The sequence below is a fragment of the Centropristis striata genome, chromosome 4 (genome assembly GCF_030273125.1).
Source record: "Centropristis striata isolate RG_2023a ecotype Rhode Island chromosome 4, C.striata_1.0, whole genome shotgun sequence".
Lineage (NCBI taxonomy): Eukaryota > Metazoa > Chordata > Actinopteri > Perciformes > Serranidae > Centropristis > Centropristis striata.
The window spans coordinates 42,192,357-42,336,535 of record NC_081520.1 but is presented as its reverse complement, the minus strand read 5'-3'; the positions used below and the strand labels follow the sequence as shown (position 1 = coordinate 42,336,535).

At 39.3% G+C, this 144,179-nt stretch overlaps 7 protein-coding genes across 12 annotated transcripts; 2 read left to right on the top strand and 5 right to left on the bottom strand.

The window, feature by feature from the left end:
- Nucleotides 1–4,389: 4,389 nt before the first annotated feature.
- Nucleotides 4,390–22,782, bottom strand: si:dkeyp-97b10.3 (NACHT, LRR and PYD domains-containing protein 1a allele 5). The gene is made up of 14 exons (XM_059332172.1): nt 22,401–22,782; nt 17,955–17,986; nt 13,926–13,958; nt 13,223–13,288; nt 12,848–12,880; nt 12,707–12,742; nt 12,289–12,330; nt 12,145–12,194; nt 10,614–10,666; nt 10,286–10,512; nt 9,742–9,995; nt 5,952–6,080; nt 5,343–5,478; nt 4,390–4,496 (listed from the first exon to the last, which is right to left on the bottom strand). Exons 1-14 carry the CDS (start codon nt 22,448–22,450, stop codon nt 4,390–4,392), a joined length of 1,248 nt encoding a protein of 415 aa, XP_059188155.1. The 5' UTR covers nt 22,451–22,782.
- Nucleotides 22,783–36,105: 13,323 nt separating this feature from the next.
- LOC131970749 (uncharacterized membrane protein C3orf80 homolog) lies at nt 36,106–37,414 on the top strand. Its single transcript, XM_059332171.1, has one exon. It carries the CDS (start codon nt 36,755–36,757, stop codon nt 37,412–37,414), a length of 660 nt encoding a protein of 219 aa, XP_059188154.1. The 5' UTR covers nt 36,106–36,754.
- Nucleotides 37,415–42,291: 4,877 nt separating this feature from the next.
- Nucleotides 42,292–87,819, bottom strand: ift80 (intraflagellar transport 80 homolog (Chlamydomonas)). The gene is made up of 20 exons (XM_059331324.1): nt 87,008–87,819; nt 86,821–86,882; nt 85,629–85,852; nt 83,398–83,508; nt 83,196–83,264; nt 81,063–81,172; nt 78,829–78,918; nt 78,610–78,747; nt 60,371–60,550; nt 55,786–55,904; nt 54,755–54,829; nt 52,368–52,531; nt 52,223–52,287; nt 50,318–50,453; nt 49,453–49,600; nt 47,447–47,618; nt 44,498–44,587; nt 44,212–44,384; nt 43,086–43,209; nt 42,292–42,878 (listed from the first exon to the last, which is right to left on the bottom strand). The coding sequence occupies exons 2-20, from the start codon at nt 86,853–86,855 to the stop codon at nt 42,768–42,770; spliced, it is 2,334 nt and encodes a 777-aa protein (XP_059187307.1). The 5' UTR covers nt 86,856–86,882; nt 87,008–87,819; the 3' UTR covers nt 42,292–42,767.
- A 2,060-nt stretch (nt 87,820–89,879) lies between these two features.
- On the top strand, nt 89,880–109,632 carry smc4 (structural maintenance of chromosomes 4). 3 transcript variants are annotated; one of them, XM_059331322.1, is made up of 24 exons: nt 89,880–90,135; nt 91,911–92,062; nt 93,059–93,249; nt 93,837–94,028; nt 95,061–95,237; nt 97,296–97,460; nt 98,017–98,144; nt 98,397–98,537; nt 98,923–99,073; nt 100,914–101,078; nt 101,189–101,422; nt 101,572–101,757; nt 101,964–102,125; nt 102,406–102,631; nt 102,746–102,822; nt 103,435–103,587; nt 103,729–103,855; nt 104,750–104,939; nt 106,464–106,608; nt 107,020–107,193; nt 107,655–107,837; nt 107,988–108,220; nt 108,333–108,516; nt 109,371–109,632. In XM_059331322.1, the coding sequence occupies exons 2-24, from the start codon at nt 91,921–91,923 to the stop codon at nt 109,533–109,535; spliced, it is 3,891 nt and encodes a 1,296-aa protein (XP_059187305.1). In that variant the 5' UTR covers nt 89,880–90,135; nt 91,911–91,920; the 3' UTR covers nt 109,536–109,632. The 3 variants fall into 3 exon arrangements, with proteins under 3 accessions (XP_059187305.1, XP_059187304.1, XP_059187306.1); XM_059331321.1 differs by having other exon boundaries at nt 89,881–90,075; XM_059331323.1 differs by lacking the exons at nt 89,880–90,135; nt 91,911–92,062 and adding an exon at nt 92,162–92,318.
- Nucleotides 109,633–111,831: 2,199 nt separating this feature from the next.
- Nucleotides 111,832–117,602, bottom strand: trim59 (tripartite motif containing 59). 3 transcript variants are annotated; one of them, XM_059331330.1, is made up of 5 exons: nt 116,692–117,602; nt 114,817–115,174; nt 113,739–113,960; nt 113,444–113,653; nt 111,832–112,685 (listed from the first exon to the last, which is right to left on the bottom strand). In XM_059331330.1, exons 2-5 carry the CDS (start codon nt 115,069–115,071, stop codon nt 112,068–112,070), a joined length of 1,305 nt encoding a protein of 434 aa, XP_059187313.1. In that variant the 5' UTR covers nt 115,072–115,174; nt 116,692–117,602; the 3' UTR covers nt 111,832–112,067. The 3 variants fall into 3 exon arrangements, with proteins under 3 accessions (XP_059187313.1, XP_059187311.1, XP_059187310.1); XM_059331328.1 differs by having other exon boundaries at nt 114,817–115,156; XM_059331327.1 differs by having other exon boundaries at nt 114,817–115,142.
- Nucleotides 117,603–118,215: 613 nt separating this feature from the next.
- Nucleotides 118,216–135,013, bottom strand: kpna4 (karyopherin alpha 4 (importin alpha 3)). Its single transcript, XM_059331325.1, has 17 exons — nt 134,825–135,013; nt 132,342–132,386; nt 132,064–132,153; nt 129,476–129,505; nt 129,309–129,361; nt 128,027–128,122; nt 127,646–127,731; nt 124,432–124,518; nt 124,175–124,344; nt 123,540–123,584; nt 122,967–123,098; nt 122,688–122,816; nt 121,858–121,962; nt 121,670–121,741; nt 120,086–120,248; nt 119,894–119,988; nt 118,216–119,595 (listed from the first exon to the last, which is right to left on the bottom strand). The coding sequence occupies exons 1-17, from the start codon at nt 134,891–134,893 to the stop codon at nt 119,500–119,502; spliced, it is 1,563 nt and encodes a 520-aa protein (XP_059187308.1). The 5' UTR covers nt 134,894–135,013; the 3' UTR covers nt 118,216–119,499.
- Nucleotides 135,014–139,163: 4,150 nt separating this feature from the next.
- Nucleotides 139,164–141,727, bottom strand: LOC131970068 (ADP-ribosylation factor-like protein 14). 2 transcript variants are annotated; one of them, XM_059331332.1, is made up of 2 exons: nt 141,264–141,727; nt 139,164–140,014 (listed from the first exon to the last, which is right to left on the bottom strand). In XM_059331332.1, exons 1-2 carry the CDS (start codon nt 141,610–141,612, stop codon nt 139,731–139,733), a joined length of 633 nt encoding a protein of 210 aa, XP_059187315.1. In that variant the 5' UTR covers nt 141,613–141,727; the 3' UTR covers nt 139,164–139,730. The 2 variants fall into 2 exon arrangements, with proteins under 2 accessions (XP_059187315.1, XP_059187316.1); XM_059331333.1 differs by having other exon boundaries at nt 139,164–140,039; nt 141,298–141,727.
- Nucleotides 141,728–144,179: the final 2,452 nt, after the last annotated feature.

Here is a 144,179-nt window from a genome sequence, read left to right as displayed (position 1 = left end):
CATTTGCTTTGTGGCATACAATCATAGAAAAAATTATTAGACCACCGTTGTTTTCTTGTTCATTTAATGCCTGGTACAACTAAAGGTACATTTGTTTGGACAAATATAATAACAACAAAAATAGCTCATAAGAGTTACATTTAAAAGCTGATATCGAGCCATTTTCCATGGTTTTCTTGAAAATGATTTTGGATATTATCAAGAAAACCATGTTAAATGTCTAGATATCAGCTCTTTATTTAAACTCTTATGAGCTATTTTTGTTGTTATCATTATATTTGTCCAAACAAATGTACCTTTAGTTGTACCAGGCATTAAAATGAACAAGAAATTGAAGAAAAAAATGGTCTAATAATTTTTTCGATGCCTGTATGTTCCACATTTCTTTGGAGGGACAGACCTGATAGACACAAGTGCAAAAAATAAGGATGGAATGGATAAACTGATGTTGGTGTGTTGTTAAAATGTAAACATTACTGCATCATATCGTCCAGATGCCATTTCTGCAGCATTTTCCAAATAGTGTCGCTCTGAATGGAAACAGGGTCACAGTGCAGCGATGTGGAGAACATTGAACTGGAATATTTCCACTGGCAGCTTACAGTATACAGCTTCTGTGCTTTAAGCTCTAAAGGCTCATAAAAATGTATGAATGTTGCCAGGCTGCAGCTGCACTCACAGGTAGAATAGTTCAATTCAGCCCTGAATCCAAATGTTTCAGATTATTACAAAAGTATACACAGCGTAAAAAAAAACAACATTTATAGTTAACAAGATGTGCGTTCTAGTCACAGGTGGGCTCCAATGTATTCATAATTCAAGTTAAACATAATTAAGGACCTTGTGTAACTCCATTTAGCTTTACAGGTTCAGAGTTGTAGAATAAAAAACAGACAGACATAAACACACAAAAACAGACTATAAAAAATAGATCACAGGTTTGAAATAGTTGGTTAAGAAAAGATATGTACAAATAAGACAAATATAAAAATGTATAAAGACACAAAAGAGCTCAGTTCTTCATTTTCACAATGTTTTGGACAGTCACAGACACATGTATGAAATTAAATGCCTAATTGTTTTATAAAAAAAGTCCCACAAACATAACATTCAGACAGAATGAAACAGTTTTTCCCACTTTTTGCAGTTTCAACACTGCAGCACCTATATTTACATGTTACTGGCTACATAATTAGCTACGATATATCTCAATGACCTCTACACCTCTACTGGTCATTTTTTTTTACTTTCTTTCTGTATTTACTACAGAATTTAAAGGACTACATTTGAACAAAAGTAGGAATGCCCATCTAAACTTAAGACAGTGGCTCTTTTCATGAAATGTGGCAATACAAAAACCCATTCATCAGTTTCATGTCCCGAAAATATTCAAAAGAGGAACAAAAACTGTGAGCTGATTTCTGGTTAGTTCAGCTCTGCTTGCTGTATTCCTGAGGTTCTTCCTGATGATGAGCAACAGAAATCCATGAGCACATTTAAAGCAAATCTCTCTCACTTAGCTGCTTGATTCATCATGTCTGAAAAAACAGCAAAAACAAAACACATTCACTTGTCTGTTTGTTAAACCAATGTTGCATCATTTGTCTCATACTTTAGATCTTTTATTTTAATCCAAACAATAACTCAATTAGTTTGGAAAAACACTGTGACTAATGTAAGTGATTAGTTTGAGGACAGGTCACCATCCTCCATGGGGATTTCCCAGCACGAGTCAATACTAGTTATTAAAATTTATATATATGCATTTGGTCAATTTACCAATATGATGTAATTTTTTTAAATTTAAAAATGTGAGTATTCATTTCATTTTGATGTGTGAGTCTCATACTGCCTTTAGTAAGTCTGACCACTAGCAGGACGACATTTGTGATTTTTTTTAACTTTTCAACTTCTGGATGAATTCTAATGAACTTGGTGTAAACGTTCACGTCCACCTCGGGGTGAAATGTAAGAACTGACTCTTTATCTAACACCATCAGCAGGTCACAATGTGTCATTATTTCCAAACGTTTGTATCATCAGCCTCTGCAGTACCTTGTGTTGTTACCAATAAGCAACTGTTAGCATGCTAAGCTAAGATAGTGAGCATGGTAAACATTTTAGCATGGCTGGAGATCTTGTTCGTTTTTTTATTGTAATTTATCAACAATTGAGCCAGAGATGAATCAATGTATAATTTAATCCCTGGTGTTTAAGGATGCCACCCTTTGTCTCAGCTGATCACCATCGGGGAATTCAAATCGGTTTTAAAGGAAAAGAAATGCTTCCCTTGGTCAGTGTGACTGCTCTATATTAGTTAGCTACTGATGTGATGTCTGTATTTGTCTTTTATGTTTGTGATAACTGTGTTTAATGTTGTAACTTGTCTCTTTTTTATGCTGCCTTCTTGGCCAGGTCTCTCTTAAAAAAAAAGAGATATTTAATCTCAATGAGGGTTTTACCTGGTTAAATAAAGGATATACAGTCATGGAAAAAACTATTAGACCACCCTATTCCTTCAATTTCTTGTTCATTTTAATACCTGCTACATTTGTTTGGGCAAATATAATAATAACAAGAAAAATAGCTCATAAGAGTTTAATTTAAGAGCTGATATCTAGACATTTTCCATGGTTTTATTGATAATGATTGTGGTTATTATTATTATAGTACCAGGCGTTAAAATGAACAATGCATTGAAGAAAACAAGGCTGGTCTAATTTTTTTCCATGACCGTATACGGTGTTAACAGTAATCCGTCATTATTATATCCATTAGATCAGGGGTGTCAAACTCTGGCCTGTGGGCCAAATTTGGCCTGCAATATAATTATATTTGGCCCGCGAGGAAATACCAAAATATAATACTACAAATCCCAGAATGCTCTGCTGGTGTTCTGGCTTGAACACAGTAGATCAGTGTGGAGCAAACTGAGCAACAATTAAAGTTGTCTTTATGCACTTTTTCTTGCTAGTCCAAGGCTTGAATGGCTGCACATTCATTGAAGGATATTATTATTCGTCATTTGGTTTATTATTGTTATTTTATTCTCACATTTATTTTTAGCCTGTGGAAAAAGATTACTGTTAAATTTAAATTTAAAGAAGGCCGCATATAAAATAAAGGGACATACGATTTTTATTTAAATTTTATTTAAGAAATGAATGCCATTGATGTGTTTGTTTGTTTTATTTGATATTCGATTTTGCATATTTGCAATATTAAGTTATATCAAGCTTTGCTTTTTCCATTTTGTTTGAACTTGTTTAGGTCAATTTTTTCAATAAATATCAGTGTTGGCCCGCGACTTTGTCCAAGTTTTACATTTTGTCCCACTGTGTATTAGAGTGTGACACCCCTGCCTTAGGTGGTGTTTGTTACCTTGCAGCGTCTGATGGACCTCAGCAGGTAAGTCATCCAGCTCCTCCAGACTCTTCCACAGGTGGAAGGCCGTGGCCTCTCCTGGCGGCCTCCTGCTCTTCCACTCCACCAACATCTTCAGCTTCTGCATGGTCACATCCTTCTCCGCTGCCTGGATGTCGTCCAGCTCCCTGGAGTTCAGGTCCAGATAGATGGCCACCTGCTTCCACTCCTTCCCCAGCCGCTTGGCCACCTGCAGGAGCTGCTTCTCCGACAGGTTCTGGGCCGGAGGCACGGCTGGTTTCACTCCGTCTGGGAAAAGACGCACAGCTACTTTATTTCAGTATAATTTTAGACAGACAGGTGCATGTGGAAGTAGTTCAGGTGTGGACTGGTTTCTGCTGTCTTCTTAAATCAGCAGTTAACCCATTAAGGCCTAAAGCGCCTGGAAAAAAATGCCTGTAAAACCTCTGGGCGATTTTCAAATGACCCCCTAAAACCTGAAGTTTTTCTGGAAATTCAACACCTACTAAATAATAGATTTTTCAGCCTCTGTAGCAGATAAAAATTAAATTCAAAAAGTATTTGAGAGCTTATATCCATGGCTTTCATATGAAGTTGAGTTTATTTGTCCAAACCTTCAATAAAGTTTTTTAAAAAAACAACAAACTCAGCAAATGTTACATTTGACTGAATAAAACATCCTATGCATAATACTAATACATGCCCATTAGCAAGATGCTAACATGATATGACCACTGGAAGAACAAGACATAGTTCTCATTAGCCTACTGTAATAAAAAAATAATAATTATAATAATAATAATAACGGCCTCAATGGTAGAGTGATGCAACAGCGCTCCCGGTTTTAATGGTAGAAATGCGGTAATGCTTTCCCGGCGTCAATGGGTTAATAAAGAGGTGAAACTCACCTGCTTCATCCTGCCATCGAGGTCTCTTACAGGCTGTTTCTTCTTCTGACGGGCTGCTGCTCCTCTGTCGGCCTATCAGAGAGATAAGTGATGGGAGTCATTGTAATTTGGAAAAATCAAATCTGAGAAAAAAAATGAGAAAAACAAGAGGCTTACTGTTTGTCCTTTTCCTTGGCGTCTTTTCTATGTTATCCACACAGTCACCTAGTAGAGGAGCAGAGAGAGAAACACAGTGATCAGCAGGAGAAACCAAACTACATGAAGAAAGAGAGCAGTGGACGCTTGTTTAGCAGATAAAAATCAGTGTTTCCTGTCTGATAAACATGAAAAAACATGACTTTTCAAACTGATTACAACCATTTTTAGCAATGTCCTTATTATTTGTAAGAACTTAAATGTTCTGGTAAATATGTGCTATATTTAACTTAGCTACTCAGAATATTGTATACATTCACAGAACTAACAACTATTCATTTTGTCAGATGAAGTCATTCATTGTTGGTATATATTTGGCAAATATTTTTGTTTATCACTGGAGTTTTGTAATTATATAGTGCAGGATGCACAGTGATGGAGTGATGATGAGCTCTGGAAGCTGTTTCTGGTTGTGTAACAACTTGACACAGATATTGTGGAATTCTTTGATCACTGAAATAAACTAAGATAAAATCAATGGAAGTGATCATTCATTATACACGGTCACCCATGAAGTTGGATTAAAATATTTTTTACCTCTTTCCATGAAATGATTGTGACAATGTGATTTATTATTGAGAGATAAAGTGGATATCTTCTCAAAACTTTATTGATCAATCTCTTCCAAACATTTCACAATGAGAATGAAACCGCAATTAACAGATTGTGACTGAAAAAAACAAAACATTTCCAACTTTACGGGCAACCGTGTATAATATGGAACAGTCGACAATCGTCATACATAATAGCAGATTGGCTCCTTCCACCTCAGTGGCAGTTTAAACATTTCCAATCTTGGAACTGTTCCACCTCCAGATCATCATCAACATGTTGAGAGACTAAGTGCAGTGGTACCTTCTCTGATGGTGGCTGACCACACGGTCTCCTCCGTGTTGATCTCTATGAGAGACAGTTTAAAGGGAGGCGCCTGCTCAAAGAAAGCTTCAAAGTAGCCTTTCATCTTCGTCACCGCAAGGGTGAACTTCAAATCCTGCACAGAGACACATAAACATATATTACATTTTCACAATTAAATTCTAAATCCAATGCATATCCTGTATACAGTACAGGCCAAAAGTTTGGACACACACCTTCTCATTCAATGCGTTTTTCTTTATTTTCATGACTATTTACATTGTAGATTCTCACTGAATGCATCAAAACTATGAATGAACACATATGGAATTATGTACTTAACAAAAAAGTGTGAAATAACTGAAAACATGTCTTGTATTTTAGATTCCTCAAAGTAACCACCCTTTGCTTACTAGAATATAAGACATGTTTTCAGTTATTTCACACTTTTTTGTTAAGTACATAATTCCACATGTGTTCATTCATAGTTTTGATGAATCTACAATGTCAATAGTCATGAAAATAAAGGAAACGCATTGAATGAGAAGGTGTGTCCAAACTTTTGGCCTGTACTGTATGATTGTGTTGTGAACGTGAGCGGAGACACACCTGAGGTTTGATGTCTCCCTCCGGCTCGCTCAGCAGACGGTACGTCCCCTCGTCCAGTTTGCTGGTGGTGGGAGGTTTTTCTATTTGGATGTAGCGCTTCTTGTAGCCCCGCACCTGTTTAGCTATATCCTGTTTAATACAAGGACAGCAGGAAGATCAGTGGCATCCTTACAGTGTGATGAGAAGTCTGAACGGTGATTCAATACATTCAACAAAACACTTTTTCCATAGTCGTAGTGGAAAAAAACTGAAGGCGTCTTCTGCTCAAAAAACACAAATTACTACATTTTAAGGAACTGCTACATATACCAGTTACAAAAAATGAAGTATGATCATTCTCCAGTTGCACATGCTCAGACACCACAAACACACTTCCTGAGTGACTTCAGCAGCAGAAAATGACTGAGCATGTTGCCATGTAGCTGTGAGGATTACGTAATGCAGTTACTGTAACCAATGGAAATAAGACAATTCCCAAATACCACTGACATGATTTACCTGGAAATTACTATAACTACATGAGAGGGCGTTTGATAAGGTCATTAATGCAGACAGAGAGACAGTTTTCTCACTTTCATAATGTCCCTCACCAGTCATTATTAAGAGTTAGTCAACTATAAGTATATAGACCTGCACAATACTTCTAGTGTACTGTAAGTTAGTACCACAAATACAATCAAACTTCACATACAGAATATCACATGCTGCTGAAAACTGATTTCTTTCTGAAATATGAAATCAACACAGTTCCTTAAATGGCCACTTGAGGCTGGATCCAAAAGCAAAACCCCGTAGACTCCTATGTTAAAAATCTATCTATCTATCTATCTATCTATCTATCTATCTATCTATCTATCTATCTATCTATCTATCTATCTATCTATCTATCTATCTGTCTGTCTGTCTGTCTGTCTGTCTATCTATCTATCTATCTATCTGTCTATCTATCTATCTATCTATCTATCTATCTGTCTATCTATCTATCTATCTATCTATCTATCTATCTATCTAAACATGTTTACAGCCTGGTACAAAGACAGTTTTCATCTCTAAAGCTAATTTTCCCGTTCATGACAACTGAATGGGGCTGTTTTTTATACAACTCACATTCAAAAACATATTTAGGCTTAAAGTTATTCATAATGAAAGGTGTTGCCGCCTTCAGTCACTTTCTGGCTCACTTTTCACTTTTCTTTAGAAACCTCTGGCTGATATATCAGTGTGTCATATCAACATTAAGATTAATTATGACACTTCATCAGAACTTACATCTCCAACAGATCTGTTGTTATATTAAGCTTATTAATTCTATTAATAAAGGCCACTGGTTCCCAAGCTGGAGGCCGTCAAAGCTTCACAGGGACTCAAGAGGAATCTGGATTTTAAGGGTGTAAAGCTTCATTTAAACCAAGAAAGTAGTGGGTAATATGGTCAAATTCAGAATTTATTCATTTATCCCCAAGGGAAATTTCAGTAATGAGTCCATCTGGTACTTCTGAAGTTGATAAAAAGGTCATGAAAACATCATATCAGAGCTGAAATCATTAACCCCCGACCTCCCAGCATTCTTGTTAATCCGGAAAAAAAACTTAACAAAATAGTTTTACTTTTTTTTTACCCACTGCAGTTACAACTTGCACACACAATTCCCATTTCATTTCCCATTTCAGCGTACTGTTCTAAATGGAATTCATTCATTTACAAAATGTTGCAATAGCAACAAATGTCAAAAAGGGAGAATTATGTGTAGAAGAATGCTGCCTTCCTGATATTAAAGGTCACTTGGCATGCAGATGAGAGGGCACTTCAACATTTCAAAAAACTCTCTTGCAGTTACTGCTAGTGTTGGATTTATTTTATACACTCTCAGTTCTCAATTCTCTTTCTAAAAACTGATCTTACTGGTGATTTGGGTTGATTCATTGGTAGTTTTCCACCTGTTTTAGGTAAAGGTTATATATATATATATATATATATATATATATACGTAGGTTTTCTTCAGGCACACATGTTTATTTTTTACTCGTCTCTCTTCCACCTCATGTGCTCGCTCGTATTAGGTGATTGTTATGAAGTTCTAGACCAAATTTGTTGACCATGTGATGAAACTTCTGCTTTTCAACAATATAGTATAGTTTTTTTTGTTTTTTTTGCATTGCGATATAGTGTATAACCTCATCAGAATAAGTTTCTTGCTTCAGCGTCTTACACAAAACTGGAAATGCTGTGCAGACTCTGTGCAGTTGCAGCATCAAAGCCAATGAATAAAGAAGTGAAAGTTGTCTTTTGTCTGTGATTCTGTTCTATTTTTTCCACACATCATTTCATAGGTAGGGCTTTTTGCTGTAGTTTTACCCAGTAACCAATTGACAGTATTGTAAGTTGTGATTGAGAATTTCAGGGAGACTCAGGTGATGGTTTATGGGTTTTTTGGTCGGTTTTGTTTTCCTTCGGCTCTCACATGTCAAAGGAAAAATTCCTAGAATAAAACAGTAAATATGCCGAGTCACGAGCGGGTTGTCACTTTGACAACCAATGACTTGGCTCATTCTTAAATTTTAAAGTGGATCTTTAACCTTTTTAAATCCACATGAGTAAGGAATGGTAATACGAGAAGCTGGGCATAAGAAGTGCATTTAAAAGCATGTGACATGGCCTGCGGGTACAGTATCCAGTCATATCAGGAGAGAAACGGTGGAAGCAACAAGAAAAAACAAGGTGCTTTTTCACTCATGATACTGGTACTGGTATGAAAAATAGTTTACTCAGACTTGAGTAAAAATTCTTGAGTGAAAGTGGGATTCCACAACTACAGGAGGTTTTGGAGAAATGTCAACACGATTCCAAAAATCACGTCAGTTCGAAAAATGCAAGTAAAGTCCGACAGCAGGGGCGTCCCGGTGGCTCACACTGGTAGAACGTTACCACTAAGGCTGAGTCCTGCTGCGGCGGAGCCGGGTTCAAATCCGGCCTGAGCTCCCTTTGCCACATGTCTTCCCCTCTATCACCCACTTTCTATCTATCACTTTCAATAATATAAAGCAAAAAATGCCAAAAAATAATCTTTAAAGTCCGACACCAGACGAAGGTAGTGATGCTCCACCTGAACCCACCAGGACCCACCAGGACCCACCAGGTCCTGGGTGGGTTAGAGATAATACTGCAGTTTAGATAAGTAGGTCAAAAAGTGACCAGGGCTGAGGATTCAGAAAAGTTTGACATCGGTTCCTGAACAATACTTCATCAATACCAATCTTATAAAATCTATTTTTACAAAACATAATCACACCATTGCATATTGTGGTACAAATCTTTACTTTGATTTTTCAGCTCCTTTGCACATATGTAACACACACACACACACACACACACTATATATTATTATTATTATTATTATTAGCATTATTAAAGTATTGAATTTTGGTACCCGGCCTAAAAAGTGATAAAGCAGTTTTGAAGCAATATTAACTTCATAAGTTACAGAAACATTGTGTGAAAAAGTCCAGCTTCTCACACACACACACACACACACAGCTCCTTGTCTCAGTCCTGATGATTGTCTAACTGTAGTGATAAAGTTGATGATCTGCAGGTCGGGTCAGGTTTGGCTCGTTATCTGGTGAAAAGTAAACTGTCCAAGTGGAACACCTGGTAGAGAATACACAGACGCCTTGTCCTTGCCAGCGGGTGTCCTGGGTTCGAACACGACTCGGAGCCCTTTCCCGACATGTTTTTTTTTTTTATTAAAGTAGGAAAGATATAGATAAATAGATGTAGATAAGAGCCTTACCTTGATGTCCGACGCGCTGTTGGTGGCCAGGTAGACGTGGAAGCTGTAGTTGTTGTGGTCGCTGCCCTGCTGCTTGTAGACCAGGACCACCCCGTGGTGCTCCACAGACTGGCTGGTCTGGATGATGGGACCCACGGGGGACAGGGACGTCACATTCCACTTCACGTGGCTCCCTGAGTGGTCCGCCGTCGGCTCGATGAGCGGACGGTTGTTCTTCATGTGCAGCACGCTGAATGTCATCTCATTGTCTGGATCTGAGTGATGATAACAGGCAAGTAGAGGGTTTTATGTTTCACCTGGAGCCGATTTAAATCATAGATAAAAGATTATGACTATCACTAAAATTAACGGTTTAGTGTAAAGGCCTTCAGATGGGTCATAATTAATCAGGGATGGCACCTTTACCTTGATGCCAATTCAAGACAACCTCCAGGGGACATCTTTGTTGGAAGTGTTTGATGTTCATAACATTGCCTTATGGGCCACAGGAAGTCAAGATCATAATCATGAATTATATATGGAGCAGTCCTGGTGTTATTCTCACCAGAGAGGCAGACGGAGTGAGGGAACTGGATGGAGCGGAGGACGGAGGCGTCCTTATTGACTGTGTCCACGTTAAAGATGGGTCCCGCAAACTTCCAAGAGTCCCGCAGGAACGCACCGAACTTGGACCAGGACAAGACTGAGTACCGAACCAGAACCCGCTCCGATGCTTCAAACACCAGGCCGGTGACCGAACACTCGTATGAGCCCTCTCCCTCCAGCTGCACCCTGAAACACACACACACACACACACACACACACACACACACACTCAGTGATGCTGCAGGTGCAGAGTAATTTAAATGTGCATTATGAGATCAGGTCCTCACTGTAAGCGTCCCTTAGAGATCCTCCTCGGGGTAACCAGCTCATTGCCGTGGCTCTGTCGAACAAACAATTTGTTTATTTGTTTGGATAATTATAAAATCTAGAGATGAGAACACCATTACCCACATCTGTTCCATAAATTAAATTATCTGAATTTGTACTCGAAACAGGCAGAGTTTAAACCAGAAGAGGATGATGGTCCTAACTGGAAGTTGATAATTAGAGCCTGAAATTGATTATGGGTTATTAAGAAGTTGCTAAAAAAAAATTTGAAACCTATTTACAGAACAGACTCAGAACTGAGATTTAGATCAATGTTTTTGATCACAAGAGTATGAGAACTACTTACAGAACAGAACTTTCTCCATAAGGAGTACAGATTTTGACACATTATATTAGTGCTCATACAAAGTACATAATCTGTAGCACAAACTCATTTTTAATGTGATATTTTAGTAAAGGATCAGTAAAGGAGTCTCTTCTCTCCCCTATCTTCCCTGCTTCGCTCCTCTCATCTCGTCTTCTGTCTTATATTTTGAGAGACTCTCTCTGCACTGCTCTCCAAAACTAAAAATCATGGATTTGATCAACTGGTCTCTCAGCGCAACTGACACTATCTTCTGGAGGAGAAGCCTGGGCTCAGGGGTCCTCCTGTCCTGCCGGGACAGGTGGGCTTTCCATGGAGGACATTGAAGACATCTACCTATTCTGAACCATGATTACAGGTCTTTGGCTGATTGGATTAGGCATTGCCCTGGTTTATCAAGGAGTAGAGAAACGGTGACAACTGTCCAAAGCCCCATGAGGCTGCTGAGATGATTGAAGCGGTGGGCAGAGCTGTGACTGTAAACCTCAATATGGATAACATCATGGAGAAGCTGACGGCTTCATGAAGGCAAATGGATCATTTCGGAGACCAGAATGGACAAGGAGAGCAGTCGTGTAAATTGAATACGACCACTCGCCCTAAACGCAAACAATCCCAGTCTGATCCAGTTTATACCAGCTCTGGCCTCAAGGCTGCTACTGGAATCACCAACTCCTCTGGAGGAACCCTGCAGTGAGACGCTCTCCACCTCCTCCCTGACCTCCCACACACACCTGCTGATGGTTGACTCTGTCTGGAACCTGACCAAGGCTGTCTCCATGGCAACCTGCTGTGTTATTACTATGACATTCCTGCGAACTGAGGCTGACTGGGATGCCAGGCGAGGCGACTCACCAGCTCTTACACACACGAACTTCCACATACATACGCACGGACATATATACAGATATGAAATCTCCATCTGAAGTTTATTGTCTGTATGTTTATGTGTATGTACGGACGGGTTAATCGCTAATTCTTCCATCCCTGTCTTCCTGTTCTGTCCAACCCTATTTCCTGTTCAGCGTCTTTGAGTGTCTAGAAAAGCGCTATATAAATTAAATGTATTATTATTATTATTATTATTATTATTAATAAATAAAAGACAGACAAGACATTTAAAATCACTACATTTTGTCAGATCGACAGCTGCTTTCTGAACTCACCTGCTGGATGGCTTTACATTTTTCACAGCAGAATCTGAAGCTCCTTTCATCTGTCAGGAAGTATAAAAAACAAACAAGCTGTCATTTACAGACACTTTCTCCACAAAATTCATTGTGCTGCAACGTCAGTTACAAGCTGTTTACCTTTCCCATTTACAGCCTCTGCTTCAGGTCCTGTGACTGGATCTACAGGATGAAATAATCAAATATTATCATAGTAAAATCATGCTGATGCTTGAGTTAAGAGGAAGACACCCTTGACAAACTTGTCTAATTGTGGGCCACTTTCTGGTGGTGAGCGAGGGTGGAGCACGCTCAGCTCCAAAAACAGACAGCAGAGTCCGACATTCTGTGGCGTAATTATGTAGTATGGCTGCCATTAAGGTGCGGTTGAAGATATAATCAGCTGAGTTATTACCACTAAAACCATGGTTACTATGACAACAAGCTGACATGGCCATCTGGATGTAAACAACAAACAAGACAAGTTTTAAAAAGCAGATTTAGAGTTTCTTAGTCTGACAAGTATTGATGTTGTGTAGTTTTTTATGAAGTGTCGCACCATTTCTAGACTCGTCTGCTCCGGCCTCTTCATGCTCTGCAGAGAACATGAAGGAGAGAGTTAAACACTCATCTTATATCTGGTTAAATCCTTCAACAGCAAAGATTTTCCAGGATGGATAAGAAGGTTGGTGGTTCTTACCTTCCTCTCCTCCATCCTTCTCAGCAAGGCCTTCTGCCGAGAGAAAGGAGTGTGAGTAACTAAATATTAAAGGAATAGTTTCTCTGCTTGCTGAGATGGATGAGAAAACCAACACAAGTTATGTCTTTACTAAAAATATGAAGCTACCACCAGCAGCCAGATCCTTCAGTTTGGGACATGGATTGGAAACAGCTAGCCTGGGTCTATTTTTATATGCCAAGCTAAGCTAACCATTATCAAACTATAGTTTTGTATCATACAAACATTAAAGCAGTAACAATCTTCTCATCTACTTCTCTGCAAGAGATCGAATAATATCATAAAATGTGCCACTATTCTTTAAATGTATGATCTGTGAAACAGTGTTTCTCTCACCAGAATCCTCATCCTCTTCTTCATCGTCCTCCTCTGAGCTCTCCTCAGTGGATGTTCCTGCGTTCTCTGTGCGATAAATCAATATGTAAGGGATAAGGATGCAGAGTGAAGCGATGCTTTAGTACCAAGTCCATGCTATAGATCTGAAAATCTGATGGATCCTATTTTTTCTACAGTATGTACAATTCTTCCAGACCTGACGGGGCAGCAGGAAGTGTGTTGTACTAGTCTGTCGTTTAATGCCAAATAAATACTGGAGACAAGTCTAACTGCAGTAATAAGGCTGCATTAACAACTAAATTATCTTAAAATCGCAAATGTTTTGGTTTTGCACCGTGGTATGTGTATCCAATGAGTAAGGGATTCATGCCACAAAGTTTAAATGTTTAAAAAAATACTGAGTAATTACATGGCTGCTCATGAAGTTGGAATTAAATCTTTTTTAACCTCTCTTCCTTACTACGCAATGTCTTCCAAACATTTCACAATGAAAATGAAACTACAATTAACAGGATTGTGGCTGAAATAAACTAAAATTTTCCAACTTTATGGGCAACCGTGTATAATATGGAACATCGACAAGCGTCATAAATAATAGCAGATTGGCTCCTACCACCTCAGTGACAGTTCAAACATTTCCAATGTAAATGAAAAAGGGGATTTAAATGTGAAATGATTAAACTGGTGTGATATTTGTTCTTACCTGAACTGCTGCTGTCACTTTCTGTCTGGTTTTCTGAAACAAATTAGTAATTGTTTTGAGGTTAGAAGTCACGCAATGATCTCAAATGTGAAGACAAATTATTATATCATTGTAAATTCCCATCCTATTAGTCATTAGTGGTGCTATCACCATCCCCATTTCTGTGGTTATTATATTGCCCTGCAGTAAATGTATGACCAACTATAGTCTGTAGGTTTATGCTAAAAAATAAATCAATTAAAAGTTCTTCTACCTTGTGCTATTTTAATCTGAACAGGAAACATAACTGCAGTCAAAACAGAAACTAAAAGCCTCCAATAATATATGAAGCTAGTATCTGTCACTAGTAATTTTCTGCCAACTAATCTGTTTCTGTTTCGGGGGGAAATGTGTGTTATAAATATTCTTCTTCTTTACTTTCTCCCACATCAAAGCCCATTCAGTGCAGAGACACAGCCACAGGTACAGTAAAATAAGGAAATAATAACAGATAGCCTTGTATAGTTTGAAAAGTCAGAAAAAGAGTCCAAGTACAGAGTTGTACCTTTTGTCACTGGGACTCTTCCATAAGAGGTGCCGCCCCAGAGAGGGACCTCGACTTTTACTTCTGCGTTTGTGTGTTTTTATCCCTATTACTCATCAGAAAAAGCCCTCAGCATGTCTGACTTACACCACCAGCGTTCTACATATCTCTCATTTCTTAGCAGCTGAACTGTGGCTCCCTGTGAAGAAGCCTGTGGTAAGTGCCATGCATTAACATTCTGGCACATTTGTGCGACGGGTCCAGAGGAGCTGCTGCTCCTCTCTCCTCCCAGCAGCAGTGGAGGTCCGTGGGCCGGGCCATCTGGCTGCATGCCTGGCCGGCTAATGGACGAGCCCATCCTCTCTGGCCCACAGAGTTTTATCTTAGACTAACAAGCAGATGCTGCCATCACTGCTCCATTCGCAGCACCTCCCTCATCAATCTCTCCTTCCTCTCTGCTCGATCTGTCTGCTTCACCTCCCTCTGCTCTCTCCCTCCTCCATCCCTCTCTCCTCGTCCTCATATGCCTCCTATGGCCAATCTCTTTCTCTTTCTCTGCTGCTGCCTCATCTGAGCCAGCAGGCATCCCTCTTCAGTCTGGCATGGCCGCTTCCCTTCATCAGACTGACAAACAAGGTGGAGATAAAACACCCGCACACACACACACATGCATGTGGAAACACAAACACACACATACTTGTTTACAGCTCTAAGGGTTTGATAGTTTCATGGGTCTTGGCTGCCATCTGCTGGTCTAAAGCAGTAGTTCTCAACCTTTTTGAGTCGCGACCCCCAATTTAACATGCATGTTGTCCACGACCCCCACTCACTGAACACAATCTCACACGCACAGTTCAGATCACCCAAAAAAGACACAAAATGACCAAAAAAAGGACACAAAATGACCAAAAATAGAGACAAATTGACCACAAAATGATCAAAAAAGACACAAAATGACCACAAAATGATCAAAACAAGACACAAAATGACCAAAAAGACACAAAATGATCAAAAAAGACACAAAATGATCAAAAAAGACACAAAATGACAAAAAAAGACACAAAATGACAAAAAAGGAAACAAAATGACCAAAAAAGACACAAATTGACCACAAAATGATCAAAAAAAGACACAAAATGACCAAAAAAGACACAAAATGACAAAAAAAAACAACACAAAATGACCAAAAAAAGACATTAAATGACCAAAAAGACTAAAACACATTAACACATGAACACTTTAACACAGTGGAGACAGAGCTGACTTGCAAAATGATTTGGCGACCCCCAGAAATCATCTCGCAACCTCAATAGGGGTCCCGACCCCAAGGTTGAGAATAGCTGGTCTAAAGAAAGAGCTAAAACAATGACTGGACGTGTGGTGAACAGCAGTGGCTCTTAACCTTTGTGTGGATTATGTCTAGGGGGGTGATTCATTTTAATTTGGACTCTGGCTTCCAATGATTATAAAAATAACACGATCCGAGATTAAAAATAAATAAAAAAACACTTATTGTGCCGCATTTCATTTCACAATGAAGCTTTCTTTTTTTTTCTTCTGTTATAGATCCATATTTCTTTTACAGTGGTGCAATTATCACTGAGTGTAGTACATTGAATATAGTTTACCAAAATGTGAATATGTTTAGTTTATGTTTTCAGTAGGTTGTGACAGTGAAATACAACATTTTTTTATCTCATTTATTTTGGTCTACTTTGTTTTTATCTATTATCTTTATATATTGAATATTATGTTCAATAGTTTTCAGTAGGTGTTCAAAGTGCACTAAAGTTACAACACGGTTGATCTTATCTATTTTTACTTATTATCTATTTAAATGTATATTTATATATATTATTCATACATATTAAACTGTATTTGTTTTTCAGAGTTTTTACTGTTAAAAGGACACATTTTAAAAAGTTCAATAAATACACTGTGTTAAATCATCAGGATCTCAATATTGACCAAAAATAATCGTGATTATGATTTTTGCCAAAATCGAGCAGTCCTGGTGCTTTTTTACAACTAAACAAAGACAAAACAGAAATACTCATCTTTGGTGCACAGGCTCACAGACAGAAAATTGCAGCACATCTCAACTCTCTCTCTCTCTCAACAGCAAAACTGAAGCAAGGAATCTGGGTGTAATTATCGACAGCAATCTAAATTTCAGAAGTCATATCAACCACATCACCAGATTATCTTTCTATCATCTCAAAAATATCTCTAAATTGAGAGGCTTTCTGTCAAAATCCGACTCAGAAAAATTAATCCACGCATTTATAACAAGTAGATTAGATTACTGTAATGGTTTATTCACTGGAATCTCCAAATCAAGTATTCATAGGTTACAACTAATTCAAAATGCAGCTGCGCGTATTCTCACTGGCACCAAGAAACATCAACACATCACACCCGTTCTTAAATCTTTGCACTGGTTACCCGTTAGAACAAGAATCGATTTTAAAATACTGCCAAATACATGCCGCATCAGTAGTTATAAACTGTTATAAAAACAGATTAAAACCTATCTTTTTTCAACAGCATTCGGTTGAACTGTGTGTGTGTGTGTGTGTGTGGTTGTGGGAGTGGGTGCACATGTGTGAGGAAGTAAGTGTGTATGTGGTGAATATGGCAGAGCTTGTCTACCTGCACTCTTCAATTAATTTGTAATTGATTTTTTCTAATTGTTTGTTTTTGTTTGTTTTCTGTTGTTTTGTTTTGTTTTTTAACTGTAATTATGTATATCCATTGTGAAGCACATTGAGTCTGCCTTGTGCATGAAATGCGCTCTATAAATAAAGTTGAACTGAATTGAATTGGTCAATGTTATTATAAAAATCAGTGTCTCTACTATCTGTTCTATTTATAACGACGTGGCCAGCCATCAACAGCACCAGAGTCTCCATTTACCTCCATTTAACTTACAGAAAAACACACAGTGTGGTATGAAAGTGTTACTTTACTTATCGTGGATCTGTAATCTGTATTGGTAGTTCTTTGAGTTGGTGTATTGTAATCGTTATTAGGAGGCAGTATTTATTATCTAATTTAAGTACTTTCTGATGCCGGAAAAGGTAAAAAAACAACAACTATGTGGTAACTCAAAGGCCAAAAAGCAAATGTATCTGAAAAAGTAAATGTTTGTGTACTGTGGTGCAGTATTACAAAGACAGAAAAAACACAGATCATATTCTAAGTGCATACATGGTGCTGCCCTTTAAGGAAAATGATATTCAAATCAGGGCGGCACAACAGTGAAATGAGAGAAAGGTGGGAAGGGAAAAAGGAAGGGAGGAAAACAAAAGTAGTAAGGAATAATAGATGGAGGTTGCATGCCTTTTAAATATTAAAACCAGGAGGCAGAGCAGAGAAACAACACAATCACTGTAAGAAAACAACAACACAGACAGCCGGAGCATTCCCGGTGAGCTCTGTGAGAGAATGAAATGAGAAAGAGCAGAGAGAGGAGAGGAGAGGAATGAGAATGTGTTGATGTTTACCTTTGTTTTCTAGAGCAGGGATATCTCCGTCTCTGAGGGCAGAGGAGAAAATATTCAGACAACTTTACATCACACTCAGGTCACGGACGTCTGGGAGGTGTGATGACAAATCAACATGGTCTCACAGAAATCCGTGAAATAGCCACGGATTTCTCTTAACTCAAAATCCGTGGAATAGCCACGGAATCGCTCAAATTTCCGTGAAACTGACACGGATTTCGCTACAATGCAAGTTAATGACAGTCATATCCCGTGGCTATTCCAACATACAAAGTGATTATGTACATTCACTGAGTGAATATTTAGAAAATAAAACATATATTTCTCGCTAGAAATGTGATCAAAATCCATTTTTATGCAGAAACTAAGTCAAAATATTAATTTTTTCACTAAAAATGAGAGAACTGTCCGCCATGTTTTTTGTTCTGACCGCCGGGACCTTGAAAGTCACGTGACTTGGAACAAACCAATAGCCACGGGATATGATTGTCATTACCTTGCATTGTAGCGAAATCCGTGTCAGTTTCACGGAAATTTGAGCGATTCCGTGGCTATTCCACGGATTTCTGTGAGACCAGGTTCTGACAAATACAGGAGGACTCAGAGGTTTATGGGTGGTTGACGTGAACTCAAATTCAAAGTGAAAAAAAGAATAATTCAAAAATATATGTCAAATGACATACAATTATATTCCCTTATATGTGAATAATTCAAAACTGAATGTGTCCATTTCTAATTCTTCATATATTTAGCATATTATTAACTTTTTGGTGTGGTAGTCCTAAAATGTGTCCACCGGTGCAACAAAATAAAGAAAGTCATTATTTAATTCAGAGAATGGAGAATTGGACAGATAAGATAGATAAGCCCAAGGCATATTAGTTATGAATATTTTTATCAATTTACATTATTTTCAATGATCAATCAATGTAAATTGATAAAAATATTCAGATCAATACTTAAACTGTGTTGTACCAAAGGACTACCTTAAGACGACCAGTTCCAACACTGCACGGAAATATTAGTAATATTATGAAAACATTTGAGCCAGAAGTGATCTTGTGTCCAGAGATTCTTCTGTCCTTCCTGATTCTGGGAGGACCCCTCTCAGTAATGGGGTGGTCACATTAATGCCTGTTTTATATCGACATCATGGCGTTTTGCTCCAGGAGGACACCAGTCATAATGTGTCATAATAACTCTACATAGGGACCTTAACACTTATATCCTCTAGATTCATTAATAGTCAGGCAGCTTAGCTAAATAAAGGGGACATAGACAATAAAGCACCACATTTTTTCCACGTGCTCTCTATCACCATAGGTTTCAATTTTTGGTAGGAGCCACTTCATCAAGATGGCCGATCCGAGATGGCACCCATATAAAGTAAAGTAAAGGAATCATTTAAAGCTGTTGAGAATATCACTAGATGATTATTTGATCAAATAGATATGTTCATTTTCACCCAGACTGGTAGGCAACTCGCTTCAAGTGCTGCAGCAGAGAATCCTGAGCTGAAAATGTTTGGAATCTAATAATTATGTAAATACATGGCCAAAATGAACATATCTATTTGATCATCTAGTGATATTCTCAGTAGCTTTAAATTATTCTTTGACCCAGAAAATGTAGATTTTGACACTAAGATTTACCTTCTTAGTGGCTTAGAAGATATACTGGTTCTCATAGATTCTATATGGCTGCCATCTCCAATCTGCCATCTTGATGAAGTGGCTCCTACCAAAAATTGAAACCTATAGTGATAGAGAGAATGTGGAAAAAATGTGGTGCTTTTGTCCGACGTGTCCCCTTTCTTCCCAAATCTGGTCCTAAGCCGCCGGACTATAAGTAAACACTCGTATGACATGCATTCAAGTATTTTAATGTATTTAGATTAATTTTTCATTAAATTACAGTTGTTTTAAGATAAGTAATGCTACCTAGGACAGTTGCACCGGTGGACAAATGTCATGTTGAAAACAGAATATTTGCATAGTTGAAGAACGACACTCATTGTTTGCAGATGGATTAGATGTAGAAGAATTAACTGCATATTAAAACATTAATTTTATTGAAATATTATCAAATTTTAGTCATATTTGTCACTGGGAACACAAAAATTGAGCGTCACGTTAACCACCCGTATACAGTCTATGGTAGAAAGTGAGCATGGAGCAGCTGCAGCCTGTTGTCAGACACCACTTCTGCTTTTGATGAGGAACACATGCTGCCCAATACAAAAACAGGAAGTGTGTGTCTGCATCTAACTTTCTCACACTGCTGACAGCAGCTCATCCTGTCACTGATAGATTCACCTTCACCCACTCCCACTCTGACACACTTTCACTGCAGGTGGTGATGGTGCAGGAAGCCAGCCATGGAAAGATACTGCTGGTCCTTTAGCTAGCAGACTAAACTGGTTTTTATGTCATCATAACACACACACAGGCAGGGCGGATGATTCATAATCAACTTAATCGTTTATTTACATTCTGTGGCATCATAATGTGATCATATCACAACTCATCTAACTCATTGATGCCATGCATATTCGCAATTTATCAATATGATATTGAAATTGTGATATATTGATATCATAATAAGGCAAGTGTTGTCTTTTCCTGGTTTTAGATGTTTCTATTTGTTGCTTTTGCATGAAAAACATTAATATCAACAACATGACATAACAGCCAGCCCTGCACAGCGTACACTAGCACCAGTTCCTCCTGATTTGTGTTCAACTATTCAGGAATGTCGACTATCAAACATGTAATAAACATGTTCAATGGTTCAGATGTTGTGTCTGCAGACGACTGGAGCAACCTGTTGACACATTCTGAGCCTCAACAAGAGGCAACACGTCTGAGATCCGTCAGGAGGGAAAGAAGGAGAGCCAACCCCACTAGAAGAACGAGTTCACCACCAGCATGTGTGGATAAGTAGGTCACATCCCGCCCTGCATCTTTTCCTGCTTCACTCCCTCAGTTCAACCAGGCGATCAAAAGCAAAATGATGTATCAGGAAATGAAGATTATTACGCCTGTGTTCTTTTATTTAGCATCTGTTAATCCTGATAAGGCACGGTGGTTTCCTTTGTTTTCACACATCTGTCCAGGAAACTTCTCCTCTTCTCCTCTTCAAGGTCACCTCGCTCTCTCTGCCAGAAAGCTGCACCATAACAATACCTCGGCCTGGTGGTGGCATTATAATCAACTCTTCCTTAGAGCAAAGTTTGCCTTCCTCACTCAAATGTTTTCAGACAATAAATAACCTCCCTGCATGCGTTCTCACACTTTCTCTGCTCTCACTTGTTCTGTCTTCCTCCCACAAACAGAAGAAGCTGATAACAGAAAGTCTGTGAGGGTGTTGGTCTGAATCTGGCTCAGAGATAAAAGCCACAAACTTTACATGCTTCCTCCATCTTTTCATAAACACAATGAAGAGTGAAGACATGTGTGTGGAGATAAACAACCGTCGGTTACCCCGCATCTCCAACACCAAAATACACAATAAAAACCGTTGATATTTGCAGCTTTCAAACAGTAATATTACACCTCGCTGGTTTCACTATGATGTGGGCCATAAACATAAACACAAAGTGTTGTCTTGCCACTAGTCCTCAAATAAAGTTCCCTTTCAAATAAACTGCGTATGTGGCTCTCATGGGCAATTAATTCTAATTCACTAAATATTTTAAAGGCTGTTGTACACTGTTTATAAAGCCCAGTGTGGTGTAGTTCATTCAGGGTTTTTCCAGCTCTGCAGCAGATAAACGACACCTGGCAACCACAGAGCAGCAACCCCAGAGGACCATGAGTCATCACCTCACCTGTCTGTGGTTTGACAGTACAAAACACAGGAAATATTGTATAACTTCAATATACTGGTATGAATTCTGTTCTGATAAAAAGACAACTATTTTAAATAGCACTGCATGTTAGTAAAACATGTTTGTGACAAATGACACATGGTTTTTGTTATAGCATCATCAACCATAATTAAAAACTGCAAGTTAAATGTGAGTGCTTGCTCCACTCACAGTAACACATGACAGATGGTTATTTTTTACTCCCATAATATTACTATGCATTGTTTTAATAACTTAACCTAACTTAAGTATATAACTTTGACTTATTGCTTTATAATGCATTATTTTTTAATCTCCACAGACAGCATGATGTGACTGTTGTTGTGAGTCATCACAATGTAACAACACAGCAGCAAAGAGGTTCCTACTTCCTCTCACCATCAACTATACGTTTTAATAATGAGGAAGCAATGATAGTAGATGTGTTTCTTGATTAAACACACGAGACAAGAACAAAAGACAACACTTCCTGTGTTGGGGAGACGCGATTTCTAGCGCCGCATCTTCTGCAGACATCATGTTGTCTCTGGACCCGCTGAGACCCGGAAAAAAACAACAAAAACAACAGCAAGTCTTACCCGTCCTCCAGGTGACAAGCGGCTCCGCAGCTCTCCATCTCCGCCACCATCCTCTGTCTGAAGCCGGACCTCCGTTATACTTTCTCTTGTTTCACGGCTGCGCGTTGCGCGTAAAGCACCTGAAGGCCGATGATCTGATCCTCTGCGGCTCGTTAAAGCGCTAGGCACTCATTGGCGCTGTTGCGGTCCTCGGTGCCCTCGTGGTTCCACTAATCCGTCACATCACTTGTCCCTGTGGCTGCAGCATCCCTTCTTTAGTAAACATCTGGATTTGGGCGCGTTTCCTTAAACCCAAAAGAAGAGAAGAAGAGTGGTGTTGCAGCGCAGATGTGGATGTTTTGTTTCCTCTCTCTTCTTGTTTGCAGGAAACAATGTAACAACACAGATCTTCACATCATGCTGCTCGTCACTGCGCAGGTCCCAGCAGCAGGCTCAGCTTCTGGATCAGCGTGCACTGCGCAGTTACAGCGCAGCGCAGGGACGCGCACAAATAAACACGTAGGCGGGGATGCAGCAGCATCCCGCCTTTAACGAGGGTTATAAAGCCATGTTGATCATTTACAGACACTTTCTGTTTCATATATCAGAGTTAAGATTAAACAGGAGGTCGAGCAGATAAGAGATGTTTGCTGTTACACTTAATACAAGAATAAACTCTGTTTGTCTGGAGCTGCTTTTGTTTGTGGAATGGTGAAACAATAAGTCCACCATGCATTATCACTCTGTTACATTGTTTCACACACCAAAAGTGTATCTTTAATTAGAAGCTACTATCAAATAAAGTTCAGAGAAACTAGGAAGAGAGTTGGAGAATAACAAGCAGAAAACGGTTATTTTGTTCTTCCTGCTGTCAAAGATAGAGGAATGCATTCTAGATATATTTGTTAGTTGCACATTTTCTCCCACTCATAAAGAAGGAGCAGCCAGCACTTGCACACAATGCAACTAGGTCACTTTGAGCGGGAAAACATGCAGTCAGACTGTAACAGCTGCATTACCCAGAAGACACCAGCAGATGTCACATCAGACAACAAAACTATTGAACTCAACCTCTCAAAATATCCTGCAACCGGAAGACACATTCAGAGTAGACTCATGTATCTGACACGATGACGGAACAGAGTGTCAACACAGAATAAATCTGAAATGAAAGGAATCAAAATGTCCATCAGACAGAGAAAGAAAAGCAGTGAGAGCTCTCTGAGTGTGTGAGGCGTCCAGTGGGAGGGATGAGTGAAGGATCAAGGGCTTTCCTATTGATTTCTCACTCATTGATCTTTTCCTTTTCTCCTTTCACCATCCGCCCGTCCAACTCCTACAAATGGATGTGTAGAGAGAGAGAGAGAGAGAGAGAGAGAGAGAGAGAGAGAGAGATGCTGCAGACTAACAGGGACATTATCCAGGTCTCAGTCTAAAGGGAGAGATCAGCTCCTCGGTGCAAGAAGAGACCGCACCACATCAGACCTGGTGGAGAGACGATACCCCCAGAACCAGAAATTAGAGGAGATAAACCAGAGAATTGGCGGAGAGGGGAAGAAGAGAAGAGGACAGGGAAGGTCAGGAGGAGAGAAGATGTTGGAGAGAGAGGAGAGATGAGCTCAGAATAGAAGAAGGAGGGAAGGAGTCATTCAAATCACTTTATCACACGTAGGAAATGATCAGAGCTGATGGAGGAAATAAATGAGGAGTTGGGATCTTCGTCCTTGAGACTCGACTGCCTGAAGATTTGGCTGAGGAGTCAGTTTATTAAGACCAATAAATGTTTAACAGAAATATGACTACAGGCATGTTAGCAGCTCACTGAGACTGTATTAAGTGAACTAAATGGAAACACATCTTAGTTAATATCTGCTAACCAGAACTACAGATTGACATCATGGGAATGTTTCGGTTATAAACCAAAGTATTATAAACATTGAAAATTGGACCCGATGATAAACTAACACTAAAGTGATCGCCAAAGTTACAAATCACACTGAACGGCAGAATTTAATTCCATGGCAATACTACCAATAATAGTGGATACATTTTAATTCAAACCACAAATGCGGATGTTGCAACAAGTCCTCCTAAATTAATGTTGCATTTCCTCCAAATTAAACATAACATCCACAGTGTTAAACACATGGTTAACATTGTGAAACGGTCAAAGTCACCAAAAATACTTGATCAGGTTAAGGAAAATATTGTGGTTTGGGTTAAAATAAGTATGTTTGCAAGATCACTTAACTTATGTACATAAGTAGATAAGAACTTTATGTACTTACATTACTTACAAGTTAACTTACGTACATAAGTAAAAACAAATCAGTGTGAATATTTGGTTTCACATAAAACAGGGCAGAGGCCTCCGAGGTTTGTTTGACCCATCCATCCTCCCCGACCATGCAGATTATTATTATTATAATTACTACAGCTACTATTAAATTAATGTAAATGGATCGTAATAAGCTGCTTGTTCAAACCACCTATGGCGTTATTTCAGGAGATCACATTCAGTCATTTTGTTTGATTCATCCTTTGGGAACCACGGATGCTTGTACTAAACTAGATGCCAATCCATCCAGTAGATGTTAAAATATTTCACAAGGTAAGTGACTACTGAGACCTGCTGGTGGCGCTAGAGGAACTATCAGAAGATCACCAGAGTTACCAGGATTCATCCCTCCTAATCAGGAGGGCCTGTTACAATATGAATCCTTCAAAAAGTTGTTCAGACTGGTCGTTTAATGCAGTAGTTCTCAACCTTTTTGAGTCGCGACCCCCAATTTAACATGCATGTTGTCCGCAACCCCCACTCACTGAACACAATCTCACACAAAGACACAAAATGACCAAAAAAGATACAAATGACCAAAAAATACAGAAAATTACCCAAAAAAAGACAGAAAATGACCAAAAAAGGCACAAATTGACCACAAAATGACCCAAAAAAGACACAAAATGACCAAAAAAAGACAGAAAATGACCAAAAAAGGCACAAATTGACCACAAAATGACCCAAAAAAGACCCCAAATGACCAAAAAAAGACACAAATTGACCAAAAAAGACCCCAAATGACCAAAAAAAGACACAAATTGACCAAAAAAGACACAAAATGACCAACAAGACTAAAACACATGAACACTTTAACACAGTGGAGACAGAGCTGACTTCCAAAATGATTTGGCGACCCCCAGAAATCATCTCGTGACCCAAATTGGGGTCGGGACCCCGAGGTTGAGAATAGCTGGTTTAATGCACCCTTTGTATTTCTTAAGATTGTGGCTGTTGTGCTTAATTAGCACTCTGAGCACTGACAGACTGGAAAGACTTGATTTTTGACTTGCAAATCAAGTTTCAAAGACTTGTGACGACTTGGATTTGATCCAAAAGACCAAACAACCACTTTGGAAAACATATATACCCATTGTGTATTAATCATAAAAGGCAGTACTGGTTAGTTATGAAGAAAAGGCCTTTATCAAAAGAAACAACTGACATAATCTTTCCCTCCGCTTTGGCTCAGTTAAAACAGTCATTCATTGTGTGTGTGTGTTATGACAAGGCTTCTTTTTTTCCTCTTTTTTTTTTTTTTTTACAGATTGACCAACCTGTTTGGAAACGATGATGTCACACACCCTGGAGGCTTAATATGAGCCCTCATTGTGCAGACTCATTATCCATCACATAGACACACACACACACACACACACACACACACACACACACACAAACCCTCATATATAAGGACACTCAGTGAGGCGGGAAGAAAGCCCAGAACTCAAACATCCCTTTATAACATACATGTATTCACACATGCAGATGCACAAAAGGTGTCCTCTTACTCTGGAGATGAGGAACTCCATATCCTTTCAATTTAAATGGGCCATTTTGTCATCCAGGCTGAGTTATCACTGGAAAGATCCACGGTAACAAAAGAGCTGCTGCAGCCCTGCATAAAGAAGCTGAGAGAGGTGAAGTGGGACAAAGAGCAACACCTTAGCATAGAGAAAACGGGAGAGAGGCTCTGGAGATCATCCAGCCAGCAGAGATGTCTGAGGCTACCTCATTTAATCCCATACGACGGCACCATGTATAATGCATGGGCCTAAGAGTTAGTTGGCAGTTCTCTAAAATTCTTTCCTGTGCAATCAATAGAATAAACTCCCTATATGGAAGCACAAAAGCAAAAAAAAAAGAAAACAGAGTAGTGTTGTTGCACTCGGAAACAGAGTTCAGAGTCAACAAGGGAAAATGTTCCGTAAAGTGTAAGTTGATTTAATAGCAACAACTCTTGGACTTGGATTCAAACACTAATGACTGAACTTTTCCCCTAAACCCCTTCTCCTTTGATTTCCTTTTCATTATCCGAGCCCTATATTTGTTTGTTCTGTTTTTATTTTTATGCATTTTATTGTTTTTCAGCAGTCACCTCTGTTTGCCGTTACCATCATCTGTTTTTTTTTCCACTCGGGGTGGGATGTTTTATAAGTCCCTTGGGGTTTTTTTCATCTCACCCACAAAGTTTTCGCTTCTTTTGTTCTCTATTTTCAGTGTGTTGTAATTTAGATGAGAAAATAGACCTAAGTGCCCCTTAATGACGCTTTCTGACAGACTTCTCAGCAGCAGCAACAGTTTTCTGCTGTGTGTTAAAAGCCCTTTGGTGATTTCATTTTCACTGTTGATATGAGAAATTACATTTAAAAATATAACAATCCAAAGTCTTTGCAGGACAGTATTATAGATCATATGATAAGGAACAAGTCTTCACTAATAACCCCGTGAGGCCATAACAAAATTACATTTTGCACAATTCTCACATGATGATGTTCAGCAGTATAATGTTTACTATTATCTTAGTTCAGTAACATTTACCAACTGACACTAAGATAACAGAGGCAGATGGAAACGTCTGAACATTTTACAGATATTTGGTATAAATTTGGTCACAATCCCTGTTGACCTGATGATGGTGCTGGATTAAAATCTAAAGGAATGACCAAAGTTATTAAAAAAACGTTCCAAAGGGGGAAAATCAATGACAGAGCCAAATTTCCTGGTAATATATAATATATATATATATATATATATATATATATATATATATAACAGTTGTCTAGACATTTGAATCATGAAGTTCTGTACAATATTTCCTGGCAATCCATCAAATAGTTGAGTAGTTTCAGATAAGGTAAGCGGAGTAAGTTTACTGACAAACCAACTAACTGCTTTTAAGTCATTTTACCAGTTATATATTTAAATCCAAATGTCCATTTATTTTCTAGCTCCATTGTTATATTGATTGGATAACTGACATAATGTCCCTACATTTATATTACAATATTTGATCTTGACTTGATCCCTGGCATTGACTGCAGTTTAAAACAAAGGTTTGTGGGTTTGTGCAACTTCTCTTTGCACAACATCAGTTTGTAATGATCGAGCTACCAGAGGAAATCACAATATCATGTTTAGATCTATTAGAGAGACTGTTGTGTTGTTGAGTTTGTCCCAGAAACATCTGCATCATGTGTAAACGGATGTTAGCACATCTGTCCTTGATGTTGTTAGTGTTTGACACCTACACAGTCTTACTAACGAGGTCTTGGGACTAGTTTTATTGTTCCCACTTTAACCAGAGGGGATTGGTTTAATTGTTGTGCATTTTTACATATTAACAGATTTCCTGTCTCTGGACATTCATAAAACTGGATGGAGGGAACAAACAGAGGGATGGAGGCCATAATTTAGTCAATAAGCAGGAAAACAAGCGTTTAGTGTCTGCAGGGTCTCTGGGGGACGTGGATGTGACTTTCTGGGTTCCCGTTCCTCCCTCACATGAGTTTACACCATCTCTGACACAAACCCTCCACTTACTGCTGGTATTATATTATATTAAGCCTGTCAGTGTTCCTGTGTAATGTATGTTGTGTCAAGGCCTCTGTCTCTTTTTATCTTTCCCGCTTTGCTGCTTTCTTATTACAGAGCCCTGGGGGACTCTTTGCATTCAGGGGCCACAGAAGGACGAGTCCTCGGATGTGATGTGGGCGTTTGGTAGGAGGACCCGACTGGATGCTGGAGTCTAGTCACCTTCTGAGACACGGACCCCCCCCCCCCTCTCAGAGTGACTCAGTGCAGGCGTGCGGAGGCAGGGGGTCAAAAATCCCCGGCCTCCGCCTCCACCCAGACCATGTGGGAATGGGAAAACTTTATCCTATATTTAACCTCCAGGTGTCTGTCTGGGTTGTGTATGTGTATGTATGAGTGTGAGACCAGTCACTGAGTCATCAGCAGCTGGTGTCGGTCCGGGTTATCTTATAGAGGGAGAGAAGGGTCGCCATTGTTCTTGGGGGGGTTTGCAGTCTAGGAAAAACTGAATGTTTGCCCCCTCATGCTCCAGACTCACCTCCCTCTGAGGAGAACTCTCCTCATTAACTCAGTCTGACGGGGAGGGAGTCTGCTTCAGATGTGTGTGAAATGTAAAGAATTGTCACATCATTGTGTCCAACACACTGTAAATCTACATCCTGCCATGTCCTCTACAAAATATTGCAAAGTTGAATGAAACAGAGAAACAGAATACTGAACAGGCCGACAGGCACAGGGGCCCAAAGTGGAAAAACAACCACAAAAAGACCAAGATAAAGTGACCAGAGAGACACAAAATCACAACAAAGAAACACAAAATGACTAGAGAAGAGACACACAGTAACTGCAGAGACTCAAACTAACAATGAACCACAAACCGACACAAAATGACCCCTAAGAAAGATAAGACTTCAAAGAAACAAAAGGCGTCTGCAAAGAGACACAAAATAACAACAAAAAGGGGCAAAATAACCACAAAGGGACAAAAAAGACCAGAAAGAGACACAAAGTGACAACAATGAAACATAAAAAAAATTATACAAGGCAAATACAACTACAAAAAAGGGAAAAGAACTACAAAGAGACACAAAAAGGCCTCAAAGAGACACAAAGTGATGCCACAGAAATATACTTTAATAAGACACAAGGCAAAACAACTACAATATGGGTAAAGCAACCACACAAAATAATCACAAAGACACAGAATTACCACAAAGAGACTCACGAAACCACACAAAAGATGTGTAATGACTACAAAGGTACGCAAAACAACAACAAAAAAGAGTCAAAACCACCAGAAAGCCTGTAAACATGGTCGCCTTCAGCATGTCTGTTCATTGTGTCATAATGTGCCGCTAGCAGCTCTCCTGCTGATGGAGGGGGAAACATCCTCCTTTATTTAATAGTTAACTAATGCATCATTTCTTACACAGAGTAATGTAAGTCTGGTTTATGATGGTGGGTTGTTTATGGCTGTGGCAGTGTGGAATGTCAGTATTCCCAAAAGGTAAAAGGACAGTGGTTGATATATATCTATATATATATATCTATATAAATCTTTCCTGGCAACAACATGTTCCCATTCAAACAGAAAGCAGCGATGCTGAGTCAAATCACTAAGTGCTATTAGCCATCAAAGCTGTCTCAATGATAGCTGCATATTATGCTCTATGAGGCAGCCTTATAGTTATTCACTATAAAGTCAAAAGACTGAGCTCAGCACAAACCTCCCAACTCATCAGATTTATTAAGAGCTGAGAGCAGTTCCCCCGAGACAGAGAGGGATTTTACCCCTCTCTCTCTCTTCTCTTCAGGGTTTTTTGGCCTCTTATAGCAGGTTTTCTCCTCAAAGGAAGTCGGGACTCTGATTCTTCTCCGAGCCAAAAACTACACGCTGGGAGAACAAGCCACATAAAGGTACGACGCAAACCGTTTCTTTCAAACATATTTGCTACAAGCGACCACATCCACACGGTCGAACAGCTGAGTTCTGAGGAAAAGCACAACGTTTACCCTGGCCGTGTTTTAAATGCAGTCTGTCCCGTGACCTGTGTCACATGTCATAACCTCTCGCCTCCATTCGCCACGTCCCTCCCAACCGCACGTCGTCCAGGCTTTAAAAACTTTACAAAGACACCCACACAAACAAACTATAACATAAATATAGTTGCCCCATACTCTCAAGCTCTCAGCACACACACAGGCCCGTACACTTAGAGACCTCTGAGCCAGCACAGCGATAAGATTAGAGGAAGTACGTGGGTGTGAAATAGCTGTGGTGTGGGACTTTCTGGATTCACACAATCTCCAGTGAGTGAGGCCCTGCTTTTTATTAGAGTTCAGGCTGATGGGAATACACAGACGCTGATGACACCCACACACGGATCCTGAGATTCTGGGCGAAGAACCGCACAGATACAGTATTTACACACACATGGAACAAGCCAATACTAATGCATCATCCTCCTAGTCTGCACACTCAGACACTACATCTATTCTCACAGAACACATCATATATATATATATATATATATATATATATGTGGTGTGACATGTAAAGATCAGATTGTTTCCTATGATAGGGTGAGTAAAGCAGCTCCAGAGTCTCGGGGCAGGAACCAGTAACCCTGAGGTTGTGACTTCTGCTCTGGCTCTAACAAAGTAGAACCCAGAACCATCAGTGGGCCATTAACAAAGCCCGAGGCTCGACAAGGCTTTCTTTGTTTCATAATTAATGCAAACGCGATAACCGTGACATTGACAGTTGGGCGGTCCGTACATCAACGTCTCCGACATGAAAATGAACGCTGCCATTCATCATTGCACAGGGCTAATGGAGCCCATTGGACTGAATTATTAAGCACAACACAAGAGACCTTTGTATCAGATTAATGGAAGCAAACAGCACAGCACATTTATTATAGTGATATAGTATCTTCAGTGTGTTATTGCGTTAATTGTAAACCATACAGGAGGCTGCAACTTCAAATTATTTTGTCAGTTAACGCAACAGAAGTAAAGTGGCCTTTTGTGTTGCTGGTGTTAACAGATTTGTTGTGAATATGTTCCATCACAATCTCCTTCAGCTCCACAATACAGAGCTGCTCTGTGTGCAGCGACTCACAGCTCTCAGGACATCTGTTAGAGACAGAAACTCTCACTTTCTGTAAATATACGATGCATTGATGCATTATGAGGGTGGAAGAACACTTGTCCTTTTGGGTTTCCTATGGGATGTACTGGGTCTCCAATTAGCTGTAAAGCTGCTCCAAGATGGACGGAGAACAAGAAAAAGGTGGGGAAAAGTGATAAAAAGAGAATTTATTCAATCAATCCTCCTCACATAAGAAAAGCACTTTGTGGTGGATTCCAGTGAAAGAGGGGAGAAGAGGCAGGATGTGGTGGGATAGACAGACTGAAGGAGGAGAAACAGTCAGAACAAGACAAATTACTGAGGAAAAGGGAGTCTATTCTGAAATAATTCATTCTTATCTGATCTTCATACAGCCTGAACAATATTTTAAACAGATACCAATACTGACTTTAAAGGGGAAACATTTACCAAATATAATTATGGTGGTTGATACAGTGAATTTTTAAAATTAAAATATAATTTTTCTAAGAGGATGGTGCATTGGTTATACACTAATATGACAGGCAAACAAATAACTTTATTGTAAAAATTATATTTCAACATATATGAATTACGTTGTCAACTAATTATAATAAAATTAAAATAAAGAATAAAGAAAAAATAAATAAATAGCTAAACATCAGTTCTGATTGTTCAGTAAAAACCAACTGCTGACTATTTAAATAAAGAATACATTAAAATAAATAGTTAACAGAGTTTACAAATAACCATAATCATTTTCTGCATTATATGTAATGTAAAAAAAAGGTTTTCATACTGGTGTATAGTGGACAATACATAAATAGAAACCAATAGATGCCACGTTTGAATATCAGCCTCTAAAACTGTCCGACCGATAAAGTTATCCTAATTGCTTACATGGATCTGATTCGTCTGTGATTAAAAAGCCAAATGCTCTCAGGTTTCCTTCTATACTGTGAAGCATTTTTCCACTTTCCAGACACTGTCGAGGCTCAAAGCTTTGATCCAAAATAGCAGTTGTTCCGTATACGAGTCAATACGAGCAGCAGCACAGCAGAAATGCTGGGAAAACCCTCAAAACAAAGGAAGTGAAAGGGTTCCTCTCAGCTATTGATTGTGTATTTGTTTATCGGGTTAGCAGGGTGCCTTGAGATCACATTTCCCTAATCGAGGCAGATTACAGAGAGAAATACGATGCAGCATAAATTAGGTTGCATGATGTTACCCATCTACTGAATTTCACGTCATAATGCTCCTGTAATCAGATTTGGTGTTTTGTGCATTAGGCCTTGTTTAGGAGAGAAAGAATACAGACTAAAGGCTGTTAGTGACAGAGAGGAACATGAAGACAGGAGGCTGAAATGCTCCTGTGATTTAAAAGGATTCCCTGCATGATTAACCCTCTATGGTACGCATTATGATGCCAGTTAGGAAAAAAATGTTTGGAGTGTTTTTTGTCTTAAAATAGACTAAATAAACCCATTTTTTTGGGGGGGGGGGGGGGAGTTTTTGGGGTTTGTTGCCTGTAGGCAACATTGAACCATAACGGTAATAACATAATTTATTTAATAAACATGTGAAAAAGATTCAGTAGCTTCAACAGGGTACAATATAGAACATTTTCAATTAAAAAAACATTTTAAAAGGAACTTTTTTAAGCAATTTCTTGTCTGAATGTTGCCTTTAGGCAACATTGTAGGCCTACCATTGAACCAACAATTGAAATTAATGTCTTGAACAGTTGAAAAGTGTATGAAACCATCAAAAATGAAGGTTTACTCACCTATCAGTAGGAATATATTTTTTTCTAGATGGAAAAGGGCCAGGAAATGACGTTTTGAGTGATTTTTTGGTGGCGCAAAATGGCAAAGCTGTTTCCTTTGGAAAAGTCCGCAAATTAGGGTTTCAATATGGCCTCCTGGAGGTCATGTGACAAATTAAAACACTGCTATTGGTTCCCTAGACTCTTCCCTCTTTTTTAAAGTATCGCATCACTCAAAAAGATGCATTGTAGAAATTTGACAGGCCAAAAATGGGTATGTTGCCTGAGGGCAACACTGTACCATAGAGGGTTAACACCACGAGGACCTGACTAAAGACTGGAAGGCCACATTGGACCACTGAGGTTCCCTATATTTGAAATATAAAAAGCTAAACTTCTTTATTCTGGTTGAATATTATCCAATAAGGACATAAGGCTTTGATGTGACCTTGGTCACTCTCTCCATACAGCCACTGCAGGAAATTATTCACACAGCCACACTGCAGGAGCACAGATTCTGCAGTTTAATTAATCAGTTAATATTCCATACTTGTAGAGTATCTTACTGAGCCGTCTGTCATTCTTGGATGTTATCCAACGAGACATCTTTAGTGTAAATTAACACGTTTGGCGAGAAGACTGTCGGTTAAACTGAAGATTTAGTTTTATGGTGATGCTCTTCAGTGCTGCAGACACATGTTCCTCTAGGGTGATGCTGGACTAATGTGGATCCAGACACTTTGTTCTAATGGGGGGCCATTACAAGCCACACTGTGAAAACTATTCATTTTTTATGAGAGGGGTAGATCTGTTGGCGCCTTATACTGGAGCAGTCCCCTTACTGGTTACATCTGGCTCAGTGTTCATGCAGGATTCAGTCAGGGGGAAAGTTTAAAGTGAGGTTCAGCCTTTTGGGGGGCGAGGGATCATGAAGTGGGGGTTCAGGATTAGAGAGATCCTTCAGTAGATTTACTGATTTACTGTACTTAAAGGTGCAATATGTCATTTCAGTCCCATCTCCAGGTCCTCAAATACTGACGCTTTGGGTTGATGGTCAGTATTTGACGACCTGGAAAATTAAACTTAATAATTATCTTTCTCTAGAGTTGCATACTGCACCTTTAACCCTTTATCGGGCAAAGAACCGTATTTGGTAACTTCAGCGGATATCCAAAATGGGGTCCCCGTGTCTCTGTGTTTGGTCGTAGAACCACGTGGATTTCTTCCAGCTAATCAGTAAAGATCAGACACCATGACATCTGACCAATCACTATGATAATAATATAATAATATTAACTTTATCGACCTTGACCTCCAATGTAAAAATGAAAAATTTTGGGAAAAAAATTGCAAGAAACAGTCGTACAAACAGAGTTATTCTTCAATGACTTGTACGAGGAGAACTATGATATGTATATTAGGGCGAAGTATGAATAAAAATAAAAATACAAAGGGGGGGGGTATTTTGAGAAAAAAAGCTGCAAATTTACTAGATTAAAGTGGCAAATCTACAAGAAAAAAGTCGCAGATTTAAGGGATTTAAAGTGGCAAATCTGCGCAAAAAAGTCACAGATTTACAAGAAAAAGTGAAAAAAGCAACCTTTTTTCTCGCAGATTCACCACTTTAAATCTCATAAATCTGCGCATTCTCGTAAAGTTTTATCTCAAAATATGACCCCCTCCCCCGGGTCCATATGTTTTCTATTTAACACATTCTGTCTGTATGTAATATCCTCCAATATTCTCTAGGGTTGAAATTTGGAATTTGCAAGTATTTCAATGAGTGCCCTGTTAAGGGTTAAGAAAAAATGTACATACTTTTACTTAATTTGATAGCTATTTATTCCACTAGATGTATCTGACAGCTTTAGTTAGGCTTCTTTACAGATTATTGGATTACCACTGGATTTTTTATTGGATGACCTTAAATGAAAGCTGCTGTTACAGACCAGGTAACTAAGTACATTTACTCACGTACTGAACAAAAAGTACAAATTTGACATTCTTGCACTTTGTTATATTTCCATTTGATGCTGCTTCATACATCCACATATTGTAAATTTTACTCCTACATATAATTTACACCTTTCTTCTTAAAAAACACAATAAGTTTATGTGATATGCACAGCTAATCTACCCAGTAGTATTCAACACATTTAGAATTGAATCCACATTGATGAACTACAACATCAAATTATTCTTTCAGGTATTTCATAGTGAATATTACAGAATATTATAATATTATGTGATAGCATAACACTTTTAAATGGGTTATTCTGCACAATGAGTCCTTTTTCTTTTGATATTTCAAGTATATTTTTGCTTGTAATGTTTCCGTTCATAAGTAACATTTTGAATTCAGCACTTTTACTACTACAAGTATTTTCAAATGGTATTTCCACTTTTACTTAAGTAATTAATTTGTGTACTTTTTACATCACTGTAAAATAGTTAAACTACAACAACACAATGCAAAATGCACCAGTAATTATTATCTAATACCATTAAAAATATATGTTTTAAATCACACTCACCATGTTCCTGAACTACTTTTACTTTTGGTAACACTTTACAATAACCATCATTTATAAATGTTAAACAGATAGTTTGTTAATGTTTAATCATCATTTATAAACCGTATATAGGCCATTTAGAATGGTAAATACATAATTTATTAATGTTTAACTAACTACATAATTTATAAATGGCAAATAGATGGTTTATTAATGTAAGTTTATAGTTACTTTACCATTAACAAACAATTAAATTATAATGAATAGTTTATTAATAGTTTTAGTTGCACTCATTTTAACATTTTTAACACCATATTAAGTATATTAATGATTTTTGAAATGATTCATATAACTTTAAGAAATTGATTGAAATTTTTTAAGATTAAATATGTATAGCACTTTGTTAATCTTAATAATTGGTTTATAAACCATCTATAAACATTATTTAGTTGGTTATTGTAAAGTGTTACCTTACTTTTTACATTTTAGGTGCATGTGCTAATAATATTTACTTTGACTTATGTTGCATTTTCAGGATGCTTGCTTGTTATTAAGTATGTCTATGTTGCAGCATTGCTGCTTTTACTCCTGTGAAGTCTCCTCCACCACTGCAGCATGGTGACTAGGATTTCTCACTCTCCCATCTGTGGTTGTCATCCTCCTACATGAACAGGATTCTCTGCTGAATCTCACCAAACAACATAAATCATGGAGCTCTGCAGCAGCATTGCATTAATGTGAGAGGAGCTGATGATGAGGAGTAATTGGGGAGCAGGACAGTTCAGGTGAGCTGATGTGACACATACAGGGAGCTACAATGATTAAAATGTCTCCACGTAATAATGATGTAAGAGTATTGATGAGTGTCACCACTGATCCAGATCCAGCAGCAGGTCGTCCTCAGCGGGGGGGCACCTGCTGTCCCGCTCCGCGCTGCAGAGAGACGAGAGTCCATGATTAGTGCACAGCTGGGCAGACCTGGAACAGACCTGTATCAGACCTGGAACAGACCTGGAACAGACCTGGAACAGACCTGGAACACCTGAGCGGACTGGAGCATTACAGCATCGCACGCGCAGGAGACGCAGCACGCGCATCTCTCTCCATCCAGAGATGATGCCCCGTGTGCCGGGCGGCGGCAGGACACCGTGCGGGACCACCGGCACCTTACTGTCGGCGTGTCTGGTCTCGGCTTGTCAAGCCCTCCGGAACTGCGGGGAGGTCCAGTGCGGCGACGGCCACCAGTGCTGCCCGCCCCTCGTCACCGGGAACGGCAGCGCGAGCTCCGCGGTGCGCTGCTGCAAGCTGCCCATCCACATCTTCTTCGACAACGTGGGCTGGTTCACCAGGAAGCTGTCGGGGATCCTGATCCTGCTGCTGCTCTTCGCCATGGGCTACTTCATCCAGAGGATCATCTGCCCGCGGCCCCGCAGGCACCCGCACCAGGACCGCAGCGAGGAGCCCTCCCTCTTCCACGGCCACGCATCCGCGTCCCAGGACTCCCTGCTGGACCGGTACCCGGAGTACAGCCTCGGGGACTTCGCCTCTCCGAACCTGCCAGCTTACGACGAGGTCAAATATTTGCCCACGTACGAGGAGAGCATGCAGGAGATGCACAGGGACCGCTCCGATCATCACTTGCTGGCGGGGAGCGAGAGGGGCGGGACGGGCAGGGGCCGAGCGGCGGACCCGGGGGCTGCAGACCCGAGGCGGGATGTCCTGGAGGGGTCAGGACCGCTACAGAGCCCAAGGACATCTCGGAACTCTGTCTGAGATTAGACAATATACCATTCTTATTTTAATATAATCAGGGTAATTATCTTGCAGAGATATAAACTCAAGTGCAATTATAATCCTGAATGTTAAGAATAAAAGAGAAGGCTGAGAAAATGTTGGTGTTTTGTAAGATTATAGCGGATCACTCGCCTTTTGTATGCAAATGACCGCTTGGGTTAAGTAAAGGAGATTATGAAGAAAGCGAAGGCGGCTGGAATTGACGCTCTTTGTGACGGGGACAGATCATTTGGCTCCGGTACAATCGCATTAAGTTTTACTTCAGCACCTCAATTTTAAGTGGCACCGTGAGACAGTTTTCTTCTGTCAAATTCTCGTCCTTTCTTAGTCTAAATGCTAAATATTCTGCTGGACCCGAAAGACCTGCTTCTCTTTTATTTACTGAATTTGCATCCAAAAGGAAGAATATTTAGATTTTTTTTCTTCTCAGTAACCTGAAATGTGAGCTGGAAGAGGGGATGAATATTAATTTTGATACTTTCTGCAGCATACATGTTTCATCTGCCAGCTTTGGAGCCAGTTAATTTATATCTTATCAGCAGAAAAGCAATATTATGTCAAACTGTCTCACACACATGCACACACACATGACAGAGGAGTGTGTTATCAGTGACCTGAGCCATGTCTGATACTGCAAAAGCTGAAGCCACAGCAGTGAAGTGCAGTTTTTCCTTTTTAAAATGCTGTGATCCGGGAGCCTTGCTGCCCGAGGCGACATGTATCAGTGTCTCACAGCTTCTGAATTCACTAGAAACAATGGCAGAGATTACAGCTGGCATACTGATATGGCACAAGCTGCCAAAATACTAAGTTGTGTTTTGATGATAGCATGTCAGACAAGATCACAACTGCTGCCCCGAGCAGAACCAATACTGTGCAGCTATAGGACCAAGCAAAGAAAAGGACAAAGGGACAGCTAAATAAATAAATAAATAAGTAAATAAATAAAGGGACAGAGGTGAAACAGGAGCAGCTGGTCTGAGAATACCTTCAGATCCACTTATTGATCTCAAGTGTGTAACTGTCCCCTGATAATTTGCATTTGTGACTAATGAGACAAGATGTGTCTTTTTAGCTGCTGGAAAAACCAAGCTGACACACACACACACACACACACACACACACACCCCTTCACACCAGGCTTAATGGCCTGTTTACCTGGATTAAAGCGGAAAGTGTATTTGCATTAACTGTCCATTAAAATGCCTCATTATGTTATAATATTGAAGAGCTCATTTGTCATTGTCACTTTACTGGGACATTAATTGGGTGTGTGGTAAACAGTTACACTTGTCTTATCCTCTCCTCCTGCACAGACGGAAATACATCTTAGAACATCATTAGGCCAAAAGAGAAGAAGACAAGTGAAAATTTCATTGAATAACCTGTCAATTATTATCACAATTGACTGATTTGTTGTAAGATTCTACACTTATATAGGACAGTAGTTCTCAACCTTTTTGAGTCGCGACCCCCAATTTAACATGCATGTTGTCCGTGACCCCCACTCACTGAACACAATCTCACACGGACAGTTCAGATCACCCAAAAAAGAAACAAAATGACCAAAAAAGACACAAATTGACCACAAAATGATCAGAAAAGAAACAAAATGACCAAAAAAAGACACAAATTGACCAAAAAAAGACACAAAATTACCCAAAAAAGAAACAAAATAACCCAAAAAAAAAACACAAAATGACTTAAAAAAAGACACAAAATGACCAAAAAAGATACAAATTGACCACAAAATGATCAAAAAAAGACACAAAATTACCAAAAAAGACACAAAATGATCACAAAATGACCAAAAAAAAGACATTAAGTGACCAAAAAGACTAAAACACATGAACACTTTAACACAGTGGAGACAGAGCTGACTTCCAAAATTATTTGGCGACCCCCAGAAATCATCTCGCGACCCCAATTGGGGTCCCGACCCCAAGGTTGAGAATAGCTGACATAGAATAGTGAAACATTTCCAACATATAGTTAGTTTACCATCATGGAAAGCTCAGAAGATTTGCAAATATTCACATTTCAGGGGCTGGTTATTTCATAAGCAGTTATTTTTCAAAAAAATTGGCTAAAAAAAAATAGATGACAATTAATTTCTCTCACTTTCTTTATGTCAAACAAATTTCTCTGCTCAAAGCAAACAAAAACAGTAATTTCTCCTGTCCTGATTGAGAAGGCATTATTTAGGTATTCTATCTTTAATAGTTCTTCATTTTGTGTGTAAAGCAACCAGTGACCTTCACCTTATTAAATCAATCCAACTAACTGCCATCAGAGAGATCAATGCATATACTGTTATGACTGTGTTATAACAGTCCTATCAGCTCCTCTAATGCTGCAGACACTGAGAGTCTGAGTGTGATTGTGGTGTCTTGTAATCCAACACCACCAGACCATGATGGCAGAGGAGCAGTGAACACTGATGGCTTCTCTTTCCAGCAGCATCCTGGTGGGTGTTGCACTTAAAAGCATTAAATCCATGCTAAAAACCATTGATGGGTGGATGATGAGGAGGATGTGACCCTAAGATGCATGGAAACCATCAGGGGTGTGAGTGTTGTGCTTCACTCTGCAGTTTATTGTGTCCTGGCTCCTTTATCTGCTGTAACAGAGGGTTTAATAACCAGTCGCCTAAAGTTCCCAGCATGAAATTTTAATCAGATAACGTAGAGCTGGGACATCCCGACAGGAGAGAGGACAGGGATGGAGTTGGGGGGACACATATAGCAACCTGGTCTCACAGGAATCCGTGAACTCAAAATCCGTGGAATAGCCACAGAATCACTCAAATTTCCGTGAAACTGACACGGATTTCGCTACAATGCAAGTTAATGCCAGTCATATCCCGTGGCTATTCCAACATACAAAGTGATTATGTACATTCACTGAGTGAATATTTAGAAAATAAAACATATATTTCTCGCTAGAAATGTGATCAAAATCCATTTTTATGCAGAAACTAAGTCAAAATATAGAACAAAATGAGAGAACTGTCCGCCATGTTTTTTGTTCTGACTGCCGGGACCTTGAAAGTCACGTGACTTGGAACAAACCAATAGCCACGGGATATGATTGTCATTAACTTGCATTGTAGAGAAATCCGTGTCAGTTTCACGGAAATTTGAGTGATTCCGTGGCTATTCCACGGATTCCTGTGAGACCAGGTTCAATATAGTGGTGGAATGTAACTAAATACATTTACTGAAGTAACATTTTGAGACAGTTCTACTTTACTTGAGGATTTAAATTTTTGCCACTTTTCTCCACTACATTTTGGAAGTCAATATTGTACTTTTTACCCAAATACATTTACTTCACAGATGCAAATTATGGATAAAAATGTAACTCAACTAATAAAGTATGATGTGTTATTAAGGAACTACTGGCAGTTTATTAAAACCAGCTCCACCTGTACCAGTTACAGTATTCATGATGCTTCTACATTCATTCATTAACACATATTATAGTATATAATATGTGTATTTTTACACTGTGGTATTGTTACTTTTACTGAAGTAAAAAAACTAAATACTTCTTCCACCACTGGCCAAATACACATTACACACACACACACTCACAAGCAGCATTAAAATGTTTGCCAGTGATCCAGTTCTCTGACTCACTGGACCAGAGAACAGATCAACTATAAAGGTTAAATCAATGAGCATTATGCTCCTCATAAATTCTACATTATATCCGGGAATTGTATTTTTAGGGGAGCTGCATTGTTTGGCCATCAATCTAACAACGAGAACTTGCAAGTCATTGAATATGGATATGCAGTCCTGTTGGTTTAATAAAAGTGCAGCATCTATTTATTTCCTTTTGTGCTGTGGAGTTTCAAAAATATGAAATACTTACATATTCTGTATATTGTTCAGTAGACACCACTGAGTCTATGGATTCATTGTTTTATACGTTTCTATTCTTAATGTACAGATAAGGATCAAATGTGGAAAATTTGGTAAGAATAGACAAATTAAGTTTTAATAAATAAATATTTTCCCTACAATATGCAAAAACTCCTGGTGACATTAGTGAGAAGAGGTAGAGCATGGTGCAGTGAAAGAGGAAGTTTGAATACAACGCATAATTCATTTCTATTTTCACTGTGTGTGGCCTCTCAGTGCTAATGCATGTGAAACCTGACTCCTGGCTGATAAGTCTGCTCATAGATTAATGGTGTTTGGTCTGGAGGACTCTGGTTTGTCACACAGTGACTCGGCTTAGAAAGAGAGAGCGGATGGAGGGAGTAAAACAGGAGAAAGATGGTGAGTCAGAGACTAGAAGTGGCTGAAGGAGCACAAAAAAAAAAAAAAAAAAAAAAAGCTCCAGCGAGAGAGAATGAAGCCATTGATAGATTTTCCAACGTCTACCGTTTTCTCTGATGTTTCATCTGTGGCCACTCACAGTTTCGGGGATTATGCCGATCAATTTCTACCGTATGTGTCCACATCATGCTGATGTGGTCTAGCAGTTGTTTTTTGGAGCCCTGAGACAGATCTTCTCCTCAGCCGTCCCTCCTGGGCCACTACAGGAGATGGAGAGGCTATAATGGTCCGCTGATGTACTGGCCTCCTGCCAACCAGGGGGTGGAGCTGCATGGCAAGCAGTTGGTTTCACACCTCAGCAGAAAAGGAAATACAAGAATAACTCAAAGAGAAGCACATACTGTAGATATATTGGACTCTAAAACACACATGCACCCAGAAATACCTCCTGTGTGAAGCTGAAAAAACATGTCAAAGATCCTCTATGATCTTTGTAGAAAACCAGCGAGGCAAAGAGACATTAAAAGAATGCAAAAAATAGAGACAGCAAGGTAAAAGCTAAATATATACAGTATTTATATCATTTTTATTAGCTTACAATCTTTCACGTTTACAGAAGGCAAAGTTCTGAATATCAGTGTAAAAATATCTATCCATATAAAAACACAAATTTAAGCGTCACTGACAAAAAACAAAGCTATATTGTTGTGCATGACTGAGCATATCAAGATAAAAATCAACTCGACACACTGAAACCACTGAAGCCGATAAGACAGAAAGGCCATAATGGTGTTGTTGCCGAGAAATATCTTATCGAGTCAAATCATCCACTGACAGTAACAGAACCATGCAAATGTTTTACATTACAGAGACAAAGTCACATCTCCACATCTCCAAATGTCCCCTCTTATGTTCACTGAAAGGTAATGTACTTAAGTACAGACATTTTTATGACTCTGAGTCCGAGCCAGACAACTTAATATTCACCAAATGTCCAAAACACATGAGAATCAGTTTCTGCAGAGTTGATGCGTTAATGCTCATTAACGCCGTGAGGCCACGCTGCTCCTCACAGAGGCGTTCGCTGCTTTCTCTCTCTCTTTAGACAACTCCATCTCTATCTTCGCCTGGATTTTCTCCCAGTCCACCTCAACCTGGCAGAGAGACAGAAAGACATCAGATAAGGGACTGATAAGATAGAATACTCTGACATTGAGTTTTTTAACTGATAGCACTCAGAGTGAATAAGCAGATCTTATAAAGCGGATTGGGAAACAATTAGAAGAGGAAACCCTCTCCTGCTAAAAAGGCTTCCAGAGTGATGAACAAATCCATTAATGCAGCATAGTGTCCTTACATACCCCCTCAGCGTACTGCAGGAACCTCTTATTGGTCTCCTTCCTGCCAAACTTCTGCAGGAACTCTCCTCTATAGGCCAGCACCGTGTCCACATGGGTCTTGTGTTTGACTGCCAGCTCCAGAGCCCTGGATACAAGATGATGAGATGGAGACACATCACTGATCAGGTACAAACATGCTTCCTCCTCTCTCACTGCAGAGAGAAAAGCATCCTCTAAATCAGCTATTCTCAACACTGGGGTCGGGACCCCAGTTGGGGTCGCGAGATGATTTCTGGGGGTCGCCAAATCATTTTGGAAGTCAGCTCTGTCTCCACTGTGTTAAAGTGTTTTAGTCTTTTTGGTCACTAAATGTCTTTTTTTTTCATTTTGTGTCTTTTTTTGGTCATTTTGTGTCTTTTTTTGATCATTTTGTGGTCAATTTGTGTCTTTTTTGGTCATTTTGTTTCTTTTTTTGGACATTTTGTGTCTTTTTTTGTAATTTTGTGTCTTTTTTTGGTCATTTTGTTTCTTTTTTGGGTCATTTTGTGTCTTTTTAGGTCATTTTGTGTCTTTTTTTGGTCATTTTGTTTCTTTTTTGGGTGATCTGAACTGTGCGTGTGAGATTGTGTTCAGTGAGCGGGGGTCGCGGACAACATGCATGTTAAATTGGGGGTTGCGACTCAAAAAGGTTGAGAACTACTGCTCTAAATGACTTATAAAGTCCCTCTCCAACCAGCTGTACCTTAATACACACATCAACACACATTCATACCTGATTTATACCATTTATTTTGTTTTCTTATTTTATTTATTTTTCTCTGCTATATCTGTAGCCGGATGGTTCTTCCTTTTAAATGTTCTCTCATGAAATGATAAATGATAAGTGTATACAGCTGATATTGACACTATAGACATCTGAATTAATGATTTTTGCAGTATAACATTTGTCGGGTAAATATGAATGTAGAATTTTTTAACAGTATTGCATGTATGTATTAATTGAGTTTGTTATTGCTTTTCTTGTATGTACTGTTTTTGTTTATGTTGTTTGTATGTCATGTTCTACGTCTTTTTAGGGACCCAGGAAGACTAGCAGTCCCCAAGGCCTCAGCTGATGGATCCATCCAATAAATAAATAAACAGATACCTCTCCCAGTTGAACAGGTCGATGTTGACCCGTATGGCCTGGTAGATGAGTCCGGCCTGGAGCAGCGTGGCCTCGGCCTCCTGGACCTGACCGCTGAACATCAGCATGTGGGCCAGAGACGACTCCTTAGACGGCTGCTCCTTTATGAAGTTGATGTACTGAACCCTGGGTAGCTAGAGAACAGAGCCAGAGGACTGAGATTGAGATGCTTGTTATTTGTTCTCTTTGACTTACTTCTGTCAAAATCATTAAAGTTTAGTGGCTAGCCATCAACTAAAGCCCTTACCTCTCCGATGGCAGCGTAGGCCATCTCTGCTGTGGTCAGCTCCCTGCTGGCCATCGCCATGCCAGCCAGACACGCCCACAATGACTGGTCCTATAGACAGCAGGGCAGGGAGCATCTTTAATGACAATATCTCTGAATCAGACAAATGTTGGGTGTTTCCCCATTTTCTGTTTGTACCATTGTGTTATATATATTTATCTGAAATTGCATATATATCCATCGGGATCACATCTGACGGAGCTCATAATCTTCTATTTGAATCATGTTTTACTTGCACAATATCTGCATAAACTGTCATTTTTTCCATTAAGGCATATAACTACAGTGACTGTATATTGGGCTCTGATTATGCCAGAACACAGATAACCTACACTCAGCACTGTGCCTGAATACATCCTGTGTAGACACAGATAGAGGGCTGGAGGTGAGTGAGTGAGTGATGGATGGATTAATGGATGGATGGATGGATGGATGGATGGATGGATGGATAGATGGATAGATAGATAGATAGATAGATAGATAGATAGATAGATAGACAGACAGACAGACAGACAGACAGACAGACAGACAGACAGACAGACTTTATTTATCCCAAGCTGGGAAATTACAATATCATGGAGGGTTTAAACTGCTTCGCTATTTTTACAAGACTCTAAATATTACCTGAACATGTTTAACTTTTATTTAACCTTGTGCTAAATGTATTATGCAGTCAGTTCTTGCTAGCAGTGACTGAGAATGTAACAAAGCATGGCATGGATGGCAGATTCAGAATATTTAAAGAACAAGAAAAGACTAAAAATAAAGCATTATACAGTCCATTTACCATTTACCATGTGCAGCATCTACACACTCCCATACAGTAGGTGGCAGCGGCTAGTCAGCAGTACAGAATATGCTAAACTTTGGCAGCTCTGATTGGACAGATTATTTAAAAGCATTCATTTGAATTCTTAGGCAAACTGCTCAATAAAAGCCAAAATATCTTTTTGTAAGTTTTGATGTACTTTAACTTTTAAAGGAAAATGGAGTCTGTGCTAGTGGTGTGTGTGTGTGTGTGTGATGGTGTCTTTATGGTCCCCATTACATCCTGCTCATATCCTGGCAGCCTCATTACAGCCATTACAAAAACACACATTACACACAGACACAAACACAGACGTTTGCTGTACACAACATCAATGAATGTAAACAAATGTGTCACCACTCTGCTCCGTGCAGCTGCATTTATTAAAACGAATTCTTAACCACGAGTTGAGCAAACTTCACACTGGAGTCACCACTTTGTAATTCCCCCTTTAATCAGTGTCCATCACTGAGACAAACAGCTCTTATTGGAAACCACTCCTAGAAATAACAAATCACAATAAGGCTGAGGTCAGGAACTTGGAAAAAAAAAGTTGAGGACCTATTACAATTTGAGGCAAAATCTTTAGTGTGCCTGCATCTTCCTGATATTATAACTGTCATGTACTGTATATAATGTGTGCCTGTTTGTGTGAATGGCTCTAAACTATTACACATGTGGACTCCTATCAGGTCAGGGTTACTGACAATGACTGTGATTCTGGGAAAAGTCGTGCTGCCACCAAACTCTTACCAGAAGTAGAGGGAAGTAGAGGGGGAAGGGTCAAGGAAAAGCTCTTAAAACCAGCGTCTCTCTCTCCGTCCCTTCTGTCCCACCCTCCTCCTGCTACTAGCCGTCCATTTCTCCAGGGTTGTGGTTATTGCATCATCGCCCGAGCAGTGACACAGTCCAACACTGCATGCAGCGTGTGTATGCATGTGGAGAGTTTACACATGCATATAGTAGTGTGTATTTATGAGTGAGGTCTATGGGGGCTAAATCCGGTAAATGGTGTCACCAGGCTAATTGAAGGCTAATTAAAGCCTGCTGGTCTGCTCCCATAAACCTGTCTACTACCTTCTCATTTCAGACTCCGTCTCCCTGTTTTTCATACATAGATTCGTGCGACACACACACCGCAGGAAGCTGGACGGTGCCAGAGCTCTGGACTGAGGGATACGTCACACTATCTTGAGGTCAATTATATAAATACTAGGGCTGTCAAAATAACCCGTTCATTTAGAATAATTAATGACCGAAAACAAGATGCAATGCATTAAAAAAAAATAAGGCAGATTAATTGCCCTCAGTGACGTCCCTTGACCCTACACATCACTAATATACAGCTGTGGTTGTGTAAACATGATGGAAGCAGAAGGAAACGCTGCTCGGTCAGAGCAAATGAGAACTACATTTAAAAAACACCTGGAGGGAACTGTTGATAGGTGCACTGTTCTCTGCAATTTCTGCAAAAAGTTATTTTAGTGCCATTGGAGTACTTCAAGTCTGAGCTAGCAAAACCCTCTTAATGCTTCTCATCAAGCCACACTGGAATATGCAAAAATCATCAAGCAGAAAATAATGCTAAAAATAATTAAGGAATTTTCAGCAAATGACTTACACTGATCATATGATATGGATATTTATTTAGCTATTTATTTTATTTCAATTTTTCGATTTTTGAATTTGGTTGACAATGTAAAAATAATAATTAAAATGCTAAAATATATTTAATATAATTATTTGTTTGAAAAACAACAATAGCACAGTTATATCGGTCCACAATCCACAAAAAGCTGTTTTTATTCCTGCTCAAATTTAAATATTTTCAAATACTTCTCATGACAATTGTTTAAATATATATATATATATATATATATATATATATATATATGTGCAATTCATTTAGATAGGTTTATCATAAATTACAAATAATTCAGTAAGTTTTTGTATCATTTGGCAGCACTAATGTATAAGAATGCTAAATAGAAGAAGAAAAAAACACTGAAAAATATTGGGTTTGTGTATGTGTGTGTGTGTGTGTGTGTGCAAAACTGAATCTTAAAATCATAATCTTGATTAGAGAGATGCTGTTATCGTACCTTGGCGAAGCGGCAGAGGCGCAGCGCGTCCTCCCAGCGTGCCGCGGTGCTGTACTCGTGCAGCAGGGCCGGGTAGGGGGGCACACAGCTGTACACCAGGGACCCGTCCCCCTGCCGCAACGTCACCTTGGTGCCAACGTAGCTCAGAATGTGGGGTGCACGACTGAACTCACTTTGAAGAGGGCAAACACACACAAACACACACACACACACACACACACACACACACACACACACATACACACATCCTAGTCAGAACAAATACATGTAACCACATCCTCAGAGTTCTGATTTCAGAGAAAAGCCAGCAAGACACATTCTCAGCGTTAGCCTGTGAGAGTATTGACAGTGAGCGTGAGAAAAAGAGTGAATGCTCTCGTGGGAAAAAGAGTGTTCAGTAACATACAGTACATAGGGTAATGCAATATGTCATAACTAAGTTAACATGTTAATAAGGAGAGGATGATGGATTGTGCTAATTAAGAATACAACAATCATCTTATTGACCATGTCGTTCTTTCCAGTTTGCGTATGTGTGTGTGTCAAAATGTCTAATACAAAGAGCAATTTGTGGCAGTCGACCACATATACAGTTTTGCTGAGCAGATGATATAACGTTCTGACAGTGCTGCTTTTGTAGCTCGCACTGTACTTGGTCCAGCCTGCCTTCAATCACATATTATCCTAAAAACCGAGACGTATTCATAAAAATGGAGCCTTTGTATTTATTTATAAGCTCTTGCCACTTGATATCTGCTGCTCCCCATTTGCACATTGCATAAAAAAATGATCTTTTAATGACTTTAAAGATGAAATCTGGCTGCTGGAGCTCCAGAAAAGTTAAAGCAAAACAACAGAAAATTAAAAAATGTGCTAATGTGCGATGTCTGAAAAAGTGTGATTCAGCATTGGAAGTGTAAAGCACAGATAAAAGCTGTCCCGATGTTCAGATTAGTGTAGCAGAGACATGATAAAGCAGCCCTGCATGGCCTGTATGGACAGTGGAGGCGCTCTGCCTCAGCACCTCCTGTACTGGCTGCAGCTGAGGACTTCTGGGCAGGAAGCATAAGCAGGTGAGGCAGCTTTCAGTTATTATGCTCCTCACCTGTGGAACAAACTACCCGCAGATCTGAGGTCTGCCCAAACGCTCAGCTCCTTTAAATCAGGACTAAAAACACTATAGTTTACTGCAGCGTATCTTAACTTTAACACTTATCTGCTCTACTCTACTGCCCTTACTTTTTAACTACACAATGTTTGACTTGTGCTTTTTATTATTTTATCTCTTTTTTTATCCTGCTGTATCTTATTTTATCCTATTTATATTTTTATTTCTATCTCCCTGTTTTAATTGACTGTTTTTACTGTTTTCAATTGTGTCTTGATGTTTTTAATGTGTATGTAAAGCACTTTGAATTACCTTGTGTTGAATTGTGCTATACAAATAAACTTGCCTTGCCAAGCATCGTACAGTCTGACAGCTGCTGGCAACAAAGAGCCTGAAGCGCTATGTGTTGTACCTTGTGGAAAGAGCTGGAAGGTGCAAAAAAGCTGCTTCTATCTCTCTTCTTAGCTCATATTTTACACCTTTTCCTTGCTTGGGAACAGTGTCGGGCATTTATGATAAAATGCCAGCATATTTGAGGGTCGCATGCCACTACTCTGATTTAGGATGTCTGTTGCTATTTCAATTACAGCTTACTATTACCTGACTGATGTGCCTGTGTTTGTTTCTATTTTATTTATTTTTTGTCTTTGTTTGTTTTTGTTTTTTGTGGCTGTTCTGGTTCTGTGGGTTGTTCGGGTATGCAGCAATACTTCCATGATACTTCACTCTTGTTTTTTGTTGTTTGTTTGTTTTTTCAATAAGGAAAAAATTACTAATTTACTCTTTGTATGTTTTAATACGGTTGTACTCATCTGCAAAACCCAATAAAAAAAGTTTGGAGAAAAAAAAATAATAAAATGCCGGCATATAAGGGATGAAACGGACGGCTCATGCCTACCTGCCGTCCTTTATGTAGAGTGTTTTAGGTAGCAGGTCCTTGTCAGTGAAGACAACACTGGGGCAGTACCACACTGTGAACTGGGAGTCCTGGATCCCACACAGGATGTTAGCAGCATCATTCCAAGCCATGCTGTGGACCATGCTACCTACACACACACACACACACACACACACACACACACACAACAAGGTTATTATAGTTAACGAAAACGAACGAAATAACGAAAACTAGAATTGAAAAAACATTTTCGTTAACTGAAATAAAAATAAAAACTAGAGTTTTAAAAAAACCGATAACTAACTGGAACTGTATTGTGTGGTTACAAAACTAACTAAAATTAAAGTGAAAATGTCCTTAGTTTTCATTTTTGTCAACTTTTTTCATTCATAATTCAGTGTTTCTATTTGAACATGCAACACATGGTGAATATGTTTACTGAGACTGGGATGTTTACACTAGAACCAAAATACAAAACAGTTAATAACCTTATTGGGGCTGAAATGATAAACCAAAGGAAATAAAGGCAAAATTTATTATGATCTATTTGAATCTGGCACCCAACACATACCCATTACAAAAAAACTAAAACTAACACTAAAACTAATAAAAACTAAACTAAAACTAAGCATTTTCAAAAAATAAAAACTAAACCAAAACTAGCAAACTCACTCTAAAAACTAACTAAAACTAACTGAATTTGAAAGCAAAAATACACAACGAAATCAAAACTAAAACTAATGAAAAATCCAAAACTATTATAACCTTGACACACACACACACCATGAACCATGTTCACCCAGTATTAGCTACAGATGTGTTTAAAACAGATGAGAGTCCCAGTCAGCTCCCTCTACCGTCTCACCGATTTTGCAGATTTTGGGTTCTCGCCCAAGATGACGCACAGAGGTCAGGTAAAGGTCACGGTTCTTGTCTATCAGGGCGATCTTTCTCTCGGTGGACGGGCCGCTTTGGTCCAGAGCGATCTCCACCACCTCCAGCTACAGATGAATAATGACACACACAAGCACAAAGGTAAGAGGGAACCGCTGAGTGAATGATGGAGAGATGACAAAAGATCAGGAAAAAAGGGAAAAGGGGGAGCGCCGTGACCTCACAGCCTCTCTGCCAAGAGTGTGTGTATTAGAGAGAGAGAGAGAGAGAGAGAGAGAGAGAGAGGGTATATGCTGAACCTCTGTGTGTGTGTGTGTGTGTGTGTGTGTGTGAGCCAGCTGGCTGGCTGTGTGTCTTGGAGCTGTGGCGTCCTGGCAGACAAAGCGCTGCTGACAAACAGTAACTACTGCTACCTCCACTTCTTTTCTTTCCTTTCCTTCTTTTTGTCTCTTTCCGTCTTAGTTTGACTCCGAAGCCCTTCCCCCATTCTCCTCCTCTGTCTTTATTGTCTCCCTGCCTCCTGCGTATGGGTAAGTATGTTTTTTTTGCACTGTGGAAAGCTCTATGAAGGTCTATTTAGATCATTTGTGGCTCGCTGAATCATCAAGGCCTAACAAATAGCCACTGGCTTCATTTAAAGCTTAACGCCAGCATCCTCACAAGTTGATTCATGTAGAATATGTCGAAAATAAGGAGCAGCATTAATCTTATAGTGTGTGCTTCTTCTAGCCAGCATAAGTATTATAGTAGAAAGATTTAAGGGAAAACAGGGGATAGTTAATAAAAGCCCTGATCAGTTCTCACAGTTTGCTATATGTTTCACTAATGTCTACTGGCCTGACACCTTTACATATACAGGATTTAACAAGCTAATGTTTTGTGCAGAACTATGTTCAATAGTGTGACTTATCAAGTTAATAACATTACTTGCATTTAGAGCACGGCCAGTTGATCACCAGCTGATTCTTGCTACAGGTATATCAGTATCTAGCGGAATATGACCGTGAATATGTTTTCTGATACATGCTGATATGTTTTTACAGAACATATAATACAGATAACAATGCTTTTGATGATAAAGGCATTTATTTTAATCTTTATTTATCTTGATAATATAGTTTAGAATCAGCTTGTTACCCAATAAGGAAAAAAACCCTCTAATGAGTGGTTTGATATTTGCTAAATATACACCACTGGTCAAAAGTTTTAGAACACACCAACTTTTCCAGAATTTAATTGAAAATGATGCAGTTTAATGTCTCAGTGTACTCTGAAATTAATGCACATTTGCAACATTTAAAATTATTTATTGAGCATGATAGTGTTTTGAAAGTAAAAAAAAGATTCAAAATCACATTTTATGTTGGACTAAAGGACTAAAAAAAGACACAAAATGACCAAAAAAAGACACAAAATGACTAAAAAAAGACACAAAATGACACAAAATGACTTACAAAGACATGAAAAGAATTCAAAAATGGACAAAATAGCCCAAGACTCCATAGAGTTAAGTTGTTAACCCATTTCTTGTTCCCTGAAAAAGGCCTACTTGTATAATTCTGAAATGTACATTATTTTCCAGTTTTGGTTCAGCTTACCTTTTTTTATTTACCTCTGGCAGTTCACCACTTACCTTTGGACCCTTTCAAGCTGTTCATTTGACTTGAACTGCTTGAATTTCAATAAAAAACTGGAAAAATTGGGGTGTTCTAAAACTTTTGACCGGTAGTGTAAGTGTAAGGTGAGCACGAAAAGCAGATCAACCCACACAATAAAACACATTTTCAATTCTGGTGTAGACAGGACATTAAAATACACAAACAACATCATGTAGCTGTGACAGATGAGGTCAACATAAGGACAAAATATCACAAACCTTGTGAGTCAGTGTCTTTCCATCACCGAGGGGTTTCCCAGTCAGAGCGTCAAACACAAGGATGACTGGTGAGGAGAGAGAAAGAGAACATGGTAGAAACACAGTCCATCCTACTTCTGTTTACATCGGTGGCAGTTCCACTCACCTTTCTCATCACTCTTGTCTCTAATGGCGATGGTGTCGTTACTGAGAGAAACACCTTGGGCGTTCAGGACGTCAGCTCTCAGACCAGGGAACTTGGGGGAAGATATCAATCTCCCCTCGTAGGAGAAAGTGTACAGCCCCGCTCCATCCACAAGGAGAAAATGTCTGTAAAATACAGTGGATGAGAGCTGGGTTAGTGTACTGTGGTAGGAATTGCCACTAACTCTTCTTATTTAGCCCCAACTAAACCATTATTTAACCTCCTGAGACCAAAGCTTTAGTTTGGTAAGTATTGTTAGTTTCTCCTAGATATTTAGGATCAGTAGGACATGATAAGTACAAAAACTAAGCGTTATTAAAAACAAAGCATGATTAAAAACTAAGCGTTATTTTACTGTAGAACACAATTAATTCACCAGTGTGTAAATCTGTTTATTTCCATACATTTACAGCCTCTCTTTGAAAGAACGAGAGCAAAATCTATTCGTTGTCAAATGAGAACTTCCTGATTAGCAGTCGTAGCTTGTTGCTATTGCTAGAAATAGTCAAATTTGTACAGAATCTCAAACTACAAACATTATTAAGCACAAATAAACAAGTTTTAACCATAAAATCTGATCAGGTTTTGTACCTGGTCCACTTTTTTTCTGGGGATAAGCTGTTGATTGACTTTACCAAGATGCTGCCATCTGATTTTTACACTCATTGATGTATTTTCTAGAGTGTGTACTGCTGAGGACAACATGTCATAGTTAAGCAGAATGAAGTATAAAGGTCCAGCAAACCTAAAATGTAATGTCCACATATGAGGACGCAGGTTCTCAGGAGGTTAAACAATTGCAACTACTTACAATTTATGAGGTCAATAAGTATCAAACAGGGGTTCTTATGTATAAAGTCATTTGCCTTCCTGCATCTTTACCTAACTTTTGTCATAGTTACTTTGAGTTTAATTCTCATTATCATGCACATCTTACAAGAAGAAACAATGATTTACATATTCCTTTCTGTAGGACCTCTGTTGCCAAATTCTCATTAGTTTATCAAGGTGCAGTGGAACGACATAAAACATCTAACAGAATCATGTTCCTCTTTAAATACTTTTAAGACCAAGCTCAAAAAATCCCTATAGATGTTCTACACCTTTGTATTTGTTTTGTTTAATTTTTTTTATTTTCATCTAGCTATGTAATTTAAGTAAAGTATAGTTATTTATAGGTTGAAGAGGGAGGGTGGCGTATATAAGCCCTTTGGGCTTTTTGATCTTTCCTGCATTTTCTTTTACTGTTTCTTGTACTGTTATTTCCTAACGATTGTATGTTTTTTTAAGTGCAAACAACAATAATAAAAAAAATAAAATAAAATAAATACTGTATATACATGGTTTTATATGCAAGTGATGGCATGGAGAGGGATAAAGGGACCGTGTAAGGAGTCTATAACTGTTAACTGACACCAGCAGGTAATTCAGACGTATAATGCACATTAACACAGCATTGACTTACTCAGCAAGACTCATCAAACCCAACTGTGATTTCAGAACGGCCAGTAATCTATTTAGCTCCATGCTGAGTGTCATGGACACTGCATCGGAGTATTTCATAAGAGCTACTCCATATTAATCTAATTTCCCCCAGTGGTTTCACTCTCAGCCTTATTGTATGACAGGGCTGGCTAATACAGAGCACAGCCCCCGTGTGTGTGTGTGTGTGTGTGTGTGTGTGTGTGTGTGTGTGTGTTCTTGTACTTCCTACATAGTGAGGACCAGAACACGTTTTTAACCAACAGAGTGAGGACATTTTTGCAAAGTGAGGACATTTCGGCCGGTCCTCACTTCTTTAAAGGCTTTTTTGAGATTCCAGACTTTGTTTTAAGGGTTAAAGGTTACATGATAATGATAATTAACTGAAACTGTATTGTGTGGTTACAAAACTAACTAAAATTATAGTGAAAGTGTTCTTCGTTTTCGTCTTTGTCAACTTTTTCATACATAATGAAGATGGATCAGACAAAGGAAATAAAGGCAAAATTTACTGTGACCTCTTTTAATCTCCCACCCAACAAATACCCCATTACAAAAAACTACAACTAATAAAAACCAAACTAAAACTAGCAAACTCACTCTAAAAACTCATTAAAACTAACTGAATTTGAAAACAAAAATTCAAAAACTAAAACTAATGAAAAATCCAAAACTATTATAAACTTGCAAGGGAATTCACTGTTCCAATGAGGGTCCTCACAAAGATAGAAGTACAAGAATGTGTGTGTGTGTGTGTGCTGGCTGGCTGGCTGCTAGATGAGTGGTCAGTGTGGAGCAATGAAGCATTAGAGGAGCTGATGGAGGATCCAGCAGCTTGTTTCTGCTCCTGGAACAGAGAAACTCACTTCTCAGCCTGCAGGACGAGGCTCACCGTTCCCTCCTTCAGGTCAAAGATGAGGGGAGTGTTCCAGTTCCTGGAGCTGGCACAAACACAAACACATGAAAAAAAAATCAGAAAACACAGACATCTGATAATGATAGACAAAGACTGACACAAATGATCATTACAGAAATACAGTAGAAAAAAGCCCTGGCACTGACTTCAACAGATGTTTTGCTTCGTCCTTCATTTTAACAAGTTTAAAGTCTGTGTGTGTTCTTAATCCTGACATGTTTAAAATTACACCTCATATCAATCTAGCACATTTCAAAATATATCTAGAGGTTATCTGATAATATTATTTTTTTTTTAGTAAGATGTGGTGGTTGTTGTTGTTGTTTTTCCCCACCGGGATCATTTTTCTGTGTTTTATCACTCTTTGACACAGGACTGTTTATGACAAAAATCATAATCACAATTAATCATTATTGAGATCACAATTATTTTAAATAATGGAATACTCATTGACTTTATAAACGTCCAAAAAATTTTTGGGGAATTATGGTTTTAACTGTGAATTTTCCTGAACTTTTAAGAAAAAACACACACAAATTTATTATTTAAAATTATATCAATAATATAAAAATAATTAAAAATAATTAGGTGTATAAGTGAGATCAAGTATGTTGTAACAGCACACTTACTGACTATTAAACATAAATATTCATTATGAAAAATAATAAATAAAAAGTAGACCAAAATGAATGAAATAAACATGTCGTAGTGCCACAACCTACTGAAAAACAACACATTTTCAATCGCCCAGCCCTTCTTTGCCAAAATTTGTGTGTGCACATTTTAAAGGCTACACGACACGGGAGCTGATTATATTTCAGAGGATCTAAAGATTATTGTCAGGATCTGGTCAGTAGAGGAGGAGTCTGTCACAAAACTTGGATGTGTGAGGAAAATTCTAGAATCTTAATAGTCAGTCCAGCATGAACAGGAGACGAGAGACGAGCATTGAGACGAGGAAACGAGCGTTGAGCTCCTCACCTGTAGACGTAGCACTGGAGGGATGTGACCACCACCAGGTGACCAAACGCCAACGAGGTTTTGATGACTCGATCTCTGAACTCCAGTACGTCCACGGCATCGTTCGTTACATTCCTCACCTGAGAAACAGATGAGGGGACAGAAAGATAAGTAATAAAGAGAAATAATGAAATCTCTTGAAGGTAACTGAACAAGCACCACCTGCTGTCCTGTAATCTGCCCACATTAATGACTGTTTTTGACTATTTATTACCATCCATTCATCTACCTGCACTGCTGCTTTACTGTACATTCTTTACTGTATATATTTCTATAACATATTCATTCACTGTATATATCCTACAGCATATTCAATTCATACCTGCACTATATTCATACACTGTGTTCATATGTAAATACCTTGCACTTTACTACTCTGCATGCTAAACTACATTTCGTTGTCCTAGTACTTGTACTCTGTTCAATGACAATAAAGTTGAATCTAATCTAATCTTTTACTTACATTTATACATGCAAACAACAAAAGGGAGACACTGGCTTCAGGAACAGAGGCTGAACAGTCACGTACGCATCGGAGTGTATTTATTCTTAATATACACAGGAAACAGTCTACAGTATGTCCAAGTATATGTAGGGCAACTGTGGTCGGAGAAAGCAGTTTTTACTGTTTTAACTGTGCGTGCGGTGGTTGGTGCTCGTTTTTTTCACCTGCATAGATAAATACTTCCCTGCAGCTCTCTCTGTGAATGAATGAAAAGGCCTTTTCCAGCACCAGGTGAAAGGTGGGGTTATTTTTACAGCTTTACAAATCTTCCTCCTCTGCTCCCTGCAGCAAGCCAAATTTACATGCAACACAACCAGGAATAAAAAACATTTGACCGCAAGGTGGTAAATTTAGCTGGCTGATTCACAAACCACTGGCAGATGTGCACTTTTAAAAAGGCCTGCGAGGAGGAGAGGGGGAGGAGGGAGACAGAAAAGCGCCTGCAAGGCTGAAAATAAATGGCTGATGACCCGACTTTGTTTGGTTTACACAAACTGCACTTGGTATGTCTATTGCAAATAAATGCATGCGTGTGTAGGCAGTAGGCACACACACGTGCGTGACTTTTCTTTCTGTAGGTGTGTGTGTGTCTGAAAGTATACAAGTGTGTATGTGTGTGTGTGCATTTGGGTGTGTTAACCGCATGTAAACGCTACCTTGTGGTAAGAACCAGTTTAAACAGCAGAGAATGGAGCGAGACAGGCTGGTCATTGTCACTGCACACTGGCACACTGGGAGGGTCCTACTGGAATATACACTGGGAGGGTCCTACTCTAATATATACTGGGAGGGTCCTACTGTAATATATACTGGGAGGGTCCTACTGGAATATATACTGGGAGGGTCCTACTGTAATATATACTGGGAGGGTCCTACTCTAATATATACTGGGAGGGTCCTACTGGAATATATACTGGGAGGGTCCTACTGGAATATATACTGGGAGGGTCCTACTGTAATATATACTGGGAGGGTCCTACTGTAATATATACTGGGAGGGTCCTACTGGAATATATACTGGGAGAGTCCTACTGTAATATATACTGGGAGGGTCCTACTGTAATATATACTGGGAGGGTCCTACTGGAATATATACTGGGAGGGTCCTACTGTAATATATACTGGGAGGGCTACTGTAATATATACTGGGAGGGTCCTACTGTAATATATACTGGGAGGGTCCTACTGTAATATATACTGGGAGGGTCCTACTCTATTATATACTGGGAGGGTCCTACTGTAATATATACTGGGAGGGTCCTACTGTAATATATACTGAGAGGGTCCTACTGTAATATATACTGGGAGAGTCCTACTGTAATATATACTGGGAGGGTCCTACTGTAATATATACTGAGAGGGTCCTACTGTAATATATACTGGGAGGGTCCTACTGTAATATATACTGAGAGGGTCCTACTGTAATATATACTGGGAATATATACTGGGTCCTACTGTAATATATGGCCACATCTAGTGGAGGCCTCTACGTAGCATATTCACACACCTCTTTACAGTCGGCCCAGGGCACTGGAGCACTTTTTAATTGTCTTGTTATGCTGACAAAACCCAGTTTGGCTCTGTTATTGTTTATTATTATTATTATAAATTATTATATTATAGATTATTTACAGTAACAGTTTATTCTGGTCGGTCTGAAGATCATCTTTTTGTATTTTTTGTCATATTTTTGTCTGCTGTGTAATTTATTTATTTGTATTGTTCCTGTTTTTAATATCTGTCTCCTATGGACCCTGAGTCTTGAATAAAATTTGATTGATTGATTGATTGATTGTGTGAGAATATTTATCCTTCCTCACCTTGAAGGGAACTTATTATGGAAAACTCACCTTTTCAGTGCTGATACACATGCATTTGGGTGATTGAAGCTATGTCTGTGAAGATTATAAGGACATACTTAATTAAACTAAATATATTTCACTTTTATATGAATTAACAATATAGCCATAATGAGGCACAATTCATTGTTTTGTGTTAAAATAATATTTTCTATATTTTTAAACATATTTTTGATTCACAAATTCATTACCGTAATGCGTCCAGATATAAATGTCATGGTTTCCCTACACTTATATACAATAAATATTAAATAAACTTTATAAAAATAAATATACATTTGTTTAAAAATTTATAATTTAACAGAATATAATCAAACATTATGGTTTTTAACAATGTGTAAAGAACAAAATCTGAATGAAAATTGATGAGAAAAATGGTTAGATGTTACGGTAATGACAGGATTGTTTGAATAAAAATATGTGTCAATTTTAATAAAATACATTTTGGTGATCCCAGCTACCCTTGAGCATATTTAAGTGCTTGCCAAAGAAAAAAAAGAAAGAAAAATCCTTTTGTTTTGTTTTTTATTTCACGTTACGGAAATGAATTTTGCTCACAGTGTCTCTAAAAATATCCGAAAAAACCTTAAAAGTGTTTAAATAGATAACAAATTCATATTAAACAGTGACTTTAGATTGTATATGTTATAAAGGGTCAAAGAAAATATGTATTTATTGCTCTTGGATTTTTTCTATGTTCATGAGAATCACCCAGTTGTGTATGTGGAGAGCCTACCAACCCACAAACTATGACATAAACAACCTTGTTTCTCATAAAACAACCTTGTTTCTCTGAGGGCTTCCTGGACCAACAAACATGGGATTCATCAACCCATTCTGATTAGTCTCGCCTTCTTATGTCACATTCAGGCTCATTAAAATATATCTCCCCCTATCTGAGTGTGTCTCACTGCTTGACAACAACCTCTGCAGAGGTGAACCATATTTTTCATTCCAAGCCAATCAGAGCCGACTGGACATAAACAGACACAGAGCGACTCACAGGGTGAAGACAGGTTTATTCAGACAGACAGTACGGAAATACTAATCTGTTTTAGACATTAAATCATCTAAATATGTTCTTGTCAAAACACAAAATACAAGTATGACGCTGCAAATGAACGTAGTATGTGCCCTTTAAAGACACCTTTAATATGAGGGACCAAGAATCAAGATGGGCTTTCAGTAGGATTATTTTTCTCATGCATAAAATTATGCCATTTCTTAACTTGAGATTTACTAAAAATGTACTTCTCTTCTTTCTGTTTCTGTCATTGCTTTATATAATGTCTGTCCTTTTGTTTAATCAAATAAACAGGCAAGAATAACTTTCTTTAAAGAGACAGTTCACCCCAAAATCAAAATGACATCTCTTACTCTTACCTGTCGTGTTTTCTTCTAAGTCTAGGTTGTTTTGGTGCGGTTGAGTGTTGGAGATATCAGGAGATGTCTGCTTTTAGTCTAGACTTATTTCAGAAAAAAGGCCTTCTATAAGAAGTGAGGAGCATTTATGGGTACAAGTCGGGAACCGGCCTACCTTACATATCTCAAAAAAAAAAAGGTTCCCAAGCGAAATTTTGAGTTTTTGACCTTCTAATTTGTATATCAAATGGCCACCAAATCGCCCATCTTGCACAGTCATTGGACCATTTCCCCTTAGTTTTTTTGTAAGTAGGCAATCAAAGATGAGGAAATTAAGTTTATGGATCTATAGTCTAGAGTCAGAGCAAGGATATAGTGGAGGCTCAGTGTCTTTTTTATGTATATATATATATGCAAAATACCAACTGCAACATTTAAAAGTGATATTGATTGAATATTTATGTCGGCCTTAAAAAATGACACAAATAATGCTTAATCTCACCTTAAAAGTTGGTATTTTGCATATATATATTGCTTGGGAACCATTTTTTTTGGATTCTGTACCCTTGAAATAAGTAAAGTAGGCCGGCTCCCGACTTGTACCCATAAATGCTCCTCACTTTCACTTTTTGGACAATTCCGTCTAGACTATTTCTCTTGAATGTAATATAAAGGTTTGGTGATCTCTGAAGAGAGACGCTGCTACTGAATGTTCTGAATGCATCTTTTTGCACTTTAACAAGTAACAGATTTATTTTGATGTGAACTGTCCCTTTAAGGTTAGAGAATAAATGTAATGATTGTGTGTCTCTCTTTCTACCTGCATGGTTCTCCTCTTGGTCAGCGTGATCACAAAGTTCTTCCACTCCCAGTGCTGCTCCACCACATGGGCGAAGATGACATGTCCGTTGCCACAGGAACCGGCCAGCTGGGTGCCGTCTGCTGACCAGGCCAGGCTGAACACGCTGCCTGTGTTCGGCTTCTCCAACGCATAGGACCACTGCAGGGAAACAATATGGTTAATGGCTGCAGATACTTATCTACAGTCTTAAACAATTACCTGTGGGGGCAGCTTAGGAACCTGAAACAATGAGGAGTTTAGAGTAGAGAAGCAGTGAGAGTCAGGAGTCGCGTATGAGTGAGTGCGTATGCACATAATGTAAACTCTGGGAGAAGGACAGGGGCCCAGTCAGTCAGTCATTGAGCTGTGATGAACTGTGAGACACTGAAGTAGCGCTCGGCGCTGCCAAGTCCAGCACTCGCGCTCGTAAACATACACTCTGCTATCCTCATCTGTTACATACACGGGGGGCAGGGTACCGGGAGGGAGGGGAGGGTTTATATACGAGCCCCCAAACTGAAGCCAAACGCTGATTAACAAGACCTCTCCCTTCTTTTTATAAGAAAGGGTTTGAAAGAGGTAGAGCTGGGCTGGGGGGGGGGGGGGGGGGCTAACAGTGTAACAGAAAGAGGAGCCTTCCTCCATGTCAGCCAGACTCTGTGATGACTGTCAGTGATGGTGAAAGACACGACTGAGAGATTCTCCCTTTACGGTATTTAAACACCTCTCCCATCTTTCCCTGAGGTATCCCTTCTCTCTATGTAATCCCTTTAGTTTTTCTCTGTTTGCAGGATCTTTTTCCATCTCTCTCAGCTGCCTTTCAACAACAAAAAAGCATTCATGTGCAGTGATTCAACACCGTTGAGACAGTCAGTTAAAAGTTTTCCAATTAGCAGAGTAAAGCACCCTAAATAAGTTTCTATCTCCTCCAAATATCGTTAGTTTTGGTCCACTGTGCACACCTGGAACCCCTCTGTTAGAACAATCCCTGACTGTCTCTTCCACCACCACCACCAACGTTTCTCATCCCCCCCTGGCCCTCTGACCTCCCCCTTGCCTATAAGTGGCTGACTGATCTGAGTAAGCTGTGATCTTCCACACAAACACATGCATTCACACTGCAAACTGCTTACGGAGGGAGAAAAGTGCTAATGCTAGCCTAGCGCTGCCTGCTCGCCTGCGATGGAGAGACAAGTGTGGTGCAGCAGGCCAAGTGCTGCGGTGGAGAGAGGAGAAAAGGCCTCAGTGTGTTCGCCGCCTCACACACATGCAGCTGCAGGATGTGAGGTGTGGTGTGAGGTAACAGTCGGCAGGCTGCAGGTTACAGGCTGCTGGTTACAGGCTGCTGCTGCTTGGATCTCTTTCCCTCTTCCTCGTCTGTCTGTCTGCCTCATATACAAGCCGTTCAGCTGGTTCTGGTCAGCACCCTGCCAGCAGTTAATGTCATATCAGGACCCAGAATAAGACCTGCACAGCCTCAAGGACAAGGGACAGTTTGTTCAAGTTTAATTAATTGCTATTTAACTTTTCCCTCCCTTTGCACTATGATTTCTGCAGCGTCCCTACATATTAATCCTGCAACAGGAATTAGCCTGCCTTTCTTTATATACATACACTACCGGTCAAAAGTTTTAGAACACCCCAATTTTTCCATTTTTATTGAAATTCAAGCAGTTCAAGTCAAATGAACAGCTTGAAAGGGTACAAAGGTAAGTGGTGAACTGCCAGAGGTAAATAAAAAAAGGTAAGCTTAACCAAAACTGGAAAATAATGTACATTTCAGAATAATGCAAGTAGGCCTTTTTCAGGGAACAAGAAATGGGTTAACAACTTAACTCTATGGAGTCTTGGGCTATTTTGTCCATTTTTTAATTCTTTTCATGTCTTTGTAAGTCATTTTGTGTCTTTTTTTGGGTCATTTTGTGTCTTTTTTAGTCCTTTAGTTCAACATAAAATGTGTTTTTGAATCTTTTTTTACTTTCAAAACACTATCATGCTCAATAAAGAATTTTAAACGTTGCAAATGTGCATTAATTTCAGAGTACACTGAGACATTAAACTGCATCATTTTCAATTAAATTCTGGAAAAGTTGGTGTGTTCTAAAACTTTTGACCAGTAGTGTACATATATTCCTTATATGTAGATTCATTTTCCATTTTCCAAACCATATTATAGATCACATTTATTCTTCAGCTAACATCTTGGGACGGCCGCTCTCTGTTAAAGCCCCCCAGGGGGACAGAAGAGGGGAGGAATGGAGGAGAGAGGGATAGATAGATGGAGGGTCAGAGATGCAGCTGAATGTATACAGCAGACTGTAATGAAGCAGGACATATGATATCAGCCCAAGGAGCACTGCTGGATCCATGCTTACCTAATGCTTTTAACACATTGAGCCATTTGACTCCTTCTAGAGCCAGAGAGTGAGGATGTGTGGGAAGAGGGGGTTAGCTTTGTGTGAGTTATGCGTAAAAAAGCGTCTCTGCGTGTGCTGTTAGTAGTTGTGTGTGTGAGAAAAGGTAAAGATAAAATGTGTAATTGTTAAATTGAAGAAAGTAATACCACATCAGTGTAATTACTGTGTGTGTAGACAGGGAAACATAAATATGAGTTCACTTTTTCCCCCCTCCGATGAGTGTCCGGTATCGGTTGTGAAGGTGTGTGTGCATGTGTGTGAAAGAGGTGAAAATCCTCCGGCTTGTCAGAGTTGTCAGCTAGTGTCTGACTATGGGACTCAGGGGGATTCCTATAGCTCTCCTGAGAGGGACGGCCTGGGCCAGGAGAGGAGAAACCCGGGACACGGAAACCCTTAACAGAGCAGGATTCAGATACAAAACCTCTGCTTCTCCCTCTTTGAACCACCTCTGTGTCATCAGCTCCCTCTCTCCTTACTGGCCCAGAGTTTAGATGATCTAACAGCTGGCTGCCTCGCAAGAAACTGGAGAAAAACTGTATCAGGAATCATGTCGGGTAGCGTTACTTTCTAACATGTTACATTATAGTTACTTAATGTGAAAGGTCATTTGTTCAAGTACTTTTGCATCATTGTACTTAAGCTAAATTATGTTTGAGAGTTACATTAAAAAAGGGTAACTAGAAGATGTTAACCTTTTAAATGAAGCCTCATACATGCATACATTGCATTTTTGTAGCAACAAATACAATTAAAAATGAAAAAATGACAGAATCATCTTGCAGACATAGTACAGGCACAACTTATTTACTTTGCTTCGGTCAAGCAGGTTGAACTTTTGTTTTTTCTGCATCTTACTCTCCATAATCAATCATTTGGTTCCAGCATAGCCAAAAATGATTTAAGACTTTACCGTTTACCGAATTTCCCTTCGGGGATGAATAAAGTAAGTAATCTATCTATCTATCTAAGACTGCATTGAGACCGTTGATAAAATAACTAGTTTATGGTAGAAATATTATCTTAAATTAAAAACTTAAATACAGATAAATGACAACACATTTAATGTGTGACTGGCATCTTTAGCTATATAGTATCTGACAGTGGCTAAGCTAACGGATGTTACTCTGGAAGTGCTATCTATTTAATTTCTTAAACTACAAAGCCAGACTTCTCTTTTCAGATTTGAAAAAGGATGCAAGGCCTGTGAAATAAAGGTGGTGGGGGTGAGAATGGAGGATGACGAGGACTGGAGAAATGGAGGAGACAGGGAAAGAGGAGAGCAGCAGAGGGAGGTGAATCAGTCAGTGGCAGTATGTTTGGCAACTGGTTTTATTGCAGCCAAAAGGGTTGGGACTTTACTGGATACTGAGAACGCTACTGGACAAGCAAGGAATGAGATTTAGGATTAGTGCAGAGAGATATTATACAGAAAGAGCCAGCAGACATGGAGAAAGATTCTATAAAGGTCGAAATGAAGATTTAGGAGGGGCTTTGGTCTGGGCCTTCATCTAGCTGAGTCCACTCTCTGGTCACTGGACCCTGTCGGTCCATAATGGGCCATACTGGGCCATAATGGGCCATAATGGGCCATAATGGGCAGCTTTGTGGCCAGAGAGAAGGTGGCAGACATGACGTGTAGTTCTCAGCTGAGAGAGGGGGAGACCCTCAACATACAATGAGCTTATACACACACACTACAGTATTTATGTACATGTAAGCAGTAATGTATGACTGTACTTTTGGTACACACTGCAATTCAGACACACACACACACACACACACACACTCAGTCCTTATGTCAGAGACATGGCAGGAGACCAGGGCTGGTAGTTTAACACTTGTGATGATCACTTTGAGCAGCGAGCTAAACACCCACACATGCATCCTGTGTGTGTTGACATGTGTGTGTTAATGTGACTCAGACGCTCAGACGTTAGTGGCGTGTAGGTGACAGACCCCGGAGTGCTGAACTGGTGGAATGAGCCTGTGGGATGCTGGAGCACCGAGCAGAATAATTACAGTCCAGCTCTATCATCTGCCATCCTTCAGCATATTTGGCTCCCAGTCTTGATCTCTTTATGTTTCAGGGGCAGAACTAAGCCACGATCCACAGATCCTTGCTTGGATCATACAACCGAACCATTTTCTCCCTATATGTATCATAAGTGAACCCTCTGTTTCTCTGTTGGTCACCTTCAAGTAGGAACAGATCAGGGAAGCCACCAAACTGGCCGATAACAATAATAACTTTTTATTTAAAATTCTGATGGCAAAAATGTTTTCACATGTTTTGTGGCTCTGGGCTACGACACGTTTGGTCGCTCTGATTGGTTGTAGGTCTATCAAGTTGAGTTTAGAGGCATTTTGTTAAAAACATTTCACAATTTTATTCCTTCTTGCATATTAACTAATCCAGATTCTGGTATATCACATCAACAACCTTAAACCCTCTAAATGAAACACCCAACCCACCTGCCTTCACAGATTCTGACAAGATGGAAATGATTTCCACAGGGTCATTTCAGATCAATATTCTACTTTAGTAATATTTGGTCTATTTCATCTTAAAATGTGTTGATAGCTATTTATGGTTATCATAGTGTGGTTTCTTGTTAATTAAAAGCTTTATTGATAATGAAATATACATCTAGGGATGTTGGGTTGGTGGTAATTTGGGTTTCAGTGTAAAATGTTGCTTATGGCCCCAAACTCATCAGAACCAGCGCTGTTATCAGAGGCCTACAGACATGCTGACAGTTCTGCAGGCAACGGCACATTTAGACATACACATATTCATGCATGCACCTAAAAAACACAGCCAATCTATGAACACATGGCCTCTTTAGAGCCTCTTTAAGGAGTGTGCTTGCCCTCTCCCTCCTCCTTCCTCCTGCTCACTCTCTCTGCATTTCTGGACATATGTTTACCATTAAGACTGGCAGGTGTTGTAGGCCTGCCCCTTCTTTCTATTGTTGCCCTGCAGCCACAGCCAGCATGGGGAGGCCTTCAAAAAGGTTACGTAAAAAAAAGTTAAAAGTTAGCTCAAAGGCAAGGACGTTCTTACAGAGAATCCCAATCTAAAGACCCTTTGCCTCCTATTCTCTATAGGTACAACTCACTCTGCTCTGCATCACCCCACAGTTAAATATTACTTCATCCATCTATTTATTATGAAAAATCCATTCCCTGTAGGCTTGAAAAGCCTGAAGGTTATAAGTTTTGTCCTTGCAACCAAACAGCAGCTGGATTCAGTTTGAATTATGTCTGTTACCATGCATTCACATAATGACAACTTTTAATTTCAGAAAGAAAATATAAAAACAATAAAAGTATGAAGCTTGTACCTTGCATGTTGTCAAAAGCAACTTAATTTGCTAACTACAAATGAAAGCTGTGTATTCTGTGTTTTGGTGTGTTTGGAACACACTGCACATGCAGCTGGTAGTAGAGATGTGAATTTGCTGCTGGATTGGTTGGAGGAGAAGTTTCTATAGACACTTTGATACTTTCTCTAACTTGTTAATTATTAGAATTCACAGTAACTAACATGATGCAGACCACAGCCAATATACTCCTCTTTTTACATACACTTTAACACCTAAACAGGGTGTGAGTGTTAAATACATAAGACTCTTCTTTAAACTTTAAACTAAAAAAACAACAACTTAGGAAACAACCCAAAAGTTATGTTAAAAACAAAGCAGTGGGGAAGAGAGAGTTACAGAGTGAGACGGGAGCAGGAAAACAGTAGAAACAAAGTCAAAGGAGAAAATGAAAGTGTGTCTCTGAGCCTTGGGTTACTCCTTCCCCCTCTCTCTCTCTCTCTTCACTACCTGAAACAGTGTTCTGGTCTTCATGGCCGGGCCGAGGGGAGTCAGTGGGGGTGGGCGGGGGTGGAGTCCGGGCCAGGGAAAGGGTTAATGACACATGTCTGGACTAATGGCTCCCAGTGGAGCTATCTGCTGATTCAGCCCCATTACTTCACAAGCATTAAATATGTCTGCCATGACCGCTCTCTGCCTCCCTCCAGCCCCAATGCAAATCAACAACATGCTAATCAGAAGGGGGGCACCAGAGTTCCAGACTTTCTCTGCTGTTTAGCCCTTCATCTGACACTCCTGTCACAATGAAGCAAGCATCCAGGAAAAACTTGTCCCAGCCGTTCGTGTTAATGAGTCATGCTGAGTCTGTGACCCTGATAAAAACCTGCATTTGTTGCAGCTGCAGCATTACTGGGCATTGGTATAAAAAGTTGAGCACATTGTACATGTGGCACAGTACTTTATAGAGTACAAATGGTAGAAATTACACTGTGATTAATATTGACAGCTATCTGAACCACTTTACAATAGTGTGCTACAGGAATTGCCTGAAGTAACATTTTTGCACTTCCGGTTCCTTCCCTGCTTGTTAGTTTTGAGGCTTTTACGTGTCTTATGCAGGCAAAAAAAAAAGTGTCTGTGACAGAGATTGTCAGGGACATTAAACATCATCACGCCAGTCACGGAGGAAGTTGTTGGTGGTGAAGTTGAAGTTGTTCCACTGTGGCGTAGTTCCTTTACAGCTTTTAGATTGTCTTGCTGAACAAAACATTTAAGTATCAAAAACTTTTGTGTGACACAGAGTTTATTTTCTGCAATAATCCAAAAGTCAATGGAAAAATCCCATTGGCATTTTGTCGAGGGAACAACAGCGATGCCAACTTTCAGCTTGGCCTACAAAAAATGTGCTCTCTATAAACAGATCGATAGTCTTTACTGTAATGTCTGAATCTCTGGTATAAAACACAACATTGTGTCATTCACTTTTAATGACATGGGAACATGAGAGTGACCCAATAAATTGCATATATCTGGGAAAATGTTCAAACTTTTTTATGCTGTAATGTATATTGCAGACAAAGTATAGGAATTATATATTATCCTAATATCATTCAGCCCTATGGACTGTTTATATGCCATAAACATATCTGATAACTACACAACAAATATTGTCACCAAAGCTCCCTAATTGTTAAAGCCTGCACCACTGTGTACTCTCCATATATTGGTGAAAGGAGGGCTAGCTTGTCTGTTGGTTTATCGCTGTGCTAGTGGGCTAGTGGGAGCTAGTGGGAGCAAACCTAGTCCAGGGTTAACAGTCTTACATAAATCAGAACAGATGGCAGACTCTCTGCAGAGCCAGCTGGCTTCAGTTTGCCTGTGTGTGTGTGTGTGTGTGTGTGTGTGTGCAGGACAGGTCCTGGCAGTGCAGGTACAGAGTGTAACTCCCTGCACATAATAAACACAACACACATGTCTGAGTGTAATGGACACTGGACATATACACACCCGGACAGAGTCATAAACAGACATGGGATGTGCATGTGTGAAAACGCTGACACAAATCTACTCTTCAATCTACTCTCCCGTTCCTAAATCAATTATGTAAGATCATGTAAATGTGTTTGAGAGTGAAACTAAAAACAAAGCCGTTCATTTTGAGGAGAGGAGGAGGTGGTTCTGGATGAGGGTTCATCAATCTCTCAGCAGATTAGGAGGCCTTGTAAATGTCAGTTTGCAGTGACCCCTCCATGGGGGATGGGGTGAATATCAGGAAAAGGACAAACTGGGCCCACGTCCAGGATCGGTCAGATCTGGATGTGTGCAAACTGCTCTGGCTGAGAATTGAACTATACAATCCAAATCACCACACCTTTTTATACCGATGATGCTGTTATTATAAGCCAAACTATGTGTAAATTATTGTGTCTGTTTAAATGTAGTTATAGTTTTACTCCACTGCAGACTCCACATACTGATATGTCACATCAGCATTGCGTTGTCTTTGATGTCCTAAACTGTCAATTCTACATTTTTATGCAAGTAATTAGTATGTCTATACAACATTGTTCACAAGACATTAATCTTGATAATTTTTGTAAAATGTGTGCACACACATGCATAAATAAATCATTTTTCATGGAAGATTGCGAAGGTAAATGATCAAGATGCTTTGTGAGGAAAATGAGGCGCATCTAATGCACTGTGCATTCACACACACACACACACACACACACACACACACACGGAGGTGCTGACCACGAAGACAAAAGCCTCTAAGTCTAAATGCAACTAGAACAAATGTATTGGGATGGGAGATGTAACTTTGACAGCCTTTGATGCACTCCCTCAGGCTGGTTTATAGAGAGATTAGCCAATAGTTAAGGAACTTTAAGGTTGTGATGTCCAGGACCAGTGTCAGAGGCCCATGTTTAACAAAATCCTTAACTTCAACAATTACGTGCTGCAAAATACTGTCAAAATACTGTACATTTCACTGTACTATGCAGGTCTTTATTTCCCCAAAGTTGCACTCTCAGCTGGTTATCTTCTCAGTCACCAACTATGTGCGTATCTGCAAGTGTGTGTGTGTGTGTGTGTGTAAAAACTGTGTATAATGTACAGTGCAGGACAAGCTGTGAATAGAATCTTATTTCAACTTATAGAGTTATTGCCTGTAACTGTACACAATGTACATTTTTAACTGTAAAACGTACCCAGTACACACTTAGTGAACTTAGCAGCACTTAGTGTTTTCTCTGCCTGCTGCACAATAAACATTCCCTTACTCTGCAATAACACACAACAACTATCTTTCGTCTAACTTTCGTATACGACCATTTCTAAATATAGGCCAGTGAGAGGAGCTCTGCAAGTCTCTGTATAGAAATACCCACTTGGCTGGGCTAAAGAGATACAGAGGCAGAGGCCTGGGACGAGAGTAGAGTGGCACAAGTTGGAGCTTTGGCAGCGCAAGGAGAGCGGGGGGAGCAAGACAAACTAGAAGATAGTGAGGGAGAGAGAGAGAGAGAGAGAGAGAGAGAGAGAGAGAGAGAGAGAGAGAGAGAGAGAGAGAGAGAGAGAGAGAGAGAGAGAGAGAGAGAGAGAGAGAGAGTAATGATCTACACATGGTTTCATGCTGGAGCCTCAACATAGTAACCATAGACACATGCTGGGGCCTCCTGGGACTCATCAGCAGGACACAGCTGTGAGCTGGACAGCAGAATTCTATTAGCACCAACTATGCACACATGCGCTTGAAAAATACACACACACACACACACACACACACACACACACACACACACACACACAAACGTGCACACACAAAGACATGCAGGTAATTTGGATATCTGACTGTATTTTGGGATCTTTGACCCTCCGACTGAATGGAGCGACTGCAGCCCTGATGGCAGGTTGAGAATATGCTGGATCACTTAGTTGATCTAATGGCCGACACACAGGTTGAAGGGTTTGAACAATTTAGCCAATGAGCCGAGACATTTTCTATGGGATCCCTACAGACACAAAGAGTTTATTTCGTAAGACACTGACAAGCACACCTCAGTTCTTCAGGGGGTCATGTAATACCTGTTGATAACAGCTATTCCATATTTCATCCTTGGCTAGTCTTCTACTGTAAAAGAAAAAAAAAATCACACTCAGGCCCATGAATACTGGTTTCATAAGAGTTAAAAAAAACCCAGGTATCCACATAGCAATACAAACACACATTAAGCTAAGTGCGAAGGTGATGACAAGCCCATTACTTTTCCGTGGAGGAGAACATATATAAGGAATTATACCAAATGAAGCAGCCAGTCAATAAATTTGTCAATGTCAAAGCGTCGCGCCGTTCTGATCCGCGTGGAAGCCAGCGAAAGGGGGGAGGAACCCTCGAGTGCAGCCAAAATTAAACCCTTTCAAATCATCCTTTTCTGGACCTTGGTCAATGCCTCCAGCCCAGCCCTGGTCCTCATAACAGCCCTTAATGAACTCTGGGCTGGCAGCAGAGCTTGAAGTGATACCCCAGTTCCACACATGCTCTGCTTACACTTATTTGTGTGCATAGCCGAAGCCCTTTATTTGCACCCTCACTCCTTCTACTGTTTTATCCCTCTTTCCTCACTTTCTGCTTCTTTCTCTCTGCGAGTGTGACATGTTTGTCTAGCTAGTGGAGGTAGTGATTTAGTGCTGCTAAGAATGATGACTCTGCCAGAGGGGCTGGCAGGGCACTGTCTCACTGTCATACGCTTACTCCAGCTGTGGGGGGAGGGAAGGATGGAGGGGTGGAGAAGTAAAGAAAAAAAAAGGGAGAGGGACGAGAGCAGAGAGAGAGAGAGAGAGAGAGAGAGAGAGAGAGAGAGAGAGAGAGAGAGGCTTGAGGGAAAGAGAAACCACCGTCTTTTATGGAGACCAATCCTCCAAGCCTCACTGCCTAGGCCAACTTTACAGGATATATTGGACAGTTCCACACTACCCCGCCCCCCACCCCTCCAACTGCTCTCTTTTCTCAGCTCTTTTTTATGCTCCCCTCCTTTTTGGTTTCCAACAAGGCAAGCCTTTAGCCGAACTCTAGAGAGGTGTAAAAGTATTACCATGTCAACAAGTGCCTTTTACTCTAACCCACTTTACGCACACAGGCACCGGCTCACATACACACATGCATGAGCTTGCACCAAAAAAAAATTGGGGTCAATCATCTGCAAGAAGGACCTTAGTATACACTGTTCCATAGAGTGTGCCAGAATAAGTTCAGCAACACAGAAAACCCAAGCCTGTTCGCACAAAGGATCCAGAAAACAAAGGAGAAACCATTATCCTCACTTTCTGGAAGGGAAACTAACGAGCCCACTGGGACCACAGATTAATTCTACATGTAAGTACTGCGTCTCACAGTCATATGCTGTTCACACTCTAAACCAGGCTTCAACAGGCCTGGAAACCTCATCAAAATGTGTTAAAAGGCATCAGTAAAGTTATTCCTATGAAAATAAGAGACCGTTGGAGGAAAAAGAGCTCTAAAAGGGTGAGATAGACCCCAATTGCCCTTTTCAGAACTTGTGGTCTCTTTCTACCAGTTCACAGTGTACTGGAGGGAGCAGGCTTACGACAGCAAGACAGCAGAGAGGAAGAGTGCAGAGAGCAAGAAATAGCATGCAAAAGCACAGATTTGTAAGGAGAGGGAGGGAGGGAGGGGTAAAGAGAGAGAGAGAGAGAGAGAGAGAGAGAGAGAGAGAGAGAGAGAGAGAGAGAGGAGTAGCCCTGCCCAGTTGCCTGGGGAGAAAACTGCTCTGCTGCTGACTCAGGACTCTCTTTGTTTGACAATGCTCCCTCGCTCTAGCTCTCTCTCTCTCTCTCTCTCTCTCTCTCTGGCTGACACACTCACACTCTCAAACTTACTTGTGTTTTTTCAAACGCTCAGTCACCATCTTTTCTCATGTGCACGTGCTCTTTCTTTGTCAGACTCATGCCAATAATTTCTCTTGGACTTGCTTATCTTCACTCCTGTGTAACCCTCCTCTGCTGTTTTTCCGTCGCCTATTCTTTACGTGTCTTTCTCTCTGTGTCTGCTACTTCTGACTGCCTTTTCCCTTCTTTTGCTGCAACCCTTTTTCTCCATCTGAACTGTACATTGCTACAACGTCTCCTTCTCATGTGATGAAAACAGATAAAGGCTTTGCAGTCTAATAAATCTACAGTGGTTTCTTTTGCCTTTTCATGCTCCACTAACAGTGGTTCACGATCAGGACCAGAGCTCTGGGCCGTTTTATTCTCTTCCAGCAGCGGCAATTTCCAGATGTTGGCCGGCCAGTGGTTGGCAGGCAAATTGCCAGCGCAGCTCAGGTATATGCTCCCCAATGAGAGCAGGGAAAAACTGTTAGAGGACTTCATTGAGAAGACAGGGAAGCCTGGAGTCTGGCAATTAAGAGGTGGCAAGTCATAGAGGACCAGAGTCTATGCCTAAGAAAAGAATTAAAAAAAAAAGACTACAAGAAGACTGGCAGGCTAACGGATAGTCAAGAGCGATAGACTCTCTGAGAGAAAATAATGGTTGGGCAGCTATAAGGATGGAAGACAAAGATCCTATAGAGAATGAAGCTGCACGTTAAAGAGGGAAGGGAGCAGAAGAAACAGGGAGAGAGGAGCGATGGTGATTCCTGCTGGACATGGACCCATTCCCAGAGTGGCAATGCTGAGCAAGGCTCACAAAGACCCTGAGGGGACCCCCCGGACTCACCCAGGAAAAAAAGGGAGGTAAAGAGGGCCTCGGGGAAGGCAGGAGGGAAAAGGAGCCAAGAGGGGGAGCACTGATAAGAAGAGGTAGTCCAACACACCCTGACACAGGGAGGAGGAGGGAGGAGGAGGGAGGCGCTCGCAGGAAAAGGAGGAAAGATAGAGAAGGATTTATACTTTACACTTTACTACCAAAAGCTTGTATCTCATAGACAACCAGGAAGAAAAAATATGTCGCCCAACCTCCCACTTAAGTTGTTCAATCAATGAAAAAGTGATAGAAGTGCAGTGATAGAAATAAATATGAATAAAGTGTCTCTGTCTGTTCTGTTTATATATTCTAAATAAATGATCAGATTATTTGTATTGATGCATTTATGTAAGCAGCATTTTCATTTAGTAAAGATTGAGCTCTTTTAACTATTTATTAAACTGTTGTGAGGTTTAATAATAAATAAAAAAGGTCTAATAACTTTAAATGTATCATGTTTTCATGTTAAATCTGAGCTGAAAGTAATCAATGAAAAAGCATTCGGGATGGAAAGACAGATAAGGAAAGAAGCTTTTTTTTTTTTCAAAGACAGTGGAGCTGATTGTCATGATTGAGGGCCATCTGACAATATGATATAACAAGAAGATACCAGTGGTTTCACACTTTTATGAACCCTACTCTGGAAAACGTTGCCATTATGAGCTATAACTTTGATTCATGATTCATGACGACTCATCTCCCAAAGCTGTGTGAGGGTGACAGCTGTTATCACACTATGGAAGGAAAACTGCAAGCACATACACCACTAGAAAAGAAGATATTTTAGTTATTACACATGGTAAGAGTGTTGGTGAGTAATAGAGCTCAGCCTGAGACTAACATCTAAACCATCTGCTGATCCTAACTAGGTTTCCTGCAATTAGGTATAACACACAAATAGAAGTGTAGAAAGGGGGGTGGGGGGCAGAGAGGGGAATAGAGGACATGTAGACTGGCTTATCAGTGGGAGTGTGACAGAAACCTGGATCACATGAGGGCTGGGCTCAGCCACGTTTCAGTCAGAGATCAGGAGAGAGAGGAGTAGCACTCGCTCAGTTAAATGAGGCCTTGATTTAAGGCCATGTTGGGATCCATATTAGCCCTGCAGGCTGCTTATTAATCTGAACGAGCTGGTCTGGCGAACACAGGGAGGCAGTTTGGCAAAAAAGTTGAACCAGGCTCAATTTTTGCCACAACACACTGTGACGTCATCCAGCGCTGTTTTAACACAGGGCTGTTTTAACACAGGGCTGTTTTAACACAGGGCTGTTTTAACACAGGTTTTTTTTTCCAGTTTGACTTGGCTTTGTGAGATGAGGGTCTGGAGGATAAAACAAACAAAAAATAGTAATAAATAAAGCAAACACGGGCTGTTTATGTTGCTCCGGGAGTATGCCTCAAGATTCTGAGTCCAGTATGATCTGCCACAACTGTTGTTCCTCATTTTTAAACTTCTTTTAGACTCGTCATTGGTGATTAAAGTTTCTGAAAGAGCTGAGCTTAAGTTACATAAATAAAAAAGCAAAAAAAAAAAAAAAAGCATTGTGCAGGAATTAGAAAAGCAAAAGCAAGCAACTATTACATTTATGCATGTGAGCATGAGTGTACAGTGGAGACAGAAAAAGAGAAGGGGGAGGCGGAGTGGGAGAGGCGAGAGGGTGCTGGCCTGGCACAATGAGTCCTACTTGTTAGCCAGTGACAGTGTCAGGGATCGTGACAGGGTCCAGACGCTAGACACCAGCTGCAGCGCCTCGTAAATAGACTGCTGTCTCGCAGGCACATTTGCACGGCAATGGTTACACACACACACGCACACACACAGACACACACAGGCATGTGGGCACATGCATATACTATGGCAGGCACACAGACAGACACTGACTTATTGTCTCTCCTAAATCTTGTAAAAGGGACAGTGAAGCTCTTTGTGTCCCGTTAAAGGTCCCGTGAAGAGAAAATGTACTCCACACACAAGAGCTCTAAACTCAACAAAATTGCAACGAAAATAATTAAGTATGTATTAATAATTTAATCATGTATTCAATAATAACTAAATGTTGATGCTCTATGGAAAAACCAAACAGAACAAACTTTGTGTTCAGTCCACGTGTTGCTTGCTGGAACTACAAGACTAATCTTTCCCAGTTCTTTTGCCTCGATGTAAACTTTGTGTGTCTGTGTGTCCTTGTGTGTGTGTGTGTGTGTGTGTGTGTGTGCGCTCCCCCTCCCTCTGTGGTGATAATGAGGGGGGTAACAAACTACATCTGCCCTGTGGTGCGTGGAGGGAGAAAACGTGGAGCAGAAAAAGGAAAAAGAGTAAGAGAGAGTTGAGAGTTTAGGGCGAGCGGAGAGCCGAGCTGGACGGGAGGTGAAGGGGTTAAATGCGCGGGACTGATCCTGCTGAGCCAGCAGCAATACGTTAAAGTGCAAGGTTTCATTGTAGCAGATACAAAATGAAACTCCTTCCCATTAGTCACGCTAGTAACTGAAAAGACTCTTCGCACTGCTTAACCCTTGCTGCACCGCAAACACACCACAGCAGCAGCTCAGGTAGAGCCCCTGTAATTGGGTAATGGCTTTTGTGTTTGTATGTAAACTAACATGCACAATGAGATTACAGTAATTATAGCACAGTGACAAAGTGTGCATACATATGCAAATTCAACTTTCTCTAACTTGATGCTGGAGAGGAGTGTACGTTCAGATGGAGTGACCTCTGGAGGGGGATTTTCTTTTTCTCCCCCCCCCCCCCCATCTTCGTCTTGAGCAAGCCTCCCACGCCATGCTACAGCACACACTGTCTCTAAGGGGCTTAGGGAGGAGAAGGCAAGCATACCCTTCCTCCACTTAAAGCAGGGCAGAACCATAATCATCATAATTATCATCATCATCACACTGCCTTAACCAAGACAAACCACAGCAAAGCAAGTGGAGCACTGACGAAACAATGGAACAAACTGACCACGTAAACAAAAGACGGGAGGACGTAAGGTGAATCGGGTCTTTAAAAAAAAAAGAAAAAAAAAAAAGAGGAGCAAGTTGTACTGCCTGTTATAGTTTTAATAGTGCCATTTTTTTTGTTTACACAAAGAAAATGGATACAAGCTGGCTTCATTTCATTTCATCAGCTCATTTCCATAATCTGGTCATTTTCCCAAAAACTACTGAGATCCCTGCTTCAGAAAACCAAAAATAATAGTGAAGGAAATTAAACCTCAGATGTTCATACTCACACACACACATTATATTAATGTAACCACTCCACAACACACACCTTACCCCTCTGGAGAAGACATATGTCTTGGCTCAGACCTCTCTCCAGCCCATTTGTTTTAGTGCTCCAGAAAAAAAAGCCATTTGATCCTAATTAAATCAAAATGGAGCATGAAATGCCTGGTGATCAGCACACACAAACCCAACCCCGGCTGTTTGTTTTCATTACAACAGGTCTGACACGGCAACACACTGACATCTCCACGTCAACTCAAAGAAGCCCTGAACGTCCCATGAGGGCAGAGCGGGGAACTAGAAATCCTGTTCCTGGCCAAACGCTCAGCAATAATAAAACAACAATTACCATTCATCATTCTCTCATTTCCCCCCTCATTACAACTCCAGTTACCATCAGCACCAGGTAACAGGAACATGTGGCACGCAGCATAATGTGCTTTACAGAGATGAACAATGTATAAAAAGCATAAGGCCTGCAGAGACCTACACAATAAAAAAACACACTGCACTGCTAAAGCTAACAATGGACCACAGATACTGTGTTTCAGGGGAATGGACGACAAATGATAAATTACACAATTATCGAGGCCAAAAGAAATCACGGGAACATCACGATACATATAATAAAACAATGTTTTCGGTTAAAATCCACTTTAACTTTGTTTATTGAGCATTTTGTCTCTTTTTGGGCAAATAAATAACACTGAAGATATGAGTGGCTGGTCTGTAACCAGCTGCACAAAAAGTGAAAAGGCAATCAGAAGAACTGCTAAACAGGGGCAGGATTATTTACAATAAATGATCATTAACATAATATTATATCATTTTTTTAATATCATAATTATCGTCAAGACTGGTATATGATTCTGATTCTGATGGGGACACCTAGTAGATGAAAATAAACAAATATGTGATTCCAAAGCTATTCGACCATCTAGTAAAAAGTTCTATTATCTATAATGACCCGTGAAACCTGCATCTGCATAATTTTGTCAACCGAAAAGCAGAACTTTATTTATATAAGTTTATGGGCTTATGAGGCACATACCAATTTTTAAAAAAAGGAAACATAACCTAATATGTAGAGTGTTTACCCTCAAATCAAAGACTTTTGGTCGAATGGAAACATCCATTACCTTTTCACACAACAGCAAATGATTGCCATCACCATTTAGACCGTCCTCAATCATGAGGTAAAGGTGGGACTGAGGACAAATAATTGCATTGTTAATGCAAAAGCACTTGAGAGTGTCCTGGTAGTGAAGGGACTGTCTGGCAGGACGTGCCAAGCAATATTGGTGAAATAAACTGATAATTTATGCCATTTAGAGATAATCAGCATTGGCTAATAATGGCGCTCTCAAGGCCGAAGAAGAAAAAATGTCTGCAGACACGTGTGCAGGCAGCAACACCAGGCGAGCCACTCCAACCATGATATCTGCATTACATATTGGTCATAAAAACACTGAAAAACCTGTTATAACCTGTATTATCAGATGACGTGGCACACGACTTACGTGTCCTGCTTGCACTAAAAGTTTTATTATCCATGAATCAACAAACAATCAAGTGAATTGGAAGTTGCAACATGTTTAAAATCCTGAAAAATAATATTTCAACAGTTCTATTATATAGCCAAGTTCACTTTATGTCAAAGTACTGAGCTGTTGCATCATCTTTCAGTTTCTGCTCTTGGTATTTGTACTTTTTTTCCTTTCTGCAAGAGTTGTGTTTCGCAGTAACTTTCACCTCTCTAATATATACACTACCGGTCCAAAGTTTTAGAACACCCCAATTTTTCCAGTTTTTTATTGAAATTCAAGCAGTTCAAGTCAAATGAACAGCTTGAAAGGGTCCAAAGGTAAGTGGTGAACTGCCAGAGGTAAATAAAAAAAGGTAAGCTTAACCAAAACTGAAAAATAATGTACATTTCAGAATTATACAAGTAGGCCTTTTTCAGGGAACAAGAAATGGGTTAACAACTTAACTCTATGGAGTCTTGGGCTATTTTGTCCATTTTTGAATTCTTTTCATGTCTTTGTAAGTCATTTTGTGTCTTTTTTGGTCATTTTGTGTCTTTTGGTGTCTTTTTTTGTCATTTTGTGTCTTTTTTTGGTCATTTTGTGTCTTTTTTTAGTCCTTTAGTCCAACATAAAATGTAATTTTGAATCATTTACTTTCAAAACACTATCATGCTCAATAAAGAATTTTAAATGTTGCAAATGTGCATTAATTTTAGAGTACGCTGAGACATTAAACTGCATCATATTCAATTAAATTCTGGAAAAGTTGGTGTGTTCTAAAACTTTTGACCAGTAGTGTATATATTTTTTATCAGCAACAGTTTCTAAAGCTGCTGATTGCTGATATCCCATTGCAGTGATATAATATAACGCCCTTATATTCTATTGGAAGAGTCATGCAGGGAGACAACAAGTCTGAAATAAGGTGTTGTTGGAGAGCAAAAGGGGCTTTTCTTACTCCGGTCTTGTCACAGAGCCGCAGCGTGTTGAAGGAGCCCACGGCGAACAGCTCTCCGTCCGGAGCCCAGGACACAGAGCTGACCGGGTAGTCATGAGACGACGACGAGTACAGCAGACGACCAAAGCTGTCCCAGACCTGTTGAGGGAGGACATGGTTTGAAAAAAACAATTCATCACACCCACAAGGTGTCTAAACGTATACTCCAACAGCGCCCACCTTATATTTACAGTCTTCTCCACCTGACAGTATCAGGTCGTTAACTGAATTCCAGTCTACCTTCAGGATAATCCCATCATGAGCCTTCCACTGGAGACACAGAGGGACAAAAAGAGAGATCAACACAACATAATGATGCTATCTATACATAACTTTTCCTTTTTGTTGAAGAGAAGTGGGAGAGATCTTCAATAAATCCTTTTTCTGGATAAATAAAATGAGAGAAAACATAAAGATGGGCAGGATATGTTCCAGAGAGAGTGGCATTTATTATTGTCCCTGCACATAGAAACATATTTATGAAATGTTTCATGTTGGCCTAACTGACAGTTCACTCTTTACATCATGTGTTATACTGGAACAAACAGCAGAAAGCCTGTCACTAGTGTTATCTCTCTGTGTTCCTGCTCTCACTACAAGCTGACACTCTGTTTTATATTTGTTGTACCCCACTTGCTCTCTCCATGCACCCAAGGGAAACACACATAAACACATACATGCACTGTAAAAAAGGGTTGTAGAAATAACAGTAATACACTGTCAAATACATCAGAAACAGGGCATAAAATGAAAAATTGTATATCACCGTATTAGACACTTTTAATTACCGTAAATCAAAGAATGGCACAAAACTTTTACTTTTTTCTGTCATAAACTGGAAGAAACACACAGTTTTGCTGTAAAATATAACATTTTCATGCGAAATGTATGGAGAAATACCATGATGTGTGAATGAATGACACAATTACCCTAAAAATAACAGGATTGAAGATTAAATTACAGTTTTTGCTGATATTTACATTTAAATTTGGAATAGAAAACCCACTCACTGTAATTTTTACGGTGAAGTTCTGGCAACCACAGCTGCCGGTATTTTTCCGTAAATTAAACAGATTATTTTTTACAGTGTGTGCGTTGTGTGTATATGTGTGTGTAAGGGGTTGCAGAAATCAAAGAAGATCTTTTGGGGGGTTGTTTGTCAAAGCCCCATCATATCAGACAGCCAAGCCATGTTTAAACCTGGTTGGCTTATGCAGGTTAACCCATTCAGATTGAGCCTGCAGAGGATCAGCTGGATCTGATGTGTGTGCTTGTGTCTGCATGTGTGGTAATAGTTGAGGGAGAGCAAATGGTTGAGAAGGCGCACATTAAACCCTCCAATGTTTCCCTAAAGTCCCCGGTGGTATTCTGCTTCAAGAAGAATAATAAACAAATGTATACATGAACAAGAAAAATACTCAGTGGTGTGCAATGTCCTCAGTGTTGCACCCTCTTAATGTAGAAGCACTCAAAGACATATAGATCCACTCCATTTTTATTACTTTATTAAGCCTTTATATAGTAATGTAAATCAATGAACCCCCAGGTTCAATTTACAAAGACCTGAAGACAGGCAAAGGGCCCAGTGGTGTCAGGTCAGTGGGCAGATCCAATCATAAGAAAAATCCACACACAAGATTAAAAATCACCACAACTTTTTCAACAAACAGAATGGAAACACCCAATCTGCTAAAGGTGGCAAAGCAAATCATGAATGTAGCTACAGAATCCACAAACTGTAGAGTTACTGTAATACATTATTATAGGACTTGGTGTGTCCATACTAGTCAAAGTTATAAGTGATATTTTAAATTATTATCAGATTTGTCTTCACTTATTTCACAGTAATTTGTTTGTAGTCAATGACTGATCCATTGGGAGCTCTGTTTACCTGTTTATTCTCTTTATTAGGATTGTTTTTATTGTTTGCCCCATGTGACTATATAATAACAGTTCATTTGATTAGGCATTATTGTCTGTTTCTTAAACTGATCATATGTGATGAACACTACTGTCAGTAAAAGCATCAAAGCTTAACATGGTGATACTTTATCAAAATCACTTTAGTTCACGTCCCATTTAACATTTCACTGAAATAAAGATTACACATTAAATAGTTTGTTTAAACAGGGGAGCAGAGATTCATGATTCAATCTGCCTGACCTACAAGCTGTTTACACAGAGCATAAAGGAGAGGACCTGTTTTTCTTTATAATATTAGTATCTTTTCTGGGGAATTCTACTCCAGTTCCCCAACTTCTAGCCATGATTGTGCTGCCTCCATAGAGGTGCAGGACTCTACTGCAGTGAAAAAAGAGGCCACAGTGAGTAATGTGTGACAGGAGCTAAAAACTGCCCTGAAACTGCTCTCTTCACTTCCTAAACAACACAAGAACAAGTAAAAGTTAGTGTACCTGTATAACTTTGGCACTGGGTTGCAAGGGCTTGATGAGCAGCTGTCTCCCTGATGTGTAGAGGATCCGGTCTGAGTCTGGACCCCAGGCCACAGAATATACAGGGGACCCTGGAAGACACAGAGGTAAACAGAAGATAAGATGTTGTATTAGTGTAAAGATAAAAGTGATGCATTTGGGGTTTCCACATTTAATGGCTAAACTGTCAAACTCTCTTTGACAGACGAGGAGCTGTTTTGAACAACAGCTGTAGGATTCACCCTGCTAATGCTAATTCCTCCTGTCAGAAGGTCTCATCTTCCCTCAGAGATCTCACCTCAGTCAGCCTATGGAACAGCACTTAGCTAGCAGGCACACCAGCTGAGAAAACCTGTCTCACCTCTACAGTATAAGCACAAAAGTGTGAGGGAAAATGTGTGTGTGTATGTGTGAGTTGGGTTGTGGCTTTGCGCGTGTGGAGAGGAGAGGGCCTGACATTTAACCCCACTCCAGGTGCATGTGGTTTCTCACAAATGCCAACTGGTCACATGATCTAAATCTGACAAAGGCGATGAGAGGGATTGAGGCGAGTTCCTCTCTCCTCCCTCTCGCTCACTCACTTCCAACCTCTTCCTACAGCTTGCTCTCTCTCTGAAAATGGGTCATAGTACCCAAGAAAAACAGCCTGCTCTTGTCGCATGAGTGTGTGTGTGTGTGTGTGAAGCTGTAGACCCAGAAGCAAAGCAACACCTGCAGTTATCTGAGTGCCATGTGTAGGATGGTGTGAATCTGTGGCAATGCTACTATATCCAGGTGTTTCTACAAATCTGAAGGTCTGTTGCAGCCCACCGCCCAGCAGCTCATTCTCCAAACAACCAGCTCAGGAAAATGTTCCTAAATACTGGAGCTGAATGCTGCTCGACTGCCAGGTTTTCCACAGCACCCGTCATTCAGCAGAATGTGGCATCCATTTCCCCAGAAGCCAATTTTCATCCATCTTTTTTCTGTCCCACCACTGAGAAGAAACATTTAATAAGTCAAAAAGCACAATGAATCAATTAATAAGTAAGCCATCTGTAATGTGAATGCTGGATAAAGAAATATATCATTAGGAGTCTTTTTTTATGGCTTTTAATAAAACTCCACTCCAATAAAGCTTTGAAACTTTATGACGCTTTTAATAAAAAAAAACATAGAAATCTACTTTTGGTTGTACTGTGCACAATTTCATTCTAATAGGCTCAGCACATACACACACCGAACACATGTTCACACAATGGCACCGCCAAGGAGAGAAAAAAACATTTCCTCCTTGATTGTCATTTTAAATTACCTGGCTGGAGTAAAAAGGCTTCAACACAAAAAGAAATCTTGCGGATCGCTCAGCGCGTACATGTGAGGCTACACATTAATAATGAAAGCATAATATCAGTATAACATGTAAAATGAAAGTCTGAAGACTAAAATCAAAGAACATGTAAGGCTATTTATTTTCCATCTGGGACCACATGTAAGAGCCAACCTGCAAGGCTGGTCTGCAGGGGAGATTATTCTGAGTCTGGTGTCAAACAGGAGCCAGATGAGGAGGTGAACTTGTGAATTTGTGTGTCAAAGCAGAAGGTGAAGGCTCCCTAATACACATGAATGAAACATGGTTCTGTGTGCCTGTGCCTCTTTATCAGGTTTCTGCTTCTTGCTCTTTTTTTCTCTGTCACAAGAGGCCCTCTTTGAGCCACCACGTCCAGCAGCAATCAGTACGATGTGTGTGTGTGTGTGTGTGAGATAGAGAGAGACAGCGAGGGTGTAATTGGTGTCGGTATGAAGTGTTGTGTTTACTAAATGCCTGCAGCTGGTTGGTCAGACTGGCTTCACATGGCTTCTGCTGCTGGCTGGCAGCTGTTATGGATGCGACCTGCTTTAAACAGTATCGCTCTAAAACTTAGACCTGTTCTGACTCTCAGCAGCGTTCAGATGATGTATAAAAATGTATAACAAATCCATGTGCTCTGCTCTGTTGATTTATTTTTGGGTGAGTGATCATTTTCAAAAAATGGTTGGGTGACCATATATAATTATGGATAACAGCTTCACAAAAGTACTAGATACATATGTGGCTTAAAGTCAGTGAAGTACAGCAAGGATCTTCTGCCTTACCTTGGCTGGCTAGTGTTGAGCGGAGCATCCCACTTTTAGACCAGATCTTGATCTGCCCATCTTCTCCAGCTAAGTGATTAGATAAACACATGAAACGGATATAAAATAAATTCACGAAAGGATCATTTCAATCACAATTCATTGCAGGCTGATTGACTAAGTATTTGTTAAATGGCAATTAAAATGTCTCTGTCATGTTTACCTGTAATAAGAGCAGTCCCATCATAATTCCATCTTCCAGCCAGAACAGCTCCCTTGTGTGCTTCAACACTCTTCTCAATGCGCCCTATCTTGGAGGTCAGGTGGAACTTCCCTGTAATAAACAAAAATAGGTTTATTGTACGGCAATCCCTCAATCTAGATCTGATCTGAGTGTCTATATTTCAGTAAACACTACTGCTGGTTACACTTCTTCGGCTCCTGTTGCTGCATGAAATATCCACCAAGTAAAAAACAACAACTTTATAGTCCCGCACAGTGAATAAAACTACAATAACCATCAATCCCCTAAAACACGATTAGCGAGAAAGATACATTTTTCCTCCAAGCTAAAAAACAAACTTACAGCATAAAGTGGATGAGTCAAACTAAAGGGTTTCTGTTGGGTGAATTAGAGCATTTTTGTATTTGCTACACACAAAGGGTGATCAGGCATGGAGACAGTTATTGAAGACGCTAGCCTAACATATACTTTGTGGCAGGCGTATTAAAAAATTCTGAATGTTCTATGTAATTTCTGGTGGCCTAAAACTGCAAATCAGCATGCTGCAGCTCTCTCCCATTTCTAAATTTGGACATCCCAACAAATGTGGATGTTACTGGTCCAGCAGGTAGTGAGCAGAAGCATGTACGGCTGTACCAAAAACTTTTTCAAATAAAAAAACTTTTGAAAAAAATATAGCTTCTATTTAAATGTATACACACTCACTTCAACAGTCCTGATGTGTGCACCCAAACATTGTGTGTGCAATGCTTTTGTTTGTTGTTTGTTATCTGGCAGATGGCTTTTATTATAACTTGTATTGACAACATATCAACCGTTTGCTATGTTTGTTTGAGAAATTTCTGAAGATACATCTGTGTGAAATCTACTTTGACAGCACATTGTAGTTCTGCAGCGTAAAAGTGAAAGAGACTGACGCACTGTTGTTCCAAACAGCTATATCCTTCATGCTTCATTTGGGTCGCTTTGGGGAAAGTCTGCTTCCATTCCACACAATATTCTTTTGGGTAGAATGGCAAACGATGCATGCATGATGCAAGTATAGTTAGTGATATGATGATTACAATATTATATTATGAAATTAGAATATGTTGTTTTTAAAGCAGAGACGGAAAATGTCGCAACAAATGATTACAAACCTATTTCTTACAAAGGAAAAGGTTCAAACTGCATGTGCACTATCAGGAAAAGGAGGCTGACTAATCAAATAAGATTAATATATTAGTAAAAGCCACAACTTTAATACAGAGTCCTCTCACCCAATAAAACCCTAGCTGCTTGTTTTTAACTATATCATACAGATCTCTTTTAAAAAATCTTGAGTATCCTGTACATAATCCAGATTTTAAAATAAGTTCACACCCAAAGTTACAAAGAATCAAATTGTGTGATTGTCATGTTTTGTTTTCACTGAAAAACAAAAACTGATTAGACGATATCAACACTGATATCACTTTAACTGTAACGAGGCAAAAAGCAGAAGAAAGTTGCAAAACTGAATCATAACAGAGTCTTCACTACTCGCTAGACTGCCAGAGAAAATTGCTGCTTCAGTTTGTGGGTGTGTTTATGCAACCCTACACTGCCATTAGTGTTGTGACCACACATCGCCTGCCATAACAGTACATCCATATTATGTGTGTTTATATCTAATATAGGCTGGAGAAAAGACACAAGAGGCCATATGATGCTCATCACACAGGCCTGACTAGTTTAGTATTAAAATATACAGATGCAAAACAAAACTCCACCTTCAGTGATTTGCACTGAAATCTCAAGCAGATATGAACTCACTTTTTACTGCCACACTACAGTTCTCTTCCTGAAGTGAAAATGTGAAAATGATTATGCTTATCTCCTTTTTAAAATGAAAAACTCCCGACTTATTGACTAATTCTTCTACTGATCAAGCAAGACACTGTCACTGTACATTGACACGCAGAGGAAAAAGAAAGATGTGATGCTACTTAAAACTCTATTATGTTTAGTTAGTTCAGTTAGTATTTAAAAATTACTATTCTACATCAACATTATATTGTCTAATTGTATTTCCTTGTATAAGTATAATGCTAAACAATGACTAATCCTTGTCAGGTGGCTGTTGGCTGAATGAACTTGTGAAACAAAACTGATATATAGATTTGATGAGATAAGCCAGAAAAGAAAACCTGTTTTGCGCTGGACAGATTTTAGAGAATAAAGGGACTTGCCATCAGTGCTGGTGAGGACAAAGATCTCAGTCTGGTTCTGTTTCTTGCCACCAACAGACTTTGGGAACCAGTGTAGGTCAATGGGGTATATGTCCTCTGGCAATTTAACAACCAGACTGGTCTCACTGGTCAGCAGGTTCCACTTGAGGATCTGGTGGTCCTCACTGCACGAGTACAGCTCATCTGCTGTGGTCCAGCCAACACAACTCACAAGTTCCTTATGTGGTCTGCTGTTAAGGAAAACTATCTAGGTGTGTTGTTAGGGTTTGTGTTTTAATTGATCATATTGTCACATCAAATAAGTTGTACTTCTTCCCACTCCTTTTTGAATATGTATTCTAAATGAATTAATATTCCTGTTTCTTTTTGCTTAATTCTTTTTTGCATGCATTACTTTGTCTGTATGTAATTGTATGATGATTTAGATTTTTTTTTTACATATTATCTTTTTTTTTTTTATTGTGGTAAATTATGTTAGTGTTATGATATCAATCAATCAATGGTAGCTTCTGAAACAAATAGGATCTTCTAAAAAAACCTAAAAAACAGGTTCTAGGTTTGAAACAGGTTGAGCCAAACAATAAGAGGCAAACAATTACTACAACTTTTTTTTTTTTTTTTAATTTAACCTTTATTTAACCAGGAAATATCCCATTGAGATTAAGAACCTCTTTTTCTGGCAAAGAGGCAGCAAACACAAAACACAGTTACATATTTACATAAGACACAGACCTTAAACGCGTTGTGGGAAACAAGTGCATATTGTGGTATTGGCCTCAATAACTCTCAGTTTGGATTTAAAAGTGCTCAAAGAAATTAAGTCAGTTAGTTTCCAGTTTTTCTGTAGCATACTTAATGCATAAGGTGCAGAGTAAACACATGCTTTTTTACCCAACTCTTTACGAGCATAAGGGACAGAAAGCAACAATTGATATTGTGAACGAAGAGAATAAGATCCTGCATTTCTCAGAGTAATTAAGGTGCAAATGTATGAAGGCAGCAGTCTGTATTACTACTATCCAGAACTAACTAAGTATTACTACTTCTAGTACAGCTAAGAATAATAATGGTAATAACAATGGCAAAGTTTTTGACGTTGCGGTACATAACATGTGTTTAAAGTGTAGCCTACATAAACAGGTATAAGGCTAAATAGCTATTGATAAATAATAATAATTGAAAAAGGATATGTTTGGGTTCTTGTAGCAGCGATGTTTTCAGCCTCATGGTGGATGTTCTCTGCTCTGTCGATCCCTGAACGAACAAGATGTTGTGAGTTAGTGAGAGTAACTCATTAAAGCTCATTATATCACACCAGCGTCAAACTAACACACAGAGAGAAACAATATGAAAGATCAAACCAAAACTTTGAGCCATACCCTGCAGATAAGGCGTCTCAGGTGTTGTCATGCTCTGGTAGGTGTAACGGTGAACAAAACAAGCGTCTGTAGTTGCTAAGCTACCTGCCACCGTTGCTAAGCTACCTGCCACCGTTGCTAACGTGAATGTACCCGAGCCTTGCCAGCGACTTGAATGCTAACGCTAACTTGGTTTTCTGGTTAAAACAGACATCCTTCTGTCATAGCCGACTCTATTATGGGACAGCGAACAATGCATGCGTATAATTCACTTCAGCATAAGATGCACATATAGTCGATAAAGCACAGAGCAAGTCTGTACATCACTTATCAGTAATTTCTCGCTAGCGTTATCATGCTAACCTCTGTAGCCATGTAATCTGGGTCATAAGAAGCTTGAAACGCTCAGATATCGCGAGAGTTGCAAGTCTCGCTTGCTTGAGAATGATTATTCCAATTTATTCACAACTACAAATGGCATTGCTTTAACACTAGTATTTTAAATGATACATCTAAAACAAATACAGTAGCATTAATCGTCGATCTATCTAACAGGATTCCCTGAAATGTAAAGTTTTTGTTGTTGTTGTTTTTTGGCCCTGAAATGTAAAGTATTCTTCCGGGCGGGACTTCTCGTTCTGCTGTAACCAGGCAACCGTTCGAACACGTAGAAACATCAGACTTTGAATCCGACAATAATCTGATACAACAAACTCTGGAAGGACATTGCCTCGTTTGTTAACACAAATATTTTCACTGGTTTAACTTTGCATTATAAAGGATGTCATATTTGGCTGTTTTGATCACAAAAAGAAGGATGATGATGCATATTTTCTTATAAATCTAATTTTCTTTTTGCCAAAATACCACATACACGAATGTAAGTTTTCAAGTAAAAAAACAAATTTATTTTTGTGTAATTCAGAGTTTGAACAGAATATCTCAACTCTCTCCTGTCTGCAAAACAAAAAAGCTGTGAAGACATACAACACAGCGTCTGTTTATTTTATTATTTATTTATTTGTTTGTTTTTGTTTCATTCTTTTTCCATTTAGTTATTCTTCTATTTTATTTTTTAAATATTATTTAATTCTATTTTTTTTTTTTTTGCATTGTTTATCTTTCTGTAACTCGTTTCTACTTTTTTGTAACTGTGCATTGTATTGCTGTTTGATATAAATATATAAATAATAATAATCTTATACAACATCGTTTAAAAAAGAAGTATTGTAACTTTCTGTACTTTCTCTTCTGATTATTTCATTCTATTTTATTTTTTTGCATTGTTTATCTTTCTGTAACTCGTTTCTTCTTCTTTGTAACTGTGCATTGTATTGCTGTTTGATATGAATAAATAAAAAATCTTATACAACATCGTTTAAAAAAGAAGTATTGTTAGTTTCTGTACTTTCTCTTCTGATTATTTCATTCTATTTTATTTTTTGCATTGTTTATCTTTCTGTAATTCATTTCTTCTTCTTTGTAACTGTGTGCTGTTTGATATAAATAAATAAAAAATATTAGACAACATCGTTTGAAAAATAAGTATTGTTACTTTCTGTGCTTTCTCTTCTGATTATTTAATTCTATTTTATTTTTTGCTTTGTTTATCTTTCAGTAACTCGTTTCCTCTTCTTTGTAACTGTGTGCTGTTTGATATAAATAATTAAAAAAAATCTTATACAACATCGTTTAAAAAATAAGTATTGTTACTTTCTGTACTTTCTCTTCTGATTATTTCATTCTATTTTATTTTTTTGCATTGTTTATCTTTCTGTAACTCGTTTCCTCTTCTTTGTAACTGTGCATTGTATTGCTGTTTGATATAAATCAAATAAAAAGTAAAAATCTTATACAACATCGTTTAAAAAAGAAGTATTGTTACTTTCTGTAGTTTATCTTCTGATTATTTAAATCTATTTTATTTTTTGCATTGTTTATCTTTCTGTTACTCATTTCTTCTTCTTTGTAACTGTGTGCTGTTTGATATAAATAAACAAAAAAATATTAGACAACATCGTTTGAAAAAGAAGTATTGTTACTTTCTGTACTTTCTCTTCTGATTATTTAATTCTATTTTTTTTTTTTGCTTTGTTTATCTTTCAGTAACTCGTTTCTTCTTCTTTGTAACTGTGTGCTGTTTGATATAAATAAATAAATAAATAAATATTAGACAACATCGTTTGAAAAAGAAGTATTGTTACTTTCTGTGCTTTCTCTTCTGATTATTTAATTCTATTTTATTTTTTTGCATTGTTTATCTTTCTGTAACTCGTTTCTTTTTCTTTGTAACTGTGCATTGTATTGCTGTTTGATATAAATAAATAAAAAACAATTTAAAAAATCTTATACAACATTGTTTAAAAAAAGAAGTATTGTTACTTTCTGTACTTTCTCTTCTGATTATTTAAATCTATTTTATTTTTTGCATTGTTTATCTTTCTGTAACTCATTTCTTCTTCTTTGTAACTGTTTGCTGTTTGATATAAATAAATAAAAAAAATCTTAGACAACATCGTTTGAAAAAGTATTGTTACTTTCTGTGCTTTCTCTTCTGATTATTTAATTCTATTTTTTCTGTTATTATTTTCTATTTTTGCTTTGTTTATCTTTCAGTAACTCGTTTCTTCTTCTTTGTAACTGTGCATTATTATTATTTCATAAATCAAATAAAAAGTAAAAATCTTATACAACATCGTTTAAAAAAGAAGTATTGTTACGTTCTGTACTTTCTCTTCTGATTATTTGTGTCATGAGCTTGTTGTTTGTTTGGAGCGAGGCGGAGTTGGCTTCGTCCCCTTTTTTGAATTTCGTGTTTTTTTCCCCTGCCCTTTGAACGTTCCATGGTGCCTTGCGTCACTATATAACGAATCTGGTTCGACGGCGCAGTTTAGGCGCCATTTACAAGTTAGAGTCTCAGCAGCGGAGCGGCTCGGAGTGACACGGGGCTGTTTTTCTGTGGATTCTATCTGCCAGACGTTGGATTAACGAATAACTTTTTTTATAAATCGGTGTTCGGGTCAGAAAAGAAGCCTCTCGACAGATCGAGCCTATTTTGTGGAAGATACACTGAAACGTTTTAGATGAGAGTAAGTTGACGGCTGGGCTCCGTCTATTTGCTGAAATGACTGAAACGTTTTTAGCTGGGAGTAAGTTGACGGCCGGGTTCCGTCTATTTGCTGGAACGTAAATTCCAAACTAGTCTATTATTATTATCAACACGTTTATTTTAGTTTAACATTATTGCGTTGGAGGTCGTGCTTGCCAACGTCAACTATACCCCGGAATGCAACAAGACTTTATCACTTTCTATGCTTTATATTACATTTAATGCGCCTTTTCCTAAACATACAGCCCTAACAGTAAGGTGCAACTTAATATTATTGTTGCAGATGATTTCTGCGACATCTTTGTCTGGTTAAATACTTTAGCTTCCTCTGTGTTAGTTGGGGAAATGTTGCCAAGCGCCCTTTTCAATGCAACTTTGAGTACAGTTACAGTATTGCGTTAACGTTACAGATCCACGTCTGCTAGTCAAAGTTAGCTACCACACTAGCTTTAGCTTTGCAGCATTATTTCACATTAGATAACTAGCTGCACATGCTAACTTAACGTGACAATTAGCAAAGAGACTGGCGCAGTCACGTGGCAAAATTAGTGTTTTTTTTTTAATCTGGTGGCCAAGGCAGCGTTATTACTGTACTTATCTGGCAGAAGTACTTGTAATAATAACGTTACTGCCAGTCCAACGTTACTCTTAACTTAGCCAAGATACTTCTGCACAGTCTGTATTCAGTTTATTTACCAGACTCCAAGCCACACAAGACAGGACAGATAAAAACAAACAAAAAAATAAAAAACAAATACAAGAATTAAAATGCATACAGACATTTCAGCCAATGTCCTCTCAGTGTGGATGTCACAAAGGGGTCTGAGAGTCCCACCATGGTACTGGTGGTGGACTCATCCACACGTTGCAGAAACTTAAACATCAAATTTGTTAAAAGTGCTTTCAGTGTGCTGACTCCTACAGATACAAACATCTGACCAGCACTCCCTCCTCTGGGAATCTGCAGTCAAATTCTCATTGCATCATTGGAGGCAACTTGTAACTTCTGAATACTGGATTTTTTTTGTAAAAAGACCACAGATGGGCAGTATAGAGGGGTGTGCAGTAAGCTTTGAACAGCCACTTTAACTTGAGTAGAACAGCAGCTAAACTTACCTCCGCCCCCAACATAAAGATTGAGGGGATTAAGGTTAATATTAGTGTCAGTTTGAGACCTCGATCAATTCAGCACGTTGTGTCTTTACACCGAGCAGAGAGCCTGATAGCTGCGTCTATTCAGTAATACCCACATAATATAGATTACTGCTAGGCTCAGGGCTGTGGGGAGATAATTTAGCTATTTGCATATGAACTGAATTTGTTTTCCAGTCAGCGTTCCGTCCACCTTATTTCCCGGTATCCCCCATCTTTACAAGGGCCATTAACCGTCTAACTTTGCGTTTAAATGTTTTACTTTAGATGCAGAGGGACACTAAAAGGATCCTGTGACAGGAGAAGGCCATTCGTTTTTAATATTGTTGGATTTGATGTGAGAATAGCATTTAATTTGCGACAATCATCAGGCAGACTGGCAGCCTCACCGGTGCCATCTCCTCTAATGTCACCAGGCCGAAAGCATTATTTAATAACTCTCACAATCTTATTGTTGCAAAAAAAAAGAAGACAAAAACTAGGTTATGTTCCCATATGAAGAATCTAGCGACTAAGAGTTGGATGGGCGGCAGTGGGATCTGACTGGTAATGATTAAAGCCTGACAACAGTAGCTGCGTGTGACCGACTAAAAGTGGAGTTGGGAGATTGACAGGCACAAAAACCACTCATGGATATTCCTTTTTTACCAATGACCCCTTCAGATTTCAAATCATGCCATCTAAAACTGCAAAGAGCTCCACTGCCAAGAGCAGAGGGAAAGGGTCGCAGCCCCGGGATGACTCCGAGGACGAGCTGGATGGACCCCCTCCACAAACCAGCTCCAATGGCCAAGAGGAGGCACCGCCGACAACTGGCAAGTAACAAAGGCTGTTTTGGTGTCTGTGAATCTAAATAAGTTGTGTTCACTCAAAGGCGTTGCGTGTATTGCCGTGCTGCTAGTGGCCAATTGCCACAGCTGTGAAGCTTTTTTTTCCTTTCTTAAACACGTAGTAAGAATGGCTGTTATTTTTTTTTCTAAAGTGTCAGTCATCAATAAATGTCTTATGATTTTTGAGATGATTTTGATATCGTCGAGTATACTTCTCCCCCGGATCTTCTCAGCAAACGAGGTAATTTATTTCGGATAATGATAAAGTGTTTTATGTAGTAGATCAAAAGCTGTTTGACGTTATTCTTATAACTGAATAATTTGTTGTTTGTATAATAAATTGTATGCGAAGCTTAAGATGCATATTGACATTAATAGATGTTTGTGTTCTTTAGAATGTGTTGAAATGCTTTACTCGGTGTCTGCCTGCAAAAATGTAATTGACAAACATCGACCCCTCAGCTTGTTTATGCTTATGTGAGCACAATAGATTGTGGACAGGTCGCTGTGGCTTGGTGTGATGGCAACAGAATCGCTTTAACCTTCTACATTATTATCACAAAACAAGATTTTCCCTGTCTGCGTGTTGAGCACACTTCAGCATGAGTAAAAACGTGACGTTGATGATCGAAATTTGCACTTCAGTTATTTATTATCGACGAAATGTATGTGGCGCATCTACTCTCATGAATCAACGCTTCTGGTGGAGAGCGTTTGTAGAATAATGTGGGTTTGTTCCTCAGCGGCCATGGTCTCTCTCTCTCTCTCTTTTGGGTTGGCTCTTGTGTTCAGAACAAAGAAAAATAACGCCTGTCAACTTTCTCGGGACTGGTTGTGTGACTGCTGTTGTAACTTGCTGCCTGTGTTTTGTTTGTTTGTTTTTTTGCTCCTCCACCCCTCCCCCACGCGCCACTGTCCCCCACCTGAAACAAACCACTCGCACACAGGAATAAAAAGTTGTACTTTTTTTCTGTGCCACAGATCCGTCTCAGGGAGAAGCTACCGAGGCGGTTGATAATCGAAGTTTGGAGGAGATTGTCGGTAGCATCCCTCCACCCCCGCCCCCAGCAATGGCCAATGAACCGGGCGCTCCTCGCCTCATGATAACACATTTAGTTAATCGCAACTTTAAATCTTACGCAGGCGAGCAGATTCTGGGGCCTTTTCACAAGGTACGACCAAACATTTTTACAAATGTCAAACCTGCGTGGGAAATACTTTGTTAATGTGTTGTGTTAAGCTCACAGATCTACTCTCATTTCTAGTGTTTCTCGATTTTATTTTATTTATCTCTAATGTCAGATATTGCAGCTGCATGTGTTGCCCTGTGTAGTGCTAGACATAAAAAAAAGTACAAAAAAATATTCATGATACTAGATTGTAACATTGAAGTTTGTTTTTTTTTTAAATTCAAAGTGGAAAAAGTCACACTCCTCCATTTTGATTTAGTGGGTGTATCGTGCAAGGGGTAGTGATCTAGTGATGTCCTGACATTTCCCATAAATTATGACTTTCCTTAAATTATATCTTTTTACCTTTTTCTGCTCTCTTTGTTTGCTTTAAAAATATTAATATATTAAAATAAATCTAAACTACACCCACTTGGAATACATTCACTATCACAATCTTACTATGCTTGAGTCTTTATATATAGCTTAAAATGTCATGACATTTACAGATTTTGTTTGTGGATGCAGTGTTTTTTTTTATATTATTGATTTACATTTTTTTTCTTTCTTCTCTCTCACCTTTTCCTCAGCGCTTTTCCTGCATCATTGGTCCAAATGGGAGTGGGAAGTCCAATGTGATAGATTCAATGCTCTTTGTGTTTGGATATAGAGCTCAAAAGATCAGATCGAAAAAAGTCTCAGTGCTGATTCACAGCTCTGATGAACATAAGGATGTGCAGAGCTGTACTGTGGAGGTGCATTTTCAAAAGATTATTGATAAGGTATATATATCTTTATCTTTGTGACACACTACACTCACTCTGACCTCTCCTAAATTCATCAATACATAGTCAGAGTCCAAAGGGGTGATTAGAAATGTTATTTAGTGGATAGATATTTTTCTTTAATTTTAAATGTTTCTATTCCTCAGTCCTGCCCATTAGATAATATTGCTACAAATGGATCACACCAGTGACTAAACACACTCAAAGCTGGCATGAAAGTTACAACTAACACCCACACGTGCTACAGTCGATTCATAATGTGCCTGAAATGATTCCTCTAATTTTGAACAATTTTTAAAAGAAGCTTTTTGGCTACTGGGCCCTACTCATTTGATTGTGCTGTTAAAGTCAACAAAATAGGTCTTTGAGTAAGAAAACAAATGTATTCTTTTGCATTAGAACAAAAATTATTTTGAAAACTGACTGTAGTATTAAGAAATAGAGTTAAACATGTTTCTATATTTGATCTGCCACAGGGGGTGTAAGTTTTGCCCTGACCACTGTTAAATATTTTTAAGCCTTCCTGTTTGCTCCAGCAGTTCACAGTAAATTATAGTGAAGTTGTTAAACTAATGGCACAATTATATAAATTCTGCAGGCTTTACAATCTGCCATTTCTGACATTCAAAAATATTTTTTAAGAAGTGGTGTACACAACTTGGATTATTACACTTGTTTTTAAAATTAATACATTTTTTGGAAAATGACCTACCTTTTTGCCTTGCATTTATAATCTCATCATCATATCTAACATAACTTTAAATTTAGTAAATGTAGCATGATCGAGTACACTCCAGTATTGGTATTATATATGGTTTATATACAAGTTAGTGTAGCTGACTTGGACCTGGTGTGTGCTTTTTAAAACAAGCCTTTTTCTTAATTGTTTTTTTTTCTCAACAAGCTCTCAGTGAGTTTGTCAGTATTATGTTATATATATTATCATTTGATGTTTGAGCTGTTAGTTTCCCCTGAATTGCTGCTCACTAAGCTGCTGTGTGTCTTCTGCCCCTCCCCCATCTGAGCCAGGAAGGAGATGACTACGAAGTCATCCCCAACAGCAAGTTCTATGTTTCCAGGACTGCCAACAAAGACAATTCCTCAGCCTACTATATCAATGGCAAGAAAGCCACATTCAAAGAAATGGGAGCTTTACTCCGAAGCCATGGTATTGACCTAGACCACAACCGATTTCTGATCTTACAGGTAATTGTAAATTTTTTTCTGTAATTTCCTCTTCCACTTTTAACTCTCCTTTTTTATCCTTGCTGTTGCCATCCCATTCTGTCAGAGATTTCCTGCACTCCGTTCTCTGCCCATGTCCCAGTTCTCTTTGAGTCAAATATTTCATGGCTACCTTAAAGCCATGCCTGTCTGTGGGAATAACCTGTTGCACTGGAATTGGAAAAGAGAGGATGAGCCCTCTGCCAGCCCTTAGACTGCTATAGCAGCGCATCATGGTTTGAAACAATGTGGAAAAGGTGCGAACCATTATTTGCTGCTTTAGAATTTTAAGGAATAAATGCCCATACATGGACCTGGATGTGAGAGGCTGTAGTTGAACAACTAACAGATTTTTTTAGTGGGGGGATCCTTTTTTATGGGGTTGACCCTCCAGTGGGGACAGGTTGGACCTCCCTCCCCCTCCCCTCCCCATGTACCTGCCACGCTTTAGCAGCACGTAAATATTGGCGTGTGAGAATAGACCCCAACCCCAATATTAGCAGTGCTGCTTCACTGTGGCAGGATCAAACACCCTCCATTACCATGGCTTTAATATTGATTTAACATTTTGTTTATTTTTTTATGTTTTACCTCCACTGTGAATGTAATGTTTTCTGTGTATTTTTTATATCATTTTCTTGCTGGTTGTTATATTTTCCCTTTTTTTAATTTAGCAGTTTGTTGCCCTGAGTTTGCTTCAGTTGACTAGTTACACTCCCACCTCTTGTGATTGTAATACATGTGAAACCTAGCCATTATTACTGATTAACCCGTGCCTTATGGGCTGATGACACAGGTTAGAGCAGAACAAAATGGCTGATTTAATCTTTGTTGTCCTAATTTTTACATTTTATTTATTTTTATTTTTGTATGGTGGTTTCAAGTGAACTCTTGGTTTCTACCCTCTGCTGTGGTTTTTAGGTTAGTTGGTTGATTACATGTGTTTTGCTTGACTTTTTTTTTTTGTATTTGTGTGTGTGTGTCCATTTTAACTCCCCTGGCTGTTAGATTTCAGCTCTGTGTCTGTGACATGGCTGCATGGGTATGGGAAGAGGCTTTAGCTTTCCTCCAAGGTCACTTCTCAGGCCTCTGGCTAAGGGAAGCTGTCTGTTTAGTGCACTGCTTGGAGCAGAGGATGATGTGGGATCTACCTACTGGCTTCTCCTCTCTTTCATACATTAATGTAATATGTGAGCTGCATTTTTTTTCCTCACATAGAAATAAAGCAGAATTTAGGACTTCAATATTTTTCTAATACTGTGGATAATTCATGTTTAACATGGACTTTATTTTGTAGGAATATTTTATTAGAAGCCAGCTTTCTCAAAAAATAAATTAATTAAATTGAACACTTGTTCAGACCAAAATAATTATGCTGGATATGCTGGTCCTTAACTTTAGTCCCAGTAGTGTACATGTACAGTATTTGGAAATTCAACTGAGGTGTAAAACAAAAACAAGTCAAAATCTGCATGTTATCAAAATCAGTTGTTTTTAAATCATGTTAAACTTACAGATATCATTTTAACACAAGTTGTGTAAAGAGCAGTGGTTGCTGTGGTGGTGAGGTGATAATGTGTTATTACAACATCAGCACCTAAAATGTTCTAAAGCATGTTTAACATGTCTGTGAAAACAACATTCATCAGATTTGAATCTATTATTTTTTAGGTTTGTTCAGTATTTTAATTTTATGTTTAGAATTGATTTCATGAACACTTTGTTTAGCCCAGTGTAACACTAGTCACTATCTCTGAATGGGAAAAGCCATTTTGTTCTCAAAGGGAACTTCTAGATTTTTAAAAAAATATTTATTTATTTATTTTGGTACACTGTATCTGACTGTATATATCTGCCTAGTTGTGTAAAGCAGAGCAGCATTATTTTTTAGAGTTATGAAGTCAATTTACCACATAACTAAGTAGTGAGTGTTAACATTTTTTATTTTTCTAAATGATTTATTTGAACTTTTAGCACTATGTTGTGAGTCAGTGATTGTGTGCATGTTTTGTTCACCATGTTGTCCTGGGCTGTTGTCAGGGAGAGGTGGAGCAGATTGCCATGATGAAGCCTAAAGGTCAGACGGAGCATGACGAGGGCATGCTGGAGTACCTGGAGGACATTATCGGCTCCTGCCGCCTCAAGGAGCCCATCCTAACGCTGGCTCGCCGCATCGAGCTGCTCAATGAACAGAGAGGAGAGAAGGTGACACACACTCATACACATCTGATCACACACACACTCCTCAGATAACCAGCTCTCCTTCCTGTGTCCTGACTTCATTCACTGTGCATTTATAACTTAATTCACTGCATTTATACAGTCAAAGTTAGAGCTTGAAGAGGCTTTTTATTTTTCATATCTGCAATGAAAATGATACATTTTTATAGTTGTGTAACTGAAGTATGTAAGATAAGTTGGTATGTGGCTGAGCCAACTGTCCCAGACATGATTCATGGTTTTTCATAGAAAACTTTTTTGCAAACGAATATTGTATTTGCTTCTGAAGATTGTGCTTTCTTACTATGTTGTTGAATTTCTTTTTTTACTGTACTACATAAGTAAGACAATTCAGAAGTGATTAGAAACAAATGAATGAAATTAATCGTTTATACAAAATATTTAAATGGCATCAGAATGATGTAAATGCTTTGGAAAAAAAATATTTTAACATGCCACTAATGTAAATAATCTATGTGCTAAAGTGTCATTAAAGTTTTTTCACATGATGTTAAATACTGTAATTTGTTCACTGTCCTAGCTAAACCGAGTAAAGCTGGTAGAAAAGGAGAAGAATGCTCTGGAAGGAGAAAAGAACAAAGCGGTGGAGTTCCTCACCCTGGAGAACGACATCTTCAAACACAAGAGTCACCTCTGCCAGTACTATGTGTGAGTGCATCTATTCTGTACAAGACAAATGAAACCATAATATAATGTTGTTACATTTTCGTGTAGGCCCACAGTAGCATAGACGAGGAAAAAAAGAACATTTGAATGAATGCCAATTTAATCCTCTATTTTTAAACCTCACAGGGGCAGCGTGACCCTTCTCTGGTGTCAGATGCCGATTTCTTTGTGTTATGTGTAAACTATTAGGTTTTTAACTCTCACTGTTTGTTCCTGATATCTCTTTGCCATTAGTCATGATCTGCAGGAGCGTGTGGTGGAAAAAGAGCAGGAGAAGCAGAAGATCACAGAGGACACAAAGGAACTCACTGAGAAAAATGCAAAGATATCAGAGGAGACGGAGAAAATGAACCAAGAGCTAAAAAATGTGGAGAAGTAAGACATTTACTGGCCTTTCTCCTCTTTTTCTCTTCTACTAACTAATTTAATATGATTAGATAAGTGTAGAATAATAATATTTTACAACACAAATTAATTACTTCTGTATTTTTCTAGACCAAACTGTGTCTAGAAATGTGTTGTTGTATAAACTTGTTGTTCTAGATGCCAAAAATATTTCTATTTTTCTGGTTTTGATGACATAGATTATTTTTAAACTGATAAACTGTGTGAGCTTTACCACTAAGAGTTTCTATGAAACACTATAAGGCTGTTATTTCTTTTGTCTATGTTTCGTATTCTCCTAGTTTATCTAATAATACAGTCGATTTTTCCGTGATTTACATGAGTGTGCTCAGTATAAATGCTGTTCCTTCACCAGGAAACAAAATAAGATCAACAAGTACATTGAGACCCAGAAGGAGAAGTTCACCCAGCTGGACCTGCAGGATGTTGAAGTGCGTGAGAAGATTAAACACTCAAAGAGCAAGAACAAGAAGCTGCAGAAGCAGCTGGAGAAGGACACAGAAAAGGTGAGTGTGCTTTTAAACTGTGGTCCATTATTGCACACAGTTCAATTGCTTTATTTAACTTTGTGCCACTGTTTGTTACTCTGCAGTAGTTATTATTATTTCACTCTGACTGTCACATAATCTGTCAGGAGAGCATAATTGCGGCCATTTTCCCATCATTTATAATACATATCCATTAACAAATTCAGAGTTGCACTAAGTCAAGACAAGCTAGCACCAGTGGTATGACACTAGTGTTGCTCTGTTTATTTTGTCCCGTAGCCAAGAAAGAAACATGGGCACTAAAAATACAATTTCCGTTGCTTATGAAAAAAACACAAGGGCTGTTGTTGTGAGGCCTAGAGAAGAAGAGGACATTTGTCAAGGCTTTCCCCGAAACCTAAACAAATAGCAGAATTCAACAACATTTTTCAACAGCACTTCTTATTTGTTTGGTTTGAGTGGAAAATTAATTAGAATCACATGTACGTTGAGAATAATTATTATTTTTAATTTTCTCAAAGCATCTCTTTTTACAGGTTAGAGTTTTATACTTTTGTACTCAATAGTGTACTGTTTATTTGTGAGTTTTAAAAAAAAAAAACCCGGTTCAATTTCCCGTTTACTTTGATTTCAGCATTTTAAGAGTTTTTGATTCTGCATTGATACATTTTCCAGAGAAGAATTTAAATGTTTGAAAATTAAGCATTCTTTAGTTTTAAAGATGAATGCAAATGTGTGTAAAAAATAAATGTGTATATATATATTATACTTTGCAAATAAATGTAACTGACGGGGACAAAAGGCAGATTGGCTTTCATATGAAAAAATTAATACTGCTACTAACAGATATTGGTCTGAGACATGATGCTCTATATGGCCAAAAATTCTACTGTCTCAGTTCCAAAAGTCTTTACAGACCTTTCTTTATTTTTATTTATTTTTTTCTCACCTTGGCTAAAGAAAAATCCATGTATTCTAGTTGGATTGACATTATGCTTAGAAAATAATTATTAGAATAAAACTGTAAATGTAATTTCATGGCAGGAAGGGCTCTTTGCTCTAAACTAGCCACTAGGGGGCTGTGAAGCTACACACACGTTGTTAGTGTGAGCCTGTTGGGAGCCACTCATGCTCTGCTACACTCTTAATCATGTTCCTGTTTCTGGGACTAATGCTTCTATAACTTGCACTGGAACTTAGATTTCCTTTCACACAAAGATGGAGTGAAACATTCCCTCCTAACTGTAGGTACAGCTTCTCATCTCCCTCTCTGCTCTAAAACTATCTGCTCCACCTACAATGGCTGAGCTCTGGAAGCGTCTTGGTCAGAGGGGGAGCTGGGCAGAGGCAGGCAGACCTCTGGGGAGCAGTGTTCTGCTGTGTGGTAGTCAACTATGGCCTGGCTTGTGTAACACTCCCAGCAGCCACATTCACATTTCACCCGCAGTTAACCCTACAAAACATAGACTACACACACACACACCACTCCTTGCCTTGTTGCAGCCCTGCCAAGCGGCTGACTGTGGTGCCAGCCTTAACCAGGGCTTGCTCAGTTCTGAATGTGTGTTTATAGTTGATTACAGTTGTGTGTTTTGGCCTGTTTCTGAAGTGTAGCACAGTTGCTAGTAACTGACACTGTGAAAAAGCTGATTCAATCAGTTTGCTTTATACCTCTTGTCTCCACTGATCGTTAAAGTCCTCATCTAATTTAAGAGGTAAAGGGCTTTTACTCTCTGGGTGATTGGAGAGTGTATTGATGAATTGTATCCTGACATCCAGACAGGTGTAGCCAGCTCAGAGTCCAGTCAGAGGCATCTCATCTGTTTGTGTATGTTCTCCTGTCTGGCTCATCTTTCAGCTGGAGGAAGTGCGCGGTGTGCCAGCCAGCAGTGAAAAGGCCATCTCTGAGGCAACAGCTCGCAAGGAAGAGCTGGAGAAGCAGAAGGTGAAAGAAGAGAAAAAACTTGAGGAGGTGATGGAGAGCCTGAAGGAAGAGACGAGCGGCTTGCAACAGGACAAAGAGGTGTGTGTTTATCTTGATGTTAGTTGATGATTGCTTTGTGTAACTTTGTTTTATTTCTGTGAAATCCCATCTCCTTGTCTTCCAGCCTAACTCCTCTTTTTATTCTCCAGACCAAAGAGAAGGAGCTGATGGAGCTCAGTAAGGCTGTAAATGAGACCCGGTCCTGTATGGACCTGGCTCAGTCGGAGCTCGACATCTACCTTAGCCGCCACAACACGGCTCTGACTCAGCTCAACACAGCCAAACAGACTCTCAAGACCACCTCCGACACTCTGAGTGAGCGCCGCCCCGCCATCAAAGACCTGCAGGTCAAAATACCCCAGAAAGAACAGGAGCTCAAAAAGGTAAATCAGCCTTTTTGATTAGGTTGCACTTACATGAGACATGTTGCATCTGACTTAGGTTAGCTGCTGTATGTGTGGTGGTTTCAATACAAGTTAAGTGTGTCATTTGTGTGAGCTTCACCTTGAAATGATCCTCCTTGTCTCTGCAGGACGAGGAGATGCTGGAGCAGCTGATGAAGATGGATAATGAGACGAGGGAAGTGGTGAGGGAAATGAGGCAGAAGGTGGATGAAGCCAAAAGCTCTCTGTCCTCCAACCGCAGCAGAGGAAGAGTCCTGGATGCCCTCATGCAGCAGAAGAAGAGCGGCAGGATCCCTGGCATCTTTGGAAGATTGGTAAAAAGCTGTTAGAACAAATTAATATAGGGGGTTACACAGCAGCAATATAATAAATGGTCATCTAGCGATGGTGCACAAGTCTCACCATTGTTATTTTAACACATCCACAAATGTATTTTATTTGACTTTCAAGTCTTAAATGACTGGAATGAAAAGCAGAAGTCCTGTAGTAGCTGTGTTATAATTGGTTTTTGTGCTTGTAGGGAGACCTTGGAGCCATAGATGAGAAGTACGATGTGGCCATTTCCTCCAGCTGTGGCGCCTTGGACAACATCGTGGTGGACACCATCGACACGGCTCAGAAGTGTGTCATGTTCCTCAAAGAACAGAACATCGGGTTCGCCACCTTCATCGGTCTGGACAAGGTAAAGATCATGACTCTCTCAGACCCTCAATAGTGAAAGTGTAACAGCTGATTTGATCTAATGAAGAACAGATGAGTTTTAAAATATCTTGCACTCAGTGACCTCAGTATCCTGTCATGACGTAGTTCACTTCACTGTCTGAACGCTTACACAGTTTATTACTGTGATTTCTGGATAAAAAGGCACATTTCTAAATTGTAAAACTATGTTGAGCTATTGACGTTTTTCTCCAATGGAATAAATAATAAGCTGCTGTGCCTTCTCCACTTCCTGTGCTCAGATGAAGGTGTGGGAGAAGAACATGTCTCCCATCCGTACTCCTGAGGACAGCCCTCGTCTCTTTGACATGGTGCGTGTGAAGGATGAGAGTGTGCGACCAGCCTTCTACTTTGCCCTGAGGGACACCCTGGTGGCCCAGGACATGGAGCAGGCCACCAGGATGGCCTTCCAGAAGGACCGGCGCTGGAGAGTGGTCACCCTAAAGGGGCAGATCATTGAGATGGCTGGTGGGTGGCCCACTATCATACCTCTATTACTGAAGATAGGACATTCTATTTCTACGAGTCAGATTTTTTTTTTAAATAAATCTAAATCTCACTGGTGTCGTATGTGTTTTCCAGGAACCATGACTGGAGGAGGGAGAGTAATGAAGGGCAGGATGGGCTCGTCTCTTGGGACTGAGGTCCCCCAGGAGGAGGTGAGTGTTTATCACATGTCTGATCTGATTTTAAAATAAAGAGTTTATAGAAATGTATTACGGTAGATTCTAACTTTCTGATACTGTCCCTGGAATTACCAAAAAGGTACGCAAAAGCAGCTGAACCATGAGAACAGAAATGCATTGCTTAATGTAATAAACATACCAGGACATGCTTACATTTAATACAGTTATTCTACATTAACAACACAGCAAAAAGTCATACTGTCTAAGCACCACAAGATGCAATACAATACCCCTAAAGAGAAGTGTAATATTTGTATCAGTTCATGTTAATCCTGTACTTGTGTAGAACTAGCTCTTAATACAAGTGACACTATTTTTGTGTATTTATTGTATTGTTCTTATCAGTCTTTCAAATGTGATTCTGAATGAGAACTGCAGAGACAAACTATCATCATTAGGTTCTCAGTATGACAGAACTGTGATGTCATTCACTCACACAGAAGACTTTAAACTTCCTACTCCCAAGTTTCCTAAATAACTCCTAATTCCTGTCTAGTTTTACCTCTAAATAACTGATAGTGGAAACAATCACCACAGCAGGCCACCAGTGTGTAAGACGTGCTGTTTTTCATCTGTTTTCTGCAGATTGACCGTATGGAGAGCAAGCTGAATGAGAAAGTGTCGACGCTGCAGGGCTGCCAAGAGAAAAGGCTGCAGCTGGAGGAGAACATCCAGCGGCTGAGACCACAGCTCCGAGACATGAAGAACACGCTGGAAAAATACGCCAAGAGCATGACCGTACGGCAGATACACGCCTTTTTATTCACTGTGTTTCTGTATCACTCATCTGGGTTATTTGTGATCTAAATAATATAAATGTGAAAGTATAAACTGATAAAAGTATTGTTAAACTGAGTATTTCCTTCTTTCCTGCTCCAGAGTTTAGCTGATCAGGAGACTCACTTGAAGCTTCAGATCAAGGAACTGGAGGCCAACGTGCTGGCTGCTGCCCCAGACAAGGCCAAGCAGAAACAGATGGAGAAGAGTCTGGAGGCCTTCAAGAAAGGTAGCGTCCTCCTCTAAACTGTGAAGGGAAATATTGTTAATTGTTAAATATGTTATTAAGTTGTTTGATCTTTTTGAGTTGGAATTTGCAGCAAAAAATACAGGCCAGATAATTGAATGACATAAAATGTTTGAGTTACAGTTTTTAGCTCTATATACACTACTGGTCAAAAGTTGTAGAACACACCAACTTTTCCAGAATTTAATTGAAAATGATGCAGTTTAATGTCTCAGTGTACTCTGAAATTAATGCACATTTAAAATTCTTTATTGAGCATGATAGTGTTTTGAAAATTAAAAAAAAGATTCAAAATCACATTTTATGTTGAACTAAAGGACTAAAAAAAGACACAAAATGACCCAAAAAAAAAGACACAAAATGACTAAAAAAAAAGACACAAAATGACTAAAAAAAAAAGACACAAAATGACTAAAAAAAGACACACAATGACCAAAAAAAGACACAAAATGACTAAAAAAATACATAAAATGACCAAAAAAAGACACAAAATGACCAAAAAAAGACACAAAATGACTTACAAAGACATGAAAAGAATTCAAAAATGGACAAAATAGCCCAAGACTCCATAGAGTTAAGTTGTTAACCCATTTCTTGTTCCCTGAAAAAGGCCTACTTGTATAATTCTGAAATGTACATTATTTTTCAGTTTTGGTTAAGATTTGACTTGAACTGCTTGAATTTCAATAAAAAACTGGAAAAATTGGGGTGTTCTAAAACTTTTGACCGGTAGTGTATATCTTAACAAGTTTACATGACAGCGTGATTAATGAATGTTTTTTTTTAAGCTTAACCCCTGTGAATATATATATCATCAGACATTAAATGTCCAACATGAATATTCTCATTCTCTTCTGTCCCTTCATCACCCTTCAGACTATGACGCAGCGTCCAGTAAGGCTGGGAAGGTGGAAAACGAGGTGAAAAGGCTCCACAACCTGATCGTAGACATCAACAGTCACAAGCTGAAGGCTCAGACGGACAAACTGGACAAGGTCAACAAGGAGCTGGATGACTGCTCCTCCACCATCACCAAGGCCAAGGTGGCCATAAAGACGGCTGACCGGTGAGGGAATAGAGCCTGTTGAAACTCTTATTATTCATTGTTTTGTTCACACACTCCAGTCAGATGGATCAGCAGAATCTGGCTCCACTTCATACTTAAGGATACAACTATTGTATCTGGTCTGTGCACCATTTATACACATCTTAGGAACATCGCTGAACTCCTTTTGAGTTAATCAACGTTACGGCTGCAGCAAAGAAAATGGCCATCTAGTCATGAGTATCTGTAGCTGGAACATTAAGATTGATGGCGTGGGACCAACAGCACGGCAGACAAAACGAGGCGACACTGGTGGCTGCAGGTCACATGTTCTCTTTGGCTTCAGTCAATTAACCCTCCTGTTATGTTGCGGGTCAAATTGACCCATTTCAAAGTAAAAAAATCTATTAAAAAAAAAAAAAAAATTTTAAAAGTTTTCATAAAAAGAAAAAAATATTATTATTTTTTAAAATCAAGTATAATTTAAAACCATTATATTTTATATATAGGTCTTACCAATGTTCATAAAAAAAAGTTTTAACATGCATTTTTTATGAAAAACTAGTGAATTATCCTCATTGAACAATGATCTGTGAGAGAGAAAGAACACCATTGCACTGAATATTGATTGAAATGGTTAGTAATGGAGTAATTAATGAAATATAAACAATGATAAGGATGTTTTAGTTTCTGACACTTTTAGATAATTAAACATGCCCCGGGTCAAATTGACCCACGAACATTATTGCTATTCCTAGAAAACAAACACAACAGGAGGGTTAAGAACACAGTGTAGCTGGACTAGGACACTGAAGCAGCAAGTGTGAAACTCCTTCCTTGACATTAAATAGAGCCTTGATTTATCTGAATTCACGGTGAGAATGTGTGATCATTTAACGTCCAAGCAAAGTTTCTATCCATGTTAACTGTAAAGTATGCATTTAAGATGCCTTTTAGTTCTTCTACAGGGCTCCACGCTCATTTCTCCACTCGTAGCGCTGGCGCCAGCAGCTATTTCAGTTTGTAGCACCAGCACATGTTATGGTCACACCCTCTTCTTCTTCACCTGCTCTGTATTTCTTTTCATGCTGAATGACTTCAAAGGCATAGCGTATTCATTCGATAGGGTTTCAGTGCAGTAGTATTACTACTAGCCTTATCTAGCATGTAGTATTTATGTAGCGTACGTGAGCCCATTAAATCAAAACAGAAAAAGCAAAATAAATCTGTTAGAACCAAGAGATGTGTCGGTGTTAATAAAGATTTTAGTTTCAATAGTAAACTTTTAGAAAACATTCACAAAACCCTATAGATACTATATATGACATGAACATTACTATTTTTTTTCTTTTACAGTCCATTTACACAGAAATGTTGTTAAAAGCTGATAAACTGTCACTCAGCAGAGATCCTTCTAACCACGTAAACAACTGTTGCTCGTCAACAGGCACTTAAATTATTCTGCAGACTGAACCTGACATTATCAGTCGTTTTTCACTCGCAAACATTAACAACTGACATCTGTGTCTGTTGTCTTCTGTGCAGCAACCTGAAGAAGTGTGAGGAGAGTGTGAGCCGTGTGCAGGCGGAGCTGGAGGAGAACGAGAAGTCCAAGGCTGAACTCACCGAACAACTGAAGAAACTGGAAGACGAGGCCGGGGAGGTCATGAAGGCCTGTCAGGAGGCCGAGGTCGGTCATTTAGATTCACTTCATCTTCAAAGCTCATGGTCTTTGAGAGTAAATCATAGAAAACAAACATGGCCAGATATTTCTTACCACTATATCCAAAAATAGTAGTTTCCTTCTCCAGGAAGACATTCTTATATTAAAAAATTGCATTTTACGATTCCTACAAAGGAATGAAAAATATAATGCAGTGTTGAAATATGACTTATAACCTTTTTTGATCAAAAGACAAGCAGATACATTCCACAACTCATATTTACATTGTAGCAGTGTTTTGAATATGTAGCTGAACTGCTTTGCATGTGGAAATAACTGATGAACGTTTTGCTAGTTGTGTAGAATCACCACATGTAAATGACTTTAAAGTAAAAGATGAATTAATCTGGAGTACCTCGGTTATTTTCTGTGCTGCAGGCTGCTCTCCCTGAGGTGCAGGAGCAGTACCAGGGGGTGCTGAAGGAGATCAAGGTCCTGCAGCAGCAGGAGCACGCCATGCAGGAGGAGTCGCTCAGTGTCCGTCTGCGCATCGAGCAGATCGAGACCACCATCACTGAACACAACAACAAGATCAAACACTGGCAGAAAGAGGTGTGTGTCAGTGATATCACTGGATACTGGTCCGACTGGTAACAAGCAATAAATGAAATTGAGCAAGAAATGTAAAGTACATGAAGCAGTCGAAAACAATGTAAAGAAATCCTTACAAATGAATTTCCTACTGATGTTTTTAGTTAGTCTCTTCAAAGGGTGTGCTTTTATTTATACCTGTTTTAATTGTTTATCTTACTCATCTGTTCACTTGCTTCAATAGTCTGTTAAAGAGTCCTGACTATTTAAGTCAAAGTGATTCACAGATAAAGTCAAACATGTGATACAATCCAAGTGTAGTCTTTAAAATGGTCAAATCTTTGATATCTTTTTTTTAACCTTAAATGAGGCCTAACCACCATTTGTTTTGCTTATTGAATTGTTAGAAGTTGAATATCACATTAGACTTTGATTAGACTTGTATTTTTGACTGAGTGTGAAATAATCTTTATGTTCTTCAGGCCTCCAAACTGTCCCTTCATGCCATCGAGGGCCAGCCTGCAGAGGAACTTGTTGTGTATTCGTCTGCTGATCTCGACCAAATCTCTGGTCCCAACGTCATCATCAACAAGATGGCAACACTAGAGACCAAATGTGCTCAGATGAAGCCGAACCTCGGAGCCATCGCAGAGTACAAGAAGAAGGTCTGAACAGCATCCTTCTATCCAACCTTAGCAGAGGTTCCAAATGTTGTGATCTGTCATTTTTACTGTTTTTCGCCAGTTTTAAGCAGCTAGAGCAACAACTTCACCGTGTGTGATTGTGTGTGTGTGTGTGTGTGTGTGTGTGTTCAGGAGGAGCTGTACCTGCAGCGTGTGGCCCAGCTGGACGAGATCACTACAGAGAGGGACCAGTTCAAACGGGGCTACGAGGACCTCCGTAAACAGCGCCTCAACGAATTCATGAACGGGTTCAACATGATCACTAACAAGCTGAAGGAGAACTACCAGATGCTCACACTGGGTGGAGACGCAGAGCTGGAGCTGGTGGACAGTCTGGACCCCTTCTCTGAGGGGATCATGTTCAGGTGAGAGGAGAAGTAAACTACCAGAGGCACAGTGTTGGTTCCTGTTTACTGTTCTAGACATGAATCCTCTAGTCCTGTAGTCTGAACTCTGGTTGTGTGTTTCCTTCATTAGTGTTCGTCCTCCGAAGAAGAGCTGGAAGAAGATCTTTAACCTGTCTGGAGGAGAGAAGACCCTCAGCTCGTTGGCGCTGGTGTTTGCTCTGCACCACTACAAACCCACTCCCATCTACTTCATGGACGAGATCGACGCGGCTCTCGACTTCAAGAACGTCTCCATCGTGGCTTATTACATCTATGTGAGTACAGAGCTGTTAGTTAAACAAGCTGCATGGTGACATGTTGAAGTTATGGCTTCAAAATCTATCTAGATTGTTATTGGTGGTATAATGTGCAAGTCAGGATGCTGATGTATGGAAGCCCATGTCCATTAACAGGAAAAAAACAAAACCTACTACAAATTAGTTACTGAATTAAAATTAGTGGCATTCTGAATACAGTTACGGACTTAAAAAATGGATTACTTCCCTCCACCAAGGAGATTATGTTTTCAGTTTGTCAGTAAAATTGCAGAAAAAACAAGTTGACTGAGCCAAGGAAGAACACAATAGAGCAAGTTCCCATGACAGTCAGGAAGATAATTTTAAAGCATTTCATAAGTAATCCAAAGCATGTTACTTGATTTGAGTAATCTAATGAAATACATTGTAGGGCATGGATTCAATAATTAGTGTCAAAATAATGACATAAAATAAGTTCCTCTGAATAATGACTTCATGACTTGAAATAATTAGCTTTCTCAAAAGATACTTACCCATTTTTTTTTTTTTTTTTTGTCATTCTGACTTGCATGGGTTGATTTTTCATCATGTTGCTTCCATAACACAGTGATGCAACAAAGAGAAATTAAACATTTTTGGCAGTTGATTTCATGGCTGCTGATCTAATGAGTGGTGTTGTGTAACTCTGAACTAATGGGAGTTCAGATGAATCAGCTGTTGTTGGATCAAGCCTTTACCTGCTGCCCTCCACTGTGTCTGCAGCCTTTAGAATAAATGTTCACTTCATTCTTCAGGTTCTTTGACAGCTCCTGTACCACTCAAGACAAACATTTCAAATCCATAATTTATTTTCATTTCCTCTCATTGTGCAGGAGCAAACCAAGAACGCTCAGTTCATCATCATCTCTCTGAGGAACAACATGTTTGAGATCGCTGATCGTCTCATCGGCATCTACAAAACACACAACACCACCAAGAGCGTGGGCATCAACCCCAAGACCATCGTGTTCAAAGAGCACGACGCCGTCAGCGCCTGAACCTCACGGGGACGTCTCTGCTGCTGTTTTACATTTAAAAGACATTTTTCAACTGGTTCACACAAATTATCTTTTTTACAGAAAATGTAATAAAATTTTATGTCAAATAAGACTCAGCATTCTGTTTGTTCCTAAAGATATGTACTTCAATTAACAAGCTCCAATGGGACACTTACAGAAGACTCATATTTCAAATGCTTATTTTTTAAATCCAACTTGTGTAAGTCTGCACACTAATGTTCTGCTGTGAGGTCATGTGATGCATCATATATTTCACACTACATAGACGCATGTAGCGAGCATCAGTTAATTAGTTTACTGCAGGTCTAACTGGACTGTACCATCTCACACTGGCATGCAAATTAATTTGAAAATTAAATGAATTTAAACAACTTTATTACAACATTCTTCAATACAGAAACAAGTTAGAAAAAATACAATAGGTGTGTAACAACATTTGCTAGACATGTCCAGCATTGATCAAAAGTATTTTTAGAAAAGCATAGTTTGCATAAAACCTATATATAATATTTAGGAATGCATGTTGGTATACTGATTACTATGGAAGCACATGACTGTCGATATAAAAAAGGATCCTGAAAGTCTTTTTAAAAATGTCTTGCTAAAAATACTGTATATTTGAGAGGAAGCAGGAATTTAAGCAAGAGATTTGTGAGCCTGAAAAATTGTCTAGGAAGAAATGTGTACAATGTGCTGTTAAGTACATTAATTAAAAACTGCTCTTCAACTGAAATCATAAGACATTGGTTGAAAATTCTGAGACAAATGACAAAGTTAAAACACTTTGAATGGTAATGCTGCGTACCATTACTGGTGCTGCTACCGCTTTAAAACCAGAGCTGGTGCCAAACTGGTTCTCTGGTCTTCCTCCGTCAAAAAAACAGGAAAACTGGTTCCATAGCGCCACCAACTCTTTGCTGGTCTTGAACCGCTCTATCAGGGGCGGGGCTATCCTACCAACAACACCAACTCAGTGCCGTTGAGAGAGAGAGCAACTAAAATGTGTATCATTCATTTAATTGATTTGTTTAACTGCAATGTGATTGATACGGGTGATGAGCTAGCATGCTAACTTTAGCGGGCTAGCGTTAGATTACAACATCTTATGTTGTGTTAATAAGAATGTCTTCAGCGTCCACTGATGTGTAGTAGAGACATGTAGCCTGCTGTTATTACACTGAGACACATAAAGACATTAACCCATTGAAGCCTGGAAAGCAGATACGTTTTGTAGTATTTGTATAAGCTCTCAAATACTTTTTGAATTTCATTTCTATCTGCTACAGAGGCTGAAAAATCTATTATTTAGTAGAAGCGTTGACACTTCTGTTGAATTTCCAGAAAAACTTCAGGTTTTAGGGGCTGATTTTAAAATCGCCCAGAGGTTTTACAGGCGTTTCAGGCCTCAATGGGTTAAGAGTGACGTAATGATGTAGAAAAGCAAACCGGTTCAGAGATGGTTCTCAAGTTGAACCAACTGCAAACCACACATCACCGTCTGGGAACCAGCTCTGGTTTATCTGACCGGCATAATTATCCTGCTCTCCACTAAAATATTTGGTTTCCCATTTACCATCCGTCTGATTTCATGTGAATGCAGCTTAAGTCATTGTTTTATTTAAAAGTTTCTAACAGGATCACGAGGCTACGTAATATTTTTGGGGCTTCCACAGATTCTCATGTTGGTGTTTTGCTGAAACAAAATAAAGTGACACTTATGGGATACAAAATAGCTAAAGATAGATAAAGCTTTTACAAAGGCAATACTATATTTATATAAAACAGACTGTACAGTATATCAGTGCACTATTGTAGTAAAAAAAAAAAAAAAAAAAGAGCACTGAGAAATCAGTCCTGGTGGAATTTCCTTCCACTAGAATAAGGCGATAGAGTGGCGAGGTGAAGGCGTGACGGTTAAAGGCACCGTGAGGTTCATCAGAGCCGCCATCACTGCATCATGACCTCAGTACAGCAGCATCACTGAAAACAGAGACATCATGTCCTGAGCTCTCTGACACTACGGGGACCAGACTCAAATGTTTACTGAACACTTTAAATCACGCTACGAGTGTTTGATTAGTGTTTGATATGATAAATGGTTATTAGATAGGCAGCATGAACATAACCTGGAATAATACACCCCAAAGAGGAACATAACACTTCACAAAACATTTAAAAAAAAATGTTTTTAAAGAACTTGAAGTTTGCATTTTCTGTCCAGTTCTAGTGTAGAGAAATGAGTCTCAGGCTTTAACCAGGCTGACAGGGGAAAATCCACCCTTAAATTAAAATGATCAACATAATGGTTAATTAGTATAAAAGGTATATTTTTGGTCATTAAGTTGTTAGTTGTAAATTGTTTTCTTTCATTTTATAATGATAATTTTCCTGCTTTAAATCTGTATCTCATTGCCTTAAGTCTTTCAGGTGTTTAAAAAATATTTTAGGGTGGATTTTTTTGGAGTGTGGAGGTGAGGCTTTCTAAACTTCTAAATAAAAAGTTGAGGGTTTTCATCGTGATGTCAGAGTTTTAAATAAAGCGGCCAGCTGCTGGAAGCTCTTCTCACTGACTGAGTGGAGCTGAGAGCTCCATCTCTCCACCGCGGCCTCCATCACTGAGTACATCGACCCCACCGTGTCCAGGACGGCGGTGATGAGTTCGCTGCTCAGGCCGTGGACCACCTGACTGAACCGGGACAGCAGAGAGAAGCCCAGCGACGCCCCGCCCACCGGGTTGACCCACAGCGCCGCCAGCAGCAGCAGCAGCAGCGCCAGCAGCACCACAGAAGAAGAAGGTTGCAGCTCACACCACCAGTTCTGCCCCCAGGGCTCGGACCGATCCCGTTCAGGTTCGGTTTCCAAACCGGCCTCCACACCGCCACACCTGGCGCAGCAGCCCACCTGAGGGACGGGGGCGTCCTGCAGGCTGCCGATGGTCACAGCGGGCCAGTGCTGCTGGAGGTGCTCTGCAGCCCGCGGGCTGACGGAGAGCTTCACCACGGAGGGCAGAGGGGTTTTAATAAACTCCTCCACCCGCTCTCTGAACAGATGCACCTGCTCCAGGAAGACCAGCGGCGAGTCCTCGTCCTCTACTGAAGAACCCAGAGACACCAGGTCCAACTGTTCCTCCTGCAGGAAACACAACATTAACAGGACTTCTTTATCCCCAAGCAGAAACACTCAACATTTAATTTAATTTAATTTATTTTATTTGATAGGGACAATGCAGTTAGCATAGATACAGGACATGTCTCTGATGTGCTGCATACAGAGATTTATAGCTTCAGCTTATTTTCAACTCACGTCCCTAGTTGGGCTTCTACAACTACATACAAAATCACAATACTATAAAAATCCAATATACAATTACACCATCTACAAAATAGAATAAAATTACAAACAATTACAATATACATTTACCCTGAGAAAAAAAATAGAAAATAAACCCTGTATAAATATAGCTTAGAGTTTAAAATCATCATAAATGTATAATCAATAAGGAAAAAAGAAAGAAATAAAAAAAAACATCTTACATACCAATCCAAGGTAACTACTCAAACAAATATATACAATAATAATACAAAAGGATAAAAAGAAAAACATTACAACCCAATCCAAAATAACTACTTAGACTATAAGACTTATATAATATATATTATAAGACTAAGAATGGGTACAGCTCTGGTTTGCTTTAAGCCAACACTTAGTGTTTTTTGTGAATGTTTCAGGATTAGTTACTGATTTTATTTCAGTTGGTAATGTATTCCAGATTTTACAACCTTTAATTGAGAGAGCTGACTGTCCAAAAGTGGTTCATTAGCTTGTGCCCGCTTCTCAATGAGGATTTCCAGAATGCATCATTTCCTGAGATCAGCCCTGACACACACCTGTAGCTCCTTCACGTTGTGGATGAGCGGGTCGTAGGCCCGGGTCACCTCTGCAGCAGCTTTGTCCAGCGCCTCCAGGTACGCCTGCCTCTTCCTGGCCAGCACCTCCTCCAGCGTCTGGAAGAACTGACCGACCTCCTGTCTGTCCTGCCTCACCACAGACTCACAGCGAAGCTTCTCCTGCTCCAGCTGCTCCCCCAGCTCACACAGCTGCCAGTCAACACAACAGGAAGAGTTTGATTCTAGAACATGGATTCATATTAAACAGGTGAACGCAGCCAACAGGGTTTCCCACCTGAGCCCATCTGTGCTCAGAGAGTCTGGCCAGCAGCCGTGATGGCGTCTGTTTCTCTCTGATGAACGCCGCCTGCAGGTCGTCTATAGAGTGACCCTGGTGCTGACCCACCGTCAGACACAAACCACAGATCAGCTGCCGGTCCTGGATGCAGTACATGTTGAGAGGCTGCCTGTGGTGCTCCTGGCAGGACGGAGGTCTGGGGACGCTGTCGCTCTGGTACTGAGACAGAAAGAGCAGCAGATGATCACAACGTGAAGCAGCAATGTATCGTTAGCCTCGTAGCATATTTGCCTATAAGTCATATTTGAACGTTTTCAGGAAACAAGAAAAAACACAATTTTTATTAAGCCCATTGGTATTTTTAATTGATATTGTAACAGTAAGTTCAAATAGAAGTGTGAACAAGTTTGCATAAAAAATTAAACACATCGATTTCATAACAGATAAAAGTGACTTAGGCAGAATATGCCCTGACTAAGGCAATTTTTCTCTTACATATAAATAATGTAGTTTGGTTTGTATGTAGCCGCAAAAATGCCTAAGTCAAAGAGATGACTGAGGCAGAAAGTGATTCTGGACTCTAACAAGTGTTCTGATAGGGAGAACAGAGGCAATAAGGCAGAAAGATGCAGCAGGTAGGAGAGTAGAGTTAGGCAGATATCGTACGTTATCGTGCCTTTTTAAATCAAAGTTGAAGACCCACTTTTTTAGGTTGGCATTTAATTCTGCCAACTCTGTTTCTTAGGTCTACTCATTTTGTTTGTTCCTTTCTATGTATGGCTATGGTCTATGGCTCGTACTACCTTGCAGCACTGCAGCACTTTTATTTTGTACTTATATGTTATGCATGTGTTATGTATTGTTTTTATGGATTTCCTGTGAAGCACTTTGGGTACCTTTTGGCTACTGTAAAGGGCTATACAAATAAACTTGATTTGATTTGATTTGATATCACAATTTGACCAAAAAATGACTTAGGCAATTATGCTATGAGGCTAACGATATAGAAAACAGTATGATTTCAAATCTGATAGGTAGTTAATGAGTCAGTTGAACACAAGTGATGCTCTCCTACTTTCTCGATGATGGCCCGCAGAGACACGTTGCTGGGCAGAGCGTCTACGCCCAGCGTGGGCAGCTCCACCACGCTGCGACAGTTGGGGCATTTGAGCGGCATGCGGAGCGGACGCCAGATGGAGTAGTTGGTGGAGACCTGCAGCAGGTTGTCCAGGCAGCTCTTACAGAAGGTGTGTGAGCACGGCAGGACCCGCGGGTCAGCAAACAGAGAGTAGCACACCGAGCACGTCAGGTCCTCCTCCAGGTTGTCCATGCTGGAGGCTGGAGGCTGAGGGAGAAGATGATCTGCAGCACAGCAGGGTGGATGAAAGATACCTGCTCCACCTGTTCAGCAACAACTGGAAAGTGAATATAACCTGGTGATGACGTTAAAAAAACTGTTTCAAAAGTCATTCAACAGAAAATTCAACCATTCTGATTAAGGATTTAATTTGTTTTCTAAGCAACACTTGAAGGCTGCAGGTTCTTAAACGTGAGATGATCAGAGTTTATTTTCATCGTGGCAGTTGAGTGAATATATTTGTGGATTATGTATGTATTGTATATTAGCTGGTTGGATATAAAATTACATTTAAAAAAAAAAGTTACATTTTTGGACCATTTTCTGAAATTGTAAAGACCAAATGATTAAGAAAATATCTGGCAGCCTAATCAATAATGAAAATAATCTTAAGATGCTTCACTAATCACTGAACTCATTATGTTAAGTTCTGGAATTGTGGAAAAACATGTTTAAAGTCTAATTCTGAGGTCAAATGTGGTGTAATAATGGACGACATTATACTGAGATCTTTTTCTAATACTCCATATTAACATAGGGAAAAACACACAACACAAACACTTAAAATGACCATAATGCTAAAACTAAAATAGATATTATGGCAGAGCAGCTGTATTGGTTTGCATTAGATTGTAACAGCATCATTCAAGTAATCCATCTAAAGTGTTTTGTTCTGGAAAAACCAGAGAACAGGCAAAAACAGGCTGAGCCCTTATTAGAGGATCAGTTATGTTGTGTTGTGTGTGTGTGTGTGTGTGTGTGTGTGTGTGTGTGTGTGTGTGTGTGTATCGGCTCTCTCCTCTAGTTACAGCCGGCACCGCAGTGACAATAGGAGGCCTTCTGCCAGCACCCACCCAGCCCCAACACACACACACACACACACACACACACACACACACACACACACACACACACACACACACACACACACACACACACACACACACACACACACACACACACACACACACACACACACACACACACACACACACACACACACACACACACACTTACACACACTTTGTGGTCAGTACAGGCTGTTCAGTTGTGCAACTGACCCCGAGAACCTGATCCATTTATGGAGTAAACTGCAGCTGATTTGGCGCCAGGTTCAGCCAGGTAACAGCTGTTCTGCTGCGGTCCAATCAATAATATTAATTAACCATATCCTCATATTAATGGGAGCATTAAAAACTATTTTTATGTCGGACATGTTTTGAGTTTGCAGGTTATTGTTGCAATAGTTCACTTTCCATAACAGCATCTGTTGCTTTTAAATCAAACACTGCACCGTTTTGTTTTTCACAGCTTAAAAAGCAAATAAGCTTTGAATGTGTGAGTTTAATGAGCGTCATCTCGGCGACACCCTGAACAAGAACTTGACGTCTATTTGTGAATTTGTCATGTTTTATCGGTTATTTCAACTAACTTCGCACTCCAAGATATTAGAAACGTCACGTTAGTGTACAACTCATTGCTGCGGCTGTTTTCTCAGCGACCCGCCAACTATTTATTATTTATTATCGTCTATTGGTCTGATCCGCGGTGACACGACGAGTTAGAAGCAGAAATGTCTAGTTTAAGACTCACCGTCTGCTCGGAGCAAAGTGTTTGTCCAAACAGCTTTCATTTCCTGTTCCTTCCCGTGCTGCCTTCAAGTGCGCTCAGTAAATTCCACATGCCGAGAGCAGGAGGTGGGAAACTTTTGGACTACATTCAAACGCTTGTGTAGAAAATACGAAATATGTGTTGTACGATTTAACGTTTTTCAGAATGTTGCTGTCTGAAGCAGCTTTACTATCCGCAAATACAAGTAAATATATACACATGTACCTCACATATGTAACATTTTTCCTTATTTATCATTATTTCAAGAAGTACTCCGCCCGTCATGACACCCAAAGTTCCAATAGTTTTGAATGCATCATTTCTTCCCCGCTGTAGTGCGCATGCGGGTAAATGGCCTCCCTGGCCAATCAGGCTCCACTTTTCCTCCATTTGAATTCAAGCTGAACCGTTGAGAGAAACGAAGGTATTTGGCTGTTTTACAGCATTTTTTAAAATAGTGGACAGAAAAAAACAAGCAAATAAACGCAAATGGATAAATCACACCACCTCCTCACAACAGACCACACACACACACAATCTCTCGATTTGGGTTTCACTATTTATTTTCTCGAAGACAACCTATCCTGTAGCCTATCTCCCAAATAGGTTTTTGGGCAAACCACCTTTTTTTTTTACCTTCCATGTCATAATTTTAGATTTGAAACCACATGTTTGCTAACAAGGAATGCTGCAAAAAAAATACCCCTATGTTCAACAGAAGGTTTATGAGCACAATGTGTAATCATTTACTACAGTGTTTGAAGTTAACACAAAAAATGGAAAAGGGTAAGCTTGTACACCTAGCTGGTATAAGAGGAAAGAGGAGTATGGGGCTATAAGGACTCTGCAAGGTACTAAAGGTACAGCAAACTTGTTCATGGGTTTATTTATTCTTCAGGAGGGCCCACTAAGGACGACTCCAGTCTGACATGTGGGACACCCTTTGACCTTGAGAAAAGGGAGGCCAAGTCCCCTCTTAGTCTAGCTGAGATACATTAGCAGATTCATTACTGCTGCTCCTGAAATAAAGTCATTATTTTCTCAAGTATCACTAAAAAGCATCATTGGATTACTCTAGAAAGACAACAAAGATTGTGGTTGAGTGATGCATATTGTAGAGGTTGTTGGCAGGTCGAAACCTATGAAACCGACCAACACACCTTCAGAAAGACTTCAGGCCTCACTTTGCAGTACATGTGCAAAACCATAGATTATTTAGCAAATCGGACACTAGTGAGGGGTAAAGGGGAGGGGAAACATGTAACATTTAAGCACAGTTTTACTTAAAATAAAAATTACACTGTATCCACAGCCTAAGGAAACTAAAATACCCTAAAAAATAACTGTGCTATAGTTTAGTACATGCAAAGGTTATGATTCACAATCCTACGTGAAATGGCCACTGTTCTCTTCTCCCTTGGTGATAAGTCAAAGCTATGGCAACAATACTGCAAAGCAGTGATTTTGCTGTAACTTGAAGGAAAAATAATGAAGTGTCACAAGGGGAACAGGTCATTTGGTTGATTATAGTGATGGTGTCAGAATTTCACAGCATCAAGCCCATGTCTGGTGCGTAGGTTAGGGTTCTGGTGTGAGGGTGGAGTACGATCGTCGTCAATCACCTTTACAGAAGCAATGAAACTAAAAGCTGAAAATAAAAAAAAGATCATAAAAAGGAACACACTGGAGGCAAAAATAAAAGCCCAAAAGCCACCAAATGCATCATAATACAATGCACTGCTGCTCCAAACCTGCCAATAGCATTGTCCAGTGTCAATTAATACTAACTTAACAATAATTCAAAACAAAAAAAATAATCCTTGTGATGACGATTTTTTTTTCTCATATCCAAAGTTCTTCCTTTCAGGGATTTGCGGATCAGCCTCTCTTTCAAAGGCAGAATTTCTTTTCCTGAAACCTTTGCTAACCTCATTGTTGCAATTTTGTTTCTCTTCAGATGTTGTATTTGTATTTTTTTCCCGTCTCTGCATGCGTTCTCACCCAGTCTTGCATACTCGCAGTCACGCACGCAGCCAAGCACACAACAACTCATCCGTCCATTCTCTCGCACATGCGACACGCGCAGCCGGACTCCTGGCCCCGCCCACCAGGGGGAGAGGATGGTGCCCTGTCGGGGGAGTCTCGTTGGAGGAGATGAACCTGGCTCCTCAGCACTGAGTCCAGTCATTCATACACAATGGGTCCATTCACACACATGTCTGATAGCGTGGCCGATTGGGGGAGGGGCACAATGAGGGTGGCGCCCTCTCTAGTCGGAGGACCTCAGAATTGTGATGGTTCGTGGTTCATCTCAGTTCATAATTAAAGTTATTTTCATTTCTGTGTTTTGTTTGTATTGTGATGTTTCAAGATCTCTTGATTTCTTATTTTTGGATGTCCTTGGTTCTCCCCGGGCAGACATCGAGTTTTTTTGTTGTCGTTTGAAGTAGTTTTTCCGAAGGCGACAGCTCCAATAACACAGAAGTTATGTCGGCATGTCTCTCAACGCATTCGATGTAGATGTTTTGCTTTTTTTGCAACATGTAGCCACTCATTCTCACTCGCACCCACTCGCCATCTCAAACTTCATTTGGGCTGGTTCCCCTGGAATGCCAAATGAAATCCACACATTTTTCTCTCAGATAAGATGCAGCCATGGATCCCACGAGCCAAGCACAATGGATCAAATTTCTCACATTCTCGCTCTCTCTCGCTCTTTCTCTCCTAATTTTTTTATGTTGAACAGAGTGCTGCATCGTGAACAAAACTCCAGAATACCCCAGATGCCGTCTAGAACTGGAATCCCTCGGCTGGCACGTTGGCTGAGTTAAAGCCGTAAGTTCCACCTTGGATGGCCTCTGGGACCAGGCTGGTGTCTTCATCAATCTGGAGGAAAAGACGAAGAAACAAGCGTTAGCTAGACAGCGGATATGACAAGAGAGCAAACACTAGCTTGGTTTATTGCGTCACAAGACAACATTCCTTCATTATGCAAGTAAAGTACCAAATTATAGCTTTATTATCATTTGATCTTCACTCTACATCTTAAACACATTCCTCAAATATTAAAATGTGCAAACTTTCAACTTTACACAGTAATACTCAAGAGAATCACCAATGGACAGATACTTAAAGCTGCAGTAACAAACCCAAGGGGGAAAAAAAACATTTGCTTGCAACTTACATCATCAGATGAGAAGAATTGATCAATAATTTCGTATGCCAATTTGTAGATATCTTCATTTTCGTGATTCTGCAGTTGCTCCACTTTTTCCAAACCTGATAAATAAAACATAAAAAATTACTCACCACTCAATCCCACATGAACACATGATGTTCAGTAAAACAAATGTGAAAAAGCCTCGATGGGACTCACCTCCACATTCCTCAATAAGGTTAGCGATGGTTTCAGCTTCATCATCGGCCATTTTGAGGATATTGCTGAGACCATCGAGAACCACCTGCACCACCTGGGCATCCTTCACTGTCAGCAGGTTGCAGAATGGAGGGATCACCTGCTTCTCAATCAGGTGTGCCACCTGTAGGCAGCAGAGACACAACCACATCCATCAGTGCTTCACGTTTGGAAGAAGGAATATTTTGCTGATGAAGTGTTATTGGTTGCATTAGACGGGTGGGCGGAGCACAGGAAGACCTTTACTGGACTCGACAGGTAACTCTCTTCCAATCACCAACATGCATTCAACCACTGACACTTGTGGCTCGTACAATGACTGACAACCATCATGTGTCTCTCTCTCCAGGGAGAGTCATCACCACCTCAGGGTGAAGACTTTATTTGACTAGTAGGAGTTCTGCTCTCGACATTACATCAGCACCCGTTTTCCCGATAAATATGGAAAATCTCAGGAAAAAAAAACAGGTGCTCTACAGCTCATAACACAGGCTGCCTCCATCTTCAGCGCCGCCTGTTGATGGAGGCCAGCATGACATGGCTGTGAGGTGTTTGTGTGGACCTGCATGTCATCCAGTACTGAGGGGGGGGAGGTTACCAAGGCTACGTTCAGACAGCAGGGCTTAATGCTCAATTCGGATTTTTTTTTGTGGAATCCGATTTTTTTGCAAGGTCGTTCACATTTCCAATTAAATGCGACTTGTATGTGATCTCCAGTGTGAACTTTAAACGTACCAAAAGTGTCCCGCATGCGCACTGGAGTGCACAGTGTTTACGGAAGTAGCGGAAAACATGGCCGCCAGCAGGAAGCCTATGTATGATGAATACATAGGCTTAGAGAGGCTTACAGTCCATAGAGTCCATAGACACTTTTAAAAAAAGGACTAAAAACATTACTTTTTAGCAAAACCTTTGGTTCCTCCCATCTAGATGGTTTTTAGTTTATGTATGTATGTTTTCTGTTTTTAGCTGTTTCCCCCCCCCTTTTTTTAATCGTTTTTATAATTAGACTGTTATGTTTTTAACCTGTAGCACTTTGAGATTTCCTGTAATGTAAAATGCATTACAAATACAATGTATTATTATTATTATGAATGGGACCTGGCCGTTCAGACTGGAGTCGCATGTCAAAAGATCAGATATGTTTCGGTTTTAGGAGCACATATCCAAGTGGCCTGGATCGCATTTGAAAAAATCGGATCTGTGTCGTTCAGACTGTCATTAAAAGATCAGATGCAGGTCGCATAGGGGCGAAAAAATCGGATTTGGGTTACTGGCTGCAGTCTGACCGTAGCCCAAGTGGCGCTTGTGCTTCTTGGCACTGAAGCAAAGGCTGGGACTCATCAGGAGCCAACAAGGTTCCTGAAGCAGCGAGTCCATCCATGGAGGAGAGCAGATAAAGCAACAAAAGGGGGCAAAAATCGATGTTGACTGAAGAGGAAAGGATTTGAAGAATGCATGCTGGTAATGAGGAGAGTATTACCCAGGTCCAGTTCAGGACAGAGCCTGTGAGCCAGAAGAACATCTGTTTTATTACAGCCTTACCTGATCTTTTCTCCCACTTATTGTCAGGTTGCTGATGGCCCAGGCTGCTTCCTTCTGGGTGCCGAAGTCACCCTGAAAATAAATGCATTCAAAGTGAGCAATGCAGATATACCTATATGTTTTACAAAAATAAACACACACAGTGTAATTGTACTCCACATTGTTCATAAAGAGAGATAGATAGGCACCTTGTCTAGCAGGTGAATGATCATGGGGACTAGCTTGGCATCGATGACGGCCTGCACCTGCTGCTGGTTGCCTGCTGTGATGTTGGACAGGAACCACACTGCCTCCTACAGGACAAACAGCACAAATACACCCAGTGAGTGAGTATGACGGAGTTTTCTGCTGTGGGAAGTCAAACCAAAGGGATTAACATGTAAACAGGTTTCACCATACCCAGAGAAGACAGGAGATTTTCTTTAACTAAAGAGGAACTTGCCCTCTAAAACTTTATTAACCAAACATGACAGACGGCCCATTCTCTTCTTGAGGGTTTTGCCAAAACACTTGTCAAGAATGAGTTTTTGTGCCTGAGCTGGATCAGAATCCAGAGGTCCACTCTGAGAGGTTGACCTCTGGTCGAGACAGAGTGCTGTGGGTGGGGCGAGGGTGTTTGTTGAGGCTTTAATCATCGTCCAGGTCACAAAGTGGGCCTCATGTTTAAGTGACTGGGCTCAGATGCACTCCGATATCAGCAGAGACACGAGGTCTTCAGCACCCTCTGGCCACCAACCCAGGGTATCACACATCCACTCACATGCACACAGATAACCTCCTCCCAACCTCCCCAACCTGTCTCATCTAACCCCCCCCCCGGTGAGGTCCTCTTCGTCTTCTTCATCCTCGCGATGCTCCATGTTGTGAACTCCTACGTGGCTATCTGTCCCGTTTATACCTTTCAAACTGCATTCATACAAACACAAAGTCTCTGATTTCATCACTTCCAGACAACACATGTTGCAGTAAACATGGGGCGTGTCCATGTGTAGGAGGAGCAAGATAGAAAATGTTTTACCTTGTTGATTTTCTCCTTCGGGTGTGTGAGGAGAGCAGGGAAGTGGTTGAGAGCGTCACAGTTCAGAACCACCTGGGTCTGTTCATCTGTGCCGGTCACGATGTTCCCAACAGCCCTCAGGGCAGCAGTCTGCATGGGGACAGGACGCGTACAGTCATAATACAATTTAATAAATATCTATTTAATCCGAAATACAATCAATCTAATATCTCCAGGTCCAAGCCGGGAGTTTTAATAATCTAATCCTAAACATATTGAGTGTCATGGCTGGTGTCTTACCTGAACTTTGACCTCCTGGTGGCTGAGCAGAGGGACCAGGTGAGGGACGATGCCGGAGTCGATCACCATCTGGATCTGCTCGTTCCCAGCGTCCGTCAGATAGGACAGAGCCCACACTGTGTCTACCAATATCTGGAGGCAGCAGAGGAACAAAAAGGTAAGGAATACATTTTCCACCCTGAACAACTAATTCAGACGGTTATAATTGGGTTTTTTTGCTCTCCTTATAGTTAGATGAAGTCAAGCAGGGTTCATACAGCTTTAGGAGTAAACTTTAAGCACCTAAACCAAAAAGTCTTTATCACTACACCTCAATTGTTACTATGAATGCAACTGTGAAAAAAACAAAAAACATTTATACCTACAAAAATCAATGTATATTGATACTCTGGTTATTTTACCAACTGTTTATATTAACTTTGATTAGATGTTTAGATGTTTGTAAATTTGAATTAAAGCATTGAAAACATAACTGCAAAAATAAAGCATTTTCCAAACTTTTGAGGCTTTGTACAAACCACTGCATCATGGGCTGCTAAAAAAAATGGGGAAAACAGTAAAAACAGAACTTACACTGACATCAGTGTGGTGGATCAGCACACAGAGAGCTGGAAGGATCTGTAATGAGGAGGAGACAGGAGGGATCATTAGGTGGAGCAAGTGATAACAGGGTTCCCATGTGATCTGTCAGGGCTGACACAACTAAAGGTCTAGGAGCTGAAATGGCTGCATGACACCGGCACCTTTGTTTATGTCAGCACAAATCAGCCACACAACGTATTTGTATCAGTGTATTAATCAGCTAAGGTAGAGCCTCTTCTCCCTCATACAAACATCTCTTATATTTAAGAATGAAGGAAGAGAGGAGCATTCACAGCAGCAGATACATTTTGGTTTGTGATGCGAACTGTAAACCAACTTTCCTTTAGCCATCAGGTCTAAAGATAAGACGATCCTACACACTGTCCAAAATTCTCAGCATGACATTTAAAGACATCTTTATGAATCCAACAATGATATTCCTCAGGTCTGACCTCAGTGGTATAGACATGTTTCCCTATATTCATAAAATGTTCCAGCTGGAGGACAGGAATTCACAATATCTTCTTGAAATGTACAAACTAAAGAAAACCCTTGTCCTGATCCCTCACTGGCCTTTACATAGACACCCATGTCAAACATATGTACTGTAGCTCATTCTCACACACCTCCTGGATGGTCTCCATGGGGGGTGGAGGGTCCTTGTGGCGGCACAGGTTGACCATGACCCAGGTGACGTTGCGGAGGAAGGTGATGGGGATGGAGGGACTGATGAAGGAGAGCAGGGGGTTGACCACGCCCAGGCTGATCACATAGTCTCTGCACTGAGGGCCGTCACCTACAGACAACACACACACACAGCTGAAGCACTTGTGGTCTCGGGACCGACTGAGTATTTTTCTCATTGACTCCAACAGTGACCCACCTATGATGTTGCCCAGGGCCCAGACTGCCTGTTCACACACATTCTGGTGAGGAGAGCGCAGCAGCCTCAGGAACAGTGGCACAGCATCTACAGGAGACAGATATGTGTTCATCATTTAATAGGACATCTCATTATCTCATGTGTTGCTTTAAGGTGCTCCTCACAGAGTTTCTAACCAGTAAGAGATCAATCGGATAGATCTAGACTCCAGATTTGGACATGGCAAAGTTTGTACTTTGAATAAAATGCAATCAAGCCACAACATGCTAAGAAAAAACAAAATGAACAGGGAGTATGGGAAAACATCAAAGTTATTTGGACATAAAGACATGTCCACACAAATTCAGATCTTAGAAAACAGGTTGAAGATATAATTCTTCATGGAAGCATTCTGAGCCAGAGATACTTAAACTCTTGCTGAGCTTAAATAATTAATCTTGGTTCATGATGTTATCTGTAGTCAAGATTAATAATGCTTATGTTCACTGATTTAATTGTTTCAATTCCCTTATGTTCCAGTTTGCTGTAAATGGAGCCATTAAGTGTGATGAATTACAACCCCCAAACCAAACTAAAATCAAGATGGTGAAGCAGGCGGCTCCATTAAGAAAGAAAATAGAACGTCAACCATTTTGGCAAACAAAAAATAAATAAACCCAGTGTTACAAAAGGAAAAAACAAAGAACATCTGCTATATGAAAATGCATTACAGTCATGTTAATATCCACTACTCCCACTGTACATCTACAACCACATGACAACATTATTGCTAATTTCCTTATTTGTCTTCTCTCCACATATCCACTGTCACACATTCAGTCTCTCACTTTAAAAGATATTCTCGCCCAAACGACATACTGAGCTTTTATTTATTTCAGCATCTCTAGTCTTATTAACATGACACGGACAAGCCAGAATTTCCTTAAGTTTGGTTTGAATGTCTGAACCATCCAAAATATGCTTCCACACTAAAAACGAACCAGACCCTGGTTTAATTAGATTCAGACTGAGACTGCCTCTAGTCGGTGGGCCAAGAGCTGGTTTCAAACTTTTATTTTTGTTTGGATAAAACTGAAAAGTCAGAATGTCTGGAGCAAACAAGGCACAGTGCTCTGCATAAATGAGTACACCCCCTTTGAAAAGTAACATTATAAACAATATCTCAATCAACACAAATACAATCTCCAAAAAGTTGACAAGACCAAGTTTAACATAGCATCTGTTTATCTCATAACATGAAAGTAAGGTTATGATATAACTTTTCATTCATAATTTTCAGTTTTACTCAAGTTTTACTTACTTTAGTCTCTGGAGCAAAGCTACATTTTAGACTACAAATGTCTAATTTAACAATAGTCAACCCCAGGTGAGTCTAATTATTCATTACACAGGTGTCCAGCAGACAGTTGACTATAAAAGGGTGTTACTTAAATAGAAGCCCTTCCTATTTCATGTTGTTAGCAATGGCACCACATGGAAGAGAAATGCCTCAAGACCTGAGAAGGAAAATATTTTTTTTTCACCGAAAAGGTGAAGGCTACAAGAAGATAAGCAAAGCTTTACTTATCAGTCAGAATATTGTAGCAAAAGTGGTACAAAAATGTAAAAAAGATGGAACTGCAACCATCTCACAGAGACGTCCTGGTTAACACCTCGACAGCAGCGTCTTCTGATGAGAAGGGTCCAAGAAAATCGGCATGCAAGTTAATTGCACTTATCTAAGGCAGCTGTTCTCAACCTTGGGGTCAGGACCCCAATTGGGCTCACGAGATGATTTCTGGGGGCCGCCAAATCATTTTGGAAGTCAGCTCATTTTGTGGACATTTTGTGTCTTTTTTTTGTCATTTTGTGTCTTTTTTGGTAATTTTGTTTCCTTTTTTGGACATTTTGTGTCTTTTTTTTTAAAGTCGTTTTGTGTCTTTTTTTGGTAGTTTTGTTTCTTTTTTGGGTCATTTTGTTTCTTTTTTTGGGTCATTTTGTCTTTTTTTGGTCATTTTGTGTCTTTTTTGGTGAATTTGTGTCTTATCTTTGGTCATTTTGTATCTTTTTTGGGTGATCTGAACTGTGCGTGTGAGATTGTGTTTAGTGAGTGGGGGTCATGGACAACATGCATGTTAAATTGGGGGTCGCGACTCAAAAAAGGTTGAGAACTTTGGGAACTTTGGGAAGGTTGAGGGAATTAGAAAGCCAAACTGGGGCGACTGTTTCTGGTGACACAATACGCCGTACACTGCAGAGGAATGGCATGCATGGTGCCGTCCACCAAGGAAGCCTCTCCTAAAGCCCAGGCACAAAAAAGCCCGCCTAAAGTTTGCCAGGGCCATTATGACAAAGATGAAGACTACTGGGACTCTGTACTCTGGAGTGATGAGACCAAGATAAATGTTTTTGGAACTGATGGCTTCAAAACTGTGTGGCGTCGCAAAGGTGAGGATTACAGAGAAAAATGCACGGTGCCTACAGTGAAACATGGACACAAGTGTCCTTATGTGGGGTTGCATGAGTGCTGCTGGTGTCGGGGAGCTGCATTTCATTGATGACATCATGAATTCACAGATGTTTGCTCTCTACTGAAGGAGAAGATGCTACCATAACTCTGTGCTCTTGGTCGTTGTGCACTCTTCCAACATGACAATGATCCTAAAAACACATCTAAGGCCACTGTTGGATTTCTGAAGAAGAACAGGGTGAAAGTGATTCTCCAGATCTGAACCCATTGAACACCTATGGGCAATTCTGAAGAGACAAGTTGAGCATCACTCTCCATCCAGCATCCAGTCTCTAAAAGAGGCCATTCTTGAGGAATGGAAAAAGATCGATGGAGCAAAATGTTGTCAACTTGTTCATTCCATGTCTAGAAGACTTGGTGCTGTCATTAAAAATCATGGAGGCCATACAGAGGACTAGATGTAATAGTTTTTGTTGTGGGGTGTACTCATTCTTGCATCGCCCTTATTTCAGTAAAACTGAAAAATGTGTAATCCAAGTTATATTATTAACCTTACTTTCATGTTATGAGATAAAGAGAGGTTATATTAAACTTGGTCTTGTCAACATTTAGGAAATTGTATTTGTGTTCATTGAGATATTGTTTAAATGTTACTTTTCAAAGGGGGTGTACTCATTTATGCTGAGCACTGTAGGTATGAAAAGGCCCAAAAGATAAGGGGTTAAAAACAAAATGAAGGGACAGAGAGAACAAAAAGACACTTACTGGACTGGACCACGGCTTGGGTCTGCTCTGAGGTCCCAGACGCTATGTTGGTTAGCGCCCAAGCTGCCTCAAACTGGAGAGACGGGCTGTGGAGAGGTGAGAGATGGATGTTTTTTACTGGGCAGTGGTGTCAAACAGTAAGAACAAGCTGATGAGTCATTTATATTTCTGCCATTCCTGGAAGGTGAAAACTAGAACACATTTACATAAGTGCTACAGATGTAGGCTGGGCTAAACCCTGCTCCCTCATTAGCATAACTTTGAAGTGTACATAAACTCAACATGATCGGGGAAAAGGGCTATGCTTGTCCTATAATTATCACACATGGAGAGGCGTGAAGCGCTGCTACATGCGAACAAACAGAATTACAGTCTGCTTACTTGTCATCTCTGTCCAGGCAGTGGACCAGTATGGGAAGGATCCCAGACTTAATCAGGTCATCTATGGGAGGGTTACGGTCACTGGACAACAACTTCCTACAAAAACAAAAGCAAAGACAAAAGACCATTACTCACACACTCACATAGCTTCACTGACAGATAGCAACAAGAAGAACCAATGACGGAGAGACAGAAACAGCTGAAGAATGTGAAATATCTACATAGTCAATAACAATCCCAGTGACTGTAATGTTGGGAGACGTTACCCTGCTGGTGACCCGACATCAACATTACACAACATCCGGTAAAGTGTTCCGGCATATGAACTTCTATTAGTGTCGATATTTTTTTTTTTAAAGATCTTATTAAAAGATTTTGGTTGATTGTGTAAATGAAACACCACATTGTGCAGAAAAACAAGCATTGTTTTCCTCAATAGTATATACGACTTCAAGCATATTCCTAACCTTGAAAACTGTTAAAATTAAGCATTTTTCACACTTCCAAGGCAGTGAACACATCCTGAATAAACAAACATGTTTGGTGAATTCAGCTCCTTCATGCTGCATTTGATGGAACCAAAGGAGGGGCTGCACTAGTTGCAGAGCCATTTACAGTCTTCATTAATCAGACTGTGCTGCCTTACTCTAAATCACACCTGTCTAACCGGGCTGGAAAAACATTCAGCCCCAGAAATTTCAACACTGAATTTGTATTTTGCAAGAGGCCATCAATTTTAATCAGAGAGCTTTTAAAGAAAAAGTACTTGAGCAGAAACGTTGGCTCAAAACTACAACATGAACAGATGAGAATCTGGATCAAACTACGACTTTAATATTGTGAAAATCAGGTTTGATTTGAAACATGATAACCGTGACAGTGTTGACTTGATATTGATTTGTAATAATCTTAATCATTTCACATGACAAAAGTTAAAATATATATTAATTGAATCATTGTAATCTAAATAGTAAGTTATCTGGCGTTTTAAATTTAATTTCCTTAATTCATTTAAGCCATTATCACATCCGTAGTTGTTTATTTTGGATTAGACGGACTGTCTCCTTGACATGTGCACATTCAGAAGAGTTTATTTTGAATTCTCACTAAAATTGCAGTCATAAATCCTGCAGTCGGTCCACTTTGCCTTCATCTATATAACATGAAAAATGTGACACTTAATGATGATACAGACACAATAAACAATACTGAATTATGGGCCAACTACTGATAAACTGTGATAATCAGTAGAGTCCAAGGGTGTGTGGGTGTGTGTTCCTACCTGGCAGCCTGAACAGCACTCAGCTGGACTCCCTGATTATCACTGGTGGCATTCTGTAACGCAGCATAGAAAACCAAAGAACATGAGTTAATCCCTGGTGCATAATATACACTGGCCATAAGAGGGAATAAATGACAAAGAAAAATAAAATCAAACATTCTACTTACTAGTACTATTGCTTCGAGAGAGGTGTTTTGCTGAAAAAGAAACATTTTGGAGAGTCATTAGTCTAGAATCGTGCTTAGACACACATTTGTAATGCCAACTTCACAATATATGACTTGCTGTTTGGTAATAGAGTCTAGAAGTCATTTTGTTGTTTTGACACTACACCACTGACTGGCAACACACCATCTTTCACCAGAATCCCAGATGAGCATGTCTGGTCTCAAAACTACGTTTTGTCATAAAACCTCATGCCAGAAGTGGCACAGGAAATTAAATAATACCATAGATGAGACAGGATTTTCTTTTTGTTCCCAAAATAGATGTCTAATCTAAGGAAACTTCCTTGTAATAACGCTGTTGTGTTCACAAAATGGCTCGTTTCCACATGTCTTTATTATACAAAGTTCTCTTGGTGCAAGAATAACTTTGGTCAATGTTGCAAATGCAACACATACAGTTAAGTTAAGCTGTTACAGCGACCCCTCCCCCAGGTTTCACCTCAAAACTAGATACCTGGAATGCCTCTGTGATGCATCTGCAAGTTCACACATAGCACTTCAGAGCAAAGCCACCCCCGTTTCCCTTCTGATCAACAGCTTTTGTTAACAAGTGGAATATCAGGCCTAAAGTCATGTAGCATGAACTATGCACGGGCTACAAGATGATCAGTAACAAACATTTTTAAATCAGTGGTTGTGCAAGAAAGAGCCAACTGAATACCCTGGCAGAACCAAATGAGGCTGAGCACACATCTGTTAGTCCTTCCTAAATTGCTTTTGTATGTGAAGTGGACAAAGCAGGAAGGAAAGCCACCAAAGCCCCACTGAGAGCAGTGAGGGGAGGGCTCATGATTGGGAAATGCCACTAGGACAATGCAGTGACTTGCATTCTCACTTAAACCAACGTGGTGCAACAGTCAGCAGGCTGGACGGACGTGAGGGCCAGCATTCAACCGGATCATCTGCCAACTGGCAAGCTCACCTGATGCCCTCCACAGGGAGTTCAGGGCCCAGTGTTGGCTGTAGTGTAGCGTATCTTCAATAAAGCATGACCATGACTACAGGCTCAAATAAATAAAGTTACCGAATGCATCTGATAGGCAGCAGTCACAGCTGATTGCTAGTGCACCCACAAATAAAGGGGGGGCAAACACTTGCAACCAAAAGGCAAACCAGGAAATAAATATATTCAAAACACAACCCTGCAGAGTTTACACAAATGAAGGAGACAACTGCACCCTGGGGATATTAAAAACAGTGGTGACAGGAACTCAGAGAACAGCAGAAAAATCAAAAAGCTGTGACGATCTGATTAATCATAAATATATATAGTCTAACAAGCTCAGCAGATCCACATTTACATTGTGAAAGAGCAAATTACAATCAGCCCACTAACCCCCCCCCCAAAAAGAAAAGTCAACATTTTACAATCAATGTGTTATTTTAGGCTGACTGACTACAGTCACACAGCGGTCACTGGTTGTCAAGTATTTAAACCAGATTGGCCAGCACACTTTCCCACAAAAGCCTCTCTAATGTCTTGCAGTGAGTCAGAGCAGCATGTCATTGTTGATATATTGCTAAGCAGCCCGTTTTAAGTCGGCCCTCTCAATGGCACTAGGCAGTTACTGTGATTGAATTTCTGAACTGCTGAATGGCCTGTTTTTGTCCAGCAATACCACCAAACCTGGAGCCCCTTGGTGATGATGGGATTCATGATAAATCATTTTCTGTGTGATGTTGTTAGCCCTAAATGATCTGATGACTGATGAGACGTTTCCTCATAAACTTAATCTACAATGAGCACATGGCCTGATCTTCTGGCTTATCAGTTGTGGTGAGATCAGTTGAAGATGCTGATAATTGGCCCCAATTTGAGGTATAATTTTCATGCTAATATTTGCATTACAAAAACATTTTTTTACCTATCACAAGTATCACCACAACCAGAACTATTGCTCGCAGAAGTGATTCTAATGTTAGATATTTTCTTCTCTAGTACCCACTATATCCCTCTGTTCTTTCATCTGAAAATGAAAAAAAAATTATTCTGCATAGGTGTTCATTGCAGAGATTACATAAGCAGTAAACACAAAAACACCGCAGTACTGTGCCCCAAAAGCCCAGAAAATATTCAAAAAGGAACCCAATCCTGATGAGGTATCGTCATACTTTGTGCATTTTAACTACTCTACCTAGGAAGTTGCAGACTGAAAGAATGTGTCTCTAACTTTGGAAAAATGAGACACCAAGCAGCACAGACACAGACAGACTGCATGTTTGTTCACACTCGTGCCCCACCCAACTGACACTGAGCAGGGAGAAGCAAGGAGGCCGCATCACAGGGACAAAATGTCAGCACGTCCTAAACCTCTGGAGTGTTAAACCAGTGACATGGACCTAATGTTAAAAAAAATAAAATAAAGCCCTTGGACAAATATTTATGCCGAGCTGTCACTCCCAGGGTTCAGTAGTTCCTTACAGGAGCTTTGCTATTCTCTACACTTAAAACAGAAAACCTAACAACATGTAAACTTGATTATCTGGTGGCATCAGACACATTTTGAGCAGAGAATACTCTCCCGTACCGATCTGAAGTCTCCATCGACATCAGAGTCCTCGCAGATGTCCTCATGGGGCACATTTCTCCTCTTCAGAAGGTGCTCATCTCTTTTGTTCTGTGGTGGAGAGAACAGAGATATTACTTTATGCACAAATTCCAGCAGGAATTCATGACGATAAGAAGGAAAACTCATCCTTTAGTTATTATTTTCAAAGATCAACTGCAGATAAAAGGCCAGAACTTACTGTAGTTGTAAAAGTCTTAGTTATAGTAGTAAACACAATATAACAAAAATGCATTTACCTTTCTGAGTTCCACCACTACCTCAGTCCTCTGTCTTCTCATAGTCTGTGGGAGAGATAACATATTATTATTATTATATACAATTTTATAATCCCAATTTGCCTTGGCTCAAGAGAGCGACAGGAGATACCGAATTAAATTTGGGCACAGTCTGAGATCAGTTCCCTTCATGTGACCAGAGCTGATCTGCTGTATCATTCATACCCTGAGCATTAAGTCAACTGCCCACACTCTGCATATGACAGCACCCAAACATACTTAACACCAGTCTGACCTAATATGACTCAGCTTAAGTTACTGCTAGACCCTTCTATGTGCTTTAACAAGGCAGCTAATCCCCTTATTCTTTAATAAATACCTGTTGTATCAGTTACCAGTTATTATTATTAACAAAAAACAGTTATGATGAGAAACATGCAGCAAAAACTACTGCAGTCCTGCACTAAGTCCTTCATGAAGGTTATGTTCGGTTTTGGTGTGTTGAAACTGTTTTATTATAGATGTGCTTATTCTGATTTGTGCTATTTTAGAGAGACTGTAGTTTGTGTTGCAGTACAGTGCAGATTATAATACAATACAATTAAACAGAATCACAAACTACAGCCTCCAAAATGGCTATGAAGTTGAACTAGCACCTTTCCAAAAGTTTCAATAAACAATGCAACATTATATCCTTCATGAATGCAGTATTTATTGCATAAATGCACTGGGTGTACCTAATAATCTGGCACATGAGTCAATGGATCATTATGTAACTCACACTATGACCAGACAGTGTTGTTTTAGTTGCATTAGAAGAGTCGATGTTTGTCGGTAACGCCTGTGATCATCACTAACATACCTCCACCATGCTGCTGATAACTTATTAACAGGTTGCAAGGCGAGACAACACATGCCTGGTGGCCTCGCTCTCGCCAGATACTACTCGTCAAACAGGATGTATGAGTACATCCTGCTCGTATACATGCTAAGAAAGCCCGCTTGAAAACAATAACATACACAGCTGACATTACATCACACTGTAAAAATAATCGCCTATGTTATTTTTGGTCAAAATTGGGTTTTTTTGCCTAAATCATCTCCTCATAGCCACCTATGGTTAAATCACCTCCATCCTCAGTTGATCAAATCATGATTTTACCCCTTTAAGATAATGGCCTAAGTCAAGTGTGTGACTTAAGCGGGTTTATTATGTCTAAGTCAAAATAAAATGTGACTTAAGCAATTTTTTGAACATGCCTTTGTGACTTAAGCAAGATATGGTAACACTTTATTTTGAAGGTGTCTACATAAGAGTGACACAAGCCTGTCAGAAACATGACATGGGATGTGTCATGAACATTAATGACACTTTGAAGTAACATTAATGCTCATGATACTTGTCATGTCATGTTTCTGACAGGCTTGTGTCACTCTTATGTAGACACCTTCAAAATAAAGTGTCGCCATATCTTGCTTAAGTCACAAAGGCATGTTCAAAAAAATGCCTAAGTCATTTATTTCTCTTAAGTTACATCATTTACAGTGTTATTACTATGCCAATAGCCATTCTTTGTTACATCCTTTTTGAGTGAAATGATCAATAAATGTCGCATGTTACACTTTTGGTGAAGTCTTTAGTGTTTCCTGCAAAACTTAAAATAATGAGTTAGCTGATTATTTTAACATGGTGACATGATGAAGCAGAGGAATGTGAGCTGCAGATCAGCTGGTAACTTATGGATGCAACGTGTAGCTTTGATCCACCAGTCATGTGATCAAGTTAACTAGCTGGTTACTCGTGTAACCGCCTTTTCCAAGCATGAGTAAAAATTATAACACTGCGCCACAATGTTAAAGGATCCAGGTAAGTGGCCGGCTAAGAGGCCAACTGGTTTCCGCCATTGTTTTTGGTGCTAAAGACGGGGGATGGGTGGAGCTGCAGCCACCAAGCTAGCACAGTTAGCACGTAAGCTAGCTAACTGCAGTATCAAAATAACGCTAATCTGCCTCTGTGTTGGCCCGCCAAAACAAGAACATATCACCAAAATACACCCTGAAAGTCATTTATATGTACTTTTATATCCACATTAAACGTTTTCCCCGGGGTATATATCGACGTAAACCGGCCCGGTGAGACGTTATGCTTCAGTTAAGCTAGCATGTCCCCGTGGGCCTGGCTAGCACCGAGCTAGCACCGAGCTAGCAGAGCACTACTAGCTAGATGCTAGCACCGAGCTAGCACCGAGCTAGCATCTAGCTAGCAGAGCACTACTAGCTGCTCTGACATGTTTTATAACCGGCGCAGTCTCACGGTGAGACGACACTAAAAAGGGGAAATATCAAAGCCACAGGACAGAGATTAATATGATTAATATCAGGTGATGAGCGAAGGCCTCGGCGGACGTTTTGGGTAAAAAGTTCCCGATGGTGGTAAATTAGAAACGACGTCACAAGGAGGCGAAGCTGCAGAGATCCTCGACACCGATCTGCTCAACTTTTACCTCCAGATCACGGCCTTTATTCTTGAAATTCTTCAGTCGCTGGTTGTCCAGTTTCTCGTTGTCAGCCATGTTAGCGGTTCTGGTTACGTTAAATTACAGTGTGACTCGTGGATTTAGCTTGCGAGCTGCCCCTTTTTCTGGTTCCCTTTTCTCAGCCTTTCGTTAATGGACTATTTTCTGCTGCTCTGGCCGCGGTGCACCCTGGGATTGCCGGTGGAGGAGGAGGAGGAGGGGGGCAGCCTCGCTCTGGCGTAGAGGAAGGGTGGGGAAATCCCCTCCACCCTCATTGGTTTCACTGTTAACCCTCTCAATCATGGGCTATATGTCCATTAAAATATGTTAATAGATCTTCACCATGCTATGTTGGTATCAGTTTTTTCAGCGCGACCTCACCTTTATGTCCTGATTATTAATTTTTAACTTTGACTTACTTGATCAAAATTTTGAACCCAAAAGAAGAGAAGAGTACTTTATTAATCCCACAATGGGGAAATTCAACCTCTGCATTTAACCCATCCTTTTTTTTACACACAAGTGAACACACCATGCAAGGAGCAGTGGGCAGCACATTACTGCGCCCGGGGAGCTGTGGAGGGGGGGGGGGTTAGGTGCCTTGCTCAAGGGCACTTCAGTCCTAGACCTATCAATACCGGGATTTGAACCAGTGACTCTCCAGTTACAAGCCCGATTCCTAACCTCTAGGCCACGGACTGCCCCTATAAAATCTGATATTGAACACAGGTTGCAAATATTACATATAACAGGCAAAAATGAGGATAGCCTAATATGTAGTTCTTTATTTTTATACAATTTTTATACACTTTTTACACAATTTTATAATTTTGACATTATCTCCGGTTTTATTTGGTCAAAATATCATTTTAAAAAATCTGGTATGGGGTTTCAAGCCAGAACTTTAGAGGTTTGTTTGTTTTGGAATTGCTGTTTGTCTGATTTTGTGTGTGTTTCTTTCTGTAACCCACTGGTAATTACTGTATATATTGTAAATTGTTATTGTGAATAAAAAAAAATAAAAATAAGAAAAGATACAAACTCCCTGTTTGATCATTGCATTCAATGGTGATTTTATTCCCAATATACATGTATATTAACCCATAAGAACCCAGACCCAGTTATCCTTGAAGGAAAATTATGGGGCATATACCACAGACCAAGTGAACCACATAGAGCACATTTATGATGTTTTTAAAAAAAAAATTCTACCCCTAAATGTCAAAGATCTATGATGTGAGATATCAATCAATCAATCAGACTTTATTTGTATAGCACTTTTCATACAAGCGAGATGCAACACAAAGCGCTTTACATAAAAAAGAAAGGAGAAAATAAAATAATGATAATAAAAAGATAACAAAACATAGAAACCCTCCACCCCACCCACCTTCATCCCACCCATCCTATTGTAAACAAAGCAGAAACTGAGGAACTGAGGAAGCTCCACCTCAACATGGAGCAGTGAGGAAACACTGGGGGCAGGTTAGAAATAAATTAGATAAAGGATAAAGTAAGATAAAATAAAATAAAATAAGATAAAAAGATATAATAATACAAAAATAAAAGAATAAAAAAGTAAAAGTCAATAATGACTGGAAAGTATACATATATATATATATAAAATATAATAAAATTAAAATAAAATAAATATAATAAATAAAAAGCTAGATAAAAAGATAAAACAATACATAAATAATTAAGATAACTAGAGCATGATAAAATATATATAGAGAGATAGACTAATGAATAGTAGTAAATATCATGAACATTAATGACACTTTGAAGTTACATTAATGCTCATGATACTTGTCATGTCATGTTTCTGACAGGCTTGTGTGACTCTTATGTAGACACCTTCAAAATAAAGTGTTACCATATCTTGCTTAAGTCACAAAGGCATGTTCAAAACATTGCCTAAGTCAGATTTTATTTTGACTTAGGCATAATAAATCTGCTTAAGTCACACACTTGACATAGGCCATTATCTTAAAGGGGTAAAATCACATGATCTGATCAACTGAGGATGGAGGCGATTTTATCATAGGTGGCCGGCGTCATGAGGAGATGATTTAGGGAAAAAAAACAATTTTGAAAAAAAAATGACTAAGGTGATTATTTTTACAGTGTGACGATATGTAAAATTTTGCCAACAGGAAAACTGGACAAGCAATCCACTTTAAGGAAAAATACATTATTATTTGTTTTGAAGAAAATCAGAGGGAAAATGACTTGAGTTTTTTTGTACAGCTACTTCTGTTTTTAGGGAAGTTTGACATACATAAGAAGAAATGGACTGACTCCAAACCTTTATTCACTTTATACAGGAACTGGAGCAATACTGCACTTCTATTAAAGGACTTTAAAGCAAGAAGGCTCTGAAAACTGACTTTGTTTTGGTCAAATACTTTATTGATTGATGAATCATACACTGTAATAAATTATTCTGTAGTCATTTCATTTTACTTAATAAATTTGATAAAATGTTTTAAATATAAATGCGTCCTTGATTTTGAGGCAGTTGTTTAAGTAACATTAATATAAAAATGTTTGAGATAGAATCTACTTATTTTGATCACATTAAATATAATCTTTATGTGTCTGTAATTCTAAATCAAGAGAATTTTGAATGAATCCAACACAATAGAATTAGTCCGTTTTTAATTGACAGGCACTTCCTGTTAAGTTATTAACTCAACTTGTAATGTAGTTAGATTTAATTAATAATATTGCGTGCAATCTGTTGCCTCAATTTTATTGAGTAGCTATTGTTTATCTTTTTTCACAGTGTACATCATGTTATTTATTTATTGTTTGTTTGTTTGTTTTCTCTTTGTTTCTTACCCTGTGTTTATTTTGGATCTCTGTTTTGGAATTGTTTGTCTGATTTTGTGTGTGTTTTTCTTTCTGTAACCCACTGGTAATTACTGTATATATTGTAAATTGTTACTGTGAAATAAAAAAATTAAAATTTTAAAAAAAGATACAAACTCCCTGTTTGATCACTGCATTCAATGGTGATTTTATTCCCAATATACATTTATATTAATGTGTATTTTATACACTAGTAGAAGGAATGCTATTTATTAAATTAGCCTATGATGTAAGCAGAGGTGGAAAAAGAATACTCAGATATTTCTAAGTAAATGTTGCAATATCATGGTGTAGAAATCACTAATGTATTTAAAAGTTAAGTAAAACTACATATGTATTAGCATCAGACTTACTTAGTAAAATAATGCAGTGCAATTATTAATGACATATATTTTATTTTATTGAAGTTAGTCCTATTTGTTGATTACGTTTAAGTAATCTGAATCTGCAAAGTAATTTTAAATAATCAAATTAATTTAGTGGAGTACAATATTAGTCTGTGAGTTGTGGTGGAGTGGAAATAGGCTGATAGGAAATACTAGTATATTGTGCTTGTACTTGTTTAAAGTACAAAAATGTTCTTACATACAATTCTTGCTTGGATTATATGCAAGGTAAAAAAAAAAAAAAGATAACATTGTGCTAAAACACCATAGCTTTGAAAACTACTCCTTTAAAAGTAACTATGTCTGAATTGATTGATGGATGATTGCTGAAGCTTGGTATGAACTTTTTTTTTTTTTTGCATTGTTGCACAGACTAGATTTCCCCCTTACACTGTAATCAGTGAAGTTTCAATGTACATATTGGTGAGCATCGTTTTGAGACGTGAACCTATGCTGTTCTATCCTATATTATTCTATTGACTGCTGTTTTTTTCTGTCAATTTGAACATTTAAGCTTTAATCTACGACTAATTTCTACTCTACTCTAAGGTCGTGTTTTACATTGGCCCTATGTCATAACCCAAGAAGTAGTTTTCAGGACTTTAAAAAAAAAAAAGTTTTATTTATTGTTGTTTGCACTTAAAAAGCATACAAACATAAGGAAATAACAGTACAAGAAACAGTAAAGAAAATGCAGGAAAGATCGAAAAGCCCAAAGGGCTTATACAAGACCCTCCCTCTTAAACCTATAAGTAACTATACTTAACTTAAATTACATAGCTAGATGAAAAATAAATAAATAATACAAACAAAATATAAACAAAACAAATACAAAGGTGTAGAACATCTATAGGGATTTTTTGAGCTTGGTCTTAAAAGTATTTTAACATGTAATGTATTTTTACATGTTTGTATTACATCCTTTTAAAGCAATCATCTAAGTTCCTTTTCTACTGTTTATTTTATCAAACAAACTCAAAGCCATCATGTTTGACATTTTAACATTTTTATTTCATTGCAATGTACAAAACACTGGAAAGTGCCACCATAATGCTAACACACACATGTTCAAAACATGACGTGAGTCGACAGATTTTACAGTAAACAACATGTTTACTTTACATCCATATCATATTATATATTATATATGTTTTAGTCACACCTCTGTTGCTGAGAAAGAAAGAAAATGTATAGTTTAACATCGTGTGTGACAACAATGGCATTGCCATTCCAAATAAATAAATAAATACATTTTATACAAATGGGTAAAAAAAACACAACAAATAAAAAACAACAACAAAATAATGTGCAATTGGAGATCAACGTTTCTACGACCAAACCAACACAGGTTTTTATCAGTCAACAGTGCCAGTCTGAATCCTCAAAAATGATAATAAAAACCTTTTATCAGTTTGTGTCATAACCCAGAATGGTCCACAGACACTTTGTCTTCACCAGGATTGAGTATAAATCCTTTCTGCCACAGAGATTAACAGTTAAACTGTGATTATCTCCCTTTTCTCATCACCTCCCTTCATTTGATCCTTTAGACGCCACAGTGAGGCCGATGCTGATGAAGCAGGAAGGAATCCTGGACGTTATTTGATTGAATCTTCAGAAATGATTTCCATCCATCATCTGCTGCAGACCAGGACTTGTTTCACAGCCGTCATACTGAAGCCCTTGGACTTCATCCTCACCTTAATGTCCTCCTGAGTCTGTTTAAAGGGAGTCTTCATCAGATAGACGATCCTCCTGAAGCCCTCCTCCAGCCCCATGCCGCTGGTGGCGGAGCAGGGCTGGATGAACCAGGCCCGGCCCCCGCAGACCCTCCTCAGGTCCAGAGTCAGGCAGAGGGTTTCTGGGCTCAGCGCTCCCTGCAGGTCCTGCTTGTTGGCCAGGACCACCAGAGGAACTCCTCTGAGACACTCGTACCTCAGGACCTGATTGGTGGAGGAAAGAAAGGAAAGAATAATTTAATTATTACACAACTAATTACTCCACAAAACACTGAAGAAGCTACAGAGCAGCTTCAGCAGCAGACTCATTCAACCTGCTGCTCCAAGAACCAGACAGGAAGTCCTTCCTTCCTTCTGCAATAAAAGACTTTATAACTCTGTCACCTCTGCCACAATCTCTGCCACAATCAACATTACAGAAATGCACTAAATTTGCACTAAACACTTTGCTATGTTATTAATATTATTACTATTATTATTATTATTACTATTATTATTATTATTATATATACTGTTGCTGACATTACGATTATTATTATTACTATATACTGTAATATACTACTATTATTATTATACTGGCCTTATTTATTATTATTATTATTACTATTACTATTATTATATATTTATATATTATATATCATATTATTTTATTTATAATTTTATTTATTTTTATTTTATTTATATTATCTAAGTTCCTGCATTTATCTGTTTCATACAATATTAAACTAAATATTAAAACCCATGACATTTAAAGATATAATTGGACTGTGAGGAACTGGCACATTTTTCAATAATTTCTGACATTTAATGGACTAAATGAGTAATAGAAACAATAAATTGCAGATTAATTGAAAAAATAAATGTTAAGTGCAGCCCTAATACACAGTTTTGGAGTTATAGTTGTTTAAAATGTCCTTATAGTTTCTCAAAGTGATGTAAGCTATTCATTTAAGATACACATCTGCACATACAGTACAGGCCAAAAGTTTGGACACGCCTTCTCATTCAATGCGTTTCCTTTATTTTCATGACTGTTTACATTGTAAATTCATCAAAACTATTAATGAACACATGTGGAATTATGTACTTAACAAAAAAGTGTGAAATAACTGAAAACATGTCTTATATTCTAGTAAGCAAAGGGTGGTTACTTTGAGGAATCTAAAATACAAGACATGTTTTCAGTTATTTCACACTTTTTTTGTTAAGTACATAATTCCATATGTGTTCATTCATAGTTTTGATGCCTTCAGTGAGAATCTACAATGTAAATAGTCATGAAAATAAAGAAAAACACATTGAATGAGAAGGCGTGTCCAAACTTTTGGCCTGTACTGTACATCATTCTGCACAATGAAGCCTAAACATCCAAGAGAAGAAACAATATTCAAACACATTTCTGACTGGAGTAGGACTTCTTAATGTCACTCTTTACAGTAATTAAATATTCTGATTTAATTACCCGGTGCAGCTCCTTGCGCGCCTCCTCCTGGCGCCTCTGGTCCCAGCTGTCCACCACAAACACCAGCCCTGCTGTGTCCACATAGTGATGCCTCCAGTGGGGCCTCATCTTCTTCTGCCCCCCGACGTCCCACACCGTGAGCCCCGGGCTGCTCCTGTCCGTCTCCAGCGTCTCCACGTTGAAGCCCACAGTGGGCACCGTCATCACGCTCTCGTTGTACTTCAGCCTGTAGAGCAGGGTGGTCTTCCCTGCCCCGTCCAGGCCCAGCATCAGGACCTGGGCTTGTCTCCGAGGCCTGGATCCGTGCACGCCCATGTCCTCAAAGAGCAGCTTGTGTCTATATAGAATAAAAGTATCTTCTTGTTTGTGTGTAGCTGTGTAAACCAAGCTGCCTGCACCAGTGGCTCCCTTTGTGCTGCTATGTGTAGGCTTAGTGTGTCTGTCTCTTATAGACACTGTCTGCTGTCAGTTTATGTACACACCAGCAGTGGTCCCTCCCCCTGCTCAGATGGGAATTCCTCTTGTCCCTGCGTAGCTTTCAGTAAACCTATTTATATCCAAAGTGACGGTGCATCCAACTGCATCCAGTTCTCTGGTTACCAGAGTCACATCACCTGCTGCAGAGCATCAGGGGACAGGAAGTCCATGTTTGGTGCAGCAGGAAGATTGTGTTTCTTCCTGACTGGATGTCCCGTAATCATGACATCACAGGGACATTTTTCGTAGATAATTACCATAATTACTGACCCTGAGCTGATGGGTAGATGTAGATTTATCAACAGACTACATGGCAAAATGTCTTCTGAACCTGCAGCTAGAAACCTTTCTGCTTCTTGGAATGTTTTATTTAGTATGTCAAGATATGCACAAACATAAAACACAATGTGAATTACTGTGATACACTATATAATCTCACAATATAGCACTACAATGTGAGCCATGTGATCAATTGTAAAAAAAAATAATAATTAAAAGAAATAGTAAAATAACAACAAATATAACAGGAATACCTTTAAAGATCATATTTGTCAGCATCATATTTAATTTCTAAAGCTGACTGATTTCTTATTTGCTTGTCCCTAATTATATTAATAATGTGGGACCATTTAACTCTCGTGCATCTCGAAGGACATTATTGGCTTTTTGATTTGTATTGTTTTCAATCATTTTTAGTTGTTTTTAGGTTAATGCATATGGCACACATTATGGAAGGGTATAGAGATTATTCTCAATGTTATTATTCAGGATTCAGGCAATTTATTTATTGACTGGTATGATATGATTAAACTTGGATATACCAGAGAATCATAACAGCCCTTCTGTCCATAACATAACATAACATAACATAACATAACATAACATAACATAACATAACATCTACGTGGACAGCTGTTCTTGTGAGCAGCCAGCAGGGGGCACCGGCTGACTCTTCATGAGTTAAGAGTCATTGTTCATTGTTTATTCTCTTTTGCTGTAAACATATAAACCATGCCCGAGAACAAGCTCTCGTACTATTTAATGTGAATACTAATGCCTTTGTTTAGTGCCTTCTTATATCTTCTTTATGTCTATGTTGTTATCTCTATGCTATATCCATGACTTACTTTTAACCCTTTATCAGGTGAAGAACTATATTTGGTAACTTCAGGTAATATTTCCAGAAAAAAGTTGCAAATTTACTAGATTAAAGTGTCAAATCTACAAGAAAAAAAGTTGCAGATTTAAGAGATTTAAAGTGGCAAATCTGTGCGAAAAAGTCACAGATTTAAGAGAAAAAAGTGAGATTTTTTTTTTTTTTTCTCGCAGATTCACCACTTTAAATCTCATAAATCTGCATGTTTTTTTCATGTAGATTTGCCGCTTTAATCTTGTAAACATTTTTCTCAAAATATTACCCCCCTCCCCCGGGTCCGTATGTTTTTTTTTTTTACACATTCTGGCTGTATGTAATATCCTCCAGTATTCTCTAGGGTTGAAATTTGGAATTTGTAAGTATTTTAAGGGTTGATGGATGTTTTCTTAAAGAAAAAAAAAACACAGGCACATAGAAAATGATCATTTATCATTTTAATGTTACCTTTTTGATTTACATTTTAAAATTTCTGAATTCTTTTTATTTTTTTTTACTGTTTATTAAAGTCAACAAAAACAAGTACAAATGCCACATAAACACTCTGTAAGGTACATTATCAAGGAAGAATGTGAACTGAAAAAGCACAAACAAACAGTTTTATCTGATATATATCTCTGAAGTTAAACAGGCGCATCGCTCTCTTCATTGCTGTATAAACAGTGGAGGGATATGATACATATGATTCTAACATGAGGACAATATGTACATTCATCTTACAGTTCATCTCTTGGAGACATTTCATTTCAACGATGGTATTCTACATGTGAGTTAACACGGTCTGACTCCGAGGTCGTGCAGTTTGCATGGCGTGATCGACTGCATTACATTTAAAAACTGAGAAGTTTTGGCAGCAGAATTTATAACAGGAAATGAAGAGTTAAAAAAATAAGGCAACAATAATGAGTTTCATTCAAAGGCTTGTTACATTTTGATTTGCAGTTCGGGGAAATGTCACACGGAGTCTGTCCCGTGGATGTATAAAGACAATTTAAATACAATATAAAGAGATCTGTATCAGGGTGTATATGATTTAACAGATTTAACAGTAAGTTGTCAGTTTAAGTGGTTTAATGCAGATTGTTGTTTATAATAATGTAAGAAAAGTCAGATAAATTAATTATTTGACATGGCAATCTAAATACCCAAATAATATTAAAATTCTAACTGCTAATTGTTTTTTTTTTTTTACTATTTTATATGATAACTTCATTATTATCTTCTTCTTACAAATTTAAATTAACAGTCAAAG

Coding starts and splice junctions, on each gene's coding strand:
- trim59 (XM_059331327.1), bottom strand. CDS start 116,731: ATGAAAGCTGTTTGGACAAACACTTTGCTCCGAGCAGACG. Junction 113,654..113,738: donor CTGAGCACAGATGGGCTCAG/GTGGGAAACCCT, acceptor GTTGACTGGCAG/CTGTGTGAGCTGGGGGAGCA. Junction 112,686..113,443: donor ACAACGTGAAGGAGCTACAG/GTGTGTGTCAGG, acceptor TGTTTCCTGCAG/GAGGAACAGTTGGACCTGGT.
- ift80 (XM_059331324.1), bottom strand. CDS start 86,855: ATGAGGCTGAAAACATCGCTGCTACAAGAACCCAA. Junction 43,210..44,211: donor GACCTGTTCAACTGGGAGAG/GTATCTGTTTAT, acceptor TCTTGTATCCAG/GGCTCTGGAGCTGGCAGTCA. Junction 42,879..43,085: donor TCCTGCAGTACGCTGAGGGG/GTATGTAAGGAC, acceptor TCTCTCTGCCAG/GTTGAGGTGGACTGGGAGAA.
- smc4 (XM_059331322.1), top strand. CDS start 91,921: ATGCCATCTAAAACTGCAAAGAGCTCCACTGCCAAGAGCAGAGGGAAA. Junction 98,145..98,396: donor CACCTCTGCCAGTACTATGT/GTGAGTGCATCT, acceptor CTTTGCCATTAG/TCATGATCTGCAGGAGCGTG. Junction 99,074..100,913: donor TGGAGAAGGACACAGAAAAG/GTGAGTGTGCTT, acceptor CTCATCTTTCAG/CTGGAGGAAGTGCGCGGTGT.
- LOC131970068 (XM_059331332.1), bottom strand. CDS start 141,612: ATGGGCGTGCACGGATCCAGGCCTCGGAGACAAGCCCAGGTCCTGATG. Junction 140,015..141,263: donor ATATTTAATTACTGTAAAGA/GTGACATTAAGA, acceptor AGTGTCTCAGAG/GAGTTCCTCTGGTGGTCCTG.
- si:dkeyp-97b10.3 (XM_059332172.1), bottom strand. CDS start 22,450: ATGGTGGCGGAGATGGAGAGCTGCGGAGCCGCTTGTCACCTGGAGGAC. Junction 13,289..13,925: donor AAGTGACAGCAGCAGTTCAG/GTAAGAACAAAT, acceptor TTTATCGCACAG/AGAACGCAGGAACATCCACT. Junction 10,667..12,144: donor AATGTAAAGCCATCCAGCAG/GTGAGTTCAGAA, acceptor TTTGTTCGACAG/AGCCACGGCAATGAGCTGGT.
- kpna4 (XM_059331325.1), bottom strand. CDS start 134,893: ATGGCTGACAACGAGAAACTGGACAACCAGCGACTGAAGAATTTCAAG. Junction 128,123..129,308: donor AGTGCTGTTCAGGCTGCCAG/GTAGGAACACAC, acceptor TTGTTTTTGTAG/GAAGTTGTTGTCCAGTGACC. Junction 119,989..120,085: donor CCTTATTGAGGAATGTGGAG/GTGAGTCCCATC, acceptor TTTATTTATCAG/GTTTGGAAAAAGTGGAGCAA.
- LOC131970749 (XM_059332171.1), top strand. CDS start 36,755: ATGATGCCCCGTGTGCCGGGCGGCGGCAGGACACCGTGCGGGACCACC.